At 45.2% G+C, this 118,970-nt stretch overlaps 6 protein-coding genes across 6 annotated transcripts; 4 read left to right on the forward strand and 2 right to left on the reverse strand.

Annotated features, from left to right (window-relative positions):
- Positions 1–12,243: 12,243 nt before the first annotated feature.
- Positions 12,244–23,619, reverse strand: LOC119382603 (succinate dehydrogenase [ubiquinone] iron-sulfur subunit, mitochondrial). Its single transcript, XM_037650381.2, has 8 exons — positions 23,472–23,619; positions 22,853–22,927; positions 22,339–22,397; positions 21,548–21,691; positions 18,613–18,691; positions 17,605–17,721; positions 15,258–15,482; positions 12,244–12,397 (listed from the first exon to the last, which is right to left on the reverse strand). The coding sequence occupies exons 1-8, from the start codon at positions 23,535–23,537 to the stop codon at positions 12,305–12,307; spliced, it is 858 nt and encodes a 285-aa protein (XP_037506309.1). The 5' UTR covers positions 23,538–23,619; the 3' UTR covers positions 12,244–12,304.
- Positions 23,620–23,818: 199 nt separating this feature from the next.
- LOC119382604 (protein archease-like) lies at positions 23,819–29,356 on the forward strand. Its single transcript, XM_037650382.2, has 9 exons — positions 23,819–24,050; positions 24,607–24,631; positions 24,722–24,732; positions 26,339–26,370; positions 26,464–26,542; positions 28,337–28,419; positions 28,527–28,579; positions 28,734–28,770; positions 29,248–29,356. The coding sequence occupies exons 1-9, from the start codon at positions 23,957–23,959 to the stop codon at positions 29,335–29,337; spliced, it is 504 nt and encodes a 167-aa protein (XP_037506310.1). The 5' UTR covers positions 23,819–23,956; the 3' UTR covers positions 29,338–29,356.
- A 2,979-nt stretch (positions 29,357–32,335) lies between these two features.
- Positions 32,336–34,609, reverse strand: LOC119382605 (ATP-dependent RNA helicase DDX24). Its single transcript, XM_037650384.2, has one exon. It carries the CDS (start codon positions 34,447–34,449, stop codon positions 32,371–32,373), a length of 2,079 nt encoding a protein of 692 aa, XP_037506312.1. The 5' UTR covers positions 34,450–34,609; the 3' UTR covers positions 32,336–32,370.
- A 284-nt stretch (positions 34,610–34,893) lies between these two features.
- Positions 34,894–43,529, forward strand: LOC119382606 (adenylate kinase). The gene is made up of 5 exons (XM_037650385.2): positions 34,894–35,216; positions 35,285–35,330; positions 35,894–36,084; positions 40,351–40,518; positions 43,209–43,529. The coding sequence occupies exons 1-5, from the start codon at positions 35,085–35,087 to the stop codon at positions 43,428–43,430; spliced, it is 759 nt and encodes a 252-aa protein (XP_037506313.1). The 5' UTR covers positions 34,894–35,084; the 3' UTR covers positions 43,431–43,529.
- A 1,301-nt stretch (positions 43,530–44,830) lies between these two features.
- Positions 44,831–104,343, forward strand: LOC119382607 (cullin-associated NEDD8-dissociated protein 1). Its single transcript, XM_037650386.2, has 29 exons — positions 44,831–45,004; positions 46,760–46,861; positions 47,474–47,541; positions 47,735–47,847; positions 48,547–48,816; positions 54,185–54,311; positions 55,267–55,429; positions 56,022–56,122; positions 58,914–59,068; positions 63,044–63,240; positions 66,092–66,301; positions 72,430–72,523; positions 72,729–72,846; positions 78,399–78,530; positions 79,007–79,140; positions 79,693–79,778; positions 82,243–82,357; positions 84,208–84,293; positions 84,949–85,107; positions 86,747–86,814; positions 87,124–87,218; positions 90,264–90,367; positions 90,533–90,600; positions 91,281–91,501; positions 91,938–92,131; positions 95,087–95,158; positions 95,227–95,398; positions 101,749–101,895; positions 103,818–104,343. The coding sequence occupies exons 1-29, from the start codon at positions 44,963–44,965 to the stop codon at positions 103,949–103,951; spliced, it is 3,747 nt and encodes a 1,248-aa protein (XP_037506314.1). The 5' UTR covers positions 44,831–44,962; the 3' UTR covers positions 103,952–104,343.
- Positions 104,344–110,568: 6,225 nt separating this feature from the next.
- Positions 110,569–114,460, forward strand: LOC119381102 (uncharacterized). Its single transcript, XM_037649088.2, has 2 exons — positions 110,569–110,940; positions 114,233–114,460. The coding sequence occupies exons 1-2, from the start codon at positions 110,704–110,706 to the stop codon at positions 114,458–114,460; spliced, it is 465 nt and encodes a 154-aa protein (XP_037505016.2). The 5' UTR covers positions 110,569–110,703.
- Positions 114,461–118,970: the final 4,510 nt, after the last annotated feature.

Consider the following 118,970-nt stretch of genomic DNA (forward strand, 5'->3'; position numbering starts at 1 on the left):
ACCCTCGTCGTCTACCGAAGCGGCGAGACCGTCGGCGGCACCACGTCACCTCCCCTACGAGTACCACGAGCTGGAATGGTCCGTACGGACTTTTTTATTGTGTTCTTTTTTTTGTTACCGTTTTTCTTTTATTTTAACCAGCTGTAAAATATTGTATCAGGGTGCGCTGCGTCGCATAAAAGCTCCGAAGCGGGAGCGCGTTACCTTTCTCATAATTTGTCCTTGAATTTCTGTTAGCCACAATCATGTCTGTAATCACTTTATTAACATCCCGCGTTGCCTCTAATGTGTACCTGTTGTTGTTCATTTAGTACGTAGCTTGCTCTGTAGTTGTTCTTTTTATCGCGCATATTTTTGTCTCCTCTTAGTTCCTATTGTACCTCTTGCCGTTGCCCTTGTAATAATTAAATGTTTGTTTGTTTCGTATCAAATGTCCGTGTCCGCTCAATGAGTCCGTCGGTCATCCTGTACACCACTACACGTGCAACCCCGCACGGGTCGACCGACCATTACAAATTCGATATGCACCACTCCGAGGCCTTTCAGGCGTCGCAGGCCTAAGCGTAAAGTGGAAGCCTGCGAGTCTGCCGCAACGCCGTTGTTAGATCGGCGGGGGCCTCACCGAAGTGTGTGACATAATCTGGCGTCCGCGACAGGACTGGCGACCAGGTGGTGGTGTCTGGAGGACTGACGTAACTCTGAGCGTGAGCGCACAGCATGTAGCCGTCCTGTGATTGTTTTTTTGTTCGGCAGCTGTTTGTAGCTATGGAGGGCACGGACTTGGATAAACTTATTGAACAGGGCAAGACCTTTGGTTTTAAAGGCAAAGAGTTGTATAATTTCGTAGAAACAGAACGAAATAGACGGAAAGAGGAGCGCGATGCTGAACGAATGTGGTACAGGCAACATGCGGAATTCCTGATGGAACGAGAAAAGGAAAAATCGAGGATAAGAATAGAAGAAGAGAAAGAACGTTTGAAATTGAGACAGTGCATGACGCAGTCGGATGACAGGTCAGTCTCTAAGGTGCCTAGTCGCGCGAACGACCCTGGCCGGAACAAGTTGGTGCAGCCATACCTCGAATACGTTCGAAGATTAGGCCACAAAATTGAAAGCAGGCGGCACGAGTTGGAGCCATTAGATGTAATGCACGAAAGGTGCAAAGAGGCCGAATGCACTGAACCATCGGGAGTTGGACAAAAGGATAGTACGTGTGATGCGAACAGCCAGTTCAAGGCAAAACTTAATGTTTTTGCTGCCGAAAGTGCCGTTGTGGCAACACAGTCCACTGAAGGCAACAGTAATGTCGACGAGGGGCTGTGCCGGCAGAGTTCTGCTAATACAGAAAGGCCATCTGTAATTGACTTGGCACAGTCACCGTGTATGTTCGTCGCTATGGCAGCTAACAGTGACGTTCGCAGTACTACCGGCCTGACAGGCGAGAACCCCTGTAGAGACAGCGGGTCAGAGCCATGTGCTGAAGCACATTGCGAACCAGATAATGCAGTTGCACAGAGCTCATTCAGGGGCGAGCGGCGCAGCCCTGAAGAAGACATCTGCAGTGTTCCAAAATTGGTTGAGCTCTCCGCCCGTCTTGGTGTCAATGATTTCAGCACAAATCATCCCGGCTGTGCGGACAGTATGGCAGTTGAGCCTGACGAGGCTAGTTCTGCTCTGCAGATGATGGGCGCAGACTTCCCAAGAGAGAGCACCAGAAAATGTTCAAAAAGAAAAAGACGCCGCACAAACAAGAGAGCAGCAAAGGGTGTAAAGCAACCCAAGAAAATGAGAATTGCCAAACGGCAAACCACGCCACGAAAGCTTCGTTTGAATTTTGTGGCATTCGCGAGTCGGGCGCGTCCAAACGCTCTAAACCGCCCGACTGGTGGAAGGGTGAGGCATGCACCTGTTGCTCAAGCGCAGATAAAAGGCAACGTGAGACGACAATCCTCGTCGCTTCCCTGTGCTGTTCGAAGCGCGGAATGCAAGGACAGGGAGCGCCTTATGGCAGGGAGACGCGACGTTGTTGGAAGACCCGTTTTCGTAAAACGAGGTGTTGATGAAGGCATGCAACCAGGGGGCGAATTGGCGGGAAACAGGCGTTGTTGTAGCTACCGTCATGTATGTTCTGTTCCCTGGTATGCAAGAGCAGCTTCAAAAGAGCGGCCACCTCGAGCGCGGGTCAGAGTTAGTTCCTTTAAATGAAGCGGAACCAATGGCAAATGACAAGTTTCCGAAAAACAAGTTTTGGTTTGTTGCCTTGTCTACTTGGGAGTGTTATGTTTGGTTCTCCCCTGGAGCAGCTATTTTCCTTAGGTTGGTTCGTTGAGAGTATTTTTCATTTTTTTCGTGAGATGATCCGCCGTTTAATACGTTTTGCGCTTGTAGTTCATGAAGCTTTGTTGTAGCGACAATATTTTTTTGCAAGTAGGTAGGCCTCTTATAGAGTTTAGTGTTCAAGGCCTATCACGGCACGCGTTTGTGTTATTTGTGCCAGGATGTGGTTCAAAGCTTTTCAGCATCCGGATTTGTTTTCATTCATATTAAAAAAAAAAAGTGGCTCTGAGAATGTAGGGGCAGATTACATGAGTCGAGTCGATGATGAAGAGGCTTGCACAAATTCGATGATATGCGGATGAAGGCGTCACGCATGGGGATCTTTATCTTTGTCGTTCTCTTTGTTTCGTTTCACTATTTTTTTTTCTCCTGTCATAGGGGCGCATTTGTTTGTTTTGCGCGAATACGTATCAGTGTTTCGCCCCAAAATGATGGGTAGAATATAACCTACTGTTGAAGTGTTATTATATCTTGTAAGTGTGTAGCCGTGACCGGGTGCGCGAGATGTGACTTCGTCCATATTGTGACAGTGAAGTGGTGTGCGTCCTGTGTTCTGTGCGATGTCGTCCACATAAGTGAAATGGTGCGTGAAAAGGAAACGCGTTCGTGAACGACCGCGACATGAAACTCTCCCGAACACTGTGCGTTTGTGATTTTCTTGAATATTACGCAGTAATATTCTTGAGGTGGAGGCTGTGTCACAAACGTCTGGAATTCTCGCTCGCCCGTCCCTTCGTGCCTTGGGAAGGGCGCCGTGGTGTCGGCCGCGGCCTAACAGGCGCCAGGCCCCGGAGACGAAGGTCGAACACGGCGACGCTCGGTTTGGAGAAAAGAGGTGCGGTGACAGGCAAACACCTCTCGCTTCCCGGAGCCGTTTCGAATCAAGGAGAAAGCCGTGGTCTGTTCACCATTAGTTTTGACGACCGGCGCGGCGGTCTCCGGCTCGCGGAGGAGAGGAAATGGGTGAAGACATCCGGGGACAGCAACATCAATTATCTCGGACGTAGCCCCGCGAGCCTGCTGTCACGCATCAACAGCAAGAGAGAATTTGACTGCTTACAGCAGTTGACGTTGAACCAGCGAAGAGCGCGGTCATCGGTGTCGCGAGTCTCGCGTGCGGCGAGCGCGGAGTGTCCCGCGCAACGAATCGAGTCGGCTGCAACACCGGGCACCCTCGTCGTCTACCGAAGCGGCGAGACCGTCGGCGGCACCACGTCACCTCCCCTACGAGTACCACGAGCTGGAATAGTCCGTACGGAACTTTTTTATTGTGTTCTTTTTTTTTGTTACCGTTTTTCTTTTATTTTAACCAGCTGTAAAATATTGTATCAGGGTGCGCTGCGTCGCATAAAAGCTCCGAAGCGGGAGCGCGTTACCTTTCTCATAATTTGTCCTTGAATTTCTGTTAGCCACAATCATGTCTGTAATCACTTTATTAACATCCCGCGTTGCCTCTAATGTGTACCTGTTGTTGTTCATCTAGTACGTAGCTTGCTCTGTAGTTGTTCTTTTTATCGCGCATATTTTTGTCTCCTCTTAGTTCCTATTGTACCTCTTGCCGTTGCCCTTGTAATAATTAAATGTTTGTTTCGTATCAAATGTCCGTGTCCGCTCAATGAGTCCGTCGGTCATCCTGTACACCACTACACGTGCAACCCCGCACGGGTCGACCGACCATTACAAATTCGATATGCACCACTCCGAGGCCTTTCAGGCGTCGCAGGCCTAAGCGTAAAGTGGAAGCCTGCGAGTCTGCCGCAACGCCGTTGTTAGATCGGCGGGGGCCTCACCGAAGTGTGTGACATGGGCAGACCCCCGACTACATCAGTGTCCAGAGAGAAGCGCCGAAGAGGAGCCCTTCTGCAGCACACGTACCACCACTGGCGTAGCCGGGGTGAGGGGGGATCCTGACCTCACCGAAATTTGTCAATTTCGCATGTGTACATGCACACACGTACATGTAAACGCACGCACGGGCGTACACAAAAGGTGGTTGAAGCCCCCCACCCCGAAAAAAATTTCTGGCTACGACGCTGCGCCTCACACGACGCGCATAGGCGCGTCGCTAATACATTGATAATCGTATTAACGATTATCAATGATAACCACAGGCGTGCGCAGGGTTCCCCATTAGGGAGGCGAAGGTTCATCGCAGTGCATACATCCCGCCCTTTGGTGGAGTCCTAAAGAACATGCTTCACAATTACTGGCGTAGCCACTTGGGGGGGGGGGGGGGGGGGAGGTTGAAACCACCTGAAAATTTTCAATTTTGCATGTGTATATACAGGGTGTCCCAGCTATCACCATCATGAAGGGACGGCGAACCCACGCACGCAGCGAGGGAGACCCGACACAGTCCAAATTAGTGGTTTATTACCGGGGATTTAGTGCAAAGAGATCAATCATTCGATACAACCAATCGTACGTGACAAAATTATACAGGACACCAATTAGCTAATACAAGTAACAAAGTATATCGATTAGTGGCCGCGAATGGCACACTTACAAGACAAACAAGCAAAGAACCAAGTTTGGAGAGCCGACCTACCCTTCGGCCAGCGCTCCCGCGATCTCGCACCCCAGAGCAGAAGAAGCAGAACAGACATAGGAACACTTGAGAGAAACATATGGTGCATGATCGCGAGGCGCTGCCTCGGGACTTCGAGACCGCGGAAAGGGAGCGCGCACCCGCCGAGGACGGGGCCCCACCGCGACGACGTAACCACCGGCCGGCGACGAAGAACAAAGAACGAAGGATCGCCGCCGGCCGGAGAGGCCAAAACGCATACGCACCCTCCGATGCCCCGAAGTGGTCCCTCGACCCCAGTCTCGCGCCCCGCTCCTCAGGTGAGCGCGAGCAAGGCCCGAATCACACCAAAATTAGGCCAATGGGACACATAGTTAGACTTTTGAGGGGCAGGGCGGCAGCGAAGTGACGGCGATTTATGACTAGCTGCCACCCGTCCGGTCGGGAGGAGAGTGATGCGAGAATTCTTCAAGGGAAATTGGCGTGGAGCAACTGGTCCGGATGCCTGATTCCCATAAGCGATATACTCATAATAATAATATCTGGGGTTTAACGTCCCAAAACCACGATATGATTATGAGAGACGCCGTAGTGGAGGGCTCCGGAAATTTCGACCACCTGCGGTTCTTTAACGTGCACCTAAATCTAAGTACACGGGCCTCAAACATTTTCGCCTCCATCGAAAATGCAGCCGCCGCGGCCGCAAGTGATATACTCGTAAATGAGACATCGTGTAATTAATTATCCGCCTGTAGGGAAGAAACTGCTGTGTATTTCACTTAATTATAAAAAAAAACAATAAAGAAATAAACAATTCCCAACTGACTTAGTTTCCGCCGTCTCGTCTTAGTGATGACTCCTATATGGGCGGCGCACGTTTCATAACCATCCTGTCACGCTTCATTACCGCAGCCATACGAACCCCTAGGCAACTGTACAAATAAATAAATAAATAAATAAATAAATAAATAAATAAATAAATAAATAAATAAATGACATCGCCGGTGAACACGAGGTAGTGCGGCAGGCGCGACCTCCTGCAGAGCTGTAGTCAGGGGACCCTCGCATACTACTATTTGACTCGCGTTTGACTCGCCTTTGTAACCTATACCGATCACTTTCGATATGAAAAAATGTCACCGTATACTGTCAGCAACTTTCAGGCTTGCTGCGGCACCGCTTGACACAGTGCAAACTGAAACCGTCTGTAAAACTAACGTATAATCCCGGACGTGGGCTTCTCCTCACCAAACGTCTTATTGCGGTGAAGTCAGCTTTGACAAAGCCCTGGCAGTGAAGTTGCTAAACGGCTGCTACGGCGTAATCAATAACGCTGTATTCTTACCATCGCCGTGTCCACAACCTGAAAGCTTTACGCATGCTATGACTAAGCGCTGCTCAGTGCTTGCGCGACGTGGCTTAGTTGAACGCGCAGGTCAGGTGACGGTGGCAAAGGTAGCGCGGAGTTTTTCGAATCGTCCAATACAGGGGCGTATCCGAAAATTTTCAAAGGGGGGAAGGGGGGGGGGTTCAAACTACCCTTTATTTATCCTCGTGCATGCGTTTGTATGCGTGCGTGTGTATATACAAATGCAAAATTGAAAATTTCGGAGGGAGGAGGGGGTGTGGCTTTTGACGAACACTGGCTGGAACCTATCACTAACATCAATCACATCCTCCACAAATTCAGTTCCATCTAATACCTGCTCAGTTCTCTCAAGTACCCTTATCTTTGAAAAAAAAAAAAAAGAAAAGCCAAGATTTTCTTGGGGAATCCTAGAGAGAGCTAGCGAGCGTTTCATTAAACAACATTTGCTTACATTGCATCGGTTCTGTTTTCAGGTTCCTTTTAGAAATTGAAATTTCAGCTGCCGCAGCTTTCCCTCTGCGCAGTCTTTTTGTCTTGCGTTTCGTGTGAATAATAGGCAGTTTTAGAATAGCGTACACTAAGTTAGCGTTGGCGTTTGCGGCCCGCTATTTCCGTCACTTAACGGGAGCCCGCAAGCGGTTAGCGTATGACGCATGCGCAGTTGCGCGAGAAGCTAACGCTAAGCTTAGCGTACCCTATTCTAAAACTGCCTAATGTTTCTATTTATCTACGGATTGCGTCGTTTTGTTCTTTTTGTCCGTGTGGTTGTAAAGTGATCTATAGAGTACTATTTCTTCAAAACGTCTCCACAACTCCTTGCATGGGCAGAAGAGGTCGCCCCAGACAAGCGGCCAGCTCCAAACCCATGAAATTTCTTTTAATAAAGTTGTATCCTCCTCCTCAGTAGCGCAGTTCCGCACACAGTCTTTTATTGGCGCCTAAAAGAAACTGGCTCATGCCGACGAGAGGGATTGGCCCCACTGTCGAATACAAAGTGAAATGTAAGCTCTATGAAACATAAAAAAAGAGAGAAGAACGAAACGCGATGTAAATAAAAAGTGGAAGAGGTAAGAAATTCAAAAAGCTGTGGGGTAAAGATCGAAAGAAAGGAAAAAAGTTGGTTTCGGTACACTCTGTCGTCTTCCTTTCAATCGAAATGAGGCAGAATGTAAGGGTAAGGTGGACGCTTGGAGAGGTGAAAAATCTTTGAACACGCGGTGTCGCTGGAGCCAACGTTTCGGCAAGTGTCTTCTTCGACCTGCCTTGGTGCTTTGAAGAATTAAGACAAGACCATGCACTTGTCGAAATGTTGGCTCCAGCGACACCACGTGTTCAAAGATTTTTCATCTCTTTCGAGAAATATGAGGTCCCATGTGCTGCTTGCAAAATACTGAATGTTACAAAACGAAATTTGCATCCCCCCTTCACTGATCGATTAGGAAAAGCTGTGCGTGCGTGCGTGTGTGTGTGTGGGTGTGTGTGTGTGAGAGAGAGAGAGACAGAAGGTGGGCCATTTTAGGAACTACATACTTTAGACGCACTATTCAAAGTCATTCCGCGAATTAGCATTTTTGTTAGAGAGTGCAGGTCTGCGTCAAGAGAGTGCAGATCTGAGGCCCATATGCTGGCGCCAGACGCAGAAGACAAAGCGTTGTCTCTGCAATTAACAAAGCAGAAACATTCGCGCCGGTCCGCAATATCTGCCTGTTGCCATGGCGACGAGGATCTTTCTGTTAGCATTACTTTTCGCCGGTATGATGCGCCGCTTTTTCTCTGGATGACGAAGCAATCATGGGTAGATCGAGTGAAAGAACATCGTCCGGAAGAGTTCGCAATGTCATTCGTCGCAACGCGTCCACGCTTCAGTTGTCCAGTGAGTCAGCAAAAATCAGGAAGGAAAAAACTATGGTTGCAGTGGAACCGTTTCTTTCCATGTAGGCATCTTTTACAGAGGTCTGGATAGGCGAAAAAGTTCGAGATACTGAATTGTCACGAGCCACAGCTTTTGGTTAAACCCGATCGTTGCGAGACCCGTTCGGTGCGTCTATTGGCGCAGCCAGGGGGGGGGGGATCTAAACCACCTCCTCCGCTTCTAAATTTTCATTTGGCGTGTGCATATAGCCTCACATACAAACACACGCACGAACATACATACGGCGGCAGCATTTTCGATGGAGGCGAAAATGCTAGAGGACCGTGTACTTAGATTTAGGTGCACGTTAAAGAACCCCAGGTGGTAGAAATTTCCGCAGCCCTCCACTACGGCGTTTCACATAATCATATCGTGGTTTTGGGACGTCAAACCCCAACACTTATTATTATTACGAACATTCATATTGGTTGAAAGCCCCCCCCCCCTTTTTTTTTTTCCCGAAAAAAAAAAGAAAGAAAGAAACGTCGCGCACGCGCTACGTCTTTGACTGCGTCGGTCGTTAAACCCCCGAAGAAGAAGCGGAACGGGGTTCGAGCCGTCTGGTCTAAGTCAAAACTGCGGCCGGTGCCAGTTCAGCATCTAGGGTGTATTCCTCTAGTACGAGCCGAACTGCTGTATGACAAGGCAGAAACTTATGGTGAACTTTCTGTGCAGCCAAGTGTCGAGATATGCCTGCTGTGGAAGCATATATTGGCCGAGGTTCTGTGGTTCTAAGCACTATACATACCCCCTTTCGCAGAAGCGCAGCCCAATTTTTTTCGTGGTAGCGGAGGGAAGGGTGGGTATGTCTGAACATTTTACCAATCTTTCCCCCGGCTATGACACCCCCCCCCCCCCCGCCCCCATTTTGTCGAGTCTAAAGGAAAACATGGTTTACAATGGATGAACAATGGTCTGCCATTGGTCCCTGACTTTCCTGAAGTAATGATGGGAAGTAAACATTTCTCGGAATGCAACAGCAGGTGCCTTCAACCGCCATTGTCGTAAAAAAACATGCGTGGCCATAACTGAGTAAAATATATGGGGCAGACTTTGCGCCCCCGCTGCCCCCCTCGTGCGCACGCCTAATACCGTACGCCAATGCCTTTTCCCTTTCCAAGTTCAAGATATATTCAGCTGGAGACATCCTCTCCCTGTCTTTTCTTTACCTTTCTCTCTCTCTCTGCTAGGCTCGATGACGCTTAGGTAGGGGCGAAGTACAAAAACACCCGTGCACATTAATTTAGGTGGATGTTAAAAACCCCATGCAGTAAAAATTAATGTGGAGTGCCCCACTACGACGTGCCTCATAATCATATCATGGTTTTGGCACATAAAACCCCCAATTTTTTTTCAGTTGTCGAAATAAAACTCTATGAGCCGCCGGTACAAAGAGTCGCGAAAAATGAATATTCAAAATCAGCCAGTAATGGTGTAGAATTTGTTAAGTGCCATAAAGGGTAGGCCTGTTCGAGTATGCGAACACTTCGAATATTCGAACGAATATTACAGTATTCGAATTCGCTTCGATCGAATTTAAAATCTTGGAAATTTTGAAGTACTATTCGAAATGAACGAATAGGTGTATATTAGTTCGCAGGTAACCCTCCTGTAAAGGTGGTTTCACTGCAGTGAAGGGGTGCTATACCGTGAATACACCTTTCCAAAAAAAATCCGCACTGCCGCGAAGCCTCACTTCAAGGTTTAATGAACATGTTACCCTCACATCGAGTCACCAATTTTTAAGTTTAAAAGCTTGTTATACCGTTTTATATGCTCTAAGTATAGTTAATTTTAAAACACACATAACATATTTTACAGGTTATCAGTTGCATTCTACCGAAAGTCAAATCCTGCTACTATTCAAAGTTTCTTCCGCTTCCTTTGAACCAGAAAGAATGACATTTGCACAAGCCTTGTTTCAATTTTAAAAAGATAATTTGCAGGTTAGTTGGGTCATGACAAAAATGCTCATTTTTCTTTATAATATGTGATATATACTATTCGAATCCGAGTTGAAATTATTCGACCCAAATCACTATTCGCTTCAAACGGAAAATTTACTATTCGCACAAGCCTAATATAGGGAATAACTGTGTTCAAGGAGTGGTCGGCACTATGATGTACCACTTGCATTGTTTATGGGATCAAGCACTTGCTGGGACACTTGACGATAATAGTGGCAGAATTGAGCGTACTGTGAAATACATTACTGTAAGCTCACAAACAAGATCACTTATATAAATAAAAATATTTAAAAACTGCCAAAATGGCTCACAAATCAACGTTCCGAGACATTTGCCTTAAAGGGTACATCACAAATATTTTGTGACTGCCCACTCTATGTGCCATAATGCAACATGCTGGCTTCAATCTAGTGTCGTACCGGACAGTGTCAAAAACCAGGGGTGGCACCAGGATTCTTTTACTGAGGAGGGGGCACCCGTGAGAAGAGAGTTTCTTCCGAGCGAGGGGGGGGGGGGCAAACTTATGCATTGTGTTTGGCTATGTATGCTCTTGTGTAAGCAAAGAGGGTGCAGGTGAAAATTTCAGAGGGGATGCAACCCCTGTCAACAACTGCTACAAAGGCAGTTATAAATTTTTTCAAGAGCGCTGGACTGGACAGAAGGCTGCAAACCACTGTGTTATGTAGTTACTGTGTATAGGCATCACTTCTTCCAGTCCCCATCATCATACTTCATCATTCTTTCTTGCCCCTTTCCTTCTTCCCCTGCACAGAGTAGCAGCCCACAACGTACTAGCACAGGCTGAACTAGTTGCTTTCTTCTAATAATCTCTCTCTCTAGCATTGACTTTTTTTTTAACAAAGTGAAATTAGCGCAAGTAAAGACGAACACAGACAAGGCAGACAAAGGCAGGCGCTTCCATGTCTGCCTCGTCTTTGTGTTCCATATTTATTAGCGCTAATTTCACTTGGTTAAAATTCAATACCAACTAGCCTAACAGTCTGTTCTGCCCTGGCATCGAGTGACAGCTCGAAGTCAGCGGGTTGTGGTTGCCGACATACTAGCAGAAGTTAGTGTGTGAGGTATCGTGCAGGTATCATGGCCCCAAAAAAGGCAGAGTTGCTCTGCACAGCAATGGAGATTGTTCGAGCTGTTGTGCTTTTCTTTCTTCCTTTTTTTTTGAGAAAAGAAAGGGGTGGGGATAAGGGTGGACAGCTTTGTCTACATGTTGTTACCATGAAACCATATTTTTATTTCGTAAGCACACAAAACGTCATCTCAGTCTTCCGCCACCATGCCTGCGCAACGCAAATGTGTTTTAACATTTCACATTTAGGTGCAACCACCAGCAAACGGGGAGTAGGTTTAGTGTTTGATAGGATATTTTTCCATTTGCAATTATGGCTTCGTTAAATCAAGGTTATGCAGCTCTAAATGTGGTGATAAACCACAAATTCAATAGGCATTCTACAGTTGTTTCAATTTTGCTATAACACTTACAGTAGACTGAAGAATGCATGAGTAGTGCATAATCCCACATGGTAGACAACTGCAGTCGGCAAGCAGAGCTACTAGCTGCAGCTTGGAAGTGTGACCTACGTACCATTGTCAAGCTGAATGCATTTTTTAAACATGAGGTAAACCAATAACTTGTATTGGACCTGCACCAACTTTCACTGTATTCACATCGACTTTTCTTTACATTCACTTTGGTTGTAAGCTCACTATATAGAAGCTATTGTGGACCAACTTTAACCACTGTAGGAAAGAGCATCCTGTACATATAAAACAAGTTACAAAGCTGCTTGCCTTCAAGACAAGCATTGCAAGTTGTCTCCTGCAAAGACAGGTTTCATACTCTTCCAAATGCCTTGCAACTCGTTACCTTTTCAGCAACAGACTGTCAGTGTTAGAATGCACAATGGAGATGAATTGCCTGATATCACCTTGCAAGGTTAGGTTAGGTTGCTTGAAAAAGTGTTTATCATATTGTCGATCTGGTACAAAATTCATTTGCACAGCATGCCATAGACTACAACAAACTTTTATCTTTTAAATATGACTTTATTTTTGCCTGCAAGGTCGTTCTTCCGGACTGGGCACCATTATGCTACATTGCAGGCTTGAATACGCTTTAAAGATTCTTGCAGGAGTGTGTCGAAGACCATAATCGAAGCATCAATCAGCAGTGCTCACGCGGTGCCCGTAAGTTCTGGTTTTGCCTTGTGTGCTAACCCACCGACTAACTTCTTGAGCTCACCAATGGCTTTGCCAGGGTTCAGTCCCTGGAAAAGAAAGGAAAACGTTACGTTCACTGCAGGTCGACAGGAAACTCCTACAATGTGAAAAGTGGTGGACCCAGCTGCGTGTCCATTGAAAGGCTCGAAGAAACCAATATATTCCATGTCCCTTTTGCCCACCAATGTAAATTTCTCACACAACTTATGAAGGAAAGAAGTGGAAATCTTAAGGGCTCGTTTTTCTTTGTTATACACAATGTTAATGAGCACTAACAGACAATAATGCCAAGGAAAGTATAGGGGATGTTATTAGTAGTCAATTAACATCCCATATACTTTCCTTGGCATTATTGTCTGTTAGTGCTCATTAATATTGTCACACAACTTATGCGGCATTAGAGTAATAGTATTATAAATACCAAAAGTTGAACATGTGGCAGTGATTAAGTGGAGGTGACATGGGCCACAGCACAAGAACATCTTATCAGAAAACGTATGTTTAAAGAGGGGCGTAGCCAGAAATTTTTTTCGGGGGGGGGGGGGGGTTCAACCATACTTTATGTATGTTCGTGCGTGCGTTTGTATGTGTGCGTGCCTATATACGCAAGCAAAACTTAAAAATTTCGGGGGGGGGTTTGAACCCCCCCAACCCCCCCCTTGGCTACGCCCCTGGTTTAAAGTATGCTTGTAAATTATGTAGAGGTGTACAGTCTTTGAAATGATGTGGAGCCAAAAGAGGTGCTTAGACAGGAATGAATATACATGCATGCCACCATAGGCACCTATTCGCAAACTTGCGAGAAAAGTGGCCACAAATAGCAAGGGCGGTAACACTGCACACAGCAAAGGCAAGTTGCATCAGCAGCAGCATTAGGTTTAGAAGGATGGATCGTTGGGTAAGTTAGTACAAGATTATAAAAAAAGAGCACTAACAAGCAGGGTGCAATGGACGCTTTTCTTCACAATGAGTGGTTGTGTTATCATCTTTATCTCTCTTTAGCCCTCATTTTAGTGCTCTTTAGAAAGCATGAGGTTTCTTGCCACATTATTAGTAATAAAGGTCGATTAACTAACATTAATTCACACCTGCCAGTACGTAAATGCTAGACTTAAGAAAAATCACACACACATGACGCTTGAAGGGGGGAAATATTGATGAATATAACCCCTTCAGATGCAAATTATGATTGACTGTCTGCAAATGTGTCAAATTAGCATGACATAATTCTAAGGCATTTGATATTACATTCCAAGAAAGGAAATGAAGTAAAAATTTTTTAGTGCAAGTTTTAGTTATTAATGGAATGCGCTGCTGGGTGAGTTGGTGCATTGTCTGAAAATAAAAGCAGAGCGCAAAGAAGATGGGACACAAGAAACAAGAAGACGGGACGGGCGCTCTTCTTGCGCTCTGCTTTCATTTTTAGTTATTAATCCTAACTTGTGTATAGTTAAATATTTAATTATTTTGCAGTCAGTCATGCTCCATTTCCACATAAAAAGTATCAAATTTTTGGCTCAAAATGCATGCACAATTTCTTTTTGGTTGTTTTCATTTAAAGAAAAGAAAAATAGTACTTTTGACATTGGTCTCCAAACACGACACATCGACCAAGCCGTCGAACAACGTAGTGCCTTCACCAACGTAATCGCGGCTATAGACACACACAGCACACTGATGTTAAGTGAAGACACAATGACTATGCGCAAGGTTCAATTCATTCTATGGGCAATGTATACAGTAAAAGCTCGTTAATTCGACTCTCGTTAATTCGGAAAATCGGTTAATTCGGACACGTCATCTGGTCCGTGTAAATATACGCATCACTCTATGAGACTGGGCGCTCGTTATTTCGGACAGATTTGACCGCAAATCGGATAATTCGGCGACTTTCGGGCCGCTGGCGAGGCTCGAAAACGAAATAAAAGAACAGTTCGGAACAAAAGTGAAGATCAAACGCAGCATCGCCATGGACATCAATTATCGACTTGGCTTGGATTGAGACTGGTTGAACGCCTTTTTTTCGCGTTGGGGTTTTGTGCTTTGTTCCCGTTGGTGTGCTGCATCGTTGATCGCCGATTTATCGAGGAACGTTTCAGTACGGCTCCTTTAGCTTGATCGTTGCTGGTGCTTTTGTGCTGACTTCTCGTGCGACCGCACTCTCCGCCGATGGCAACGCCGGCGACGCGGCCTAAGGACGAGGCCACGGACTTCACCACCAAAGTAGAAATTTTGCGTGCTCTGATTAACAGGCTCTCCCGACAAGAAGTGATGAAGAGTGATGAAAGGGGATCCTTCAATCGGCGGCAAGAAGCAAGGAACGAGTAACCGTACTTTTATCCCCCAACATGGCAGGAACAGAGCGCTTGCCGCTTCTCGTTATCGGAAAGGTTCAAAAGCCACACTGCTTTAAGAACATCAACAATCTTCCCGTGGATTACCGTGCCAACCGAAAAGCGTGGATGACGGGTGAAACTTTTTCGGTACTGCAGACATCATGCGAGCTGCTGAGCACCTTGAAGGGCTCAGAAAAATTGTGTCCGCGCGAATTTCTGCTCGAAAACAGACAAGCATCCGCGATTACTTTGTTAAGTAAAGGTATGTTGAAAAAACTCGTGCATTTATTGTGTTTATTTCGACCATTCGATAATTCGGACATTCGGTTAATTCGGACATTTTTTCCGGTCCCTAGAAATCCGAATTAACGAGCTTTTACTGTAATGCTTTTTCTTGGCCACTAGTCCAAAGAACTGGCAAAAACATTTTGCGTCCACATATGTGGACATTGCGCCTTAAGGGGATAATGAGAAGGCTTCTTCATGGGTGGCAATGCACAGGTACTTTTGGGAACATCTGAGCAGGATTAAAGGTGTTCTACCAAGAGAAATGAACAGAAATAGGACCCACCTTGGGGCAGGTCCGGGTGCAGTTCATGATGGTGTGGCACCGGTACATGCTGAAGGGGTCCTCCAAGCGCTTCAGCCTCTCGACGGTGTTTTCGTCACGCGAGTCAATGACCCAGCGATAGACCTGCATTAGTGCGGCCGGTCCCATGTAGCGGTTGCTGTTCCACCAGTAGCTGGGACACGACGTGGAGCAGCAGGCGCACAGGATGCACTCGTATAGACCATCCTGCAGAAGAGACCAACCACACAGGTTACTTCCACTTGCTTTCAATACAGCAAGGAACTAGAAACCAAAGATTTTTTTTTTATTATTTCTTTATTTGCATCTATGTCGAATTTTCACTCATGGACAATGCTGAGTTTTCGCTCACAACCAACGACGCTGACACCAGAATTTCTGCGAAACGAGCTCTTTAACGCTATCGCGTTAAAACCACGTTAGGTGCAGAAAGCTTTCGAAGGGGGGCAGGGCAATATCAATACATAGAATTTTGCCTTTGAGTCATCTTAGGCAGATGCATAAGAGACCCTGTGAGTTATTTTTATAATTTTCCTATTTTTGTAGCAACATCAGAGACGAAGCTTGCACGGAGCACATTTGATATAAGAAATCAGGCTTATATTTGTGTTCAGTTCTTAAACAACGACACATATAACACTATTCAAAATTACACGACCAAATAAATGGAGAGCTTGTGAAGGACAAACACTCTTTCAATTATCTGGGGCAACATAGAAATGACACTACTAGAAACACGTTCATAGTAATAATAATATAAAATAATAATTCTTGGGGCTTTATGTATCAAAATTACAACATGAACGTTGTAATGGAGGGCTCCGGAAATTTTGATGATCTGGTGTTCTTTAATGTGCACCTAAATCTAAGCACACGGACCTCTACCATTACGCCTCCACCAAAACGCAGCGGCCGCCACTGTGATTAAATCGTGACCTTTGGGACAGCAGGCGAGAACCATAACCATTAGACCACCGGGTGGGTCACATTTTACCAGTGTAGTGGTTTGTTTGCTGAAGTAGAGAAGCGTGCCACTACAGCTCCAGAGAAGTAAAAAAAATAATAAAATGGAACAAATTCGCACACCAGTGTGCAATTCTCATTCAATGACTAAAAACTATTTAGTGGGAATTATGTGCTACGAGCACTCATTAAGGAACTATATCCCCTGAACAATAACCATGCTGATACCGCAATAAGAATACTTCAAAGCAGTCATCAGATCAATTGTTCTCTCTCCTTTTGGACTCTACTAAGTGCTGTTATCCCTTAGATATTCGAATAAAATGAATATTCAGCAACTATGAATATATAGCACATTCTTGAATGAAATATAAGCACCATGGAATATTCAATTTCAATTCAAAAACTTAGAATGTTTGTGCACACCTACAAAAAATAGACAAGAGGAGACATCTTTGTTTGGTGACAGTACAAGTGGGCATAAAAAGAGAGGAATGATGGCTGTGTGGGTTTGGGGGCAGATTCTATTCATTCACAGCACAAACCATAACAATTGGTCATTTTGAAGAAAACAAATAAGATGTGTAACTGCTGGCGTGTGCTGTATATTCTTTTTACTCACTGAAAACAGTTTGTTCTCCGTTTTCAAATATTCCTTTTTGAATAACACAAAAGCTTTTCAGTATTTTCTGTGTCCAGCTGTGTGCAGTGAAACAAACTTGGCTGTTACTGTGCATGCCACCTTGTGTGAAACACATTCTGCCACTTTCCAGCTGACAAGTGATGACGAAAGCCAGATGTTAAACACATGAGCTCCAGAACTGCACTGCTCTCCACATAATTAGCATACATATCCATAAAAAGTTTGGAACACAGTTTTCTGTTAGAATGGACGTATGTGAACGTGCTTGGGAATAATTGCTGCAGACATGCTGCTGCGTAAACATAGGAAAAGTGCGAATATTGCTATTGCTGTTGCATATATTTTTGTATGTATCCTCTACTAGTTCATGTGGGATGGTTTGACATGCGCACAATAACCCTCACTTCACAGCCGATGGTCACGCTCTGCCTTTCCGACATTGATACCTTCTTTCCTAGTTTTACCCATCCATTGGCAACTACAGTAGGGGCGCTTTACCAGGGCGTGATAAATTTTTATCTTGTGTATTAAAAGCACCATTGATGATCACGACTTTTTTGTCCGTTTCCCAGCACAAACATGCAACATCATAGCTCCCATCTTGTATCTACATTTATATTCTCTTCAATCATTGCCACAAGCAACCCTTACAGCCAAAAAACCCTGCTGGAGTTTTCCCCGCACCTCTGTCAACGGGACAGTGGACAAGGAAGAAACACTCACCAGTTTCTTGCGATCTGCAATGCTCTGGAGATTCTGGTGCTCGCCAATCTTGACAGCAGACTTTTTCTGCAGCCAAGGCTGCACCGACTTGTACTGCTCATAGAACAGCTGCATATCCTGCAGTGCGTGTTAGAGATGAATGAGCCTTACGTTATAGATTCATATGCTGCAACACAGCGTGGGAAAATATTTAGGTAGTTTAATTTGTCTTGCTCGTTTACTCTCAAGGAGGTAGAGACATGAAAGAGCTCAGTGGTTGTACACAACAAACAAATTTAATGAAGCAGTACACAATGAGAAAGAGCAATCTTGGAAGCTGAAAGGTGACTCCAGTCTTGGCTTCCTTTATGAATAAATGATTCAGAGTACAGATTTCCCTCGACTGCACTGAGGCACCCCAATTTTCATGCACTGATTAATGTGGGATGAAAAGTGGCTGACTGCAGTTCAGCAACCGTTTGATGGCTTCACTCTTGCATGGTGGAAGAATAATTTCATGGACATATTTAGATCAGTAGAACCAGCAAAATGGTACTTGAATTGGCCGCCAGCATTACGTTGACATTCAGTTTAAACTTCATACAGTACACTCATCTGTTCTTGTCTTTGATACCAGAAAATTCAAGAAAGCCCTCATGAACAACTTAATGCAATGTGACTACAATGACAAAAACTACTTTCTTTATGTGCCACCAACTCCATCATGAAATGCCTTGGCCCCAAGAGGAAAACAATGAAATGAAATAAGAAATGACATTCATAATAACATTGTAAGAAGTAGGATTCCGAAATATAAGCTACAATACCATGTGAACTGTTTCCAAAAGACAGGTGCTTGACGGGCTCTCAAAACACACAGATGGCAAATGCATTGACGGGCTACTAAGACGGGCTACTAATTTACCAGGCATTCACAATGAATTCCTTCATTAGTACTAACAGGTTTTAACATATAGCCTTCAAGTACATTTGTTACAGCCTAAGCTTGTGACATGTACGGGTACTCACTGGAACGAGATCCTTGACCACATACATGTGGGGGAGTGGGTAGATCTTAGTAGACTTTGTAGTGTTCTCATCAATTTTGCTGCGCAGAGAAAAAAAAGCAACAAGCGTGTTCTGTAATATCCATTCGCAATTGATTTTGCAACTGGCAGTAAACTTGCTATATTAGTGCACTCGCTTGTAGATGTCATGGACACTGCACTGGATTACTATGGTGTACAGACCGACTTTACCAACAGAACAGAAAGAACGCAACATGACGTATGGCTATGTAATGCTATGAAAGGGTTACACTTTCCTCAAAAGGGACAAAGTAATGCACATGGAAAAAGACAAATGCAGGCAGTCGAGCAACTGACAGCGAAGAGTTTTCTGTCCTCATATATACACATCATCAAAGGCCGCGTAACAAATCCTATCACCCCTAGAAACCCAAGAAACATTTTTCTTTATCTGATGACAGGATCACAGGTGTGCTGCCACGTTTCTTCCATTCTCCAATCATAATAGTAAGGTTACAACCGACCTAGTGCCAGAGGCTCTCAAGTGCAGTGGGTGTTATCACATCAGTGCAACCTTAATGAAAACCAGCAAATAATGATGCCAAGGAAGGTACAGTCAAATCTCGTTACAACGAACACCACATTAACGAACATTTCAAATTAACGAACTTTTAAGAAATCCCGTGCCGACTGCTTATAGTTTCAATGTAAAAATATTTCACTACTACGAACTTCAGATTAACGAACATTTCAGAATAACGATCGTTATTTAATTCCCGTGTAATCTTAACAACGCCTCAGTACTACGAACTTATATCCCGAAATGCGAGGATTCTTAGATTTCAGTGTATCGGTCATGGCAGTCGGAGCTGTAAGCTAGCAGACGACGCAGCGCGAAGAGCGGACGCCCTCCCGCTAAAACCTGAGATGGCACGGGAGGAGAAAGACGCGGGCGGAGAACTTTTTTTTTTCCCTTCGTTGCGGAGGCGACAACGCATCAGGTTTTGTAAAGGCCCAACCGCATGCATAGCACGCGACTTCCGAGCGAAGGCGACTGCGACAAACGGGCTCCGTCGCGCTGCTCGATTGAAAACTATTGCGCGCACGCAGGCAAATTACGAAAAAGAATTACAGAGTAGATGAATGACAACATGCCAAATTTATTATTGTCTTGTTTGAGATAAAGATGCCATAAAAGCGTTTCGGGACTTCCTTTTTTCGCAATCTTATGTTTAACCGCGACAGTATTTGCTGTGATCCCATGGGGCGCCTGGAAGCGTACGCTGCCTACGCTACGTCGCACTTTGCAAACTGCGTTATGTTGGGGTTAGTCCACGAGGCGCATGTCGACAACGTTTCCTCTTGCTGTCAGAGAACGTTTAAGAAAAGCCGCAGCGCCTCACGTCGTTGCTTCGCAGGGAGAAGGGCTACCTCACACGACGACGATGTTGACATTGCAGCAAGCTACCACCGCTGCAGCAAGCTACCACCGAAACATCAAAACGAACCGTCGATCATAAATAACGACAAAATACGGCCGCTGCCTCGCTCTCCGCGTGAGATGGGGCTGTAAATAAGGTAGTCTATAACTTGCATTCCTTGAAGTACGCGCCGATTGGAAGCATCACGAGCAAATTGCAACCGAAGCAAGGGTCAGAGATGCTGCCATTTTGTTGGATATCGTCATGCTCACTTCCGCGCGACAAGCGATGTTTTCTGGCTTTCCAGAAACCTGGGATGCTATCGCGGAACGATTCTATTTCAGATTCCAATGCCTTTCGTGCTTTTCGCGCTTGGCCAGTGGTCAGAACGACGGTCCGTCCGCGTTATCAGCGCGATCAGCCAGCCGTGTGGAATCGGAAATAGCATCGTTTCGCGATTGCACCCCTGCGACAAACGACGGCGATGGATGGCCCTCCGCGACAGCAAATCCTGTCGGCCGTCGCTCAAAACTCGCGTGCATGCAGTTGGGCCTTAAAGGATTGCAGCGATGACATGGACGACGATGTCACGGTAGCACCCGAAGATGGCGACGAGTCCGTGTCGGCCACAGATGCGTTGGACTACTTGAGGAAACTCCGCATATTCATAGAAAAAAGCGGAACAGCGACCGAAGCGGCGGATAAAAATGCGGACGGTCTAGAATCGTTCGTGACGCAGAGTTTGTGCTGCACCCGTCAAAAAAACGATCGCGGACTATTTCAAATAAACGTGTCTTGTCTGACGTTCACGTGTGTATTGTTGTGAGAAACGAGTTCAAGGACGTACCGTTGCAAAGGTAGGACGTTTGCGTTACTGAAATTCTATTGTTATGGTAAATTTTTGGGCTTTCACTATAACGACCTTTCAGAATAACGAACATTTTTCCGCGGTCCCCTGAAGTTCGTTATACCGAGATTTCACTGTATAAGGCACGTTAATAGTATTGTTTTAAGTGCATTGTATTGATTGTGATGCAGATGTGAAGAAAGTAAAGTGGACGAGAAGACAACTTGCTTCCAGCAGGGACCGAACACCTGCAACCTTTGGATTCGGCAGGTTTGGTCCCTGATGGCGGCAAGTTGTCTTTTCGTCCACTCTACTTTCTTCACATCTGCATCACAATTAATACAATGCACTTAAAACAATACAATTAACGTGCCTTATACCTTCCTTGGCTTCATTGCTTGCTGGTTTTCATTAAAGTTGTTTCAAAGAAATGAGCCCTCCAAATTCCCTTCCTTCATTCGCATCAGTGCAAGTTGTCTAATAAGTGCTTTCTAAGACGAAAAAGATTTCCATGCAGTACGGACAAAATTACAGTGTTTAAAACTTAAAAAAATAAATACAAAAAAATAACAAGCCCCACATTTTCAATCTATTTCACCACAACTCTTCTCCAAAGCAATTGTACAACGCATCTGAACAAGTGAAGCTGTTAGTTTAAAACAATGTACCAGATGCAGGCCAGGGTATTGGTGCCGTTGATGTTCATGGCACAGGAGCCACAGATGCCTTCTCTGCATGACCTCCGGAAGGTCAGTGTCGGGTCAATTTCGTTCTTGATCTTGATTAGGGCATCCAGAACCATAGGACCGCATCTGGAAGAAAAGCCACAATGACAATATATGACGATCTCTGGACATTAACAAACAGACAAGAGCATCCATGATGAGACGTATATAACCAGAATACAAACATCTCTAATAAGCTGAAAGCTTTTTAATCCATAAGTTATGCCTATAATAAACTTGAAAAGGAGCTCTTGGGTACTTATGTGACAAAACCATGATCTCATTAACAGGCATGACATGGTGGAGGACTTCGGTGGATGAGCATTTTTGAATTTCGACCAATATTCAGCCACCACAGCTGCTATCAAGCCAGTGATGTGGAGGTCAGCAGCGCAACGGTGTACTACAGCAGGCAAAGTTGTGTCTTCATGACTGATAAACAACATTATGTACAGGTCTAGCAGAGCGAACATCAATTAAGGTTCATAAAGATCTGTAATTTGCAGATATGTTATAGTTAAAAATTGTTCAATTGCATTTCGACGGAATAAGCGTAGGCATATACTTAAGCTAGGCAACAAGCCACAAGAATTCACTTGGAGAAGGACATGAGCTGAATTCGCTCTTTTATTGATATTTGCATGATCCTACATCTAAAATTGTCTTGACAAGCACACAATCTCTCTTCAAAAGCAATAACACTAACAAAAAGTACTAGCTTATAAGTGACGTACTTGTTCAGGTCAACTTCAAATGTCTGGAGACGAGGTTTGTCGCCCTTCTTCTCAGGGTCCTGCAATAAAAATCATCACCATTAGCCATTGCATTACAATTTTTAAAAAAATAATTGAATGGTTTTATGTGTCACGCACATAACGATTCTGATGCACACTGTAGTGGGGGCTGCAAATTAATTTTTGACTGCCTTGGGTTCTTTAATGCATAGGTTAAATCAAGTACACGAGCGATACAACACAGCAGAGGTATGGTTCCCCTCTATTATTACGACAGTAGAAAAGACATTGAATGAGCTGATACGTATTCATTTTTTTGCGAATTTCAGCTTTTTATTTTACTTTCGGAAGCATCTAAATGTGCAACTATTTCAATATTCAATAAGCACTCCGGCGAAAAATACAAAAATAAAGATCGTTAAAATTGAATTTACCGGGACGGCAGTCCTTGCTATTTAGAGCAAGGCATGAAGAGAATCCTTCACAATTACAACGACTGGAATAATTGGCTCACCCATCTGTAAACTTCGAACTTCTTAACACCTTTCGTTCCAACAGGAGCTGCAGCAGCAGCAGCCGCATGTCTCAGCTGCACATATAAAAAAAAAAGAACAAAGACAATGCTATTACGCTTAGACTGTGGCGTAAGAAAGCCATCTAAAACGAAACAGGTCAAGTCTCTTTGTGAATGGTGAAACTGCAGCCTGCGCTAAGGGGAAAAAATTCCTTTATGAGACACTAAGAAGAATATTATGGAATAATCAATCGATTGACTGCAACGTCTGGCATGCAAGCGACGAGTCATTTAGCAGGCTGTTACATATATCATTCGAACCAGAACGATAACCTTCACCCGAAGTCTGCTGATGGGCGAAGTCGAGACGTCATTAAAATACCCGTATCGTTCCTAACGCACAGCTCTCAAACGCCAGGTCAAGTCTCACTGCAAAATTTTCCCTCACATTTGAAACATGAGAAGAACACACGGTGAATATCGAAAGCTAAGAATTTTGTGACCTCGAAAGTTAAACCGGATGGCCACGGAGAGAAGTGAGGGAGATGAACACGCTCTCTAAAACTAGACGAAAACCCTCGACTTTTAAGCGATAACATGATAAGGCATTACAACTTACAGACGCTAGCCTAACGGTGTACGAGGTTAGAAGGGCAGACTTTTTTAAATACACAGATGCAGCCATGGTACCCAAACGCAGTTAGCACCACGAAAACCAATGGACCAAGATTGACTTGTCCGAGCGGGCCCGCGTAAAGGCTGCTGTCGGCTACATACCGGCACAGCGGCTACAAGCCAGTCAGCAAATACTAATATTAATTTATTCACTTTACAGCAATATAATGTTTTATACTTCACTTCTCTAATTAAAAATGTCTCAAGCAAAAATTTTGGCCCGGTCTTTGTCTGCCTGCCCTTTGGATTGTCTTAGTTGTTGCCAGCCACTGCCAAGTCAAGTCGGGACGAATTCGCTTGTACAAGAGCGCGGCATCAAGTGATTCAGCCAGTCCGATAAAATGTGTAGCTAAAGGCAACATTTACCTTCCTTCATTTTACCTAGAACGTATAGTGTTTGTAGCAGCTATCCAGAACCTTGCCATCGTCATGTCTTTCGGTGACGATGACTCCTGTACCGAGTTGGTTGAGAGAGACGACTTCACGGAGGAGGAACTCTCCATACCGCCCGTCAAGTACGAATGTGAGTGTGGGCTTGCCCACTTTTAAGTAAAGAGTTTAGGCTGCTAACCAGTGAGAGTGTTTTGTTATGTATATGCTCGTTTACCTTCTTAGGTCGATCGCTAATCTACACGATTCAGTTTACTGTCTACGGTTTGCCCCGAAATAAACTTCCCCAGCATGTGACCGATAGCGGAGAACACGTGTAGTCGTTTATATCTTCTACATCTAGCATTGTGCTGAAATTACTACGCAGAAGGTTAGAGAAAAAAATCTAAGGACTTGCATGCTGCTGTGAAAAAGAGGGGGAGAAATGGTTTCTCTCTTAGAATAACTTTCCTCGTCATTACAGTTCGGCAATCAATGATGTAAGGTGGGCTGATCGGTTACTAGAGCTTGCGTTCATAGTTGCTGCGCAAACTTAGCATGTGCACACTCAGAAAACAAAAACAATAGGATGACCAAGCATTGGTCTAGTCTATGTGTCTGTGTGGGTGTGTACTAAGTTCATGCTGCACTCTGAATACAATCTACTGAGTGGCATTGATTCTAATTTTTTTTCATTTCCTTTTTTGCAGATCTTGATCACACCGCTGATGTTCAGTAAGCTTCTTTCTAGTTTCATCTGCAAATTCAAAAATAAAGAGACTGAATCAACCTGAAGTTATGAATTTCTTTTACTGTCTGTTACAGGCTTCATGGATGTATCCTGTCTTGAAAGTTCTGCATCGAGAGTATCTGTCAACTGCAGATGTTCTTGCTGGCAGGCGTTCGCTAAGTGAAGCCATGTGCTGATAATAGCTCCTAGTGCACAGCATGACTAAATGGATGTTAATGTGCACATGAGAATTATGTTTTGTGTTGTCATGGGCTAAAAGATGCTTATGTGCACTCACACGCCAGCCGTGTCTCATTAAAAAAGTGCAAAATAATGATTTACTGAAACCTTGTAAACTGGGGGAGGGCAATAACATAAATATTGCTCCTCCATAATGAGAACTTGATTTGCAACCTTTCAATGTAATGGAACTGAATGACTAGACTTAGTATGTGGTACAAAAACTTACAACCATCTCTGTGGGTTCAGAAGTTATAAAATTAGTTGTTTCTTTTTTAGTCACCAGCTATTATAGTGCCCGCGGCGGCTGCATTTTCGATGGAGGCGAAAATGTTTGAGGCCCGTGTACTTAGATTTAGGTGCACGTTAAAGAACCCCAGGTGGTCGAAATTTCCGGAGCCCTCCACTACGGCGTCTCTCATAATCATATCTTGGTTTTGGGACGTTAAACCCCAGATATTATTATTAGCTATTATAGTGCTTTTAGGATGCTCAGCAACTGTCTTGAAGAAGTATGGTACTTTTGGGTTTTGCACTCAAATTTCTTCATCTGCTGTACGAAAGTGAAACAAATTGGGGAAACTAAAGATGAAAGTATGTGTACATGAATCATGAAGCCAAAATGTGCATGAAATACCTCGACTGCCCTATTGAATAAGCAGCTGGAAGGGCTAGAATATGTTCAGTGTTGCAGAAATAAAAAAAGCATTAAAGACTGCATTAGTCATAAAATAAATTAGGTATGGATAGATCCAAAATAAAAGTGCTGTCGTGAAACTACAGTTTGCATAAACTTGTACAGCTTGCTAGGAAATAGAGTAAGCAAAGAAACAGTTGTGACAAAAACATTAATTCATTTCCAGATTGCTGAAATACATGCCTTTACTTTCAAATTGAGCTTGAATTTATAAAATTCCCAGCTACCATGCCTTTACTTTCAAATTTAGCTTGACTTTATAAAATTTCCTGCTGCCTTATGTGCAAATTATAGTACTGTGAACAAATATGCTGTGCAGGTTTCTAATACTTTTCAGTGCCCTTATACTGTTAGAAGAAAACATTACAGTGAGTTAAAGGCATGATTAGTGGGAACACGTTGCATTTTTGCTATCAATAGCAGTACCACTGTTAGCTTGTGAAAAAAAGCCAAAGGGTTCACTTTGAATTTGTTTCACATTGCATTTCTTTAAATAGAATTTCGTTTCAAATGTCTGTATGCATGTAGCTGCTTCATATTTTTTGCATTGTCATGAAAGTTACCCTGTTTTTATTTAGCAAATTAATACTTCTAAGCAGCTGTATGACAGAATAAACAAAGTGTTTTCTCAATGCTTAACACAGTGCCACAATTCATAGCCTCTTGTGTAGGATGTTGTGTTATGTTATAGGGAAGACAACAGGTGTGGGTAGTGTCAAGGGAAAAAAAGGTGACAAAACTTTTATTCCATTTTTACTTAACAAGTTCTTTTAAGGGGGTGATGACCTGACAGAAGCCTTTGAACAGGTAAACCTTTTCTCTTAATTGACATAACTGGTAAAATTGACTTTAATCTTGCTGCTTGAGATGGTAACTCAACTCTTCCTCTTTCCCACACAGGTAGCTGTTGCAATGTTTGCCTACATGACAGAAATTGACAAGGTTGACATTCATGCCACATCTGACATAAAGGCAGAAGGTACACTATAGCATATTTGTTCACCTAGTCTCTATAGTTGAGTAGCAAAAGTAAAAATATATATATATATATATATATATATATATATATAATTTAAACAAAGCTTAAACTTCTTGTTAACCAACTGTGCTTTCAGCATGTCTCAAAGCTGTCCAGCTGAAATGAGCACTATATTTAATTTAATCTCTGATAACCTTTGCTTACGCATTTTATGTTTGGCACATGAAGCATACATAGCACTGGTAACTTAGCCTTTTCCTCGATAATAGTCTGTGATTAGAGAGTCTATTTGTACTTTTATCTTTGCATTTGTGTGGTGCCTATAAAGCAGCCATCATCTATAAGTTACACAGTGGTACACTTGGCAGGCAAACAAAAGATTAAATCCCGTGATAGGCTAGGGTGTTTTGTACTTCTTCTAACCTTGTGTTTTATAGTTACACCTCATGTCTTCAGTTAATCTGAACCAGGGCATAAACTACAATGCCTGTTGTTTTAAATGGCCCGTGTGAATGGCAATGTGGCACAGTACCGCCAAACTGTGTGATCCCTGTAAACCAACAATGTGCAAGCAGACATGATGAATGGCAATTTAGGTAACGGGGCTTTCTATATTGTCTGCTTGTGCAGTAGTTATGTAACACTGCACCTACTCACCAAATGATCTACTATTATTGTCGTGTTATCTCTATGTACCCCAGACCATAGGTTGGTAAACTCACTCGTGAGTCGACTCACTCGGACTCGGATCGGGCCGCGAGTCTTAGTCTGAGTGAGTCCGGCTGAGTCTTAGTGAGTGATATTTTTGTAAGTCTGAGTCCGAGTGAGTCCGGCTCAGGAAAATTTTATTGAGCCTGAGTCCGGTTGAGGAAAATATTGGTGAATTTGAGTCCGAGTGAGCTCTAAGCGCAAAATATATTTCTTGAGTGAGTCTGAGTCAGCTCCACTTGTTATTGCCGACCTATGGTCCTATCTACTCATGTTCAGTTTTACTAGCAGCCTTATACAGGTTTAAGCTTATACGCAAATCTATTCACATAAATCTCAATGCACTAGCGTTCATGCGCCATCTCAACATTTATTGATCAGAGGCGTGAGTTGCGGGTGCGAGGGGCCATGACTTACCCCCACCAACCCTTCTACGAAAAGTTCATCATATAAACATCTCGTGTGAGTTGCGTATTTCATAAAAATGTTCTTACTGGATTGAAACCACTGATAACTCATATAAGATGGTACAAGATCAAATGGCGTATCAGAGCACCGATTATGGGAGATATTGGCTTTAAAGAGCATTGACACTGTGATCAAAAAAGCAAGTTTTACGCTAACGGACTCATTAGTCGACCCACTCAGGCTCACTCAGACTCAGGTCAAGCCGTGAGTCTGAGTGAGTCCGGCTGAGTAATGTGCTGGTGAACTTGAGTTCGAGCAAGTCCAGTTGAAAAAAAGTTTAGCGAGTCTGAGTCCAAGTGAGTCCGGTTGAGGAAAATTTTTGTGAATCTGAGTCCGAGTGAGCCCTCAGAGCAAGATATATTTCTTGAGTGAGTCTCAGTGAGCTCCAATTTTTTTGCCGACCTATGTCCGAGACAGAGTAATGGCTCAGTTTGCAGTAGTTGCATTCTTGTTTCTGCATAGCTGGTGCATTTGTTATTGGAAGACAGAAGCTCATTGAATTAAATGAAGCCCTATATTAAGTGAGGGGAGGATAACATTGCAGAAGTGGTGCGTCATGGCTATGCATGTCTCTTAGTTAAGTTTATATGGAACAGTGTAACCGTTTGCTTATTGCAGCTGAAGACATGGTTGGCCTGCTGTACCACTTTTTAGATGAGCTGCTTTTTGTCTTCAGTGCGGAGCCATTCTTGATTGGAAGAGTGAGTAATCCTTTTACTATTCTGATGAAGCATTGTAATGTTTTACCTGGTTTCCCCAGCATTATTAGTGCACTTAACATTAATGGTTCTAAACTTTTTCCTTGCAGAAAGTCAAGATTCTTGAGTTTGACAAGGAAGCTTTTAGGATAAAGGCCAGAGTGTAAGTATCATTCTATACATTGGTACATTGGTAGTAAAATTCGGGTATCCCTTTGAAAGTGTTCATTAGCGTTTTCATGGTCAGCAGTGATTTGTCAATGCATGCATGTTTCCAGATTTAATTCTAACATGGGCTGTTTTGCCATACCCTACAGATATGGTGAAGTGTTTGACCTTGGAAAGCACCCCCAGGTAAGAATACTTTCTTGACAAGTGCGTAACTACACTATAGCCATCTGAACAACTCAAATTGACGAAATGGTCACTACATTAAATATATCGAAAAATGCCTTGTCCTCAGTACTGTTGCTTAGCTTAAGCTTTACCTGCTAATTATGCAACGTCTGTGCAAGCATCATGCAGCATGGTGTCGTAAACAATGTTCTCTTATTGTGAGCATGTGGTTCGCTTGATAGTGCTGCATTATAGTGATGAAGAATTAGTCGATCTCAATTTTTTTCAAGAACCTAACTCGCTGTTGGGCAAAATGTATTGTACGTGATGCTTGGTACCTTTACTTTCTGATACGTCACAGCCATCCTGCTCCCCTGCCACATGATGTATTATTACACTGTTAGTACCATTGAACATGTGTGCCAAAGACTCAAGGCACAGAAAAGTCCCCATGCTTGCATCACTGCATGACATGTTTGTTCTTCCTTGTTACAGGGCACTGAAGTAAAGGCAATCACATACTCCAACATGCAAGTCTGGGACAACCCAAACCAGCACGAAGTCTTTGTAATTATTGACATATAAATAAGTTATGCTGTTTTTACGTTTCCACTTTCCATATTGTGGAACATCACCCTCCAATCATGACCTGCTCTTGAATCCGCCATTTTCACGATGCCCCGGCGCATGCTCCCTTTCTCTAGCAGAAAAGTCGCGAAGCGTCTCTTCATCTCGGAGGCTTTGCTTTTAGCAATATCGGTTGTCCTGGCCCCTACCAGAACCCTACCAAAACGGCAGAGGGCAGCAGAGGAAAATGTAAAAGGCGGATTAGCAGCCTTTGAGAACTTCGTACACCTTCTCGTATGTCATGAAGCAAGCCTATAGATTCGTTTGTTCGCACTGTGACAGCAGTGTGTCATGACCCCAGGAAACTTCTGGTCGTGCGTTTTCCAACAGCCAAGTTATAGTCAAGTGAAAATCAACATTTAAACAAAAAGCTTTATTATAGGTACTTGTTTTGAATGTATCCAGGCATAAGGAATGTGTCCCATGTGTTTAACTTGTGTGGTTAACAGGAAAATTAATCTGCGAGACATTCTAACTGCAGCAAAACTGTAAAATTCTATATGCTTACAGACTATAGTAATTGTGCTGTCATTTTTACCTACCATATTTAGCAGGCTGCTCCAGAGGGCTTGACCGGAAGCTTTTGGGTCGTGTATGTGTAAAAGGAAAGAGTCTACACACCCTTTCGTAAAATATTTCATGGACGTTGCAGTGTTCAAAGCTTATGCACGTTGATAGTACTGAAATAAGTTCAGGGGGATGCCAGGAGGCACACTGTTGCTACATACAGTTGCCACAATCCGAAGAGCAAGTGCTTTTGGCACCATGGAGATGGAGAAAGAAAAGGTAGTAGGGAGGTTAACAGTTATCAAGTTCCATTGGTTACATTCCACAAGGACGGAATAGCAGCGGTATGTGCAGTGATTATATACGAGACAGGCAAAGAGTAAGACTGCTACCTTGGAATTCCTGTGTGCCCTGATGAAATAGGCTTGCGACATTACACCCAAGTTGTGCATACATGTACACACTGAAAGGAAATCATTGCGCGATTAGTTGCCCAAACTAACGAACTTTGGTAGCCATCATTATCACTGGTCACAAGCCACGTCGATACTCAAACATACAGAGTGCCATTGTACATGAAAACTTTCATACATTCATGTCTCGACAGTTTATGCTCGAAAAGCTGTGGCTCTGATAATTGACTGTCCAACATAAGTGGCATCTTGTTCGTACGCTACTGAACAATTATATCCCTTACCAATTCATACACACCAATGTCCAACATGACTGCCGAGAAAGTGGCAGTCTGCCCAGTGGCTAGTTTAAGGTAGTGTAGATGTTGAGATGCCTTTGGGCAAATTTTTTTCTTTAAAATGCAAGTAGAAGCATTCTGAAAAGTTCACAGAAGCAACTCTTTTTTATTCCAAAACATTAAGGAAATGCAGCCATTACTGCTTGTTGGAAGTTATGCATGACCTTGAACACACAGTGCCTTCATGTGACTGCTTGGTTTCATATGCAAGCAAGACATCGCCACCGGAGATGACCTGTCAGGGAAACGTTGCACAAAAGGTTTGTTTGATGCAGGAGTTCAAAATAATGCCAGAAAAATGCCTCTTTGTAAAAGCAAAAGGTCAAAGATCTGGAACATTGGATATGGAGGGCACTGCAACGTAGTTCGGACCTCTTAGTGGAAAGCCCAATGCTTACCCTATCGGAGTTATATTTCATGTCCAAGTATTACTCGCAAAACCAAGCTGAAAACTTATCAGCCTACATCACCAGACTGTACCTAAATAAATATTTTGCCAAAAAAGATGGCCCTTTTTACTGTATACTTCCCAGTTACGGCCACAAGTAAAAAACCATTTTGAAAAGCTAACATGCATAATTGGAAGTGTTTGAGGCAGCAAAGCTACATAACATTATGGTAAATGCTAGCACAGCTACGAACTCTCTTACATAACATGCTTGCCGAATGGCAGAAAGCTTTTTTAGCTGTAAGAGCTTCAGTAATTTGCTGGTTCCAAGACAGGCAGGTATGTTTTACCAATGAAAAACTTCAATCGACTGACAGGAACAGGGAGACGGGACAGACATATTAATAACAGCATTTATAAAACTACAGAAATGAACGAAAAATAAGGAATGCATCGAGGGGCCTGCTTTTTTTTGCAAAACAAAACCTTGTGAAGCCAGCAGATAATGCAACCAAGGAAATCAATGGTGACGTTATTTGCAGAAGTAAAGTAATTATAAGAGAAATGGAAAACAAATTGCATCACATGAAAAAATAACTCGCCGTCAGTGGGGACTGAACATACAACCTTTGCATTACGCAAAGTACCTTTTTAAAGTTTGCTTTGACCAGTAAATGCACAATGCAGCATGAACAGGAACTACTACACCATTATGTCATCTTTTTAAGCTTCAGCCTTGTTTGGCATGAACACTTTGCACAACTGAATATTGGCATTTGCAACACCAATGATTGTTTACATTATCACTGCTTGCAAACCTCTACAATGAGGGCAAGTGCACGTATAGCACTGACATGCACTTGCCCTCATACTGGACAAGACGTCTCCTGGGCGAGCGAAACATTTTGTGCCAGCATGTAGCGACACAGCAAACACATTGGCAATAGTGCATTTTTCAATAAGCTGCCCTAGCTAGTGCCCTACAGTGACGCAGATAAAATGGGTAGTTGGGTGTGCAGAAAGTGCTCGCAATGGGCAAGTGGACACAAATAATTGTTGGGGTTTTATGTTCCAAAACCACGATATGATTATGAGAGGCACCGTAGTAGAGGGCTCTGGAAATTTCAACCACCTGGGGTTCTTTAATGCATAACTAAATCTAAGCACACGGGCCTCTAGCATTTCGTCCCCATCGAAATGCGGCTCTTGCTGCTAGGATTCCATCCTGCGACCTTCAGGTCAGCAGTCGAGCGCCATAACCACTAGACCACTGTAGTGGGTTCGTAAAGTGCAAACAGGACACACACACCTCCACACTGCCTTTTGTAATTAAGCTGTCCACATTTTATTGGTTGCTTTGTTTTTTACTAACTGCTTTCTGCTTCCACAATGGAAATCTTTTGGTCTTTTTCTTCTGCTTGGCCTTGGATGTGGGCTCTACAGGTGAAACCATGGCATTTTTTTTCTTTTTCCATTCTTCCATGGCCTCCCGTGCTGCATCGTCCATGCGCACCTTGGGAATTTCCAGAGCTCCTTGCTTTGTCAAGTATAACCCTGAGAAACCAGGAGGGAACAGAGGCTTCTTCAGCATTTCAGAAAGTTGAAACTGCATTGCTTTAAGCTTGCGTTTCGTGTCGGCCTTCTTTTTTGCGTCGGTGTTTGAAAGCATTCTCTCGTCAAGGTCGATCTCCATCTCCTTCGCAGCACGCTGCAGCCAGTTGTCCTCATAGTTGGTCCGACGAACCCTGTGACTTTCAGCCTCAAGCTTTCTCGCCAACTCAACGCGCTTCTGCACTGCCTTCAGCATGCTCAGGTCAATGGGGAAATCTGGAAGGTCTTCATCCCTGTTCAGCGTTTTGCAAATCTTGCGGTACAAATGCAACTCTCCCGGTTCCATAAGCATCACACTTAGTCCACCACTTTTGGCCCGCGCTGTGCGACCACTGCGGTGAACATAAACTTCAGCAGTTCGCGGCACTTGGAAGTGAATGACGTGTTGGATGCCCTGAATGTCAAGGCCTCTCGCTGCCACGTCTGTGGCAAGCAGGAGACCGGATGGATTGTTTTTGAAGCGATCGAGGTTTTTGAGTCGCTGCCTTTGCTGCATGGAGGCATGAAGCGGAAGCGGAGACCGCTGCAGCAAGTCCAGCACAGACACTAAACGGCGCACGCTATCGATGCTGTTGCAAAACACCAACGTTCTCCCCGGATGTGCCAAGAGAAAATAATAGAGCCGACTGTCTTTGTCTCCAAATGAGGGACACACAATTCGCGATTCACACAGCGACTCGGCAGTTCCAAGCTTCCGGGTCAAGTCAACCACTTTCGGCTTCGAACTTATACCGATGGTGCGCATCAGCTCTTCAACTTTCTCCTTTTCAGACAGCTTGTGTTTTTTAGGCTTGTTCTTCATACGCCTCGGTAAGTCGTGGACCATGGTCAAAGTCGCTGAGAAGACGAAATTTTGGCGCCGGCGTTTTTCTTCACCATCTTCGGAAGGTGCGTTCATAACGTCCAACAATCGCGTAAGGTCTTCAAAGTGACCCTTCTCAACCATGCGATCAGCCTCGTCAATGACTAGGTACCGGACTTTGCTCACGTCCGACACGTGGGGCGCTCCTTGGTCGACGAGCTCCCAGAGTCGACCAGGCGTGGCTACCACGATCTCGGGCTTGCGTTTGAGAAGTCGCAGTTGCTTCTCCGCCGAAAGGCCTCCGACGACATTCACGATGCGCACGTTCGTGTATTTCGCCACATCTTGAATGTGCCGCGTCACCTGAATGGCGAGCTCTCTCGTGGGGGTCAAGACCAGAGCTTGGAGAGGCATGGCCTTCGCGTCGCCTTCAGCGGACAGTCGCGACTTGCGTTCCATGATGTGGTGCAGAAGGGGTATACCGAACGCGAGTGTTTTGCCGCTGCCGGTTTCCGCTGCGCCCATGATGTCTAAGTGATCGCGTATAGCAGCTGGCAATGTCTGCGCCTGTATTTCAGTGGGCTCGGTGAAATTCAATTCGGCCAACGCTCGCAACACCGGTTCTGGAACGTGGCAGTTGAGCCACGAAGACATGTCCGGGCTTTCGCACTTGAGCTTTTTTTCTTGGGGATACGCCACACCTTCATCGTCACTCCCTACACCATCACCGACTGCTGCCGTTGAAGCTTCTGCGCTTTCATGCACAGAGTCGCTGCTGGTTCCCGCCGGTTTACTGACTTGCTTACGCTTTCGCTTCTTTTTTTTCTTTGCAGGCCTGTCGGGTGTATCGGTAGATCGCTTTGAAGAGTCCTCCTGACGCACGATGTCGTAGCTCGTAAGCTCTTCGAGGCCCGAGAAGCCCTCCCATTCTAGGTTTTGAACAGTTGAGGGCTCTATTTCGACAGGTTTCCATCGCGCTTTGGACTGGATGACAACCGACCTTTTCGGCATTGCTGAACTCACGCAGCACACAAGTGACACCTCAGAATCTTGCACGCAGTCGCAGCCCTATTCAGCCGCCTCGATGAAAAACCCGCTTAAGTAAACGTTTAATGTTTAACTGTTTACAGCTAGCAAAACAATTGACTACGGCCGACACGTGCAGCTCATGCAGCCAGCCCAGCAGCATTATGGTGCAGCATGCAACTCAACGGAAACGGAAGCGACGGAAGTCTGGTAACCGGTAACAATTGACAATTATTTGTCGATGATGATAGTAAAAATTGCTGTTATTTTCAGTTTCTTTTCTTAGTTAAGGTTAGGCTGGCTGCCGAAATGTGCATATTTACGTAGGGAAACTAGTCTTCCTTGGCATGGCACCGCAAGAAATAGATTCGTGACTGCATTTTTTTTACTTTGTCTTTCTTTATTGTTCGCTTATCTGCCCTGTGACGGCCGCGCTAGCCACGCTATGCTCGTGCACGGATTTCCGTGCCCTTTCCCGACGTGGTGGTGCGAGCGGTGCAAGGCCGGCCGGGCTGTGCGAGGCTGATCAGCGTTTGCTGCCGACCCCGGGGCAATTAGGCTCGTCGCAGGGACCATCATCCGACTAAAGTATCGCCCAGGGAGCCTCGCATACGCCACACATGGCTCCATCACAGAAACCCAAAGATTCCAACCATCTGTACGCCACCAGCTTCGTGCCCAACGAGAACAGGAGCCGCACGGGCATCAACGCCGTTCTCCTCGGACCACCGGGATGTGGCAAGGGCACACAGGTAAGCGTAATGAAGAGTCTGGGCTGTCGCTTCGGATAATGACGCACCATTCGTTTCGTTTACTGCAGGCCCCCAAGATACAGAAAGCATACTGCGTCTGCCACTTGGCTACCGGTAAGTCCAGAGAGCGCCAAGCATGAATTTGCGCGTGGAGTTCTGCACAACTACTTGTGCGTGTTCCAGTAACTTGAAATATGAATCACACTGAATTATTGCCTACCTCTATTGAATTGCCTTTCAACTGAGATCGTGAAACATATTAGCCGTTAAATCAATTTCGACCAGTTTATCCTTCAACCGTCCGTTACTGGCGAATGCTAAAATCTGCCTCATAGCACTTGTGAAACTTAATCCTGTGAAGGGCGAGAAGCATAAATAGCTTGGACATACCAAGAACACGTTGGATGTACCCATGCCACATGTCAGCATTCACTTTTCAAGATTTTGTGAGTGTTAGGAAAATCAGAGGACGAATGGTAGCATTAGGCACGCAGGTGTGCTGTATGTTGGTCCTTCTGTGCGCCCCGTCTCTTTTTCTACCACTCATAAATATGCAGTAATATCATCTCGCCAAAATCTATTATATTCTGGAGTCTCGGCACTCATGGATCGAAGTGAGACCTCAGAATAACACCATGTGATCTCATATTGTACGTCCACTCATAATTTTATTCCAGGGGACTTGCTACGTAATGAGATCAGTTCGGGCTCCGATTTGGGCAAGAAGCTGAAGTCCACCATTGAGAGTGGGGGCCTGGTGAGCGATGAGGTGGTCATTGACATGGTGGCCAAAAATTTGGACAAGCCAGAGTGCAACAATGGCTTCATTCTAGATGGCTTTCCTCGCACCATTGTGCAGGCTGAGAAGGTATGTTGCTCCTGTTGTATAAGACACTTGAATGAATATCTGTGTGCATGTGTTTTCCTAGAGTTCCCTGGTGATTTGCTTATGCTGTCAACTTATCGGTGAAATCTAGAAAAGCACAGATGGAGGACCTGGTTGCTTTAGCTCATAGGATGAATAGCCGGTGGTCAATGAGAGCAACGGAATACATATTAAAGGGACACTAAAGGCAAATATTAAGTCGATGTTGAATGTTGAAATAGCGGTCCAGAAACCTCGTAGTGCTGCTTTTGTGCCAAGGAAGTGCTTATTTTGAAATAAAATCACGTTTTTAGTGGTCCGCATCGCGTTAGCGCGCTTCAAATCTCCCGCCTGAAAATACGACTTTCCTACGTCACTGCTGCCGTGCACAACGTTGCCCGCTTTTACTGCGCGGCCGCCGACACTAGTAGCAGCCGAGCGGAAGTAGCGGGACCCATAGTAGCAACAATGGCGCTGCGGCAAGGACTTGCTCGGATGGGCACATTCAAAGCCTTCACCAAGTTGCGGTTGGTCTTGTAATCCTCAGTACGAAAGTGCAGCGAGCACACACGCAGAGGTTTTGACTGTTTAGCACACTGGCGCAATGGCATGACACTAAGCCACTTTGAGCGTAAGAGTTCATTCCGCGGCACCCAGTGAAAAGACACACCGGTTTCCGAAACTACCACTGAGACAGGCGAGGCGCAGTTCGCCATGGCAACGCCACGGAGGTTTTGTTTCCATGAATCAAGCGGAAACGAACAAACAGCATTTTATTACGTCTTTTGCATGCTCGGAATGTTCTTTTTTTACTGCTGCTAGTTTGATTACTAGTGATTTATTGTAGGCCGACTTCCATACGTCATCGGGATCACTTCGAAAATGTCCCACTCGTGGCGCTCATCATGTGATACATTTAGCTTAATTTCTCGGTAAGTAGGGCACTGCTGTTGATAATATTGCCGTTTTAGAAGTTGTCATACATTGGGCTTTCACTCTGACATAAATTGTTATTTGCCTTTAGTGTCCCTTTAAAGGAGTGCCGACACAAATTTTAAGTATTTTCGGGTTGTTGCTCTAAATAAAAGCACGGGTGTCGAAAACCTTAAAAAGAGTGCCATAGTGCTTGGGAATGCATTGAATATGTTTTTAATACCACTACCTTGAAAAACAGCAATTTCGGTATCGAAGGGGCAGCTTCGCAGTGACGTGTCAACACAAGTCTGACTTCACGGGAAGACCAACTCGCGACATACTAGCAACAACTGTCAGTTGTATGTGGTTCATGTAAACAACGACGAGTGAATTGTTGTCCAGAGAGACTGACGGCGATTTCCACGATTTAGGCTGCATGCAGGACGCAGATTCTGCAATCCCAGTGAGCTGCGTTGACTTGTCGTGATAATGTCCATTGTGGTGGAACTGGCTTGCAGATGCCGGGCGATGAAAACTTTAAAATCAAAGTAAAATATTTCATACGTGTTGTCTGGCTCTGGTGTGTGGAAAGTGTTCATAGTGCACACCATGGAAACGACAAATATTCCTTTTGGGGTGCCTCAAAATCGTGTCAGTATTCCCCTAAAGAAGCCCTGACATCAAATTTACGCACTGTCAAGAATTTTGCATCCACGAGTAGTTATCAACCCCTCTAGTAGTGATTCGCGACCGAAAATGCAACTGAGGGACGAATAACTATCTGTTTTATTGATTTATATCAGTGGTATATAGCACGATTCAAAACGGCCAGCAAGCCCGCCATTTTTTAGCGCTGGCAGCGCTTCCTCGCAGTCACCTCCAGACCACGCCCCAGCTGACCACTTGTCCTTAGAAAGGAGTGACGTGAGGCGCAACCGCTCAGCTAACAGTTCATCATGCCTTGGCACCAGCATCGCCGTCGTTGCCGTCAAGTGACGACTAGTGTTGAAGACGACATTTTGAAACTTGGAATCGCCAAGATACGCGACGTCACGAATCATTTTCGCTTCGACCCTTTGCAATACAGCGATTCAAAAATGGACACTGTTCCAAGCAGCAACGAGGAGGTGCCCGGGGACGCACGTTTGGGCCATGCTCGCTGGTGTGTCTCAATTAGCTATATTTAGCTAATTAGCACACCGAACACATCGCAGTAGTGTTGATGTCTCAGGATGCTGAAAGCCCCTTTGAGCTTTCGTATGCTATTTGCCCTCGAAATAAAATAACTTCCAGGTGACGGGCGCCATTCAAGTTTGGCCAAAAATACTTATGCATACCGAGCATATGCAGCCGATGGCAGCAGAGTTAGGTGGGGTGAGGAAATTAGGAAATCTGCTCGTATGAAGTGAAATAAGGTCACACAAGATGGGGTAAATTGGAGGCAGTGGCGTGGCCAAAAATTTTATTAAGGGGGGGGAGGGAAAGAGCGTTAATAATTCTTTATGTATGTTCATGTGTGCATTTGTATGTGCGCATGTATATACAGACATGGAAAACTAAACATTTCAAGGGCATGGTGAGGGGTTGGGGGTTCAAGCCCCCCCCCCCCCCCCCTCCCCAACTCTTCACCCTGACTACGCCAGCGATTGGAGGTCATAGGAAGAAGCCTTAGTCCTGCAATGGGTGTAAAAATAGGCTGCTGCAACAGGATGAATAAGTGGGCTGCTGCTGATGATGATGATTTTAAATCTCTGTAAAGTATTGAACATAGGCAGACCTTGCATGTTTTCAACTATGCACAGACTGGTCTGATGTGCTGATAAAGTTGATGCAAAATTGTTTTGCGTCCTAGAGATTTAACAGTAAAAGTGATAATTGTGAGGGTTCCCCATCAGCCACGCAGTCACAAAAAAGTCACAGTTTCGCCGCAAGGCCGAAGCAATGAATGCGATAGCAAGAAACTAATGCTATATGAAGTGACGCTCGCCAATGGATACTCTCAGTTTGAACAGCGCTCCTGTTGCAAAGGCGGCCGAAGCAGCGAAGGAAACTAGCGTGCTTCAAGTGTCGAGCTGTGACACTTGATAGTTCGCGCTCATCTTCTGTTTGTTTGTTTAGCGGCGTCCCTTGAGCTCAAGTGGCTTTCGTACGCTCCGTAACATGAGCGCGGACATCACGGTGAAAGCGTGAAACATCCCTCTTCCTCTCAGCACAAGAAAACCGCGCGAGCAGACAGCGGAAGGGCAAGGTTCTCTCTGCGCAAGTATAAGAAGCGAGCGAGCTCGCCGACGACTTTTAAATGCGCCTGTCGCGCTCCTAACGCCATCTCGCTGGTAATGAAGAAATGCTTATAACCGCAGCCGTCTCCGAGTCCGTCCAGCGGTAAAGGTAACGCTCGCCGTTACCTACGTGGAGGATCTGCGTTTCGTGGCGTAGTGGCTAGCGCCACTCGCTGCGGAGCAAGAGGTCCCTGGTTCGATTCCGCGCTTCGGAAGCATTTTTCTGAATTATTTTTCTTTGGGGCTTTTATATATATATACATACTTATACATATACGGTGCATGGCGACGGCGACGGCAAAATCCAGCCGAGACTGTCCATATAATTGCTATCGCAATAAAAACTAGCGCTTGATTTTTTATGTGCGGTGGGATGTAGCAACAGCCATGTGAACAGGTAGATAGCTGCATTTTGTGATGTTTTGTTTTTTTGCTGTTACATGGTAGTGCAGAACTTGAGACATGTACCAAAAACTTACATTACTTGTGGCAGCTTATTTTTAACATTTCACTACTCAGTACTGCATGAAATTTGTGTGCTTGTCTATGAGTAAAAAGTATGTGCACCAATCCCACAATGATTCAAGAGTGTGTATGGTTGCCTTGTCGATGCTGCAAATATTGGCACACTCCATCCCAATCCAACTGCACTTAAGCGCTACATAAAGCAAAATGCCAAGGCCAGAGGCATTCATGATGGGTCTTGTTAGGGAATTCTTGAAGTGATGTAGGTGGCAGCTGTAGTTTTCATCCAATACAAGAAGCATAGGCATCTCTTTAAAAATTACTAGAGGGAACTCTGGCATTGCAATTTTTCATTTTCCATGGGAATGATGGAGAGCACATGGTGCAGAGTTTGGCTCCTACCTACAGCGAGTTACCTTTCCGTCCACTTTCATATCCCCTTACGTTATTATTTCTGGATTTTAAATTAACATATATGTAGCATCGATTTCCCCTCTAACTTCATTGTCTATTTGTTTAAATTCTATTCATTTTTCGTGACCATTGCATAATTCTCGGATGATCATGCTCATATTGCTTTCGACTTCTTTCTTTTTTCATCTCCTGACAGCTTGACGAAATGCTGCAGAAGAGGCGTACCCCTCTGGACTCTGTGGTAGAGTTTGGCATTGACGACAGCTTGCTCCTGCGAAGGATTACTGGCCGACTGACACACTTGCCCAGTGGGCGTACTTACAATGAAATAACCAACCCACCCAAAAAGCCCATGACTGATGATGTAAGAGCTCTTTGGTCTGTTATTTGTATTTGTGAGAGACTAGCAGCAAAGTGTCATGGAAATGTGCTTATTGTTTAGTTCATACATTGGTTTATAACTGGTGTCCATGTTACGTTCCCAAATGACTGTTTCCTCGGTGTAATGAAAGCCAATGTCCTAAATCCATGCTTTTGCATGGTGCATTTGCCTGAAGCAGAGTCATGGCCGCCACGTTTCAAGCACCAAATTTAGTTGCGCTCTCTGCAGTAAAGGGCTGCAGGGAGTAGCAAACATTAACCATTGTCATGTTGTTTAGAAATATGAAGTGGTGCTATTATTTTTTATGTAGTTCCAAGCATAGATTTAAGGACCCCTGATACTAAAATTTCAAACTTGGTATGTCCCATTCTTCTGCATACATAGGTGGCTCTAACCGTGCATTAAAGGCACACTAAAGTGAAACAATGAATCAGTTTAGACTGATAAATTATGCTCTGAAAACTCTGCTGTCGTTAATTTCACCATCATAGGCTCATTAATAGAAGAGAAAATCAAGATCAAAGTATCATTTTTAAACTTCGCGCCGAAATCGCCACTCGTGACGTCGCGAATTTCAAAATGTTTTATTTGTATTTCGGCCACACTGGCTCAACAAAATTTTCTGAAACTTAGTATGCTAAGCCTCCGGCATCCTCAGAGGACAATGTACTTTAAGTTTTGCTGATTAGGAACTACGTAGGCCCTAGTAAACGCTGTCAAAATCTATGACGTCGCGGCAATAGACCCTTTTCATAATTGTAAAGCTAGCTTTCCTGCCATGCAGTTTGCCCAAGTAATGGCGGCTAGTCACTTACTGCAAACAGCGTGTTCTAGCGCATTTTGCTTACGCTATGACGTGGAAAATGTAGACTCGGCTCTCTTGACATAAATACGCATAATAGACAAGCCTCAGCACGTGCAACTAGGACCTCGTCTCCACTCTAAGCAAGAGAGGTGCCGCCATTAGTTGTTCAAATATGCAGCGCAGAGAAGCGCACTTGCGGATTATGAAAAGGGTCTATTGGTGCGGCGCTGCCCGCATTATTTTATTGCACAATATCTCGCTTACCAAGCGTCTTCTCGCGGCAGGCATGGCGATTTTGGTATTGTGAAAGAGTAATTCACTCATATGAGAAAAATCGTTTTTCTCTTTAGTGCCCCTTTAATGGTGAGCATGGCCTTGAACATACTTTGATAGTTATAAAAGTAAGTCCGACAGTCCGACAAAAGTTTGCGGGGTGCACACATTAATATGACTGCTTCCCGATGGGGGCTATTGTTTCTCGCTCTTTTTGTCAGGCTTCTCTCTAGGTGTCTGTATGCCAGTGGCGTTTTAAGTAGTGTAGCAATGAATCTTTCTTTTGGGAGGGGGGGGGGGCACGCTTATGAGAGCGAAGTGGGTGCCTGGCAGGTTGGTGTCATGTGCCATTTAATTGGTCTCCTATAGTAGACAGAAATTTTGGTAGGGGAATGTGCCTGATAAGTCACAACTTAGCTTTCTTTCCTGCATGTGGGATCCCGATTAAAAAACTGTGTTCTCTGCGTCACCGAAGCTTGAGCACACATAATCTTACAGCGCTTCACCACGGTGGGGTGCTACTTTCTTATGATTTTGGTTGGGCGTTTTGAAGTAATACCAGAATTGGTCATAATTTGTGATGCTACCGTTAACTATGTGATAAGTTGGAGCATTCACGATTCAGTTGCATGGTTATTGGACGCATAACCACTAATTAAAGCCTAGATAGCACAAACAAAAATTTGGTTTTCAGGGGTTCTTTAATGGCACACATGCATTTTTTTCTTTCTCCATCCTGCATGGTGAATGCCAATGGCGGACCCTTTATTTGTAGAATGATTTAAGTGTGAGCTTTCTTGTGCATTTAATATGCAAAAAAGTTCTGGAGTTGGTTGCAACGACAAGTGCTGTACTCTCATGCTTGCTCGTTTATAGCACTTAGGTTGTGGCATCGAATCATCCTCATTTAGCACATTTGGTATTGGATCTGCTGCATTGCACAGGCCCGTAGCCAGGGGGGGGGGGGGGGGGGCTAGTGCCCCCCCCCCTGAAATTTTGGTGAAGTAGTGGATTTTACCAAAAATAAATAACGAAAATACGTGTTTCTCAAATAGTCAAGGTTTTCAGCAAGTGCCCCCCCCCCCCCCCGAAAAAAGTTCCTGGCTATGGGCCTGCGCCTAGAACTTGTGAATATAAAGTTAAATCGCATGTTTGTGCACCTTTAGGCTGCCTGTATGCAACAAACTGCTTTGGTTGAAAGCACAAGTCGATTCACATTAATCAGTTGTTGAAGGAATGTGTTGCTGTGGTCATTCAGTGGTAAATAGGTGGAATGTGCAACATCTTCTATGTAATAAAGAATATTTTATGACATTGAATCACATTACTCATACTTGTCTTTCTGGACAGGTATCAGTATCTTTTCGTAGGTTGCAGCTAATTATTGGAAATCCATAAATTTGCTTCACATGTTCAGTATGACAAAAGGTAAACAAAGTAGAAGCAGATGAGTGAAATTTCTGGTTGCTAAAAATGGTTACTTCTCATTGACAATATTGAAACCACTGTGGCCATTTTTGTTGTTCCCAGACTTCAGTGTGTGTTCATTTGGGCTGCTGTTTTACTCACATTGCCGTTTGCGACTTGTTTGCAGGTGACTGGTGAACCACTGGTGCGCCGACCAGATGACAACCCGGAAGCACTGAAGAAACGCCTGGCCGCTTATCACAAGCAAACGGCACCACTTGTCGGCTATTACCAGAAACGTGGGATTCACAGCAGGGTTGATGCCACCTTAACTCCGCCAAAAGTGTTCGAGAACATCAAGAAGATTTTTGATGATGCGAAGAGCAAGGACCATGTGATCTTCCTTTGATGGAGAGCTGAGGTTATCTGAGAAGGAAAGGGAGATATGGTGGCTCCATGTCAATAGCTGGTGTAGAAGAATAAATGATTTGCTATGGGGTTTCCAAAAGGTGTTTCTGATCATTGCCCAAGCTTCTGTGATATCATGCAGGCTGATGAAGGTAAATGAAGTGCGTGTTACTCAAAATAAGCAGGAAAGCTGCCTTGCATTATGGCAGTTTTCTCCAGACCTCATCAGAAATTCCTCCCCAGATGCGGAGTCTCCCATTCGATTACTGCTCTGAACTTGACCATCAAGTTAAGTGCATCTAAAAGTTCGACATTGAAATTAGATTTTGTACGCCACTGAAACTTGAGTGCTGCAACATATGTTTCATATACAGGAGATTTGTGGCAATGCATTCACTCCGCATTTTGTACACTTCATCAGCCATCAGTGTGGGCTGGTTGTGACCACCGTCGTAAACCAGAGACTCAAGTGCACGTGTATTTTGCGTCTGTGCAGCGTGCAGAGAAGCAACAGACTAGACTGTTCTCTGGTGAACACTGATGCCAGGCCTTTCTTGGAAAACTTTTTGGGTCCTTGTTCCCAGCTGCCCTATATCTACAATTTTTTTATGTGCTGCAACTTCAACGCAACACAGGACTAGCTTCGAGACTAAATATGCTGCTATGTTGATAGCTGTGATCAATGCACCAACATTCTCTCCATCAACATCTTCAATGCATTTGTCATTCCCTATTTCAGTGCAGCAGGTCACAGTTCATACTTGGGCCTCTCTTTGAAAACAATCACAGTTAAACGAGTTATGAATGAATATAAAGCGGATTTCAGTTCAACTGTGTGTACTCCGCATCATATATAACAATACAGCTGAAATGTGAAATTTCGGCGGGGTTTTGCTGATGCATTCAGTAGAAAAGACCGCACTGGTCTTCACCGTGGTCTTCACAAAGCTGATCCGCTTTATGCAGCAATGCACACAGGCACCAAGAATGTAGTTCACAGCGTGACAGTCTGTTTCCGTTGTGTTTGCCATAATTTGCATGTAATTTGTAGTTCAAAGTGGCTAAACGCGAGAGGTCCACATTGAAAAAAAAAAGAAAGAAATAGCTACATTCATATCAGCTCATCAAAACAGCGTGCGGGAACGCCGTGATTATTACTGAAGTGTAAAGAACACCTCCCATATTTAATATGTTTATTCCGCGAAACCGACCATCAACAACCACCGCACGGCGGTACGACACCGAGTCAGGCGACTTGCGTGGCCTCCGAGATTAACTGCGTCAACGCGTTACAATACTGGAGTCAATCTCGGAAGCTACGTAACTTGAGTTCCGGTTTCTAGCATCAGCGTGCGATGTCGCACGTTACCACCCCCGGGGCATCTGCTTCGCATGTCACTTCTCTGCTCATCTGTGGTGTTCTCGGGAACGTTCGGAGGCAGCGGAGCGCTTTGCCCCTGCTACGAACAAGCCGAGTTCTGGCGTTCACGCCGGTAGATATCCTCTTATTTTCAGCCAAATAACTCGGGAACGATGGCGGGCGTCTCGTACCACATCGCTAATCTGCTGGAGAAGGTAAGTTCGCACTACTCGCTCAGGTTCCGCGCGGCAATAGTTTCAGGACTGTGACGTTGCATTTAAGCCTAATCGGTGCACTGAAGGCAAATATGCGGTTCACTCGTCATTATTCGAATGTATATTGTTAAATTAGTTGTCTTTTATAGATGCCAGAGAAGTTCCTAGTAGGTAGGGTGCATTATCTAGTACTGCGTATGCAGCGATGAAAAATAAACTTGCCGGGTGGTGTGCTCGATGCCGGTAGCAGCGTGTGTTTGTAAACAGCAAATTCTCTTTGTCACGCCCTCTGCGTTTTATTTGCTTGACATCTTTCGATCAGCAGTTGTGCGCTGTTCAATGACTCGGAGCACGCAACCATAGGCGCTGCAATGAGAGTTTCCGAGATAATCATTGCGCGTTCCGTAGTTATCTTCATGTGTGCGAAGCGTGCTCGCTTAGCGCAGCGTCCATCTAGCCACATCATTCGGCCCTGTTGACGTGCGTGTTCTTGTTCTAAAAGGTTGGGCGTCGCAGTGAAGCGGCTGCGACGTCGAAGAGTAGGAGACGACGCAGAAGAGTTGTAGGAGGCATAATATCTATGATTTTGTGCTGAATCTTCGCACTGAAATTGCTGGATCTGCAGCGACATTTCTTTTTGAGGTTTGCATAGTTTCCGAAACCCAAGCAAGCCGTTTCAGTAGCTCTGTCACACTGACAGTGGGTTTGTCTGAACATCAACTGTGAACACCGTGGCCAGTAGTAGTAGTAGTAGTAGCAGCAGCAGCAGCAGCTGCAGTAATATTTATTGGTAGAGGGTTTTAGCAATCGGGGGTGAGTCCCAGTCCAGCACATTCAACACAATATTGTAAGCATAATTGGCACCTAGGGATCACTTCGACTTCTAGAAGTAGACAGCTGACACTGCCACCCAAAGACGGCTGTGCATGGACTGCGCATAACTATTGTCTGTGAGACCAGTAGGAAGAGCACTATCAGCTTTTCAACTTGCTCTTCAGTGCCTCATCAAAGCGTCAACTAGTTTCATTCTAAGTGTCTGATCTCCAGAACTTGTCTAGATGTGTGCATTTGCATATTTGCGTGCATTTTGAGTCCGCCTCGGTTACTATCTGACAGAAGGCTAAGATTCCTACTGTTTATATGTATCAAACATTGCCACATTAGTGACAATTCAAATACTGTTAAGATCTTACAAATTTCAAAGGAAGGCTGCTTGGTTTAACTATGAAATAGTACAGCATGATATGCAATTACAGTAAAATATTTAATGCAGTTGCAGTCTTACCACATTTTATGGTGATAAGACCATTAATGAAGAAATGCTACCAAACAAAAATAATTTATCTGTTTACATTAATTTTCTGCACAAAAGCAAGAAAGTTTGAAGAAAACAACTTGACCGGAAAGGGTACTTGTTGAGTTATAAAAGAATTAAAAAAATGAAAGAATAGTGGCGATGTTAATTTCCCACTACGGCGTGCCTCATATTGCATCGCAGTTTGGCATGAAAAAATTTCATAATTTAATTTTTTTCATTCACCTTGGAGACCTAAAGCTGTGGTGACTGTTTGCAGGGTTGCGCGAGTACTTTCCTGAGTTATGTAGAAATTGTCACGATGAGGTTCTGTGTTACTGAAATTTCTAGTATAGTTGTAGACCTCTGTTCAAGCTGGATGGAGCGCACATCATTTGCACGATGTTTCTTTGGAGTGCTGAAACTAGTACAAGCTGCTCAATATTGTGTTTTGATGACAGATGACATCCTCTGACAAGGACTATCGCTTCATGGCCACAAATGATTTGATGCAAGAACTGCAAAAAGACTCGATCAAACTTGATGACGACAGTGAAAGAAAGGTAAAATGGTTGTGCATTACCCCTTTTGCTTTAACTCCAGCTGCTTGTGGTGTGGCTGCATGTGGTACCGTTTCTTCCACAGTACATCCTTCCAAGAAAAGTGGATTGATTTTTTTCTTGAGGGCTGATTTACACTTTGTGATATAACCTGACTTTGTAGCCAAAGATGTCAGTTAAATATATTTAAGTGATGTTACATATGTTGCATCTGGCCACAGCTGCATGACTTGTAGAAAATTTGGCACCCTTTATTTGTTGTTTGTTTATGTATTTACTGAAGGCCAAAGTCGATACAGAGGGTTGTAGGTAAGAGACAAACAGGAATAAATGCAGCGATTAATGATGAAATTGTATATAACAGGCTAGTAACTACATTGCTGGTTTGTGCACCGCAGAAACATTGCTAATTGGCGATTGTTGCTATGACAGCAGTGATAACCACCACTGGCATAGCATCAATTTAGTATACGAATCTGTACTAATGGTGATACTGTTAGCAGTGATTATCACCACTGACATAGCGGTTTTTTGTGGGTTTTTTTTTGCAACACATGGAGCACGGGTGTTGTAATAACATTTAATAGCTGTTTAAAAACATGTTTTCCTTCACAGGTAGTGAAAATGCTGCTGAAACTCTTGGAAGACAAGAACGGAGAAGTACAAAACCTCGCTGTGAAATGGTAAGATATTTAAGAGAAAATTCTTGGTGGTAAAAGAAACTTGCTATCTGTATTCACTTGAAGCTGTTGACCACTGCCTCAAGCACAACACTGATTACAAACTTGTTTCTTGATTTGTCCATCACTGTTTTGCTGTAAATAAGCCATACTGTTTGAAGTTCTGGGTCAAGTAACGATGCATGTTCTAATCCAGCCTAGGTCCACTGGTGAACAAGGTGAAGGACTACCAAGTCGAGACCATAGTTGACAGCCTCTGCAACAACATGATGTCTGAAAAGGAGCAGCTGCGCGATATCTCTAGCATGGGCAAGTTCTCTTTCGCTTATGCTGTCTATTGAATTTCTCTGACGCACAGTGACCTACTTTGTTGACCATACTGACACGAGAATTTTCAGTTTTTTTTTTTTTTTTGCTTGCGTCAAAAGTCCAGCGCTCAAGAGCCTAGAAGATGTACTGGTAGGCGTGTGTGGATCCTGAAAAAGTAATTTCAGTATGTTTTTAAAAGCTAGTTTCGGTGCAACACGTGGTATGAGCTTCTCGTTATGCACTTGCGCAAGATGTGATGTTTCCATGGCAGCTCTGCTCTGTGGCTCCATTAGCGACTCATAAGCGGCCATTTTGAATTTTTTCGGTGATGCACAAGTGGCCATTTTGAATGTTTTGGTACCTGACGTCATTACAACAAGCCATAATGGTGTGTGAAGTCACCAGAATTGACGCTGTAGCCTGATGTCATGATAGTGTCGATGTCAGTAGGTGCACCATGTGAAAATCGGCTTTAATGTCAAAATAAAATATATCAGCGTTTTTCTGAGCTTCCCGCTTGCTTATATCCATCTCTCTATACAGAACATTTGTACGGCAGAGTAAAATCATCTTTGAATATTGGTGTCGGTATCCCTTTAATGTGTGATTTGAGTTGTTGAGCACAGACAGTGAGAAAATGCCACCTGAAGAGATGATAGATGTGCTTCAAGCTGCCCCTTTGTTCATCACTATGTGCAGGCCTAAAGACTGTAATCGGAGAGCTGCCAGCCTGCAGCGGGGGCACGCTGGTGGCATCGGTATGTAAGAAGATGACTGGGAGGCTCGGGCGAGCCATTGGCCGCCAGGAGGACGTGGCTGTACAGTTGGAGGCCCTGGACATTCTGGGGGACCTGCTGAGTCGCTTTGGTGCCATGCTGCTTCCCAGCCAACCGGCCATTCAAGAAGCCCTGTTGCCCCAACTGGCCTCGCCGAGGCTGGCCGTGCGAAAGCGCTCCATTACTGCCATAGGTAGGGCCACCGTGATGGTTAAGACGTTTGCCACAATTGCATGCGTCATGCAAACCAGCACTTGAGAACCTACATTGACATACGCACGCAAATCTCTCAAGTTGAATGGGATGAAGGTATGGGTATGATACATAGTGTTGTATTTCAAGAACAGGAGAGATGAAGAATTCTTGATCACGGGGTGTTGCTGGAGCCAAGACTGCAATTGCCTGCCTTAGAGCGTGTGCGTGTATGCTTCTTGTACCCTCTCCCCCAACCCAAACAAAAGAGGAGGAAAGGGCTCGTGCGAAAGCGGGGGTGGGGGGGGGGGGGGGGGGGGAGGGGCCATTGTGCTGAATTGGGTGAGTCAGGAAGAAAGAGGAAGTACAGTAAAAGCTCGTTCATTCAGATTTCTAGGGACCGGAAAAAACGCCCGAATTAACCGAATGTTCGAATTATCGAATGGTCGAATACTTTACAAAGTAATCGCGGATGCGTGTCTGTTTTCGAGCAGAAATTCGCGCGGACACAATTTTTCTGAGCCCTTTAAGGTGCTCAACAGCTCGCATGCTGTCTGCAGTGCCGAAACAAAATTCTTCAAGGGCGACGAGGGCCTCCGCGGCTTCCTTCACAGTACGAGCGGGCCTGTGTGGCTCAAGGTGTGGCTGCTCCTCTTCAGGCTCTTCGTTCTCGGATTCGTTGCCATGCATCACTTCCTTGACGATTTGCTCATCAGAGAGCCGGCAGTGGCAACGCCATCATCAATGCCGATATAATTGTTGAGTTTCACTGCATCAGGCATAACACTTCCGAAATCCTGCCCGTCATCAGCACCGTCGTCCGGCGACACTTCGGCCAATGTGGCATCGCTGGAGTCTGGTACAACAAAGCCACTGTGCCTGAAACAGTTGGCAGTGGCGTGCGCAGGCGTGTTCTGCCACACATACGCAAGAATGCTAACAGCGCGCAGGAGACTTACATCGTCTTGTTTGCCGATGTCAAGGCACAGGAGCAACTTCACGTCGGGAGAGCCCATTTTTCAGGGCACGCAAAATTTCTACTTTCGTGGTGAAGTCCTTGGCCTCATACTTGGGCTGCTTCGCCGGCGTTGCCATTGGCAGAGAGTGCGTTCACATGAGAAGTCAGCACAAAAGCACCAGCAACGATCAAGCTAAAGGAGCCATACTGAATCGTTCCTCCATAAAACGGCGTTCAACGGTGCAGCCCACCACGAAGGCAGCCCATCAACGGGAACAAAGCAACAAACAAATGGCACTGCCAAACCCACACGCAAAGAAAAGGCATTCAATCAGTCTCAAGTCAAGCCAAGTCAATAATTGATGTCCATGGCGATGCTGCGTTAAAGCTTCACTTTTGTTCCAAATTGTTCTTTTTTCATTTTCGAGCCTCGCCAGCGGCCCGCAAGTCGCCGAATTATCCGATTTGCGGTCAAATCTGTCCGAAATAACGAGCGCCCAGTCTCATAGAGTGATGCATATATTTACAGGGACCAGATGACGTGTCTGAATTAACCGATTTTTCGAATTAACGAGAGCCGAATTAACGAGCTTTTACTGTAGTCGATTAAAAAAAAAGCATTGTAAATGTCCTACTAAGGCCTGTGTCGTTTCAAACTCGGGGTCACAATGAGTACTTAGAATTTATTCCCTCTTGCATTGTTGTGTATAGCTTTCTTCACTGCGTGAAAGAGTTGCTGGTTGTGTTGTTGATAGCTACATTGTGTGGGGTTTGAGCGATATAACCGCCGCCGCCCTCTGAACACACGGAGACAGTTCACACGGTCGGGCAACAAAACGCGTGTAGGTTTATTAAACACTTCTTTAAAACATATATGGCGAGCTCGCCGGCCGAATTAGTAAACACGTAACACGTAAACGATGAATACTGGTAAACAACGCGCACACTCAAGAGAATGTAAGGCATGCAATACAATATAACATAAGACATACAATAAGACATACAATAACACAACATAATACAATACAAATGCAAAGGCGGCGCCGCAGATGTACGACTCACCACGAGGGCCCGAGGGAAGCGAGCCGCGGTACCGACCACCACGGACCCCGCGGCCGTCGTCCATCCGCGCGCGCTGCCACACCCCAAAAGAGAGATTCACTCCTGTTTCTATGCGCTGGCCTAAATTCGCGGCGGCGATGCCGGCGCCACCGCGCTAAACTCGGGTTACAGCGCCAGCGCATCACTGACCTTGGACGAACGCCTCGGCTTACGCCGAGCACGTGCGTTCCAAACACAGCGGCCGCGCCCAAGTTACGGCAGTCGCCTTTACAGGGGTGATATAGCACCCCCACATCCCCCCAACCTTAATTCAAACACATATCCCGAAAAAAAACTTAAAACAAAAAGCTACACAAGCTCTACGAAAGAACAAGTGGTGTAAATGTCCCTACAGAATGTCCGTGCACCGCGGCACAGCCGCTGGTCGACACCGCTGCGCTGGCTTGACCTCCGTCCCGGAACCGCAAAGGCAACGTGGCCGTCGGCGCGAGAGAACGTCGCTCGCACCGACACGTCTTCTGGTTGCGGGCAGCACTCAACGAGGGCGCCGATTTGAAGGCAGCTACGCAGGTCACGATCATGTCGGCCATTGGTGGAGACGATGTGCAGCACACGGCCATCCGCGGGTTACAACTCCCACTGTGTACACTCTCGAAAGAACGGTGCAGTCCGGCTAGCAATGACATCGGCGGTGACTGAGGCGACAAATGCAATGAACGGTTGCTTTTTCTTAGTTCAATCGTGTGAGCAAGCTAAAAATGAGGGAAGCTGAGTGCAACAACTCGACGCCACGATCCAGCGGGTTGTGTCTCGCGTGCAACAGGCAGCTAAGCAGAGCCTTTGGCCTAACGGCTCGCTCGACACAACCGGCATCCAAAAACAAGCACTCGCACAGGCGCAGAAGAGGCAGCCGCGAGGAGACATCAGCTCTCTGAGGTGGCCCTAAGCGCTCGCTGCACACAGCAGCTTACCGAGCGATCGGCGTCCACCGTCCCGGACGATGTCACGACGCCTCGGCGTCGAGCCGCAATGCCAGCAGCAACGACACCCGTGGCCCCTGGCCACCCGGCTACACAAGCCGCGACTCCCAGAGTCAAAGAGAGAGAAGAAACTATTTACAGAAAAGTCGGACCACCTACGAGGCTTCTGTACTCACTCGCTTCGGGCTTGCCTACCATCCACGTTCTCTATGCTTCGCTCCCCAGGATGCGGACCATGTGACTCTCATACCGACACTCAACGACCTTCTTAAAAATAAAAATGAACCGCCTGCGAACAGATAAAACTTAGCGTGCCGACAAGTTCCAACACGCCACAGCAACCGATCTCATCGCGCTCTCCAAAAAGCACGCCGCCGACGCTAGTGATTAAAGTCCCCCCTTAGGCTTACTTTAAGCTCACAGAAATGCTGCCCCGAACCGTGAAAACCGTCGTCCGGTGCTCCAAGAGCGCCACGTTGGGCGCCAGTGTGGGGTCTGAGGCGATAAAACCGCCGCCGCCCTCGGAACACACGGACACAGTTCACGCGGTCGTGCAACAAACATGGACGTTTATTACACAGTTCTTTACATAATGCGAGCTCGCCGGCCGAATTAGTAACACGTAACACGTAACACGCTAGACAATGAATACAGGGAAAGCAACACTCAAGAGAATGTAAGGCATGCAATACAATACAGTAAAAGCTCGTTAATTCGACTCTCGTTAATTCGGAAAATCGGTTAATTCGGACACGTCATCTGGTCCCTGTAAATATATGCATCACTCTATGAGACTGGGCGCTCGTTATTTCGGGCAGGTTTGACTGCAAATCGGATAATTCGGTGACTTTCGGGCTGCTGGCGAGGCTCGAAAATGAAAAAAGAACAATTCGGAACAAAAGTGAAGCTCAAACGCAGCATCGCCATGGACATCAGTTATCGACTTGGCTTGGATTGAGACAGCTTGAACGCCTTTTTTTCGCGTGTGGGTTTTGTTCCTTTGTTCCCGTTGGTGTGCTGCATCGTTGATCGCCGATTTATCGAGGAACGTTTCACTGCGGCTCCTTTAGCTTGATCGTTGCTGGTGCTTTTGTGTTGACTTCTCGTGTGACCGCACTCCACGCCGATGGCAAAGCCGGCGAAGCAGCCCAAGTACGAGGCCAAGGACTTCACCACCAAAGTAGAAATTTTGCGTGCTCTGAATAATGGGCTCTCCCGACAAGAAGTGACGAAGAGTGATGAAAGGGGGTCCTTGTATCGGCGGCAAAAGAAGGAAGGAACGAGTAACCGTACTTTTAGCCACCAACGTGACGGGAACAGAGCGCTTGCTGCTTCTCGTTATCGGAAAGGTTCAAAAGCCACGCTGCTTTAAGAACATCAACAATCTTCCTGTGGATTACCGTGCCAACCGAAAAGCGTGGATGACGGGTGAAACTTGCGGACACTGCAGACATCATGCGAGCTGCTGAGCACCTTGAAGGGCTCAGAAAAATTGTGTCCGCGCGAATATCTGCTCAAAAACAGACAAGCATCCGCGATTACTTTGTTAAGTAAAGTTATGTTGAAAAAACTAGTGCATTTATTGTGTTTATTTCGACCATTCGATAATTCGGACATTCGGTTAATTCGGACATTTTTTCCGGTCCCTAGAAATCCGAATTAACGAGCTTTTACTGTATCACATAAGACATACAATAAGACATACAATAACACAACATAATACAATACAAATGTAAAGGCGGCGCCGCAGATGTACGACTCACCACGAGGGCCCGAGGGAAGCGAGCCGTGGTACCGACCCCCACGGACCCCGCGGCCGTCGTCCATCCGCGCGCGCTGCCACACTCCAAAAGAGAGATTCACTCATGTTTCTATGCGCCGGCCTAAATTTGCGGCGGCGATGCCGGCGCCACCGCGCTAAACTCGGGTTACAGCGCCAGCGCATCACTGACCTTGGACGAATGCCTCGGCTTACGCCGAGCACGTGCGTTCCAAACAGAGCGGCCGCGCCCAAGTTACGGCAGTTGCCTTTACAGGGGTGATATAGCACCCCCACAATATATTTACAGGGACCAGATGACGTGTCTGAATTAACCGATTTTTCGAATTAACGAGCTTTTACTGTAGTCGATTAAAAAAAAGGCATTGTAAATGTCCTACTAAGGCCTGTGTCGTGACAAACTCGGGGTCACAATGAGTACTTAGAATTTATTCCCTCTTGCATTGTTGTGTATAGCTTTCTTCACTGCGTGAAAGAGTTGCTGGTTGTGTTGTTGATAGCTACATTGAAAGAAAGAGTTGGTAGTTGTGTTGTTGATGGCTACATTGATGACGGAACTCGAGTTAGCACTTGTGCTTTTTTTCTTCAGGCTATCTAGTGATGAGCTGCAGTCAAGGCCTTTTCAACAAGTTGATGGACACACTCTTAGAAGAGCTGGCAAAAAATACTTCGACATCGACCACAAGAACATACATACAGTGTATAGGAACTATTAGGTAAGTTTGACTCGAGCACATCTGGAAGGCTAAACCAGCTTCTGACATAATTGACATTTTGCTACATTGACACCAGTTTTAATGCTGTAGATCTTGGTTGTGACAATGGCTGTTGCTTAGCCAAACTCGTTTGGCAGTACTTCCAGGTTTTACTGTTAGCCTCGTGATTAGCCCTGTTAGACACGTGTCTCTGCCAGGTTCAGTCCCTGGATGAGAATGAATTTTTTTCACCACAGAACTTGCCCTTTTGAGAAACCACTGAGAGTTTTCCTTTTTTAAATGTTGTGATATTTCGTACTGCACATTCTTATGCCTTCTCATTATGTAGCCATGGAAACTTCTGTTTACAAGTATAACAGTGATGACTGTGGTGCTGTTAGGGAGTTTTGGATTGTGGGTACCCAAATTGTAACCAAGTAAACGTGTACCAGTGTACATAAACAGCCAAGCATACAAAAGAACACCAGCAGAACATGGGACATTGGATAAGCAGAGCTTCTTTGGGTTAGTTGTATATGAATAGTCTAAAACTGTCTATTGTTAGGCTTCTATCTAGATACAATTATGATGCTTTGCAGAATAGCACCTTAGATTTATGTCTGTTAAACAAATGACTGAGTGCAGGTACTTTTTGTGCTCCGCATGTTCACTACAAATCATATGACTCACTCTTGGCTTTGCACCAAACACTACATACCTTAGTTCAATGCAACACCATTACATCAGTGTAATTTCTTGATAGTTTCGCCCACCTCCTACATTCACAAATACCTGCCACTGTAGTCACAGGTTTGATCCTGCCAATTGGTGTTACATTCTAATGGAGTTAGAATTTAGGGGTACTCAAATGGCCAAGATCAATCTGGAGCTCCCTGCTACAATGGGCCTCATGATCTAATTGCACTGTTAGCATGTGGAACCTCATAATTGACAATTTTTGTTGTTTGTTAACCAGCCGGCAAGCCGGACATCGCATGGGTGACCACTTGGAACGGCTGATGCCCTTGATGGTGGAGTACTGCAAAGTGGAAGACGATGAATTGAGGGAACACTGCCTGCAGGGCTTTGAGAGTTTGCTTCGCCGCTGCCCCAAGGAATTGGTGCCCCATGTGCCAACAGTGAGTGCCCAGAACAGCAGGCATCCTGTTCAGATTCCCTGGACTTATTGACAGTATCTGAGGAGCACTGTTTGATTGGCTGCTCATGAAGTTCAACGATGAGAAGCACTTAAAAACATTAATGGCTCTCAGTATAGCTGATCTGGCTTTACAGCCAATCTAGCAGCAGGATGCCTTGTGGAAATCTATGCCGAATGGCTTTTGGGCAGTTTTTATTGTGGCTTCTTTATAGGCTCTCCTCCAGTACTTGAACCTGCATGCTCTTGCTTTTCTGCTTTGATCATCGGCCATCATGGAGTTTGTCATAAGAAATGTATTGCAGGCAATCTTGCTGCCTACTATTAGTACAGATGCTTCAGAATTGTTTAGGCACAGGAAATTACTGTTCCTTAGTAGGAAAATTGTCAATTGTTTCGAGCACCTCAGACTGCAGTCAGTTATTTTTTTTCACTACAAGCGGTCTACAACTTGACACATAATCATGCATCTGCAAATGTAAGGAATGTCAAGTGCTGGTGAATGGACATCTTGTGACAGTGTTATTTGTTGTGCATATTTTTCTGAAGCAGTGGTCTTCTTTGTTGCTTGATAGATAATGAAGATTTGTTTGGAGTATATCTGCTATGACCCCAACTACAACTACGATGATGAGGATGATGAGAATTCTATGGACATGGACAGAGACTCTCAGGGGTGAGCTGCCATCTAGTGATGTCTAAAAGCAGTGCTTATCAATAGGCCAGTGCTGTCTTGAACTGAACCTGAACGGTGTGCCTGTGTTTTATTTTTTTAGCAGAGCAGTTTCTCTACAAGAATGGGAAATGTTCTTATATATGCCAGTGGAAAACAAAAAAGTGACCTACAAACTTCTTTAAAATGAGGTTTAAAATTCGTGTGTCTCTACAGGGATTTTAAGGCGACTCTTACTTAGTTACAGTATATTCTCCATAATTCAAACTCAAGGGGACCTCACGATTTCTTTTAATTATCGGATGTTTGAATTATCAGAAATTCTCATAAATATGACTTGGGGCAACATACTACCAACTTGTGTTGTAATGTTTATTGTTTCTGAGTGCCGCAGTAGCATCATAGACAGCTCTGCGTGATTGCCAGCCAAGTTTCTGGTCTTCAACAGTCATAGTGCTACTTGTTATTATACATTGTGTGCATGCGTGCGTAAATAATTAACCCATTGAGAGTCGAATTTTTTTCCCGAAATGTGTGCCCCAGTGTGCATCTTTTATTGCTGAATTAAATTCTTCAGACGAATCTATTTAAGCAAAAATTGTCTAAAATTATTTTGGGTGACTGTAAAGTGACAAAAAAATGTGTTGGTACATACTCATGGTTTATTAGTGAGTAACAGCAAAAGCAATTCTAAAATAAAAAAACCTATACGACTGTTAAAAAATTAAGCGTTGAAATAAAAGTCTGTATAGTTCACAGACATACGATTAAGTGCACGAAGTGGCGTTACGTGGAAACACAGGGGCAGAAAAGCCACTTTTGATCGAGTCAGCATCGTCTCGCCGTGCACACTTTTGAGATGTCACTCGCCGATCAACATACGAGTGTTAACTCGTAAGTAACTTCTCGTATGATGGGCTGACATTTACTGAATCGGATTCTGATTTGGCAGCCGAGCGGCGATTTAGAGGAATCGCTGCTATACTCTGTTCCAGAAGTTCCGTGCAGCAGAGCCAAGGCTACACGACCCTCGAGCGCAGGTTGTTGCGAAGCGAGATGTAGTGCCCCATATACGTAGCCCGTTGTTTGTCCTCATGGCTTTTGCAAGCGGTCTCGTCGGAGGATTTTTACTTGAAGGCTTCTCTGCGTGTTGTAGCTTGATTTGTATGACGATTTTGTCGCATTTTCTGTATAAAACAATTTTTGTGGCTCCATGATACTGAAGAAAGAGTTCTTGCTTGTACGTGTTATAACATGCAAATGACGAAAGAAATAACCCTGTTGTGGCTCGTATGTGTTACGTTTTTACTTATAAAGGACCAAGGAATGGTACGACACTGTCTAAACTTATATGAGTAGTCCGCACAGCCCGAGCGTCCACAGCGCCGCGGTGGACCCAGTCTTGGGTTGTGATTAGTCCGCGGTGGCAGATTTGGTCACTCCTTAGTCAAAATGGCGGCGCCTGGTTCACCTGTGCGATATCGTGCAAGTATCTCGAAGACGCGCGCTTTTACGGTGCCGAGGAGAATATTTAACCACTTTCACAATTACAGCTCATCTCACTGCGCAGTTGCACAGCGTCCCGAGACGCTCTTGCCGCTTTCGCTGCAGCGCTCGCCACTAGCAGATGACAGGGCGCGGAAGGATACACTTAGATGTGCTCGCCCTCCTGATTGGTTGAGAAGGCCTGTAGCTTCCACAGTGCTGCACGGAACTTCTGGAACAGAGTAGACTCACTCGTGGCAGAGAAACCGGCGCGCATTTCCATAGCGCAAGCAAACTGCGCGGGTGAGCGCATTGAAGAAAACTGTGTAGTTGTGAGCGTGTCCGGACAGCAAAAGCAAGTCCGGAATGTATAATAATCATTTTATTGCCAACGTGACAGCAGAGGTTTTGTGTTAGCGCCTGCACGGAAACGGGCGTAAATGTGTACAGGGGAGCAATAAACAACAGAGTTAACAAATCAGTCAACTTTTAAAAGGTTCTAAACCGGAAAGCCACCAGTTTGCGGGCGCAACAAGCTGGGACCAGCCGAAGAATGAAACCAAAACTAGTCGGTGCACCGCTGTAGTAAAGCATAAAAAAAACAACGGAGACATCGGCGCAAGAAAAAAAATTTACGTATTCGCGCAGTGTGGCAGCACATACCAAGCAAGAGATTTGATCGAAAAAGGCACACCTTTTAAACATACAGGAATGATGTACATGTAAGTCTTTGACCGCCTTGTGGCTGTTAGTTGATGACATACTACATGTACATCTTTGACCCTCAAAGGGTTAAGGGACAAAAATGTGCTGTGTCCCGTTGCAGATGATAACCCCCTTCTCAATCTTAGGACGCTTTTCCACATGACACCAGTGTGCTGTGATGAAAGTGATTTGAGGAGCAGTTGGCATGTGGTAGACCAAGGCCAGACCTTCTCGGGCTTTTTCTTTCTTTTTTTTTGTTCTTCCTCAGCATGCTATTGTTGGTGCACATGGTCAGCTAGAAGCAACGCAGGAAGCAGATTATTTCCAGGCATGGACAAGCAAAAAGTTTGATTTACCTGAATTTGTGCAGTGAGGTAGTTTGAACTAAGTGGATTTAAAATACATCGAAAACGTATCGGGCCAACCAAAAATTTAAGGTTTGATTGAATTAACCGAAAGTTTGAATTATTAAGAGTGTACTGTATATCCATTATTTTATTGTAGTGAGGTTCGAGTAGGTATGTAGATTGGTATTGTGCAATAGTTTTGGTAAGAGGTGACATTGTACAGACATCATGATTTTCTTTCACCGCCTCACTTGCAGGGAGAGTGAAGATGAATACAGTGACGATGATGACATGAGCTGGAAAGTACGGCGGGCTGCTGCAAAATGTCTGGAGGCAGTCATTGCCACCAGGCATGAAATGCTCCCAGAATTCTACCGTGTCGTTTCACCTGCACTGATTGCACGTTTCAAAGGTTTGCATTACCTCTTGCATTACCTCTTGTTTTTGTGGTGTTGGTTTTCAGTCAATGGCCGATTTCCCAGTTCCTAGGGAATTTGAAATTGTCCAAAAAATAGGGCAGTTTGAAAAAAACAAATTCATGCTTTTTTACTTTGCTCAAGCGGTCAAATGGCTGCAACCACGTCTGAAATAGGCCTCCAGGCCGCCTCCCAGCACGCTTATCAGACATTTTGGTCCTCGCACAGGCTTTCATGAATACATTTAGTACCGCTGGGAACCTTTCCAAACTACATCCTAACTTCCACTTGCAATTATACATCTCTTGACTAGTGCTGTCGATACAAACAAGGTGCAGAAAAAATTGTGGCTATGATGCGAATCACAAAGGCTGTGGTGGCAGAGCGGATGACTCAACCGGCTTTCCCCTCTGCGTGTAAACAATGTACTAGTGTACGAAGATTTCCTCTGTTTCATTGAAATGCAGCATGGAGCCAATCGTTCCTAGTTGTGTACAGCATGTCACCTTAAGCTCACGCCGTTACTAGTGTGCTTGGTGCATTGTACGCATGTGTTTGCCGTGAGAGCGTTCGTTGTGCCCACTCTTTTCCCCACAGCACATGGGCACGGTGATGGCTAGCTGCTCTGATTACAGAAAGCTATGCATCTGTGGGGCACACTTAGTGGGTTTGCACAGAGAGGCAGCAGTGAATGGCGGTGCAGTGCTTTTGGGTTGTCACCTATTAAAAGCATGCAGTACACTTACAACTGTGCTAGGCCACGTGCAATACTGAGCAATTAGCTGCAGATACATATCTTAATAGGGCTTTCAGCGATTGAGTTGCACTGGCACATTTGCTGCCTGCTGCCATCATTCCTCTGTGCATTTACGGTGCTCATCCGAAAAAGCATTTATGCATTCTTGCCGCGACAGTGGCCTCTTCAGATTCTCGGTATGCTTCACCCCATAACACCTTGGCATTGCAGCAAAGCTTTTTTTTTTTTGAAATCTATTACAGCTGCAAACGGATCACCTCATGAAAGCACTGGTTAGAGCCTGCAAGATGATCGGTGCGACAGCGGTGGTGGCTTCAATTAAGGGGAGACGCGGGTCTTGGAACGGTCAAAATGGTCAAAAAATCGATTTTTCGCAAAGCTTATTTTCGAGGCGTTTGTACTTCTGAGCACCTACTCTCAAATTGCTAACGCTAAATTCGGTCGGGAAACGCGATAAAATCGGCTTTCAAAGCACCCCGGCAGCACTAAAATGTCCCCAAAAGGACGAAATTTGTTCGAACTTCCCGCGCGCGCCATGAGCGTTGCAGCGGGCCGAGCGCCGCCATCTTGGGCTAGATTTGAAGCTGTTTTCTTTGTGCACATTTTGCGCCATCTCAAAATGGCGTCGCTCAAGCAGAACGGCCGCCGTCGCGGGTTTTCTGAAGGTCGTTTCCAGGCCACTGATTGGCTCTCACGCGGCGCGCTTTTCAAGCGCGCCTTTCCGAGTCTCCCATTGGCTGGCGCGACCGACACGTCATTTTTTTTTCTTTGTGTTTGGTTCTCCGCCGTGGCTGTCCGTTTGTGTGCGCCTGCTTTTGCGATCGTGCGTGTTTCTCGACGGACCGTGTCTCTACTTTGTGCCGGTAGTTTTTCCACGCGATCGAGATGCCTGGAGACTCTCGTCTGAAACCATCGACGCAACGAGCTTTTGGAAGCCGTAAAAAACGGGCTTGGAACAAGAAGGCGCCGGCTACAAGTGCACCGTCGGCAGCGGAGTTGGAGTCGCGGCCGGACCCTTTGGACCTGCCGGGAACTTCAACTGACGACACCGTGGGACCAAGTTCGACTAGCGAAACACTTCGGGTTGATGCCGCGTACTACTCAACGGCGGAGCAGGCGCAGCGAGTTGAGAGATCGGCGCAAACGAAGACCGTTCTGTCTGGAAAGTCGGCTACCCAGCGCAAGTTCGACCTTCTTGGAGTAAGCGCGGAGTGCCAGACCGGTGACGCCGGGACCGATTTTTTGCTCGTCGATATGAAAGTTTTGAATAACTTTTTTGCACAAGCGAAGTGCGACAAATGCGACGCAAAAAGTCTCAGCGTGAGGAAGGCAACGGACAAGGAGTACGGCCTTGCGGTAAAGCTTATTTTTTCTTGCAGCAGTTGTGATTTCGAGAAGAAGCAATTTTCTTCTCCGAGAGTGAGCGGAACTGCCACCATCACTCCCTTCGAAGTCAACATGAGGGCCATGAAGGGGATACAGATGATAGGCAAAGGTGTTACTGCCCTTTCGGACTTTTGTGCGTGTATGAACCTTTCGCACCGAGGCTTGCACCACAAGACGTTTCAGGGACACCTAAAAAGTTTAGTGAAAGCCTGCGAAAACACAGCGACTGAAAGTGAAGCTGCTAGTGTGGCAGTAATAAAAGAGCTGTATACAGACTTCCTGAACCCCATAGGGAACATCGATGTTGTGTTCGACGGCTCATGGATGACGCGAGGTCGGAGCTCACACATAGGTGTGGGCTGCATCATTGAGCTCTACACTGGCCTTGTAATTGACCATGTTGTTTACTCAAACTTTTGTCTCGGCTGTGCCCTGGGACCACAGCCTAGAAAAAAGACTCTCTGCGTTTACGCAAGGCAAATGCAACTCATCTGAAGAGCACCAACACAAAAAAGACTCTTGCAAGGAGACACAAAACGGGTGCAACTGAAGATTACAGTCCTGGACTACTTTGAAGGTATTCTCTCAAGCATAGCAACCTATTACCCAGGGTAACATGCTGCCTAACATCTAGAAGGTTCTTCCTAAAGACTGAAAAGACATGAGCAGCCAGTCGCTTGAGCCTCATACCCCATGGCTTTTCCAGAACCCCCCAGCCGCTTGTCATGGTGGGGTTTTGATCATGCTTTGCACATTGGAAAATTTTTTTAGATATGATTCCTTGGGTGGAACAAGACACTTTCTGTTTTGTTTTGAAGGGAAACAGATGGGGAACATGTGAATAAAATTTATGGTTAAAGGTTCCTTTTAGAAATTTATACAGTGCGTGTCAATCTTCAAACGCGATTTTCTCAGCTTCACATTTTTTGCCAACTTGACCAGCCTTACGGATCTTTTCATTATGTTTTTGTAAGGTAATTTTGATAAATTTTATACCGTTGAATTCGTAAGAAATAGGACTGTGGAGCTATGCTATTTTTTTGTGGCTAAGATGAACATATGAAATTTTGTGAACAATAATGTGAGCTAATTGCATTTCAAGATTACACAATGTCAATACAATTGAAAGTTCTTATATGATGATATATCTCAGTGACAATATAAATAGCATAGCTCCACATGGCAGGTCTTTGGCTACAGCTGCATCTTAAACAGAACCTAAAAATACTGAGGGAAAGTGTCTTAATGACCCGTAAGAAATTACCTAATTAGATTTCACTTATGCTCTCACAATTTGATAACTAATTGAAGTACATGAAAACTAATTATATTTTTGAAAACAGGAGGAAGAAATACATATACACACCCAATTTCATTACAATATCTCCAATAATAAAACTTTTCGTTTCGAGACCAGTGTCTCCCCTTAATGCCATTATGGACCTGCACTTTGAGCACAAAGTCAGAAAAATCAGACATGACAAGTTTCAGTGTCCAAAATTTCAGACGTTCCTATATATTTATTTTGTGTTGCTTGCAGCAATGCCGCGAAAGCTCCTGAATTTTCAAGCATGTCTGAAAAATCGGCAGTTGACTGTATATGGTTCCAGAAAATTCTTGAAACCCACTTTAGCTTACTGTGCAGTGTGGTGTGTGGACACGCCCTGCTGCGAAATGGAAATATTGCTCTATACACAGTTACAGTTCAACCCCATTAGAAGAGGCATTGGTATAACTGTAGCTGGGTATACCATATTGACTCGCATCATGAGCACACACTGTTTTAGGATGTAACCTCGGCTCATTGTCATTATCGGTGCTTTTTCAGAACGTGAAGAAAATGTGAAGGTGGACATTCTGCAGGCGTACATTGCATTGTTGCGACAGACTCGGCCACTTGTCACACCATGCGTTGGTGGCCCTCTCAGTGGCGATGACCCACGCACCCTTGTCGCGGCCCAAGTGGGTCCGCTAGTGAGGGGCCTTCAGCGGCCCTTGCGCGAGCGGGCCCTGAAGACCCGACAGGTGAGGTATTCTTATATGTCTTAAAGCGTATCTGCATCTACCACTTGCATTACAAGTTAATGTAGAAAAGCCCATCTGAGATATGCGCTCGACAATAAGTTACAGTGTCCAGTGAAGTGTAATGCAGGGTCGCCGTTGGATAGACTTGGAAAGAAGCCAGAACTCAAGCCAAAAGTAGCCAAAGTAGCCATCGCATTTAATATTACCACCATATTTGTAGCCAAATAGAACAAAAGCAGTATTACGAGTACACTCATTAGTATTGATCAATAAATACCATTTTGAATGAGCAAGCCCATAGAAATAAGAGCACAAATTTTCCCCTACTGCTTGGTTTTCAAGCCGCAAATAAGTTGCAAATAAATGAACAAATTGTAATAAGTTCATTGTGTGTGCATATGGTTAATGTAGAAAAGATAGAGATCTTGCCATATACAGAGTAATTTAGAACATTCCAGCCAGCAAGTCGGTAGGAACATGAAACGTTGAAACAGTTTTTCCTCGAAGCTGCAGACTGAATTTGATTAATACAGTTTACATGCCAGTCCAGCGTCATATAGTGAAATCTGGTTAAAAATGAACACAATTCATTTTGTTGCAGATCTCAGTTTTTGTTGAGATTGCACGAGAACATGTACTGCGCATCACAATTACTTGTAGAAAGTTGCGCATAGTATCAGCATATACCGTATTTACCCGCATAATTTGCGCCCTCGCATAATTTGCGCACCCCTAATATTTAGCCAGCTTTGCTAAAAAAAAAATGTTTACTCGCATATTTTGCGCTCCCCGCCCGGCTCGAGCCAGCTCGCCGACGCGCGCGCACGGGGAAACTTTGGACGGCCGCGCCCCGCGGCCCTTACCAAGCAGGCGAGCGCAGTCATACACAAGACAGGCTGCAAGTGCGAAGTCCCTTCTTCCGATTACTTCGTTCTATTCTCCGGAAACCGCCGAGACCGTACCAACCATACCCGAACACCTAAACCTGTTCACCGGTTGTTGGAACTGTTCGAGCGTTCTCCCGCCGTGAGAATGCATGCACGCGACACGGCACGGACTACTTTCTGCATCGGAGGCGTGCGAGGGCCAGTCGCGCCAACATTTTCCCGCGCTGACCCTCCTCCTCTGCGTCCGCGCTGCGACGCAGCATTCGTTGATTTCGGAAGTTTAGGCAGTTTAGGTTTCGCGATCAGCCAGTTGCGTTTTCACTGTTCTCTTGCGCTGGGCTACAATAACTATTCGGCAAAATTCAAGCTCACTGTTATAGAATTTGCCTAAGGAAACGGGAACCGTGCCGCAGAAGAGTTCGCTTTTTAATACAAGACCGGGAAGGAGACCGTTCCGAGGACCGAAGCATGGAAAGTTTCCTGCCATTGAAGAAAACCTTTTCAAATATGTGCGAGAGCTTAGGCCCACCGGTATCTCCGTGCCGTGGCACCTCGTTACCCCCAGCATTGTCGCGAAGAGCTTCAAGACGCCTCAACGCACTCGACGGAACCAAGGACGACGCGCTTTGGGAAAGCGGTGACAGCGGCCGCGGCGATGATTCTCAGTCGGACTTCTCAACCAGTGATTCTGACTAGACCGTGCATGACCGAATCTGGCTGTGTAAAGTACGTGCTAATTCTGTTAAAAACCCTTCGTTTGCGCTATAATTTATTTTCTTCTTTAATGTATTATATCGCGCGTGTTAGGACTATATCTTGTGCGTTATTTCAGATGTGCTCGCGTAATCTCCGCGTAATTTGCGCACCCCCTTTTCGGAGCTCCAAATTCGCGAAAAAAAGTGCGCAAAATATGCGAGTAAATACGGTATGATGGGCAGCATGAGCAGCATGCTGGCCACCTGTTTGCCAACATGCACATAACCTCGTCACTTCATAATTACAGGCATGCCAAACGTTGTGCGGGCGCCTTGATGGGCACCTGCATCAGCTGACAGGACAGAAAAGCCTAAAAACAATGTATTTTATCTGCAAATAATCATAAAAATGGCTACTTGGTACGTCAAACTATAAGTTTAAAAGTAGCCATGGAGCCAACCAGAAATTTTCGTCGCCAGTCGCCAAACGGGGTCAAAAAGTAGCCAGTTTGACGCAAAGTAGCCACCAGCGACAACCATTTGGCATACGGTGCCCCATGTTTGGGGTACTTACCTATGTTACTGTCATGTTAGGCCAACTTAATTGTTTTTTTAATATGCCTTTATGATTGTTAGAATGCCATTCCAGAAGCTTGTAGTGCCTGTTTCATTCAAAGAAAGCTCTTGTACCATGGCTCAAGTGCAAAGGAAGTCTTATTGTGAAATTGCTCATCCGTCATCCACCATCCCGAGCAAGTACACCTTGCTTGCGTCTGTGAAATTGTAACATAAATGGAAGTACCCCCGGAAACATTATTCATTAAGAGGCTTGTTATTTTCAGTGGGCTGCTGATGAACAGAAGCTTCTTCATGGTGACAGAACTTTTTTTATATTAGTGGCATTTGATGTCGCGGGGTCTGACTGTTCCACAAGGGTCTAAGCCCTTCTATTCTGTGGTACACCCCAACTGTTCTTGTTACCGATTTGCTGATGGAACACCGAACTGTTACTATGCTACATGGAGTCTTTTGGAAGCAATATGCTTGTTTTTACGGTTCTCCATAACTGTACTTTTCGATTCATTATGTTCTGTCTTTCAAGAAGGAACAGCCACTGAAAACTACTGTGTTTAGAGGCTTGATAGAGGTGACAGCCTCTGCCACACAAGCCTCCATCAGAATTTGTTTGTTGGATTTCATTATGGCTTTTGTGAGCTGATTTTTGCTTGTGGGGGTGCTTTAAAAGACACACATAAAATGTACACCCAGGGTTGCTTGGCACTACTGACAGAGCTGCTGCAGCTGCTGCCCGGAGCTCTGGCAGACTATCTACCAGCACTGTTGCCTGGATTGCACTTTTCACTGAGTGACCGACAATCCAGTTCCAACATGAAGATAGATACTCTTGCCTTCCTGGGATGCCTGCTCACACACCACAGCCCTCAGGTGTTCCACCCGCACATTGACACTCTGTTGCCTGTGAGTACAAGTGCTGGGAGGCATTGGTCTACAACTGGATGCTTAGATACTGTGGTGCCTTGTCGACAACATTCATTAAGGGGAGACGCTCCTCGAAACAACCTTTTTTTTATTTTTTGCAATAGAGACTTGAAAATTCTGTTATATGTATAGTTTTTCATGCAGATTTCAAATATGTCATTACTTTCCATGTAGCTGCTACAGTTATGTCATACACAATGGCAAAATGTTACACTTTTTGCGGGAACTCTTTTATGTACTAAACTTTCAGTGAAATCATTGGGTTGAATCTTATTAGACTCTTTGTAGACTGTAGAGTGCCAATATCTATCCAGATATTCCACAGAGATAATGGAACTAATAAAAAAAAATTGTACTCTGTAACTGATTATTTTCAGTCTCCTTTGAAACAGTAACCGAATATTTTCACAAGTAATGCTGATAGATATTGCAATTTCAAGTACAGTAAAACCTCGTTAATTCGAAGGCCTCGGGACCGAGAAAAATATCCCAATTAAGCGGGATTCCCAATTATCCGAAACAACGCGAAATCAAAGAAATCAGCCAGAAAACGTGATGTACGGAAGTCACACCTTTATTGTGGCAAGTCAGCCTACTTGGAGAAAAATTCCTCCATGCGTGACTGACACGTTCGGTAGTTCCCAGCACTGAAAGTCATATTTTCCAGCCTATCAATGAGGCGCAGCATCTCAGCCTCGCCGCCGTTGCACTCGACGAAGCTGCGCACAACACTCAAGGCATCGATGACATCCGCCAAAGGGGGTGCTTGGGAGGGCTCGTCATCGCTGTCAACATTAGAGGCCGAATCGGTCGATCTCGCAGCTATCTCGCTGTCGATGTCGGCGTAACACGTCTGCACTGTGCACTCGACATTTGCGTACTCGGAGAATCCGATTGGAGTGCACTCCTCGTCCGCGTGCAAAGCCTCATATCGAGCGCAGAGAGTCTCCCCTTCTTCATCAAACGGGCAAGTGACAGCGGTGACAGCAAACTCAGCGGAGGTTGCCTCTTCTTTCACAAAACCGGCGTGCTCAAAACACCGTCGAATAACGGTGGCCTCCACCTGCCTCCATGCGTGAACAATGAGGCAAATACCACCGAGGAGGTCAATGTTATACTCCTTTCCGTTGTCATAGCAAAGGAGCATTCGCTTCAACAGATTGTAGCGATATATTTTCCTGGTATGGTGTATGACGCCCTGGTCCATCGGCTGCGATAGCGACGTCGTGTTCGGGGGTAGAAAGACCAGCCTGATTGCCTGCAGGTTCTGAATGTCGCCGTGAGCTGGGCAATTATCGACGACGAACAAAACGCTGCGCCCTGCGGCCGCAAACTTGCGGTCAAGGTGCCGCACGTATTCTTCAAAGAGTGCAGCCGTCATCCAAGCTTTCTTGTTGTTTTTATAGATCAGGTCATCCTTAGATGGCAGTTGTGCATTTTTGAAACAACGAGGCTTTTCTGTCTTCCCAATAACAAGCAGTGGCAGCTTGTGCTCACCGCACATGCTTGCACCAAACAAAACAGTGATTCTATCTTTGTTCTGTTTCCGCCCCTTAATGTCTGCCTCCTTCAAAGCGAACGTCTTCGTAGGCAACATTTTGTAGAACAGAGCAGCTTCATCAAGGTTGTAAACATCTGCTGCTTCGTACTTGGCGAGTAGTGGAGCCAAGGTGTGCTGCTTCCAGCCGTCGACAACAGACTGATCCGCGCTGCCACTCTCGCCACAAACAGTCACGAATGTCAGGTTGTTGCGCTCCTTAAATCGGCAAAACCATCCATTGCTGCATTTAAACTCAGAATGTCCAAGTTGCAGCGCCAGCTGGTTGGCCTTCTCACGCAATATGGTCCCATTCACAGGAAGGTGTGCTGCGTTGGCTTTCTGCAGCCAGTCGATCAGAGCTGCTTCAACGTCGGCGTACATAGGCGGGCGTACTCGTGTACGCTTTGACGAGTGCGTCTTGCTGTAAGCATCGAGAATTTTCTCCTTATTCTTGATGATGTTGCACAGCGTTGACAGAGGCACGTGGTGCTTTTCGGCAAGAGCCGTTTTCGACGCCGTCGACTTGCTGGCCTCTTCAATTAAGCACACCTTTTCGTGCAGGGACAAGCTCTTGTACTTCGGCATCTTCCTTCCAAGCACACCTCAATCAACTAATTCACAGGGAAGACACTCAAGCGGAGACAGGAGACAAATGGAGCATTCGCACCGAATCGCACAATGCTCGCCAGCCAACATCCAAATGGCACAAAGACTCCACAAAACATTCACTTCGCTAGAGTGGCTAACATCGCTGTTGAGATGATGATGATCATGATCGCAACCGCAAGCATCGCTGCCTGGCAATTGCTAAAACATGGCGTCTACGACGTATTTCCGGTAAAAAAAAACATGGCCTTCGAGATCCGTACATCAAAAAAAAAAAAAAATGCATGTTTTAGTTACAGCCTCCGAGATTCGCAACACCCTTTGCATATCTTGGAAGTCGCGGCCAAGTGTGCCAATTAACCGGGAAGTCGCAGACTGGCCGCACCAATTATCCGGTTAAATTTACATGTAAAAATTTGGGACCGCGCAAATAATACAAATTATCCGGGATTCCCAATTAACCGAGTACAAATTACCGAGGTTTTACTGTAGATATTTGCATTCTACATGTCTTGAAGAATACGTGTGCCAAGTTTCGTTACTATACAATAGATATAAGTTTATAAAAGGCTGCCCGCAAAACGTGAAATTGTCGAAAAAAATGAAAATGAGAAAAACAAGTTTGAAAGTTTGAAACGTTGGCATTTATCAGAAAAAACACTATTTACATCAAATTGGGCCACAATCCGCCTCCACGTGTGCGTGGACGAAAGTGTAGACTCGGGGCAATTGGAATTTTCACAACACAGTTCGAGGAATGTCGAAAGTCTGCGCTTTCCAGCCGCCTCTCGGACGCCGAGCTTCCGTTCGCGGCAAGGGTGGCATGCCGAACCTGCCACAAGTGCCGTGAGCGCGCCGATTTCGCAAAGCATCGTGTTGACAGTAGGAGCACCTACAAGTCTAGGCTCACTCTCAAAGAATCCAATCTTCTTTTGGGATGCACTGATAAATTCCACCGCAGCGTCAATTTCACAACCACTGTCGCGGGGTTCGGTGTCGGCGTTAGGCCTATCCGATATCGGAGCGTCGGGGGCATCGACCATCGCTGTTGCTTTGGGAAGCGTCCGATGCCGTTTTCCCTCGATACTTGTGGCGAGTCCTGAACTTTCGAACATCAGAACTGCGCTTTTTAGGGCTTGCCATGGCACGAAAATACAGCAGAACAACTCAGTCGCGGCGTTTGAGGCTTCGTTCTTTTGCCGGGGAGATGGGAGGGAGGAGAGGGTGGAGCGCGCCGCCGTCCAATGGCGGCCTCGCGCTGCGTGCTGCGAAATTCAAAACGCTAGACGTACGCGTTGTTTTTCTCGTTTTTTTTTTTATTCTGCGTGAAGATACGAGACTAACCCCTGGTGTATTGTGGAGAAGACAGCTTTACGCTGCATGCGGGCAGGATTGCAAATGGCGGGCACCGCGTCATTTTCGCAACAGAAGGACGCAAACTACACCATTTTTTCGCGACTTTTGCGCATTTCTCGCGTCACCGCTTCTCACTTGGAAGCCTTTTTAGATAATTTCTCGTGCGAATTTGAGCTTGATATTTTCAGAAATAAAAGATTATAGTCCAAGGATGACAATACAGCCGAAAAAAAAAACCCAGATTTTTTTCGGAAAACCGCGACTTTTCGACCCGCGTCTCCCCTTAAAGTGGCCCTGCAACACTTTTCCAAGTAATTGTCGAATGACTTCATTAAAGAAGTTTATTTCCCCGCGAAATGACTGCAGTGAAAATTTTGAGAATCTGTCAAGTACAAGCGGAGTTACGGGGTGTTTTGGCACGCTCTCCGTTCTTACCAGTGAGCCTGCTCAGAAGATACACAGAAGGGGATGACAAAGGGGGCAAGAAGCTTCGTCCATTCGTCAGCATTTCTCGTGACCTTCAGCACTTTCTTTCCCTTTTTTTTTTCTTCTTCTTTGAATGCGCGGCATACTTTCAATGTGATGGTGAGTGCCCGTGCGGACACGTTGCGGCATTTCGCGGTGGTTCCGGTAACCATGCAGCTCACAATGCTCAAGTCAGCCACTGGTCGTGGACTTCGTGTTTAGGATGCGGTCATTTTGGATTATGGAATCTTTGGAAGAGAGAAGAGGAGTGATTTCTAGCTGACTGAAAATTAATTGTAAATTAGAGGTCGCTTGCTGCGCTGTGACATTTGACTCACATGCTCTCAGATGCCTCGGCTATTATCAGCAACATTTTGTGACCATTCTTAAAAAGTGTTGCAGGGCTTCTGGCTTTATCTATACATGTGTGGGTGGTGTACAGTCTACCGCTGATTTTTCGGACATGTTTGAAAATTTGGACGCTCTCGCGGCACTGCCACAAGTTATTATTGCGCAGTAGCGCATCGGGGAAACCCAGAAGAGTTGTCTGCTCTTCCACCACAGCCTTTGTGTTCTGCGTCATTGTTTTTAAACGCTCTATGAGAGAGCCGTAATTTTTTAAAGTGTTTTGTGCCAGGGTCCATCACGGCTCCACTGATGTATTTCCGTCATGGATATGATGTTGTAAAATATACACTAAGAGATGGCAAAAAAAAAAAAAACGAGAAGAAAAGGTTCTGTCGGCAGGAGTCGAACCTACGACCCGTCGCTACACATTGCACAGCACGAAACGACTCAGCCACAGACAGCACGTTCTTCAGCGTACTAACGGCGAGCTATTTATATAGACCATTAACCATTGGTGGCACTGAGAGATCGGTGGCGCTTCAGCGTGTTTTCGTTATCACTAGTGACATGGCGCGAAGGGCTCGAAGGGTGTGCTTTTAAGGCCGTCGCCCCATGCGTTGCGATACGCGCGCGCCTTCACAGGGAGCGGTCGCTCGTGCGCGCGTGCTTATCTCGTGGTGGGGGGTGGTTTGTACATCTCTCACCGCAAGTTTGCGTTGAAATTCCAGAGAGTGCAAAGGTCAATTCGCTCACTGCAGCAGCCGCCTTTGCAAAAGGAGCGCGCTGCTCACACACAAGTAAGTTGCAACTGTGACAGTTAGTTCACGCTAATCCTGTGTATACTTGTGCGTTCGCTTCGTGCATACTCCTTTGTGTCTGAGCAGCGCGCCGTAACTGTCGAGCTGTGACAGTTGTTAGTTCGCATTCATCGTGTGTATGTTCTTTACGTGCGTCCTTTCTGCTTGAGCAGTGCGTTGCGAGTTTCGAGCTGCTTGCCGTTCTTCATGTGACATTACAATTAGTTGCTATAGCATTCATTCCTTTACACTTGTGCTGAAACAATGCACAACAAACGCTCAACTACGTCTGTGAAGACACATTTCATTTTCGTGTTATACCGATTCTTATGACAGAGGGATCAGCCATGTTTTTTTAGTGCTTTCTTGGCATCGGCGGTGCTCATCACACGATGCAAATTTGCAATTGGCTGTTGGTACGCAGTTAACTGAGGTTCGCGGCAGGTACCGAATGTGTCTACGAGAGCATGGCCATGGGCCAAAATGCCTGATAAGTGTACTGGCAGGCATTGAAGCTGTTTCAGACATGGCTGTGGCACTTTCACCTCTTGAGTGGAATAAAAAGAAAACACACACAAAAAAAACTTGAATTAGTTCTTTTTTGACTGCCCGGTTTTTCGGACGATTCTGCAGTCTCTAGGGAGTCCGAAAAATCGGGCGTTGACTGTAATCCTATCAAGAATGCCATATTGTAGGCACCCTCTTTTGCTGATGAAATGGCAAATAGCGTTGTTACCACTACAATGTCAACTATAAACTGCGCATTGTTTTTGCTTCTAATGTGATATTACTTCTGTGCATCGAATAATACAGCTTTGAAACAGAAGAGTCTGCTTTGGCAGTCCATAGTAGCTGCACTAAAAAAGTTTGGAAGGTTCTGTAGGCAGTGTGCTCTTTCACTGTGGTGCAATGCAGAAGCAACTTTGGAAGCTGCACCAAGCCGACGAGTGCTGCTTTGATGTCTCATTCAAATTTGCCATCATCTGTCTTTTCAGCCCATCATAGTGGCTGTCGGGGACAGCTTTTACAAGATAACATCAGAAGCTTTGCTAGTTCTTCAGCAGCTGGTGAAGGTCATCAGGCCGTTGGGTAAACTGCTGTTTTCTGCTTGCTTGCATCCTTTCATATTTTTAAAGAAATAAACATAGAAGCATAAAAACTTGACCTTCTTATCTCTGGAAGACCTGTGCAGTGTGTTATGGCTGTGTTACAGATGTGAAGGAAATATGCGAAGTGTTATGCATTGCCGTATTCTCACTTGACCTTTTTGTCTTTTTCTTTTCTTGATCTCAAGATCAGGAAAGCTCTTTTAGGTTTGAGCCCTATGTCAAAGACATCTTCGAGTGTACCCTGACAAAGCTAAAGGCAGCCGACATTGACCAAGAGGTCAAGGAAAGGGCCATCACATGCATGTAAGTGGAGCACATCTTTTTTTTCTTGGTGGGCTAACTGGGCTGCAGAATACAGTGAAACCTTGTTAAGGGGGGACGCGGCTTTCGTATCGCGAAAAATGGCAAAAAAATCGATTTTTTGAAAATCACATTTTCAGTTTCTGTAGCCCTTTTTATATCCGATTCCAAAATATCTTCACCAAAAACCGCGTAGAAGTGCTATAAAAAAATTGTTGCGCCTACCGAGGTGGCGAAAATTATTGGGGAAATCGCAAAAAAACACTGATTTTCAAAAAATCATAGCTCCGCAACGACGCCATCGGGCGCCGATATCTTGGGCTCATCGGAAAGCGCATTTCTCCGTCTTCAAATTCCCCGCCGCAGCTGGCTCCTCCCTTCGAAAACAAGCGCACAAAAAGCAAATGTTCGAAGGTCGTTTCGAACCCTCCGATTGGCCGCGTCCGCCATGTTGCCCCAGCGCGCCTCGCCATTGGTCCGATGCTCGCTCCGGGAGATCGTCGTCTGCAGCTCGTGCGTCTCGAGCTCACGGCTGTCGAAAGTCGCGCTACTTCGTTGCGTGTTCGCTATCGCTCTGTGTTCACGGCTCGACGATAACTTTGAACAAGAACTACGTTTTAGTTTGGAGCTGCTAGCGGAAGCTCGGTGGGATTACGATGGCGGGCCGCACTCGTAGCGAACATCGCAAACGCGCGTCTCGGACCGACTTTCTAGCGTTGACTCGTCGGATCCGTGGTTGGAGGTTCTGCTTATGCGCACTTCGGACGTCGTGACGAAGATGATCGCAGGACGACTCTTTGTACTCGCGACCACGCCTTACGAACTTTGAAACGTCGGGCACCGCGGCCGGCGCGTCTACTTCTCGGAGTCGTCACTAGGCCTAACTCCGCTCACGGCGTCGGCACGCGAGACGAACCTCGAACTTTGCGGGCAAGAGCAACGCGTTAGCGGACTCGCGGCAGTGTGCTTCTTCGCAAGGAACGAAGCACTTCCCCCGCCGGCTTCTCGGTACAGCGGATGGTGATTTTACGCATCGGCGGCGGACCCCACGGCCAAGCTCGTCGCGCAGCGGGCGCGCGTCGGCGTCCCGCAATGCGAGGCCAAACACGTTGCGCGCCTATTTTTCGTCGCCCCACCTAGGCATATTGCGCATCGTCACCGAATGCCGCCACCCAGCACATCGCGTGCTGACTTCCCGGACTATGCGGCCGAGCACTTAGAGGTGAAATAAAGCACTGTTGATGCAATTTAGGCGCGCTTGGGGCCGTGCGTGGTATCGCCGTAAGCGCTCATGAATCATCTGAAAAAATAAAAGCCTCGCAGAAAACCGTGTCCGCGACCGGGTGAATGATGAAGCGCATCGCAGGCGAGGTTTACAAATTAGCTTGACGAGTGAAACAGGGAGATGAATTCATATCTGCCCAGTTCGCGTCTTGAATAAACTGCTAAGGAATTCCTATTCCACCAATGTCTTGGCCCTAACTGCCTGTTATTTAGGAGGAAGTGATAGGTTGCCATGATGAGAGCCGCTTTTAGTATCCTATAAAAATGATTCAATGATCAATTGCAATCAAGACTGTTAATTATGTTAATGAGAGCATGAATACAAGAAAGCTGGCAAATCATCATAGTACATGACCTACTTGAATTACAATATCTTGTTTTTTGTCATGTCTATTACACCACTTCATAACTTCCTTTAAAATTCATGCTACATGTTCTTTGTATATCAGAAAAGGATTTTAAGAAAAAAGAAAGAAAACAAAGGCACAACCGATGAAAGGCCACATGTGCAGGAGGTCCAACCTTATAAAACACCTTAAAGATCACAATCTTCTTGTGTTTTAGAGAAGCAAGGCACCTCAAACTAAAGACAGGGCACTCAAGAAAGTGCACATTACGAAGGACTCAAAAGATTACGACCCCAGTGCCTTTTGATGAAGTAATATTGTTGGTACAACTTTAAATGCCGTTTTCTCAAAACGACTTTTCTTGCTTCCTGCTTCGCTTGTTCCGCTGATTTCTCACTGACCGCTGGGTCTATTTCAGTTCCGTTTTTTGTTCTATATTCCTTGAAGCACAGTTCAGGGCGTGACATTCTTGCTTTTTCAGTATGGCGTTTTGATAATTAGCTATTTGACGAGTTGCACAAAGCCTCGATGCCTGTTGCGCAGTCACCTCATGAAAAAGGAAAACTAAAAAAAATTTTGTTGCAAATAAAAAAATCTAAGAATGTCACGCCCGCAATCAGACATCTTAGAATGCATAGCACTTTGAACGAGTTTCCTATCGTATTTTTTAAGCGAGTCAGACTCGGAACAAGAGCAGAAGGTGAAATATATTGTAAATCAAAAAGTTGTAAAGATATATTCATGAAATTTCTACAGTAGCATTAAAACAACATTTCAAATAAGTGTGCCAATTTTCATCAAAATCCATGAAGAAATAAGAAAGTTGGTACCGAAAGCCACGTCCCCCCTTAATACGTGCTTGCCGGAAACAAGGCATAACTACGCACTAAGCAGTAGTAGGCATTAACCTCCAAGTACAAATTTGCATCACCACCAACAAAGAAATAAAGACAGTGCCATAACAAGTATTGCCTAAAGTACCCACCACAAAGCCCTTTTTTTTTTTTTGCCAAAGTGCAGAAAAGATTTCGGCACTCTGCGCATGACCATGCGATAGCGCGCGATGGCAACACCAAGGAGCATTTAAAAACTACTGCAGACTCCCGTTAAGAGGAACTCGAAGGGATCGCAGTCATCTGTTTGTCTCATCAGGAGTTCGGCTTATCAGAAGTGCCACCAAAGAAGATACATGCTAACATGCCAAGTGCATCCAAGTATGTTACTTGAAAACACTGAATGGAATAGACTTACAATGGGGCGAGACAAGAAAAAACATTTATTTGGCTCAGCTTGATGAAAACTATGCTTTCAAGTACTAGAGTTTACACTAATCTTACGAGCACCCAATTTCGCGGGGTCAAAAATAAAAATTCTCATGAAGATATTGCTACCACATTTTAATGATAAAACTGTAGCATGCTCCTATGTTGACGATTACAAAAAATAAAAAAAATAGAGGCAAGCACAATTTTCCTTCAAATAATGTAAAATTTATGCCTTGGCAGTTCCTTTTTTTATGTGAGCCTGTTTTGCTGGCTCTAAGATCACTTTTGGATACACCTCAGTCGCGTGCTGTTGCCTTGAAAAGTCATTTTACGCTGAGTTGCTTTTAAGAAAGTCTGCAAGGCTTCCTTCGAGGTCCGGATAGTTTCCCGTTTTCGGCCTGTAGTAACTTTTGCTGATCGAAGGGCAGCTGAAGGTATCCCATAGCGCTACTCAGTCACAAGCTTTGCGCACACGAAAAAGACACGAGGCAGCTATATTCAGTGTGCAAAATAGCCTTCCTTTGTCGTGCACTTCCATAATCAAAATGGCTCATCACAGTTTGCACATCACTGGGAATAGGTACAACGCGGACAGGTCCTATGCGTTGGTTCACAAACTGACCAGAAAATGTGCTCGGCCGCCATTGTGTGATGGCGATGACAATGCCCCTTACTCGTGGTTTGGGTTTTGTACTTGATTCTAATGCCCAAACAATTTTTGTTCCCTCTGTCGCTTTTGGTTTTTTTTTTTCCACTCCCTTTTCGTTTGCTCTTGCGTTTGCCCCTCTGACCATGGCAGAGGGACCCCAAGCTGTTTGTAGGGGTGTGCAAATATTTGAAATTTCAAATATTTTTCGAATAGTGTTTGCTATCCGATTCGATTTGCGCTGGAATTTTACTATTCGAACTTCCCAAAGACAAATACAGTCAACGTCAAATTGAAAGTGACCCCTTCAGATTTTCAATATGCTTCACCTCATTACACTCTCGTATTACGGCAAAGCTGCCTTTCAAGCTCCGTTAAGGTGGAACTTTGCTAAGACACGGTCAACGTCCGATTGGAAGTGGTCCCTAGATTTTCAATATTCTTCACGTCATCACACCCCGGTATTGCGGCAAAGCTGCCTTTCAAGCACCCCTACGGTCGCAAATGTACTAACTCAAGAAAACGCTTGTTCCAACATGGAGGGAGTTGGGGGCTCAATTAATGCTGTTTTGGACCTGAAATTTGGGCAGGAAGTCCGAAAAGTCGGAAGCCGAAGCTTTTTAGCATCCAAAATTTCAGATGTTCTTATATATCGACGTCTACGAGGCAGATTTGGAACTCCAGACTTGAAGGGAGCAGACCCTTGTCCGCCACATCAGTTGGGCTTCCACAGCAGTTGAAAGAGGAGGAGAGGCTGAGGAAATGGCACCTTTGCCTATCACGTGTTAAGTGTTGTTGGCAACACTTTGGTTGTACCAAATTATGTACATAAACAGTATGCAGCCTCTACATTGCCTCATTCTTGATAAGACAACTATGAAACACCACCCCGCCAGTGCTTCATTAACCTAGCGAAAAGACGCACTTTCATGTTGCCATCTCATAAGAATATGCTTAGAAATCCTCTCTAACTTTTTTTTCTGCAATTTTGCTTCGAAGTATTCGAAAAATATTGTAGAAATATTCGAAAAATATTCGATTTCATTCGCACTCACACTTCAATATTTGAATTCGTTTCGCACCCAAAAATTTCGCTTTTCGCACAACTCTACTTTTTTGTTCTTCTGTTCTCCTTTGTATTCTAGCTGGGAAACCAAAGAACGGGGCAGAATACAAAAGGACGCAATGGCTTGGGGGTCGTTGTAAATCTCCCTACTCTTTTTGTTGCTTTCTTTGCTGATAAAGCTTGCGCCTCCCCCACCCACAGGCTGGGGGTGAGGGGGATGCCGGCTTTATCCGCTAACCTTTCTTTTTACTTTATCTCGCGCCCTTCGCATCGCGATTTGCTTCGCGTCTGCTGCAGAAGCGCTTTTTTTTTTCCTTTTTCTCGGTCACCTCTTTATCTACCAACCTGACTTTATCTGTGGATAAAGTCAGGTTGGTAGATTTGAAGATTATCACGTTTCTCCCACTTGTTGTGGTTTTTATGGTCACGTTGAAAAGGTTCATTAAAGGACCAAACTACCTTCCTTTAGTGTTGTAACTCAAATGGAAGTGAAACAGTAACTTGTCCTACATTTGTTTAAGGGTGTCTTCTAGCATACATCTTGGATAGGTTATTGAGATTGACAAAAGCTTTGTGCTGATTTATAATATTATGAAGTCTACTGAAAACTGCCTTCTGACCCTATGCAAAGTGTTGCACATGATTAGGAGGTGCATGTCTTGTTACTAACTTGCCTTGGAGTAGCTTACCCAAGTGGGTGCAGAAAAAACAAGTGTTCAAGCAAAATTTATTGCTACGTTTCCTCTATGTTGAGAAAGAGGCACAAGTATGGAACATTGTGTAGCTGTCTGTCGAAGCAGGTCTAATTTTCAAGCCTTTGTATGTTTGTTCTAAGCAGCTCTCAAATACAAGTTAGGCACTCACTTCAATTTTAGCACATAGTGTACCATAGTTTTTAACAAGTTGTGATTGGTGCCCTGTGCACCTGCACACATTGTTTATTTCAGGGGCCACATTCTTTGCCATCTGGGTGATTGCCTCCTGGCTGAGTTGGCGGTGTGCCTGCCCATTTTTCTGGATCGGCTTCGTAACGAGATCACTCGGCTGACGACAGTCAAAGCACTTACAAAGGTTGCGGGGTAAGAAGTGGCTCTGCTGTTTTGAACGTGTTCTAAAGCTCTGTTGAGTACATCTGAATTGCTCATGTCATCTCTTTATAATTACATTCCTGAGCCAGCATCTGTGTGGCATTTGTGCGAGTGTGAAAATGTGGCAGTTTCAGGTTTCATGACATCATCTTACTGTGAGCTCTAACAGCTGTGTTCAGAAGTGTGTCTTAAACTTAAAGCCATGACTTGAGATGATCAAGTTGGGCTCTGGTAATGCTTTACATCAAGATGGTCATTGCATTTTCTTTGGCGTGTTAACGTGAGGCATTACAAGTTAGCTTTTTGTTGGAAGCCCTACAAACTGAAATGGGAAATTATAAATTCTAAAACAAGGCCCCATGTTGAATTCAAACAAAAGCTCTCGTTGCGAAAGCCTTTGCAAAATCATTGTGTGCTCAAATACGAGTACTCTCCGATTCATTGGTGCCTTGATGTTTTTCCCACAGATCACCCTTGCGCATAGACCTCAGCCCCATGTTGTGTGAATGTGTACTCTCCTTGGCAACTTTTCTCCGCAAGAATCAGCGGGCCCTGAAATTGGCATCACTGACGCTGCTAGACACGCTTGTGCGAAACTACAGTAAGTTTGCTTCTTTGTCTTCAGCGCTCCCAGTTAATGTCATTATGTTTGCATGAGTTTGTGGAGAGTGGAATGTTAGATCAAATGTTTTGGTCAATTAGTTTTAGTTTCTTGCACTTCATGAAACATGCGAATGATTCTGCAAGGAATAGGCAATGAAAAGATCGCATAAATGCTTCTAAGCTGCGTTCAACAACGTTCTTGTTCCATGTTGTTTTTTGTTGCATGATTGTTAAACCACAAGAAGGATAGAGGGAATGATTGGATGTGCAATTTTGGAAATTAATCCTCCATTATCTTGTCGATCACTGCTTTTCATGTTCATGCCATTTCATGACTATACAAATGGGTTCTGTATTCTTTAGCACTTTGTTACATAATTTTGTGTTACTTGACGCTAAGTAATTGTCAATTTATTTGTGCTCTTCGTGTATGACCTTGCTGTTTTGCCCATTTGTAATAAGGTCGGTACCCTGTCAAGCTACTCAAGCTTTTAGTCCTCCTTTTCTAAGGAAATAAAGTTCATTGTTTGATTGATTGATTATCTTGCAGGTGTGTACCTCTCTCCAGATATGGTGGCTACAGTCATGCAAGAGCTTCCAGCCCTGATAAACGAAACAGACCTTCACATCTCGCAGGTTTGTCAGAGTTGTTGGCAGCATTTTAGTGCTATACCTCTATATGGATACAAAGCAGGCACTTACATATATGTGTTGAATATTCGAATTGTGTGGCCTCATGAGAAATGCAGTTTTATTTCTACTTTGGTTAATCGATAGATGCTGGCATGGCACGAAGGTGTGAAGTGCCTGTTATGCTGTTTATCTGTGGCATTTCTTTTTCCCTTCCCAGTGCAGTACACTTTATGGAGTCAGTGATGCTTCACAATGTTAGGGTATTTTTTTCTTACCATTTCCTAATATTTCTGCTTCAACTTTCAGTTACATGCTCATGCAGTTTAATCTGTAAACACATCTTTGTATTTGATTAAGACCTGCTTAACTTCATTAAGCTACACTCAGACATCATTATAACAAAATCGCATCTGTCACGAAAATAACTTCGTTATATCAGAAAATTCATTATGCACATAAACTATAACCTCATTATAGCAAAGTCACACCTTACAAGAAAATAACTTTGTTATACAGTAGAACCCCGCTGTTACGTTCCTCACTGCTGCGTTTTCCCGGCTGTTACGTCGTTTTCCGCCGGTGCCGGCATAGCTCCCATAGGATACAATGTATTGGGAACCCCGCTGTTACGTCGTAACTGTCGGACCGTTCCCGTATGATACGTCGCGAAGTGCGCCCGGAGCCGACCGAGTGACTACCAAAGAGAGCGGCCATGGTGCATTTTCACGCAGCTTGGCCTCGTTTGACCGTAATATTAGCCGCATGAGAGGCGCAAGCAACAGAATCTTTCAATTGATGCAAACAAAAGCATGGCCTTCGAGATTCAAATTGCAAAGATGGCGTCTATGACGTAACTGCTCGCGAAAGCAAGGCCTTCGAGATTGGCATTTACTATTGACAAAAGCATAGCCTCTGAGATTTGCATTGCACAAACATGGCGTGTATGACATAATTGCTTGCGAAAGCAAGGCCTTCGAGATTGCCATTCACTTCTGCCATCGCGTTGGCGTAGACTCATCATCATCGTTATTTGTCGGAGAACGGGAGGAGTTCGAGCTGGTTGAAAGCTCGCATGGTCGTACGTGCGGTTCGCGGTCGGACTCGCCGCGCCGGTCGTGATTGCGTGTGCTTAGTTCTTTCATGCCTACAGCTGTTGGTGTTAAAAAAATCACATACGTTGATTACATTTCTGTGGATAAGGCCGTCCTAAGCTCCGCGTTTCTATCCATCGACTAGATCGCGGCTGAGCGCGCCAATTTTCGTGCTGCTCGTAAGAATTGAAATAAAATTCTGTACCACTAAATATTTTGCCGTTTTTCCTGTTTTTCGGCTCTTACGTTTCCCGTCTCTTACGTTTATTTCCTACGGTCCCTTCAAAAACGTGTCAGCGGGGTTCTACTGTATCTGAAAATTCGTTATAAATGTGCATTCATAACACTGTAACTATTACAAGGCTATTTTTCATTTACTTCGATATAACCGATAATTGTTATATCGAGGTATGAGTGTATACATAACGCGGCATCTGTGCCTAGCCTATTCTTCATTTACTTCATTAGAGCCGATAATTCGTTGTATTTTTGTTCATAATACAGTAGAATCTCGGTGTTACAAACCCGGCTGATAGAATTTCGGGCTCGTACGAATTCATAAAATTTCCCAGCTGAATTCCATTGTATCCAATGGGTAAAAATTCGGATGTTCTGAACACTTCCGCGTCACGACGGGTGATACGAACTCGTGTACTGAAACAGTCGAGTGACTTCAACAGTAGTGTGTTCTAGAATCTTTCGAAGTATGTGCACGGCCAGTGCACGAAGAGTCAAAACTGTGGTTATTGTTTGCCACAACTGCTGTGTGTGAAAATGCACTTGCTGTCAACACGATCGGGTATGGTGACGACGAAACTCCAAAAATACACACGCATCCAACGTGCACTGAGTCAGATATTATGTTACTGGCCTCAACCGCTGCAGACAAAACCGCTGTAGACCAGAGATAGCATCGATGTAGTTCGAATAAGAATTAAATCCAGGCCATCTGCTGCGGACAAAACCACAGTAGTCGTGATCATAGATAGCAACGATGTAGCTCTGAAGGCACTTGCGTGTCCAGCACACATGTATTGAAAAAGGAACTACCGAAGGTTGCAGGTTAGGTCCCTACCATCGGCAAGTTGTCTTTCCGTCCACTTTACTGTCTTCACATTAATACCAATAATTGTTACAATACACTTAAAACAGTACAACTAACGTCCCCTATACCTTTCTTGGCGTCATTGGTTCTCGCAACGAACAATGGCACAAATGTGTTCGAAGCCGCAAGCTTGAAGACTAGGCAAATCCATGTACTGCCCATTATTGCCATGGTGGCTGAACGATCACAGCACCACAGTTCCTCTAGTAAATATAGTAGGAAACTATGTGACAAGCCACTTTTTCTGAAGAAATCGTACTTTTTCTTGCAGCTGACGCTGAGCTTACTTACATCCATCTCCAGGGTGCACCAACAGTCATTGTCTCTGGTGCCTTGTGCCATCTTGCCCGAGATTTTGGTGTTGGTGCGATCACCTCTTCTGCAGGGTGCGTTTTCAGCCGGTTTATTTTTGGCATGTGAAAACAGCTGAATAGCTTTATCGGGACAGGGAGGTGTTAGCTTACAAAGCAGCATAAAAAAAAAAAAAAAGCTTTTACACATCTTGAAGGCCTGCTTTTTTTCTTGTCATTCATGGATGTCTGCTTACCGTATTTACTCGATTCTACCGCGCCCTCGATTGTAACGCGCACCCGTTTTCCGTGACCAAAAAAAAAAAAAGAAGTAATACATCGATTGTAACGCGCACCCATTTTTCGTGAGGGAAAAGAACAAAAAAAGTCCGTAGGAGTCAAACTTCGCACATTCAGAAGAAGAAGTATTTGGGTTTTAAAGAACTGAAGTTTCAAAAAAGTAAAACACAAAGTCAAAAAGCGGGCCTTGCCGCTAAAACTGTCACCACTACGGCGGCGATACGTGGATCAGTCCTCGTCGCTGTCAACACTTCGATTTCGGAAAACCGGCCCTGCTTTGGTCCACTGAAACCTTTTCGTGAAGCTTTGCTGTAAAAAATCTTCTGCTTCTGTTTGCGCCAGTCTCGCACGCACGTTTCGGGAACTCCAAACTATATCCGAACGACCGCGATGCGGCCCGATTTCCGTCAGTCTTTCTGCACATGTAATAACTATTCTTTTAAATGCGGCATCGTGGTACACTCGTCGAGTATTTGGAGTCGGCACTTCCATGCCGTCAATGCGAACGCAGAACGGGATGACAATCTCCTCAGCACATGTACGAACTGAAAAAATGGCAGAAATGGGCAAGCGCGTAGGAGGCGGCCATTTTGAAATGTCGATGGCAATACGATAACCGAGTTTCTTTTTTTTTTTCGGTACTCGATTCTAACGCGCATGCGATTTTTGGACTCGTTTTTCCGGAAAAAAGGTGCGCGTTAGATTCGAGTAAATACGGTAATGTGTTGCGCAATCCACTTTCTTTGTGACAGATCTGAAATGTTGCATTTCAGATTCGTTTAGCTATCCTACCGGGTGTTTCATTTAAGTGGGGATGTTGCTCTTTTTTTTTTCTTGTGCACAAGCATAAAATGCCCCATTTGTCAAATCTCAGCTCTACATGGACTTACTCTTGAATGTTGAACATACCATAACTTTTGTTCAGATGTGTTTAGAACATCCATTCTTGTTTTATTGTGTGCAGTTCTCATTCGAGAATATTGTCATTTGCAGATTTAGATTGTCATTCCCCCACTTTAGGAAAAAATATTTCCCGGAAAAGGCACATGAAAATTTTGAAATCTTAAAAGCTACATTTTGTATAGGAAGAATAGTTTCATATTTGAAATGAGCACATAAATTACACAGACATAGCATCTGTATTAATGAGAACTAACAGACAATAATGCCTAGGAAAGTATTCTAGGTTTAAATGTACATATATACACCATAAAGTGGACGAGAGGATGACTACCGCCATAGCTCAGTGGTAGAGCATCGGACGCGTTATTCGAAGGCCACAGGTTCAGTCCCTGCCGGCGGCAAGTTATCTTTTCGTCCACTTTACTTTCTTCAAATTTATATTCTAATTACTAGAAATAACATCCCCTATACTTTACTTGGCATTATTGTCTGTTAGTTCTCATTAATATAATGCCTAACAAAGAAAAACGAGCCCTTAAAAGTCACCTTGTTCCCTACAGACATAGCATGTTTCATCAAAATCGATCAAGAATTTAAAGAGTTTTAAAGAGCAGCTAGCCCCTTGTTCATGATTGTGTTAGTCGTGGGTGGTTGTCATTTTTTTTTTACATTATCAACCATTGCCTTGATTCATTTCCTACACTGCACACAGGGCAATTACTGTGTTCTTGTTAATATTTCAGGTGGTGCATTAAATGCCATGTTGGAGTTTCTCCAGGCACTGGTCTCCCTGGGCCTGCCTGGTCTAGGTTTCAAGGAGCTGCTACACGTGAGTAGACTCATTGCAACTGCGCAGTTGACAACTGCTCAGTGTTTCAAGGATAGCAATTAACTGGCTTATCTTTTTCGCCTCTCTTCCGCTGAGTTATGTCAGCTGCATCGTGCTCAGTAAAAATAAGGGTTGTGTGAGCACTTCAGGTTTAAGTGATGACAAAGGGATCTCTTGTTGGTGATGCAAGATCACGGCAACAAGAGATCAAACTCTTGTTGGTGGTGCAAGATCATGACGAAAACGTGCCACATGACAAACAGAATCTGTAAGAGAAGCCGAGATTATTTGAAAGTTTATGTAATCGCATGTGAGGTAGGGGGGCTTAGTTTAGTGTATGTTTCATTAAAAAATATTAGTTCCTTATCATGGAGGGCACATGCTCGCAAAGCATGCAAAATTTTCCTTTACATCAAGGTTTTGGTGTGCACTGCTCTCAGGAGGTGAGTAGTCCGAAAACGTGCCACATGACAAACAGAATCTGTAAGAGAAGCCGCGATTATTTGAAAGTTTATGTAATCGCATGTGAGGTATGGGGGCTTAGTTTAGTGTATGTTTCATTAAAAAATATTAGTTCCTTATCATGGAGGGCACATGCTCGCAAAGCATGCAAAATTTTCCTTTACATCAAGGTTTTGGTGTGCACTGCTCTCAGGAGGTGAGTAGTCCCGTGTACCAGTCGGGAGGTGCTGGCGCCGTGGCCACCATTCATCGGCAGGCCTACCATTCTATGGCTAAGGCTGTGGCTGCGCTGACTCTGCAGTGCCGACAGGAGGCAATACCTGTGGTGCAGAAGTTCCTGCATGACATTCAGGTGAGAAGATATCTGTAGCTAAATTGAAAATGCTAAGCTAGTTCTGTTTGGAACACTTAGTTTACTTGTAACACACTAAAATGGGGCACGCATACGCAAAAGAAAAAACCACAGTTTCACTCGGCAGGTGACGCATTGATAGTGAGAGCAGTCATATTACTACTCAAAAGGAAGTCCGTTATTTTCTCGACATGTATACAGTAAAAGCTAGTTAATTCGACACCCGTTAATTCGGAAATTCGGATAATTCGGACGGCTCTATTGGTCCCGGCCAAAGTGCATGTTAATCTATGGGACCAAACCTTCGTTAATTCGTCAGAATTGGGCTCCGCACCGCTTAATTCGGACAAATTCTGACGGCTGCCGCTACACAAATGTGTGGTAAAGCAGCGCTGGCACCACTGGGGCGAAACCGAAACTTGAGTGACATCGCCATCGTCATCAACTAGTGGGGGCGATCGCAGCGTCACCAAACGTCGGCGTCTTCTTTCTTCGCTCCACTGCGCCTCCGACGCCATTTTCCCTTGTGTTGTGTCGGCACAGTCTCTTCTTGCGGAGTTCTTGTTTTTTCCCGTTGTGACCGTGTTTACATGTGAGGCCCGAGCATGCGGCAGTAGCCGACGGTGGCATCGACGACGTGTCAGCCGAGTCCACCGACGGTGACTGCCCGACCTTCGATGCTGTCCTTCCCACAGATATGACCCTTCAGGAGCACATCGCGATTGATGATTGTGTCACCACGACTGGTCTCCTGCCCGATCAAGAAATTATTAATGATGTCGCGACCTCATCGCACCTCACGCGAAGTCTCGGAGGCGCTTTTGATATTAGAGGGCGTGTGCCTGAGCACTTCCGACAGTTTGCGTGCTGTTGGCCATTTGGAAAAGTTAAGAAAAATTGTAATGTAAGCCGGAATCTGCGTGAAAACGCAGACGACCATTACAAAATACTTCAGCAAATAAAGGTATGCTTCTCCAACTTGATTTTAATGTTGTTTTTCCTGTTCATTCGTTAATTCGGCATTCGGTTAATTCGGACATTTTTTCCGGTCCCGTGAAATCCGAATTAACGAGCATTTACTGTATTGCTGTAAATGTTTGCTTACTTATCAGATTAGCGAGCATGGTGTCGTGTGTGCACGAGCAAACAGGAAAAAAAAAAAAAAATCACTCAGTGACTGCGAGCACTACAGTCGAAGCCAAATATAACGAATTATTGTGCCTATCAAACAGTTGTAAAATGCCCACGAATATATCTTTGATATATAAGATGTTTCATATATCGGATTACCTATATATAGAGCTCTTTTGTGATCCCCTTCAGATTTGGTTTGTGCGGTTTCGACTGTATCACGGTGAGGGGTGAGCAAATGCATCACGATGCTGTTCCTTTTAACACGTTCCTGAAACATTGAAATGACACGACCTCCAACACTAGGTTTGCAGTAAGGCGGTGGACACTGAGTGACAAGCCGTCATAGCCCCTGTTCAACCTATGTGCCTTGTTCAGCCATTGAAAGACTGGTCACCCAAGCTGCCTCATTGTGATCATATAATGATGATTAGTTGCAGACATCTTGGGATATGCAGATGCTGCAACAAAGCAAGTTTCTTATCATCTTTTGCATCCATTTGTGCAGGCTAATCGCAGTGTGGACTCGATTCAGCTCTTCGCCCTGCTTGCCATTGGAGAAATTGGCCGGCATATGTGAGTGTTCTCTTTTAATGGTCACTTTTGTTTTTTACCATGTGTTTACACTTGTAAGAAATGAACATTATCAAGGGCGCAGCCAGGGGGGGGGTTCAACCCCCCCCCCCCTTCCGAAATTTTTCAGTTTTGCTTGCCTATGTATACATGTGCACATACAAACACACGCACGAACATACATAAAGTATAGTTGAACACACACACACACACACACACACACACACACACACACACACACACACACACACACACACACCCGATAAAAATTTCTGGCTACACCCCTGAACATTATCACTCTCGTTTTTCCAGAGACTTGAGCAGCGTTGCAGATCTCAATCCTGTGCTCCTTGAGGCATTCTCATCACAGAGTGAAGATGTGAAGACTGCAGCATCCTTTGCCTTAGGTTTGTCAAAACTAGACTTTTCAACCTTGCTTTGTATGCCATGTGGGTATGGTTCTAGTGAACGTCCCTTTTGCTAATTTTAATATCGCACATCGAAGAGCAGCATGTTCCGTGCCGTGTAAAGATATTTACATGGCATGAATGATAGTGTTTACATGGCTGGTAACATCTTGTAACGATCATAATACAGTCGCCGACTGATAAATCGGACACCGATAATTTGGACATGCTCGGTAATTCGGACAGTCGCACGGCACCGCCAATGATCCCATAGAAGTAATATGTAAAGACGACCGATATTTCGGACAGCTGCGAGATCTACATTCGATAATCCGGACCCTGTCCGAGACGGTCGTGCACGCCGAATCGCCAGCCATTATCTCCTCCGGCACCTGTGCCATATAAAGCATGGCCTCAGAGAGATCAAAACCAAAGCTAATTGGTGATCTATGAGGCTTTATTTCGATCACTACTTTATGCCTCAGAGATTTGTGATTGGAAATGCCAATCTTGGAGGCACTGGTCAACTGTGGGAAATCGTATCGACATCGCGAACATCTTACATTCCGGTTCCTGTATCCCCGCGCTGCGCTGCTATTGCCGCCATTCTGTCGAATGCGTCTGCGGTAAAGCGTCTTGCGCGCGCGTTCATTTTTATCTTGAGACTTACTTTATTTTACGCTCTGCTGTCTCAAAAGATCTGAGTTAAATGGCGCCAACGGTGCCCTCACAGCCAGTGCCGAAGGCCGCGCTGACGACAACGAAACGCGGCAGATACAGTCAACTGCCGATTTTTCGGACGCCCGATTTTCCGGACATGCTCGAAAATTTGGACGCTTTCACGGCACCGTCACCAGCCCCATAGACGTCAATGGTGTAGAACATCGGAAATTTCGGACGCTAAAACTCTTCGGCGTCCGATTTTTCGGACTTTCTGTCCAAGTTGGAGGTCCGAAAGACAATAATTGAAGCCCTCACCTCTGCCGCAATCATCATCTCGTAGGTTCGAACCAGCGCTTTCGTGAGTCGACCTGTTTGCGACAGTAGCAGAGGGTAAAGCGGACCGGAAATTCAAAGGGGCCGCTATCACGGCGCCATGCGGCGATGTCTTTACGGATAAACAGTGGAAATGCACGGAGGTGTGATGGCGGCAGGTGGCAAACGCGCCAGTACGGCTCAATCGCTGACAAGCCTTACGAAAAGCATCTTCTGTCAACTGCTCGATAGTGCATGTGGCCTGGTGCAGTTGCATGCGTAGTGCACGCGTTTAATAGGCGAGAACCCAAACGCGCCGCGCCGCCATTCATGCTGCCTCTTTGTGCGACTGCTAAGTGCGCCACACAGACGCGTTGCCTTCACGAACGAAACCAGCTCGTCATCGTAGAGCGATCACATCACACTGGCGGAGATACAGACGGACTTGGTTGCACGTAAGTGGAAGTGTGGGCAGCAATGCATTGACAACTTTTTTCGGCCACCGGGACCCTGAAGTGTCAATAAAAGTATTTTTTTTCTGACGCATTCGTTTTTTCGGACATTCGATAACTCGGACTTATTTACGTTCCCCGTGGAGTCTGAATTATCGGTCGTCGACAGTAATAGTCTTTTTCGCTGGCAGCATTATTCGAATTGTGCTTCTGTTTGTCGTACATAAGCAGCTTTAAGTACACATAAATACTCAAAGCATCTTCCTCCGATAATTAAAAGGGGGAGCATGTTTCTGACCCTGCTGTGCTAAGTACAAATTTGCCATTACAGTGGCAGTTATCCCACCATGACAGTATGTCATGGTAATGAGGAGCCCTACATACCATGTCGACTTGAGGCAACCATTTTCTGTGGTTTGAGAATCTGCTAGTCTTAAGGCCGAAACATATACAGCGTTTTTGCCGGTGTTTTCTGACGTTGCGACCCTCGACGGTGTCGCATCAACGCCACCAGAGAGGGCGGCAAACCATACGAGGAACATTGAGGCCAGCGTCAGCTCAGCGTCGCACAGTGCATGTGACCAGAGGGAATGAACTTGACACCTCGTAAAGCAGTGTACAGTTTCGGTCAATGGACCAACAAGATATATTCCTGATTATAGCTTTTATGTCTCATTTGCAGTTTTGTGGTGCAAAAAACGAGTCACAGTGGCGCCGAAAGGTCTTTTTTTTAATTTGACTTGTAGCGCCAGTTATTGGCATTAAGAAGAACCACAAACTCTTATTATATGGCCTCTGAGCTTGAAGTTGTCCCACATCTTTGAGGCCACGTATTCAGCCAATACACTCATTCCTGTTAAGCATACCGGTGAACTTAAGTACGGCTCTAGGAAAGAGTTTAAAGGTATCACAAGCACTTTGCTGTCGAAGCTTATAGGAGACAAACTAAGTCAAATACAAGCATCAGTGCCGCCCACCACATCCGAGGTGGGAGGCAGCTGTTTTTGCAGCAGCGATGATGCCGTTACGTAGTGAAAGTCGCTGCCAGCCGCATGCTGATTGGTTCTGCGTCCATCGAACTGTTTCCGGCGCCGACGCTGACACCGGTGGTGTCTGGACCGTCCTGAGGTGGACGTTTTGGCCACCGTCACCCATAGCGTCGACGCCAAGGAACGGAACGCCGGGAAAATGCTGCCAGAAATGCTGAATATAGTTCGGCCTTTAGAAATGGCTCCAAGCTGAGTCCTTTCAGAGCACATGTGCTTGTGTGTGGCTATACAAGTACTCTGTGTGTCTTCTTTTTTTTTCATTGTCCATGTTTTAGTGCACTTATTGTTCTCAATGCGTCATATTACCAAGTAGCTTGGACTCTGACCCTAGCTGCGGAGCTGGTCATACTGACCACAGCATTGGTGGCAAAGGTAGAGGTCTCCTGCTCTTGCAGCTTGAAATACCATGGCTCACAGCAGTGGAACAATTTCTTTGTAGCTTTGGCCCTTTGAATGCATTAAGTGGCATTTTTTTTTCTTTGCTGTAGTCAGAAATTTAGGCAGGTGTGGTTATTATGACCTCTTCTTTAAACTGCTACTTTTTTCATGGTGAAACTCATACATTGCAGGTAATGTGAGCGTTGGCAATTTGACTGAGTACCTGCCTTTCGTGCTGAAGGAAATTGGCGAACAGCCCAGGAGGCAATACCTTTTGTTGCACTCGCTCAAGGAGGTAGGTTCTCACCACCACATTGCAGTGGATGCTGATGCGTGATTATTAATAAATCTCTAGGGATCTAAAATAAAGGCTTTGTTAGATCTTCATCAGCATTCACTGCATCAGTTGCACTGCCATTCCAGTGTTTGAACGACATTTTCTTTTCGTGCTCTCTTGCAGATAATAAGCTGCCTGTCGTCGAGTCCCGAGAGCATTCAGGCTCTTGACCCATTCATCGAGTCTATCTGGTTAGTATGGATGCCGAAACATGACTAATAACTTAGTCGATCATCATTATGCAGAAGCATGATGTAGGACCGGGCTAGTTAGTAGTATTGTGTGGCGAACCTCAAAACATAAACAAGTGCCATCTCAGTTCCTTCCCATCCTGTGTCCGCTTCCATTCTGCACACTTCACCGTACATTACGCCACCAGTTAAGGAAACATTTGTTTTGTCAACATTCCTTAAAATCCCGATTTGGTGCCTTTCTGTGCCTTATGTGAGTTAGCTGGAAAAAAAAAGATATAATGTGGTTGTCTTGTTTGGTATGGTACAGTCATCTACAATAATCCATTGGCCATGCTGTTCTGCTGTTGGGCATTGCATAATTAGTTCCGATTCCTAGCCAGTGCAAATGCACTCCAATGGGTTTAAAATGCAGCAGTGCTGACACTTCTCATGTAATTGGATTTATATGCACAGTAAAAAAGAAACCCCGAAATGTTTGAACTCGATCAGCAGCACCCTGTACTAGAGCATCCGTCATCGCTTATGTTTCAGGACATTAAACCCCATTATTTGATTCGATTCAATTTGCTAGTTTGAGTACCAGTAATGTGTGGCTCATAGTGCACTGAGGGTACTACCGCTCTATCACTGTGTACATTACATTGCTCCCCTGATTGCATGACTGCTTGGTGGTGCAGGTCCCTTCTAGTACAGCACTGGGAGTGCCCGGAAGAAGGAGCGCGCAATGTAGTTGCAGAGTGCCTGGGTCGCTTGGCGCTGGTACGCCCTGCCCTACTCGTGCCTCGCTTGGAGGCCTGCCTGGACAGCCCCTCGCCGTTGGCTCGTGCCACAGTGGTGGCTGCTGCCAAGTGGGCGTTGGCCGAACGCTCTCCCAGCGCCACACACGCTGGTTCAGCCGGTGGGTGCTTGCAGTCTTGTTGCACGTGCTGTGTGTGCTATTAATTCATTAGCTATTTCACAACAGTTTTACTCTCATATGAGAGGGTGGCGAGTTAGGCAGTAGCGTATGCTCACATTTATTAGTACATGGTATTTAAGCATGAAACATCTTTAAAAAGGCTTAAAAGTAAAACGGTTAACAGGAATAATGATGATTTTAAAAGAACACTAATCATCCGAGAAGAGAAAAAATATGAGATAATGACAGCCATCATGGTACTTAAAGGGGAGCCCAGCCTTCATGATGCTGCAGAAGTTTAATATTCTTTTTTCTGGGATAATAAATTATAATCCTGCAATCCTTAAAGCACACTTCATAGGTTGTGGAGCACAACGTGCTGCATAAAAAGGTTTATCTTTTAACCTAAAAGTTGGTGCGAACACGGCTCATGCAGGAGCACCTTCAGAAGCATCGGCGGTGCTGCGGCCACGGTTGGCACGCTTCTTGGGTGCCCTGGGAGACCCAGATCTTGGTGTGCGGAGGGTGGCACTGTTGGCTCTCAACTCTGCTGCTCACAACCGGCCCCAAATGGTTCGAGACTTACTCGATACGCTTCTTCCCCAGCTGTACCAAGAGACGAAAGTGCGGGTGAGTGCACAACGTGGTTTTTGAACAGGTGCAAGAAAAACGTTTCTGGGACTACATTAACAAACACGGTCACTGTGGAGGTATTAAAGGGCAAGTGCACAGTACTATAATTTTTTTTTTAGCAGCAGAGCTGTTCCAAGTCTAGCCTGCGCCGTCTGCATGTCTGTCCGGTGTCATGCAGGTCACATGATCAGAGGGGGTAGTAAATAAATAAAAGGAAATGATGATGATGCTCAAAATGAGACTAAGCTGTCTCAGGCCATGCTCACATACACTTGCGCACTTACAGCTTTGCCGTCTGACGGTTTTCACGACCTGGACCTGGCCAAGTTTTTTTTTCTACTTTAATTTTCAGATGTCCAATAGGATTTTGTTTAGCTTCTTACTTCATAATAATAATGATAATATCTGGGGTTTTATGTGCCAAAACCAGGATACGATTATGAGGCACATCACAAGGCAGGGCTCTGGAAATTTCGACCATCTGGTGTTCTGCACTGACGTTGTACAGTACACGGGCCTCTAGCATTTCGTCCGCCATGGCTGGGATTCAACCCGTCTTTCGGGTTAGCAGGCAAGCATCGTAACCACTGTACCGCCGAGGCAGACGCTTTTTGCTACAGTTTACTCCCATTAAAATAGGGGTGCATTGCATTGTGGTATTGTCTTGCTCGGATCAGAAATTTGCATAGAGAAAAAAATTCGACAGATCCCACGCACTGTGGGATTCTATGTAATGCGAAGCAGCCAGCAAACAGCTGCATACAAGCACCTTGTTTGTCTTTGAGGCAAATGAAGACATTCATATCATGACATCTGGTCCACTATATATCGCATGTTTGTCATGCATGCATGCGTGTGTGCATGTACAATATGGTATATACCACGCTGATGAACCGTATATTCTGGTACATACAATGCATGACCTGTCATTTATGTTCGTCACTCACTCATGTCATGCCATACCAATTTTGGTATACAGTCGAAGATGGATATATCAAACTCAAAGGGGATCATGAATTAGTTCGATATATGAATAATTCGATATAAAAAAAATACAGGCCCCGAGACCTTACCAGTGGCGGACGATCACCTGCAGTCAGCGCATTCAAGAATGACAACTAATTCCGCACACACGATGCAACAGAATGTTTTATTTGAGCGAAATAAAATCGCTTATCTTGGCCTGCTTCTTCGTCTTCGAAATGAAGTTGAAGACGCCGTCCAGGTGTGACACCTCGGTTCACTCATGTCGCTGCAAAAACGGCGAATCGAGCCGAACGCTGCCGCCACTTCAGCGGCAGAATACGCGCGTTGTAGCCGCCGCCTCGTCCAGACAATCTTCGTCGCCACTTGCTCTGTCGGCCTGGGCATCCTGGGTCCCTGTGACCGCAGCTACAATGTCCTCGTCAGCGAGGCTCGCAACTACCCGAACATTGCAGTCCACTTCCTCAAAATCATACGCAGACACTTCAAATGGAACGGCAGCTGGGAAGAGGGGCGATAACTCGTGAAATGCGTCATCTATGTGCTTATCGTCGCCGTTTTCACTGGTTTCCGCAAGTTCCGCTGTCACGAAGCCTGCCTTCCGGAAGCAGTTGGCCACTGTGTCCATCTTCACGTCTCGCCAGTCGCCCGTCACCATTTGAATGGCACCAAGCAGGTCAACCTTCAGCCCACCTTGAAGGACTTGATGATGCCCTGGTCGAGCAGTTGCAGCTTTGCTATCGTGTTGGCCAGCAGAAACTTCAGCTCGATGTTTTTGAGCTCGCAGGGGAGCACGCACGCAAAAGAGGAATGCGGCTGTATGCAGCAACTCACGGAAGTGAACGCCGCCAACAAAGCGTCTCGATCAGTCGCGATGGCGGCGATGGCTACCTGGGCGCCCAGGCTACCTGCGAGGGCAGCAGCGATGTACGAAAGGCACGAGCTGTGGTTGGCTGATCAAAACTTACAAAACAGCAACAACAAAAAAAAAGAAAAGGCCAAAGGAGGAGGCCGCCGGCTCCTTCATTCCTGCTCTCCGAGCCGACAGTAACGCAGAGAGCGTAGGAGAAAGAGAGAGAAAAAAAGGGGGGGAAAAAAAGCTGTGCCACAAGTTGGAGAACGCGCCCAGCAGGAGCACAGTCCGAGCCCTCCCGCCCTCACGTTTTTCGAGCGTTTCGGGTGTCGGCTGAGGCGCGGTGCCGCAAAGGTTGCAGGGCTCAGCGAGTGCCGAAGTGCGCCTTCCAGCTCGTGCAGTGTTCGATATATCCGATGGCAGGTAAAAATACCGTTCGATATAGATGTGCGAATTTCTATACTTTTATTACAAAGGATTTTCAAGGGGATAATTTACGAGTTCGATATGGCTGAATATTTGATATATGTGGGTTTGATATATCCATGTTTGACTGTTTATCCTGTTAACAAAACAGCCGGAAGTAAGAACACGCAGTGTCATGTAAATCATGCCATACATGACATGCATGTCATGATTTGCATGTTAGGACCTGTCATTTATGCTCATCATAAGGCACGTCGCGAAGTACCAATTTTGGTGCATATCAGGCTAGTGAAACAGCCGCGAGCTCACCATAAGCGCGGCATGTAAGTCACGCCGTACGTGACATGCATGTTATGATTTTCATTTTACCAGCTGTCATTTATTATCGTCATACAGTCACGTCACGCAATACCAGTTTTGGTGTATATCAAGCTAGTGAATAGGTCTGGCCTCACCAATTTTCAGATTTTTACGGTATTCATAGGTGAGCTCTGCACAATCTTTTTATCATCTACCATGTTTTCTACCATCTGGTAGAATACAGTGTTATGCTGCAAATTTCTTAGTGTGCTGTTATGTCAATTAATCAGGAAGTGTACCATGTAAGCTTTAGTTTTGTGCACAATGACCACAGTTCTAAAGGCATATTTCCATGTGTTATCTACTACCTTCTTTCGTTTCTTTCTCAGAACGAACTCATTCGCGAAGTTGAGATGGGGCCGTTCAAGCACACCGTGGATGATGGACTGGACATTCGCAAGGTAATGTACTGGAGGAGCATTGCCTCGATGTCTCGTGGTTCATTGCTTTTGTGCTGTCATTGGTGCAGGCAGCGTACGAGTGCATGTACACGCTCCTGGACACATGCCTGGAGCAGCTGGATGTCTTCGAGTTCCTCAACCACGTGGAGGAAGGCCTGAAGGATCACTACGACATCAAGATGCTCACTTACCTGATGCTGGTGCGCCTCTCCACACTCTGCCCTGCTGCCATCCTTCAGAGTAAGGCCTGTAACCTGTCTTCTGCATGCTTGTTTCCCTGTTCTGGTACGTTGCTGTCGTTTCATTTTGTGGTTAATTTTGACCAAAGGTTCTAGCCAATGCTCATACATTCCTATGGGACTGAATTTCAACAGCAGAGCTGTTTAAGTTCAAGGCTGTTCTCCGGCGAGCGTTCGCAGTTCCCAGCGGGTATGAGCCACAGAAATAGGATGAACCCCACTCTCACCACTGGTCCACTAAAGATGAAGTCTGCGGGCAAAAGCTTGTGTGCACAGGGAAAGAAAGAAAGACTTTGTGGAAGGCATTTGGTTGGGAGAGTAGGAGGGAAATGCGTGTGGTCTTGTTTGCACCGATGCAGACCATGCCTACCAATATGATGCCACCAGCCCTGCTGTTTAACCAGCCTTCACAATGCTTCAGTATTAGGGGTGTGCGAATATTCGAAATTTCGAATATTTTTCTAATAGTGTTTGCTATTCGATTCGATTCGCACTGAAATTTTACTATTCGAACTATTCGAACTTCCCAAAGACAAATGCAATCAACGTCCGGTTGAAAGTGACCCCTGCAGATTTTCAATATGCTTCACCTCATTACACTCTCGTAGTGCGGCAAAGCTGCCTTTCAAGCTCCGTTACGGTCGAACTTGGGCAAGAGACAGTCAACGTCTGATTGGAAGTGGTCCCTAGATTTTCAATATGCTTCACCTCCTCACACCTCTGTATTGCGGCAAAGCTGCCTTTCAAGCTCCGTTACGGTCGAACTTGGGCAAGACAGTCAACGTCTGATTGGAAGTGGTCCCTAGATTTTCAATATGCTTCACCTCTCTAATAATAATATCTGGGGTTTAACGTCCCAAAACCACGATATGATTATGAGAGACGCCGTAGTGGAGGGCTCCGGAAATTTCGACCACCTGGGCTTCTTTAACGTGCACCTAAATCTAAGTACACGGGCCTCAGACATTTTATGCTTCACCTCCTCACACCTCCGTATTGCGGCAAAGCTGCCTTTCAAGGTCCGTTACGGTCGAACTTGGCCAAGAGATAATCAACGTCCGTTTGGAAGTGGTCCCTAGATTTTCAATATGCTTCACCTCATCACACCCCCGTATTGTGACAAAGCTGCCTTTCAAGCTCCGCTACGGTCGAAAATGTATTAACTCAAGAAAACGCTGGTTTCAATATGGAGATGAAAGATGTGGAAGAGTTGGAGGCTCAATTAATGCTGTTTTGGACCTGAAATTTGGGCAGGAAGTCCGAAAAATCGGACGACGAAGCTTTTTATCCTCCATAATTTCAAATGTTCTCATATATCAACGTCTACGAGGCAAATTTGGAACTCCGGACTTGAAGGGAGCACACCCTTGTCCGCCACATTAGTTGGCCTTCCACAGCAGTTGACAGAGGAGGAGAGGCTGAGGAAATGGCATCTCTGCCTATCACGTGTAAAGTGATGTCGGCAACGCTTTGGTTGCACCAAATCATGTACATAAATACAATTCGGCCTCTACATTGCCTCACTCTTGATAAGAAAGACATCTATGAAATATGACCCCACCAGCACTTCATCAACCTAGCGAAAAGAAACACTTTCATGTTGCGATCTCACAAGAACATACTTAGGGATTCTCTGCAACTTTTTCTGTAATTTCACTTCGAATTATTCGAAAAATGTTTGAGAAATATTCGAAAATTATTCGAAATTATTCGATTCGATTCGCACTCAATCTTTATTATTCGAATTCGCTTCGCACCCAAAATTTTGCTATTCGCACAGCTCTATTCAGTATATTTATTACAGCAGATACTCGGTAAACGGAAATAACTCAAACAAAATTGCTGCATAAATGGAACAACTGCCTCTAATATGATTGGTTTTGTACTTAAATTCTGCGGCCCTGTCCATCTTTCAGTAAATGGAACTACATATTTTCCTGGTCAATTCAGGTTCCATTTGACAAGAGTCTACTGTACAGTGAAACCTCGGTGATACAAATCTCACGGGACCACCAAAAATATTCGTATCACAGAGAGCATAGAAAATTAGCATGCGACAAAAGAAAGCTGGCGTACATTTTCGTTTGTGTTTTTCGGGGCTGCAGCAACGTCAGGAAGAAACCTGAATTATTGTCAATTGAGTTTTTAGATGTTGGCAATCATACCAGCACTCGTAAATATACGGCCCGCACGTGCCTATTTAATTAATGAACCAGGTGCGTTGTGACCTGTGACAGCAGTAGCCCCTTCCAAATTTTAGTATGCTTTTTTGCATGACACTGGAGTACTGCAGCGAAAGTAACAAAAAAAAAAGCACTTTGAAGCGATGGATCAAGGCCACAAAATTACAGAACCACAGCCCTGTGTTATGATTTTGTTATCGCAGAGGTGTTGGGGATGTTTTTTGGGAGATTTACAGCCGTGCCCGCACAAATGCGACCTCAGCGGTCGCGCATGTTGGCGTTGTGAGGCCTAACTCCTTCGCCAAGACCGGCCTCGCCTTCTTTCGGTCCTCGTCCACCTTTCATAGGATGTCTGATGCACGAGGCAGGCACGTGTAAACACAGTAGTACAACTACAGCAGCCCGCGTCGACGCATTGGAAAAAGAAAAACCTTGGCGCTAATGTCCCCTGTAATCTAAAACGCGAATGCACACGGAGGCACATAAGAGCCTCAAAGATTCGCTGCGCACAATCTCGGAGGCCGTGAAGCGTCTCTGAAGGTTTATTCTGACCGTAAGAAAAGTGTTTTTCTTACACTGTGATTCTGGCAATTTGGTGGTGCGGTGCGCATGCCCACGCTTGCGTTCCCGCGCTCGCACGTGCTTGGCGTGTCTTCTGCGACAGCACCTTTTCGTACCTGGGCAGTAGCGTACGTTCGTATCAAACGTCGCTGGGTGCAAATTGGTTCGCAACAACTGTACTACATTACATTGCAGGCCAATGGGCCTTGGCCGGGACCAACGAAAAATTCGTATCACCCCGAAATTCCTATGAGCTGTGATCGTATCACCGAGGTTTCACCTGTATTTCAGTCACTTGCACAAAAGCTTCCAACAGGTAAGGGTAAATTAAATGAAATAGTACAGACAAACAAAAGTGATAAACTAAAGGCTGCATGGGATGAGGAAAGGAGCAGAAGCACCTCTGAAACCAACACCTATTATTTAAAGAAAGAAGTTCATGATGGTTCGTCTGTTTTTGTTTCACTAAAAGTGATTATGATCACTGCTTTAGCTATTTGGTAACACACCTGTTAAGTACGTGTGTATAGCCGATTTTCCGCAGCGGCGCAGGGGCACTGCCATGTTTGATCACGTGATCGTAACTGGCCTTCCCTCAGCCAGCTGCCCCAGCCAACGCATTGAGCCAGCGGAGCAGCTGTGGCCATACCACACAAGCTGGTTGCAGCAGAGTGTAAGCAAGTCACATGCCTGCGCTGCAAAACATAGTTCTACATGTAATCACCTCAAATTTGATAACGTCGCGACATTTGCGTTTGTTTGGTACGTACTACACCACAACGATAAGCGATATATTTAATCTACTTCGTATTTATGGCGTATGCCTTTAATTGTTGTATTAGCAACCGCCAGTAGCTGGGGTTACAAGCCAACATGGCAGCACGCATGCAGACGCGACTGCCCGCTTCGATCTGAACTCGCGCATGCTACTCGCCCACTGTACTCACAGCAATAAATAAATGACGAAATTGGCCATCGTTTTGTGTCAGCTCACGCTGGGGAAAAAGCGTCAGGTATGCTTTGTCTTTATTATTGCGATCAGCTGTGTTTATTTAGCCATGCCGGCCAAGCCTTGTCTCCGACAATATGGGAATGAATCTTGGAAGCATTGCAAAATACTCACGAGTACATTGCTCTCGAAGCTTCAGGACACAAATATAAAACAAATAAATGCGTAGTTTTTGAACTTACGGGCCACACAGCGCATGACAGCGACGTGATAAATTCGAGGCTGAAGGAAACTGCATCCACAGATGCCGTCTGTTCACTTTTACTTGCGCGCGCGCAGACAGTATGGGAACGCCGAGCAGACGACGCGACACGGACGGAGACACATTGAGCAGTGCTCTGAAAGGCCACAGCAGGGGGATGGCCATTGTGACGGCCATGGCGCAGTGGCGCCATTTAGTTTTGATTGAACAAACCAGCTGCGGAAAATCGTCTATTCCTGCGATAGGTGCCTAGCTTGCTTTCCAGTTGGCTGCGTGTTTTTTGAGAAAAGAAAAAGACTCTGCAAAATGGTTTTATCTTTCTTTTATTCGTCCTATCTTGTCCACGAGATACTCATGCTGGACAGCGGGTGCGTTTTACTTCAGTTTAACTGCAGTGGCCGCAGCTGTCATTCACAAGCAAAGCGAAGGCCACTTCTACCGGCGCATTAACGTCACACTGACTGACTATAGCAGTGTGAGACTGATTTTGAGGACGTCACCGATCACTCGGAGAGCATGTAGTGCACATCTCATCGTTGTGTCTTGTGGCTACTTGTTTCATGCGATTGTTCATCGCTTGCTTGTGGTGAATAAAACTGCAGTTTCATTATGCGGCGGACGTGGCAATTGTTGCAGTTGAATGTCATAGATGTCGATATGGGAAACTTTCAAGCAAGCTTGTGCATTTACGCATGCTTCAGGTCATAAGTACATAAGCAAATGTTCAACATGCACTTTTGCTTTGTGATACGAGGTGAAGGGCATTGCAGCTTGTGACGGAGCACACAGAGTCTTGGTAGCAGAACTATTCGTGTGATTGCAATGGGTAGTGGTAACTAAACTACATTAATCACCTGCATGAGCTTGAGGGAGGGCAGATGGTATTTTGCATGTACAGTGAACTCCCGTTAAGACGAACTCGGTTAAGACGAATTCTCGCTTATACCGAACAACATGGGACCATTTGTTTGGTTTCCCATAGACTCAATGCAAAAAAAATTCGCTTAAGACGAACCGCCCAACTGTACTCTTCTGTTAAGACGAACTTTCGCGGTGATCAATAACGCTAGAGATTCTACGAAACGAACACTGCAGTCTTGGTGGGGCATTCAGGCGACCTAGAAAAAGCAAAAAAAGATGAAAAAAAAGCGCTTTCTGGAGTAAAGACGTGAAGCAAATCGCGACGGAGGGTGCGAGAAGACCGGTCAGCGGATAAAGCCGGTATTCCCTCTCACCCCCAACCTGGGGGTGAGAGGGGAGGTGTGGGGGAGGTGTGGGCTTCATCAGCAAAGAAAGCAACCAAAAGAGTGGGGGATTTACAACTTGGACCCCCAAGCCATTGCGTCCTTTTGCATTCACCCCCGTTCTTTGGTTTCCCAGCTGGAGTACAAAGGAGAACAGAAGAACACAAGAGCTTGGGGCCCCTCCGCCGTGGTCAGAGGGGTAAACGCAAGGGGAGTCTGTGCATTACAATCCAGTCCGAAACCGAAACTACGATCGTCAGAGGGGTCAGGTGCATTGTCATCGCCATCACACAATGGCGGCCGAGCACACTTATTTTGTGGTCCAGTTCGTGTTGGTTCGCGTTACACTGTAGTTCGTGTAGGACCTGTGCGCGTTGTATCTGTTCCCAGTGAAGTGCAAATTGTGATGAGCCATTTTGATTATGGAAGTGCACGACAAAGGAAGGCTATTTTGCACAGTGAATATAGCTGCGTTGTGTCTTTTTCGTGGTGAGGCTTGTGACCGTGAGTAGCCCAATGGGATACCTTCAGCTGCACATCAATCAGGAAAAGTTACTACGGGCCGAAAACGGGAAAATATCCGGACCTCGAAGAAAACCTTGCAGACTTTCTTAAGCAACTCAGCGTATAATGACTTTGTCAAGGCATCAGCACGCGACCGAGGCGTATCCAGAAGTGATCTTAGAGCCAACAAAACAGGCTCACAGAAGAAAAGGAACTGCCAGGGCAATAAATTTAATGAAGGAAAATTGTGCTTGTCTTTTAATTTTTTTTCTAATCGTCAACATAGGAGCGTGTTACAGTTTTATCATTAAAATGTGGTAGCAAATATCTTCATGGGCAAAATCATACGCGAAATCGGGTGCTCGTAATAGTCGTGTAAATACTCTGCTTGAAGGCATAGTTTTTATCTAGACGAGCCAAATAAATGCTTTTTCTTGTCTTTGTGCCCCCATTGTAAGTCTACTCCATTCAGTGTTTTCAAGTAACATATTTGGATGCACTTGGCATGTTAGCATGTCTCTTTTTGAGGGCACTTCTGATAAGCCGAACTCCTGATAAGACGAACAGATGACCGCGGTCTTTCTGAGTTCGTCTTAACGGGAGTCTACTGTATATATTACTAAATGTGTTTCTTCCTTTGTGCTGCAGGGCTGGAACGCCTGGTGGAACCACTGAAAACCACCTGTGGAAGCAAAATAAAGGCAAATTCAGTTAAGCAGGAATTTGAAAAGCAAGATGAGCTGAAGCGTGCGGCCATGCGAGCATTCACTGCTTTGCTAGCCATTCCAGATGCTGGTGAGACCTCACTTTGTTCCCTCTTGCTTCCCCTCTCCCCTTCCTCAATAAAATTTGTGCTTAATTTTTAATTCTATCTTTATCCAGAAAAAAAGAAATACCACACACTTCTAACTGCGGATTGTTGTCATATGTGTAGCATTTTTTAGGTGACTTATCGGGCTTTTTGTGTATGCGTGCGTGTGTGAGTGATATATATTAGGGGTGCGCAAATATTCGAACTTTCGAATATTTTTCGAATAGTGTTTGCTATTCGATTCAATTCGCACCGAAATTTTACTATTCGAACATTCGGAAAATAAATTTAATAGTTTATAATAACGGAAAGTAAATATAAAGATGATAAAACGGAGTGCAGCGTGTTTGGTCTTGAGTTTTGGGGCGCCGACGTGCGAAACTGCTAGCCGCATCCACCAGTGCTCTGAGCGGTCGATGCGCGACGAGCTTTTCGGGGGGGGGGGGGGGGGGGGGGGGGGAGCCAGCGGGCGATGCGATTCGTTGCTTGCAACGAAATGCATTGCAACTTCTTCGAAAGCAAAGTTCGGATTCGTCTCGTACATCGGCGCCGTGAGCGAGGCCTAGCCACAACTACGAGCAGTAAGCTCGGTCGCGATGTGCGCGTCCGCGATACCCGATGTTTCAGAGTAGTACAATACGACTCTTCGAGTACGAAGAGTCGTCCCATGATGGTCTTCGTCACGAGGTGCGAAATGCTGATAATGCTGATAAGCAGAACAGTTGGTCCGAGACGCACGTCTGCGATGTTCGCGACGCACTATCTTAATATGATGCTTGAGCTTCTGCTTGCAGCTGCCAAACCAAAGCGTCATTATATTCTAAATGATCATCGACCCGTGCACACAGAATGAGTGCGAACGCGTCGCTAAGTAGCGCGATTTTAGACAGCCGTGACCTCGCGACGTGCAAGCAACATACGACGCTCTCCCGGAGCGAGGATTGGACCAGTGGCGACGTGTGCTCTTGAAATGAACTTCAAACATTTGCTTTTTGGACGCTTTTTTCTCAATGAAGTACCTAGCTGAAGCAGGAAATTTGAAGATGGAGAAGTGCTCTTTCTGACGAGCCCAAGATGACGGCGCCCGGTTGCGCCGTTGCGGAGCTATAATTTTTTTACAAGAGTTTTTTTTTTGTTGGTTTTTTTTTTTTTGCTATTTCCGCAGTAATTTTCGCCTCCTCGGCAAGCACAACAAATTTATTACCGCACTTCTAGTAGTTTTCAGTGACAGTATTTTGGAATCTGAAAAAGAGATAAGAAACTGAAAATATGATTTTGCGAAAATCGATTTTTTTTTTTATTTCTCGCGATACGAAAGCTGCATCACCCCTTAGGAATAAATCTGTTCTTTGACCATGTTTGTGACTTGTAATTGTTCCTCTCTCGTAACAACATACTTAGGGATTCTCTGTAGCCTTTTTTCTGTAATTTCACTTCGAAGTATTAGAAAAACATGTGAGAAATATTCGAAAATTATTCGCTTCACACCCAAAATTTTGCTATTTGCACAGCTCAAATATATATATATATATATATATATATATATATATATATATATATATATATATATATATATATATAATATACACACACACATATTTACCTGTGCAGTCGTGCTCCATATGAGTTGCAACACGGTGGCCATGTTTGAAGGGGCCCCAACTGTAGCACCGGCAAACGTGAAATTGGTTTTGCAAATACCAGCAGTCGAAACAGTGTTTACATCACTGATTGTTTCCGTGTAGGTTCCACCATGCCGTTTTGGCGCCGCTTTGACTCTGGGCAGCATGTTGCAACTCTATTGTACATATATAGCTCGGGCACTATGCTTATGCACATTTGTGTATTTTGGAGACAGCCACGAGCGAGAACTTCCTGACTGGCGCTACATCTGTTTGCATTGCAGACAAAAACCCGCTGCTGAATGAGTTCCTTTCCCACATCAAGTCTACACCAGAGCTGCTGGCACTGTATGAAAGCATACAGAAGGACACCAGTGCGAACGTCACGGACTCTTCAAACGTGATGGACATCAGCTGAAAATCCCAAGTGGCATCCAGGACTGCTGGCACAGCACTCTCGCGTCACTGGCCTCGTTCGTAGCGGGCACACTCTCGATGAACAAGGCAGCTGGCATGTGGGGGTGTGTGCCAGGAGTCGTGGATTTGTTTGCGTCGCCAAAAGTATAGTGGAGAACACAAGGAAGCCAAGTTGTTGCCTCGTTGGCTGTTGCGAAGACTCGAGGAAAAGTGCGCCCCCCGCCCTGCCAATTTACACATGGCACCCTGGACAGCTTTCGTTTACACCTTTTTTTTTTAATACGTGTGTAAGAGGGGTGCTGGTGTGAATCATGCCATTTGTCTCATCCTGAATTGTGTTTCGGGTTCTTTATAAAGAGTGCTTGCAAATGGGACAACAAAAAGAAAAACTGTGTGAAATTGTGGCTGAAATAGTTCTTTTGTGTGCTTCAATATACTATACAATATTTACAGGAGCTGTTTTGTTGTGCCACAACATGGTGCAAGTAGCGCTGCTTGGGTGGTGCATCCAGGGATGCTGACCTGCGAGCGGGAAAAGAAACATGAGGTCCATGTCTTCCCTTGCAAATGTGCACATTGCAGGGGGAAACAAGACTTGCAGAAATTGTAGTGTGTGCATTAATGTGATACAGGATTATCTTGAGCTCGATTTTTGCGAGCTGACCAACCACAACTATGTGAATGTGACAAGATTGGATGCGCAATCCTTCGTATCTATCCATAAAAGTTTGTACACTTGTGGCTGAGGTGCTAGCACGACTTTGGCAACTGTTATGAGTTTGCTCAAAAAAGGGTGGAAGATCAACCAATGGGCAATTTTAAACTTGGCATAGTAATGCTACTAATATTGGTATGTGAAATTGTTGATATACAACTCTCTACATAAGTCTAAAGAAGGTGTGCATGACCTGAAAGGGCATGGGCTAGAAAGCCGAAGTTGCATTTATGTCTGCTGGTGCCACACAAACACATACACGCATTCACATGTGCACACACACACGCAGCAAAATTGTCTGTGGCATGAGGCCACAAAGCAAATCCATCTAGATTGTTCAAGAATGCTTGACAAAAAATTCGTACTGGTCTGGCATGTAGCTTTGTGCTTCGTGCTTCTCTAGTAGAGGACATTTTGCCCTTTGACGAGCCTTCCTTTTATGGGCATCCTGCAGCTATAATTCCGCACAGTGAATTTCACTGTGCAAAGCGTGTCAATGCAATAAAGCTTGGCCGTGGTACTCCACAAATGAGATATAATTCAAAGTGGTTGTCTTTTATGTAAAGGAAGGCCAAATATCAAGTTGCATAAGAGAGCTGACATTAGCGATTCCTTCGACTCTAAATCGTTTTCTGCAACAGCAGTATTATCCCACTGTATCACCATTAAAGAAAACAAGAACTTCTATTGACATCGCTAGTGAAAAGTCTCCGTTATGTTCCATACACAGTGGAATCTGGTTGATATTTTTACACGGGAACCGGGAAATAAAACGTACTATGCAAAAATCATATTAACCAAGGAGGTTGGCCGTATTATGCAGAATCGTATTAACGAGATTTCCACTTTCGAAGTCTGTGTGATGAAGTCGTGCTTTGCCCCTCGCGCGGTAGCACTGCGAAGTGAAGCTTGCGAGGGTGCGCCGAGTATGCCAGTGCCCGCCGTCGTCTTGTACTGCGCGTGGGCAAAAAGGGGGTGCGGGGTATGAATGTGTACGTGCTTAAAGGGGCCCTGCAACACTTTTCAAGTAGCCATGAAATGGCTTCACTAAAGGAACTTATTGCCTCACGAATCGAACGCCGCAAACATTTTTAGGATCCGTACAGTACGAGCGGAATTACCAAGATTTGTCGCACGCTGTAATTGCTTCCTCTCTCGCCCCGACGTAAGCGCTGGAAGCTAAGCGGGGGGCGGGGGGAATGCACGAGGGAAGATGGTACGTCACGCGCGCCTCCTGACATTGAGCACATTTTCTTTTTTTTTTCTTTTTATTTTTTATTCGGAACGCGTGGCGTGTTCCAGTGCGATCGCGCGCGGTCGAGTGGCGGCCGCAGGAACTACCGAGCGCGCCATGTTCAAATCAGCCAATGGCGTGGAAACTGCCTGTGACTCCGTAAGCATCATTTTTTGTCGAGAGAAGAGGAAGCGCTTTTTAGCTGACTTCGCGAGTTTATTGTAAATCCTAGGCCGCGTGCTGCGCTATAATGTTTAGCTCGCGTGTTCTCGGCAGCGTTTTCTGACCATGTTGCAGGGCCCCATTAATGATTCCATCTGGGGTGGGGTGACATTGGTGTAGCCAGGAGTGGCGGCGGGTGAAACGCATGCTAATATAAACATGATACTCATGCAAAATTTTCAGTATATTGACACGCGCACATGCAAACGCACGCAGCAACATAAAGGGGGGGGGGGGAGTACACCAGTACTCTCCCCCTTCCCCAGCCGCGATGCAACACGGGTTTGCAGCACCCAAGGACAAATCCTCCCGACACTCATGGTCGTAATAGATGCATGAATGAGAATGAAGCGATTGCGTGCTTCTCGCAACGGACTGCCTTTGGTCGGCGGCTTTCCGGTGCAAAGGTGGGTACTAAACCGTTCTTGCAATGCGCGGGGTGTGAAGACTGAGGAAACAGCGCGGAGCTGGTGACGGTTCTCTTCCCTCCTCCTCCCTCTCCCCTTTCTCACACCTTGCTAATTACTATGCATGGTTATGCTTCACCCTTCCCCTCCTCATTACCCTCACTTCCCTGCCCTTTGATATACTATACATGGCTATGCTGTGCTTCACCTTCTCCCCTCCTCCTCTTTCTACTTCTCACCCTCACTTCCCTTTCCCGCCTTTTCGCTATACGGCATGCTTTCTCTCTCTCTCTGTTTCTTCCCTCTTTCTGTTTCTGTCTTGCTCTTTTTTTCTCTTTCAGTGTCTCTCTCTCTTTGTCTTTTTCTGTCTCCTCCATTTCTTTCTATTTCTCTATTTCTTTCTATCTTTCTCTCTCTCTATCTTTGTACACGTTCTCTCGCCCACCTGAGTTATTGCCTCCCACATCGGACAAATCGGCGCACGTGCTCCGGGAGTGAAGCAGAACATGAAGAAGAGGACGAAGAGAGCGCGCGCAGTTCATGATGGTAATAGTTTTTGTTCACGACTAACGGGGGTTTCTCCGAGCATAAACAGTTCCGCTGTTAAAACCTGCACGTTAAACAATGACGGGACAGGTTCTAGTGATTAAAGGCACTGGTAGTGATGCAGAACTATCGGTAAATTGACTATCGATAGTGTAGATAAACTATCGATAGCACTACTATCGACTAACTATCGGTAGTTCAATCGATAGTACCATCGTTAATATTACACGCGATATTACTGCCACGCGTGTTTACTGTTTTGTTTTGATGTATTCGGGTTTCACCCACAAAGACCGTTGGCAGCGTTTGACGCAGACCGCACCGTAATGTTTGAGAAGCAGAGGCGTAGCCAGAAATTTTTTTCGGGGGGGGGGGGTTCAACCATACATTATGTATGTTCGTGCGTGCGTTTGTATGTGTGCGTGTATATATACACATGCAAAATTGAAAAATTTCGGGGGGGGGGGGTTGAACCCCCCAACCCCCCGCTTGGCTACGCCCCTGTTGAGAAGCTTCACAATTGTTTCAGATCATTCTGTTAAGATTACGCGCCGGATGCGAATAGTCAAGTTTATTCGAGAGCTTGCGCGAGCACCAGCAATAACGCTGGAAGGTTCGATGACTGATGTATAAAAGACGACGCGTTACACCGATGATCATATTACTCGACGGCCGACGGCTGTTCTCGCCGCTATCAGTGCGCATGCAGCGTGTATCGCTTGTATTTTGAGTTATGATTTTCTGGGCACAAGTTCGCCCAAATAAAGAGCTCCGTATTTTCCAGCCTTGCTGCATCTTTTTTACCGTCACAACCATGTGACAATATTATCGATAGTGGCCTGAATAATGATGCTGTTGCTGGCCGGCCATCTTACCAAAATATTTGCGATAGCCTACTATTACCTTTGCTTAACTTGTGAGCAATTTTTGGAGAGAGAAATAAATTATTTCCGCAGTGAAAATGGCGGAATATGTCCATCAATGAATTCTTATCCAAACGCAACCAGTTACACTTTACAATTATCACACTCAATTCTTGATTTTTCTTTTGAAATCGTAAAGTGCAATATAAATTTGAAGCCGCGCAGTTCCACCACATCTTGTTGAGTAAATACTCAGAACTCGGGGTATAGAGATTCAGCGTATCGAAAATGATATACGTTGTCTCTGCAGTGATAAATGTATTTTCATACTTTTTTAAAATTTGTTCACTTTTTTCTTTGTTGTTGTTGTTCTTCGTTTGAGACTACCCTGAAATACAATAAAAAAAAATTCATGCGTCTACTAACAGTGCAATTCTAGGCGAGCATAATTCTTATTAACCGCTTTAACCGCTTTATATCCACCAGAGCAAACATATGCCGTACCATGCATGACATTTCCTCGTGGACTTTGGTCGCCATATATGTCACGCCATCTCTTGTAGGCGTGGAAGTAATACTGAGATCCATCGAGTGCTTTACATGCAATCGGAAGAACACTGGAGCTGGGACTTGTCCATTAGTTTGCTCACGCTCTCGAATGGTTGACACATTACTGCCAAACTGAGCATGGAGTGGAGTGCTTGCTGCCTGAAATGTTGATCTGTTGCCGTTTACAGTCCGTTTAGCCGTTCGATACGCCACTGCCTAACGTCGGACGGGAGCTTTTCCTAAGCTTAGGTGAATCGAGGAGTACCGCGGAACGCTTTATCGCGTGATAGACTTGCCACTGCTTTCTCTGAGAGGACATCCGTCGGATTCGTTCATACGCAATTATTAACGACAAGTGAACAAGGCTGCTCTTCCTGCTATGTTCACTTAAGTTGGAATATACTCCCGCATAGAGTGTCGGTAGCAGCGCAGGGTTTATGTTCTTCGCGCAGTTTCCAGGAAATGGGGCCTTGTCGTGTTGGATGAAGTTGCGACTACTGCCGTTTGGTGGCACGTTCCTTGTACATGCTTGGTAGAGAGTGTTCGCCGCGTAGGCTCTCTAATGCTTGGCTGGTACACTTCTTGTGTTAGATATCTTTCAACGAGTTCACCTGGTTGACTCCTTCCAGAGCCTTGAGGGAATAGAAATGCCATCGGCGTTACTATTGCTACGGTAAGGGAATGTTGTGGCGATACAGATCACCAGCCCGATTCTACAGCTCTATAGCTCTTTTTGCGTCGACATTTGGCGCACGAGAGGGAACTTGGCAGGAAATTCATAATTCAAAATCCCCGTGGATACGCCTCCTATGTGTCATCTTTTAGAACTATAAGTTATGATGGGCGCTGCAGAAACGGATGCTTGGCTCGGTGTCGCTACAGTGTTCTGTAGACGCAACGTCCGTGCATGCCCAAGTGTCGAAAGTTTTGACATCTGCTCAACTTTTTTCAAGGACTTCGCCGCGCATCTCAGAGTGCTGGAAGTAAAGCAGATAACTAAGCCGTACCACATTGTGAATAAAATTTGTTGCGGGGCTAGTTGGTGCATAGTTAAGTATAAGACGGTGGCGCAAAAAGGGACAAGGACGAAACAGGAAGAAGAGACGTATACAAGCGCACACTACCAACTGGTTTATTCTCGAAAGGACACTCAATATATATGCCTTTACACACATGCGCAGACGGCCGAAATCAAAAGCGATCTCGCAAAAAAAACAAACTCACTGCTGTGCAGGACGATAGAGGGAACGCTGACACACGAGAATAAACCAGTTGGTAGTGTGCGCTTGTATACGTCTCTTCTTCCTGTTTCGTCCTTGTCCCTTTTTGCGCCACCGTCTTATACTTAACCACATTGTGAGGTGTCATAATGGGACAGCATGCAGCGTGCTATTAGCGATGACCAGCGATTTACGATGACCGTTAAGCGACTTGTGAAGCACCTGGCAGGATGTTCGACGAGCAGGCGCTTCATTATCAACTCTTGTTCTTTAGATTTGTGCGTGTTCGCACTGTGATTGCATGCCTCTCGCTAATATTGTTGGTAGCTTGCTTTTCTTGTAAAATAAAAGCTCGACCCATAGTCATTAAAAGGGCCCTAAACCACTGAAAATACAAAGAACGAGTGTGATATTCTCTCCTGGCGCTTCCCGGCACTCTGTTCACGTGACGTCATGAGGAAATAAGCTCTCGATTAGTCCATATACGAGGGATATCAGTAGTGAATTACCCCCTGCCCTGCTTTTCCATGCAGTCGCACGCCCGTTTTGCCTCGTCTCGCATGACTATCCTGCGCGATCAACTGACTTCGTTTTGTGCGCTTTCGACTGCTCAAGCGGAGATAACAGCTTGTAGCCGAAAAGCAAGAAATCCTGATTGGCTCAACGCTTAGTGCTGACATTGCCCACGTGTTTTATGGAGAAGTAAATAGCGAGGAGGAGATAGCGTCTGCAGAAAGGTTAGTAAAGGCGAGAAAGAAGCCACTCTCGCGTACGTCCATGAACTCGGACTGGTTTAGGGGCCCTTTAGCAACGCGTTACAATACAGCGAAGCCCGCGCTATTGTAAGGACTCGGAACACGGACGAGCGTTTTGCTTCTTCAGGTCGGCTCTGCAGCGAAGCTCCGTTCCCGGTCTTCGGCTGGCTGCGGACCCCGCGCCCCTACCTCGGCTGCGGCGAGTCACGTGGCTTCTGGTGTGGTTGTCGCTCGGGCTGCTCATGACGCAGGACCTGAGTGCCGTCGTGAACGACTACCTCTGTTTCGACGACATCGTAACCGTATCGGTACACGAGCCGGCGCGACACACCTTCCCCGCTGTCACCGTGTGCAATATGAACCCGATGCGTCTGTCGGCCCTTTGCACCCCTCGCCTGTTGCCTGTTCACGAGCACGACTGGTCATTGAAGTACTGGAGACGCCTCGTCTGTAACTCCACTACTCACTGGGACATCGCGGTGAGGCTCTTCATGGATCGACAGTCCCGTGGTTTGAATGTTTAATTAATTTCTGTAGTAGCGTTAGTCTAGGTCAGCTCGTGCAAGTTCCGACTTGCGCTATAACGGCGCAGCGGAAGCGACCAGAATATCAAAGTGAAGGGTTCCAGCACGTTACGACGCAAGCACAAGAGGAGAAAAGCACAAGACATCCCTGTGCTTGCGTCGTCCTTCACTTTGTCGTCGTCATGTACCACATGGCCCAGAAAATCACACTGCTAGACCAAAATGCGCAGATAGGTTATACGAGCAGGAGGAAGTACCTCAGACAGGCTAGCCTGCCTGTCTGAGCCACTTTCTCTTGCTCGTTCAAAATATCCGCAATTTGTGTTTCCATCGGTCGGCTCCCATCTTGACTTTGCTAGACCAGAATGTGTTTTATGCAGCTAACCTTTGAAAACGGATATACTGACAGATGCTGAAGCGATAACAAGACTTTTCTCCTATATCGAGTGTCATCCTCCGGTATGATACATTAGAACTGTTTGGGATTTGGCGTAGAGCAGCCGTGGAATAACTCGATTCCGTCGATGTGGTAAAGAAAGGTTTTTATTTACACGGTTAGAGAAACGTGCTAAAAGTCTAACGTCCCCGTTGCTCTTCTCGTGCTTGCTTACGCTTCTTCTTCCTGTTGTGTTGGTCCGCCAGCGATTGCGATGGAATAAACAGAACTAACCTGTCGGCACTGCAGAAACCAGTACAGGGCACGCCGTTGTCAAAATGCTTTGTCGGTGCATGCCCAAACGTTGAAAGGTTTAGCCGCTACTGGTAACAAAAGAAGTACTTTTACCACGCGGCATTAAAATGTCGCGGACAATGCGTGGACGCCGGACGACTCTGCGCTAAAAATTCGTCGAAAAGTCGCTCTATAGGATCGCCGCATTTCGTGAGGGCCGTCAGCAATTCGTAGCTCTTGGCCAGCGTCACTGCCATGATGGCTGAAAAATCGGGCACACCCAGCAACCAAGAAAAAGGTGACCTGATCGTTTACGTCGACAGATGCACACGCAAGCGTACTTACAGGTCAATGATCTTAATTATAGAGCCATAAGCGACTTTACGTGACAGCGTCGATTGCATGTGCGTACTCTGCCCTGTAATGCGTGCTTTTAACACGAAAGTGTTTTATGCCGGGGTCCACCAACACTCAGTGACGTATTTCCGTCACGGAAATGACGTCGAAAAAATATACACAATCAGATGGCAAAGAAAAAAGGTACCGTCAACGGCATCGAACCTGCGACCGCTCGGTCCGCGGCAACAGATGCTGGGCACGCTATCCACTGCGCCACGGTCACAGACTCTGGAGGCTTTACGAACGCGGCCTTTTATAGTCTACCACTCTCCCGGTCGGCTGGGTGGTGTTGAGCTTTGGGAGTGGTAAGGTAAGTATTCGTCATTGCTGTGGCCTCCGCGACTAGCACCTGCAACGCGTTACGCGTCCGTCCCATTCGGCGCGTTTCAATAGAAGTTGAATTTTGGTCAATGCCTTAACACACCGCGAGGTGGCGACCTTTGCCCAAGCGTCGTAAAAGCGTCGGCCTCGCTCAGCATTACGCTAATACCAACCAAAAATAGCTATGCGACGCGCGCCTGCCTCGTCTGGCTGTAACCCCGCGTTCCCCGTCGTCGCGCTTGCCCGAGAAAAATCGCGGCTGGGCTACCGGCATGCTACCGGGGGCGACACGACGCGCTTTGCGTTTCCCTCTGGTCCGGCCGTGGGTGTTCAATCACATTTTAACAGTCCGCGGGATGGCGAAGAAGCTTTGCGTCCAAAATGCGACGCTCTTCTGGCTATCACACCTCGTTCTCTGATTGCGCTTTCACCGTTAACTACTACAGCTGCCACAAGGGTTTGTTTAATCATTTAACATGGACGTTAGTCGTCGGGATGGAGATGTACCACCAATAATCAAAGTGGGTGCATACACGTTAAACGGCGCCAATAGCTGCCAGACATCAATATACATTGTGCAAACTCTCTCATATCAATGTACAGTAAGCATTCAGTTACTTCTGTAAGGGCACGCTTTACTTTCGTGTTATTCCGATTCCTGTGACGGAGGGATCAACGGTGTTTTTCTGTTAGGCAGACGTGTAGGACACAAGAACCACCTTGTAGAATGCCTGCAGGAAGCGGTCGGGAAATGGCCTATAGTTTTGGTAAGTGCCGCGGTGACACTTAGGAGATGCGTGCGATTACTTTGCTGTGACATGCCTAATGACAGCGGTGTTTGCACATTTGAGCATCGTAAAAAAAAAGTGGTTCTCGAGACACATCGGCAGCGAAGTTTCCTCCGAGAGGGTTAACCAACGGCCATTCCCCTGGATGCGAATGAATGATTACCAACTAACCCTGATTTCTGTGCATCTTCTGACTCTGGAAGTTAAGCGACAGCATGCAAAGTATAGCTTGCACTGCATTCCGCAAATTCATCGAATCACATTGCATTGCTAAGGAATGTTTTGCCTTGTTTTATAAGTTAGTCGCATTTTCTTTTGGTTCTTCCTCTCTTGTTTTTTTTTTAAAAATGTTAAATATAAACTTTTTTCTTGTTGCAAATATTGATGTTTATTTCTAGCGCCGTTTCATTTCTCGCTGCGTGTCCAGCCATCTTAGAGAGTATTCCTGTGATGACTTACAGGGGCACTATATAAGGTGAAACAATGAATCAACAAGACTGGTAAATTATGCTCTGAAGACTGTGTTGTCGTTAACTTCATTATCATAAGTTTATTAACAGAAGAAAAAGCGAGATCGAATTTTCATTTTTAAATTTCTCGCCGAAATATTCACAGGTGACGTCACAGATTTCAAAGAGTCTTTTTTGTATTTTCGCCACAGTGGCTCAACGAAATCTTGTGAAACTTGGAGTCTTAAGCCTCTGGCCCCCTCAGGGGACAATGTACTCCATTTTTATCGATTAGAAACTACGTAGACTCCAGTAGATGCCGTCAAAACTATGACGCCACGGTGATTGATGCGGGAACTCCAAAGTGACGTCGCCACCCGCATGCTTTTTGCACATTTTCTGGCTTATCAAGCAGCTTCTCGCGGCAGGCTTAGTGAGTTTGGTATTGGGAAAGAGTGATTTACTAGTACGATAAAAGTAATTTATCTATTTAGTGTCCCTTTAAATGCACAGTAATAAGATCTAACTTCTGGATAGCTGCATATAACGTATGGGCTCTGGGCGCATTATTTAAATTCCAATTTTTTTCTTATAGCTCGTTTGCATGCTATACTTTGCAGTTGAGCGAGGAGGACCTGGAACGCCAGCGAGAGCTGACCGAATGGAGCAAGACAGTGTTCCGCGACAACCGATTCGCCAATCTTCACCTGGGACACCAAATGAAGGACATGGTGCGACAGTGCACCTTAAATGGCGAAGACTGCCGTGAGGGCGGGTACGCGGCACGTGGCCGATTTGTTGATCATGTTTGGGACGGTGGCAAAGCGTTTGAAAAAACGAGGCAGTAGCTCGGACATGTTCTTCCTCCATGAGCTCGGATGGCAACGTACTGCGCATAAACCATATATGTATACCTCCTTTCCTTCGTATGTATACAGGGTGATTCTTTTAGAACGGGCCTATTTCATTTGGCTGTAGTTTTATTTCAAATTATCCGATTTAATTACGGTTTTGCGGCAAAGCATTCAGGAAGGATGAGAATTTATATGCCCGTCTCGTTTTTGTTTTAATTCACACATATTTGGCAGTTTTCTTACAGAAAACCAAAGGGGTGAGGGCTAAAGGCGCCAGCATGCACCTGACTGAGGCTCTGACCCAATCAGTGCTAGGCGAAGCAACATAATTAAAAAAAAAAAAACAAAGCTTATGTAGACACGAAACACATGGTCGAGTAACGTCAACAACATAATCAACATAAGTAACGTTAGTAGAATAAATAACATAAGTAACACCGAAATGATGTGCAACCCCGAAAAAAAGAATAAATAAGAAATAACGGAAACCGCGAATTGCTATACATGGCTTGCGGCTATAAAACGTTGTTAAAAATTTGATTGCCATGCGGCATACCAAACGTGACCAGTAAAGGTTTATAAACGTTATAAAGGTTATCAAGGTTTATAATCACTTACCCTACGGTAGGTGTTGAAAATAACCACCCTCCTCGCGCAGGCATAACCGAAGTCGCCGCTCCATTTTGGCTGCAACACTCCGCAATGTGTCGGCAGTGATGTTTGCAATTTGCCTATTGTTTTCCGCGTTGCACACCATAAAACGGGACGGGCCAATAAATTTTCATTCTTCCTTAATTTTTTGCCGCAAACCGCTTTAAAATCGGACAATTTGTAACTAGACTGTAGCGCTTCTAAAAGAGCCACCCTGTATAATCGGCTACGAACTGCGGCGCGCCTGCCGTTCATTTGTGCAAGATAGTCGTGCTAGGTGGTTTCCGTTGTAAATAAGTACTTTTGCCTGCTAATGTAAACTCTTATAAAATAATTAAAAGTTCGTCGACCCTACTTAAAATATTGCGATTCCCCGAGCACTGATGTCGGAATCTTTGCTGACATTTGCCAGGAAGTTCAAGTTTTCGGCCGAAAATCAGCGGCACGAGCACGTGTCTGTATAAGAAAGCCATCGGCCTGAAATACGCGTACGGTGCCTGACGTCACGGAAATGAGCAAATGCAATTGGACGGGAGACCTGTGCAATTTTTTTTTTCTGGGTGGGACAGCGACGGCTGTGGGCGGAGCTCACGTTTATTATTAGGTTGTGACCGGCTATGCACAGGCTTTCGGAGCAGCTCATTTACTGGGACCAATCAGTGACAAGAATGGCGAGTCGCATGTTATAGTGTACAGACAATAGAAAGAAAACAGCTAAGTCTGACACCAACAGCGGCAGTGCCAGCAGCTGGCACTGCCGACTTCATGTGCGAAGAAAGAGCCAGTCTGGTTCCGAAACGTCGGTTATTTAAAATAAATAATTGCCTCGTACCAAACTAAGTTGTCTTCTTTCAAATAATTTTCCAGCCAGGCGGATATCTGTCAAAAATTCACCCTCGAAGGTCAGCAGTGATTGTCGAAAGCTCATCTTGCAAGGAAGGATTGTAACTGAATTAAAATGTGTTTTTTATGTTGTCCAGACTTATAGATGTTTTAAACTTAGTGCTTCTTTTTTTGTAAATTTGCCGATTTTTGAAAATATAAAAAGAAGTCTCGAGTGTAAATTAAAATCTTACTTCTTATGGAGTCACTATATTTTAACTTTGCGTCCTAAATGTCTGGAATGTCAGTCAGGTTAGTCCAGCGGTTGTGTCACTATAGCATTTCTTTGTCTCTCATGTATTCGTCTAGGGCACTCGGAGTCCACCATGAGCAGGTTTACCGTATATTTGAAACTGACACTGATTTCTAAAGAAACTTTTGAAAATTATGTCTTCGCACGCTTGCATGGAAAAATCTCGAACCGGTGGACGTATAGCAAGATGACTATTTTTTACAGAGTAATTTGTCTTTGTACGCTATTGTGACTCGCAGTGTACACTCTTAAAAAAAAGGTAGTGCTACTTACTAACTTTGAGGTAGTAAATTTCTGTCACAACATTCACTACCTAAGTAGTAACTGGAGGTAGTAAACGGCAAGGTAGTAAAGTTACTACCATGTCATTTACTACCTGCAGTTACTACATACCAGAAGGTAGTAGCAGAAAGTTAGTAAATTTACTACCATGACGGTTACTAGTTCCTGTTACTACTTATTGGAAAGTAGTAAGCCAAGCTAGTAACATTACTACCATGACGGTTGCTAGTTCCTGTTACTACTTATTGGAAAGTAGTAAGCTAAGCTAGTAACATTACTACCATGACGGTTATTACTTAATTACTAAATGCAGGAAAATAGTATTTGTAAGTTTGGAAACTTCCACCGTGAATGTTAGCTATTTGCAGCAACTATTGATGTAAATTTGCTACACCATCTGGCAACATCAGTCAACTTCATGAACTAGAAAAATTGTATCTTACTTAATACAAGGAGCATGCATTAGCTAATCTCACAGAAGTATCCCTCATGAAAATGGCGATGTCCTGGAAGCGTACTGTATGGTTCCCCGAGGCAGCATGAGGACACAAGCTATATGTCTCCCAAATGTCTCGATTTGGCCGCTTACTTTCTGTCCTCCAAGTGTCCGCCCTGTATGTGTCCTATAAGTAGCCACCCTTTAAGCAGACCAGAAATTAGGCCACTGCTTGCCTGTATGATGCAGCATAATACGGCTGCTATAATTGGGATGTACATGCATACAAAACTCTGCAGTTATTACTCATTTATTATCATTTACACTGTACAGTTTAGAGCACTTCATAGACAAATATTCAAACTGGCAATGTACATCTGTCAGCGGTTGAAGAAAAATAAGATTAACAGATCAGCCTGAACCCCATAACGCCTGAACACATCATTAACATTTTAAAAGTTTTAACTTGTTCTGCATCTTTTTTGGTAATGAAGAGTACATTCATTTCTGGAAAACGCAAAAACAAATGTTTTAAGAAACTCATCATGACAGCAATTTATGACCAAGAGGCACTTTCCAAGGCATTACAAACACTATGGGCTACTTAGATAAGCTTTGCACGCCTAAGTGTATCACAGTGACTTGTTGGGCTTCATGGGTTAATTACAAATGTATGCAACCCTCTAGTGTGAAAGAAGTGGAACAATCATAACTTCAGAACAAACTCAGAATAAATACACAAGTAAAATAAATATCGCAATAAATGAGGAATGTGACAAACGTCAGTGTGCTACCTAGAGCTGCTCACAATTAATGCATGCTAAAATAATTAAATACTGCAACAAATTAGGAATGTGGCAAACACAACATCAGTGCACTACCTGAGATGCGTGGTTGGCACCAAATTCCATACTTAGCATGCATAATTTGAAGCAAGAAACTATAGCCCACACGAAAGTAGTACACTTTAAGGCCAAAAGTGCGGAAAGCTGGGCTTGTTGGTTGTACATGATTAGAAAAAACAGCGCAAAACCACAGGACACACAGGAAGGGAACGCACACAGCGCTGAACTCTCAACGAATTTATTGTGAAAAACCAAATGCATCGCCTATAAATACACATGAACCACTCGCATAATAGTGCGTCACTGGACATAGCGCAGATAGGCCGCGAATAGCACAACCGAGACAGATTACGTCAAACGCCTCCACAGATACTCCGTATTGTTGTCAGCAAGCACAGGGATCGCCTAACACCTGAAGTTGTTGAAGCGTATAAGATTGCGCATTTGGGTGAAAACTGTGTCAGCACCCCGTCAATCGCATTATTGCCCAAGGAAATGGAGTATCTGCGGAAGCGTTTGACGTAATCTGTCTCGGTTGTGCTATTCGCGGCCTATCTGCGCTATGTCCAGTGACGCACTATTATGCGAGTGGTTCATGTGTATTTATAGGCGATGCATTTGGTTTTTCACAATAAATTCATTGAGAGTTCAGCGCTGTGTGCGTTCCCTTCCTGTGTGTCCTGTGGTTTTGCGCTGTTTTTTCTAATCACTTTAAGGCACCCTTGACTGCTGAACCGGAGGTCATGGGATCAAATCCCGACCATGGTGGCCACATTTTCAATCGAGGAAGAAATGCTTGAGGCCCATCTACTTAGATTTAGGTGCACCTTATAGAAACCAGGTGGTCGAAATTTCAGGAGCCCTCCACTACGGCGTCCCTCATAATCATATTGTGGTTAAATCCAAACACTTATTATTATTATTATACTTCACACAACTAAAGCAAGCAGATAAAACTGTGTAGTTTAAAAAATGTCGCCACGATTCATCTCCCAATGCCCAGACTTAAGTTTCAATATTTCAGAATGCCTTCTGTAAGTTATCATTAACAAAAATATGATTAGGCATCACAGCAGGACATCACATGATTGCACTTAGGAAATGAATTTCCGGAAGACAATGAAATATGTACAATTAGAAAAGCATATTACAATC

The sequence above is a fragment of the Rhipicephalus sanguineus genome, chromosome 2 (genome assembly GCF_013339695.2).
Source record: "Rhipicephalus sanguineus isolate Rsan-2018 chromosome 2, BIME_Rsan_1.4, whole genome shotgun sequence".
Classification (NCBI taxonomy): Eukaryota; Metazoa; Arthropoda; class Arachnida; order Ixodida; family Ixodidae; genus Rhipicephalus; species Rhipicephalus sanguineus.

Excerpts from the sequence above, each read along its gene's own strand:
- LOC119382603 (XM_037650381.2), bottom strand. The coding sequence starts at position 23,537 with ATGGCTGCATCTGTGTATTTAAAAAAGTCTGCCCTTCTAACCTCGTAC. Across the intron at positions 22,928-23,471 it reads ACACCGTTAGGCTAGCGTCT|CTGAGACATGCGGCTGCTGC; the intron begins GTAAGTTGTAAT and ends TTATATGTGCAG. Across the intron at positions 17,722-18,612 it reads TGGTCAAGGATCTCGTTCCA|GATATGCAGCTGTTCTATGA; the intron begins GTGAGTACCCGT and ends CACGCACTGCAG.
- LOC119382604 (XM_037650382.2), top strand. The coding sequence starts at position 23,957 with ATGTCTTTCGGTGACGATGACTCCTGTACCGAGTTGGTTGAGAGAGAC. Across the intron at positions 26,371-26,463 it reads TGACAGAAGCCTTTGAACAG|GTAGCTGTTGCAATGTTTGC; the intron begins GTAAACCTTTTC and ends TTTCCCACACAG. Across the intron at positions 28,580-28,733 it reads TTTAGGATAAAGGCCAGAGT|ATATGGTGAAGTGTTTGACC; the intron begins GTAAGTATCATT and ends CATACCCTACAG.
- LOC119382605 (XM_037650384.2), bottom strand. The coding sequence starts at position 34,449 with ATGCCGAAAAGGTCGGTTGTCATCCAGTCCAAAGCGCGATGGAAACCT.
- LOC119382606 (XM_037650385.2), top strand. The coding sequence starts at position 35,085 with ATGGCTCCATCACAGAAACCCAAAGATTCCAACCATCTGTACGCCACC. Across the intron at positions 35,217-35,284 it reads GATGTGGCAAGGGCACACAG|GCCCCCAAGATACAGAAAGC; the intron begins GTAAGCGTAATG and ends CGTTTACTGCAG. Across the intron at positions 36,085-40,350 it reads CCATTGTGCAGGCTGAGAAG|CTTGACGAAATGCTGCAGAA; the intron begins GTATGTTGCTCC and ends ATCTCCTGACAG.
- LOC119382607 (XM_037650386.2), top strand. The coding sequence starts at position 44,963 with ATGGCGGGCGTCTCGTACCACATCGCTAATCTGCTGGAGAAG. Across the intron at positions 45,005-46,759 it reads TCGCTAATCTGCTGGAGAAG|ATGACATCCTCTGACAAGGA; the intron begins GTAAGTTCGCAC and ends TTTTGATGACAG. Across the intron at positions 95,399-101,748 it reads CCCTGCTGCCATCCTTCAGA|GGCTGGAACGCCTGGTGGAA; the intron begins GTAAGGCCTGTA and ends TTTGTGCTGCAG.
- LOC119381102 (XM_037649088.2), top strand. The coding sequence starts at position 110,704 with ATGACGCAGGACCTGAGTGCCGTCGTGAACGACTACCTCTGTTTCGAC. Across the intron at positions 110,941-114,232 it reads CTACTCACTGGGACATCGCG|TTGAGCGAGGAGGACCTGGA; the intron begins GTGAGGCTCTTC and ends TATACTTTGCAG.